Raw genomic sequence first — 121,896 nt, 5'->3', positions numbered from 1 at the left:
AACTTATTAATAATCATGTAACAACAAAAAGAGAATACTACAAATAATATTTTGATCTAATTCTGAATACAGACAGAAAGATTTGATAGCCTTTGGGAAAGGAATATGATACTTTTTACTACGCTCAACTAAATCAAGTATATGAAGTGGTTTAAAAAAAAATGTAAATTACAAATCTGTCATGGACTATGATGTAAATAATTTTTCTAGAAGAGTCCCCACATATCCCATGTCAATGGAAAACCTCAAGCCAATTAGGCGAGCTCTGACTGAAGCAAGAGAACCTATGCATATGAAGCTCAAAAAATAACACCTATGAAGATTTAACTTTAAAATGCTCTGTGACCCGTCTATTAGGTATCATAATATTAAACATTTTTTAAAGTAAGTGTTAAAAATTGTTCAGCCTCTTACAATTTTTTGTAGTCTCTACCTGACACTCCTGTGTTATGTCTTGACTTAGGCTGGCCAGTAAACAGCTGTGTGTTTACTTCACACAAGATAATAAACAAGAACACTCAACACTGTTCCAAATCCTTCAGGACCAAGTACATACACTCTATCCATGAGTGCTGGTATGGCAGAGAGGAGAAGCCATCCCATGTAACTTCACAGGCCCTGAAGTGAGGTGTGAGACAAACAAGTTCCCATTGCAGTCAGTGGAATCACAATCAATCCCACCTCCAGAGCAAGACTGACAAGACTTTTTCCAAATGCCTTTTCTTGAACTTGATCACTGTCTACAGGTGCCCATTCTCCACTAATACAGATGAATCCTATTCCAAAAGCAACATTTTCCCATTTGTGATGTTCAAACTAAGTATACTGACAAATATTACTAGCTTTGCATCATGTCGCAAACAACAGGTGTGCTACAACCAAAATGCAAAGATTTTACACTGTTATTTTCAATCTTGCTAAATAAGACACCCAAGTTTGTACTAAAATTTACTAATTTTCTGTAGTAGTTAGTACAGCAAATCCATAGCACAAATAGACAAAAAAACCTGCAAATTGTTCTACCCCAGAAGATCATGTGAAACTATTTTTGAAACCACTACAAAATGAAAGTGTTCTACTAGCCCCTGTTCTACTAGCATCTTAGTTTTGTAAATACAGATTATAACACTGAACTACTTTTCACATAAATCCCACAAGCTAGAGCTATGAATTATTAAATAGCTCCCCATTCTGCAAGCTTGAACCTCTTCATGTTTTATCAACAGCTAACATGCAAGTAAATGGGTTTTATAGTTAGATAGTGAACCAAATTTCATCTGAAACCAACTCAGGTAGACAACCATCACGGACTACTCTGGGGCATCTACGTAATGACAGATTTAAAAGTAAAGGGGCAAAGAACAAAAAAACCCATCCCAAATTTAAAAAAGGCATAGAACATACACACAAGAAGTGGCCACGGTGCCTGACCCCTCCCCAGCAATACAACACACACTGACAAAGCAATTAGTGCACAAATTAAACCGAAGGCTAGTCTGTCCTTCACCCAAAAGAGAAAAAATACATCTATATTTAAAAACACACACATACATTAAAGCTAAAAGAGCACTCTGATTTTAGGAAAACTTGCCTACTCATCTGTTAAAAAAAACACCAACACACACACAAACAGATAAAAATTAAAGCATTTATTAATACTTGTTTGCTTGCTGCTGAGGAGGAGGAAATTCAAATAATAAATATATTACACAAAAGTAACTGTTTTGCCTACTTCTTGTGTAAAATCCCAAGAGTCTAGGATCTACTCAAAGTTAAGGCAACTGCCACAAGCTACACCCTCTCACTCAAAACTCTCCTAACAAGCAGAATCATTTAAAGAGTAACAAATAGTGGTCTTCTGCACAAGACTCATTTGATCTGTTGGCTAACAATCTTCTGACTATTCTTGTTACAGAATTACCTTGTTCCAATTTATCTTAATCCACTTAATTGGAGAGGGACACACTTGCACTTCAAGAGCTAGAAGGAATGGATACTCAATTCTGAAACAGCAATCCAAGAACCAGTCACCTGGCTTTAGGTTACAGCTTGCTTCACTGTTTGAGTGGACAATTCTTTAGATATTTGAAGATGCCTAGTCTTCCTGGTCTGAAGAATTCCTAGTCTGAGGAAACAAATCTCTTGCATTCACAAAGAGCCAAAAACCTGCCAATCCTCTGCCTAAACTCTCCAAGGTCAATCTGACATGCAGAATACATCGAATACAGAACTTAGGGTTCTTTATAAAACCCAAGCAGTTCACTGAGCACTGTTCACAGTAAAGCAACAGGACAGAAAACAGCACTGCATCCTGTGTGGGCCTGACAGCACACTTACCCAGCAAACAGGAGGCTTCAGATTCCACAGCCTCCTGCTGGAACAGAAAGAAATAAAAGACAGAAAGAGAAAGCAAAACACAGGTTGCCTTTTTTGCTGACTGTCACTGGGCTTAAAGGGGGAGACAGTCCAGACTTCACACGAACTTCAGATGATTTCTAAAATTTGACTGGATAGCAAGAACTGTAGACAGTACTTCAGTACAAGTACACTTAGAGCAGACAGAAATTAGGAGAAACTCCACCTTGTCTTTCTATCATTCCCCCTCAAGTTCCAGTCTTCCCAAATCAGGACTTCACATCTGTACCTTCTCTTTATTCCCTACTCCTAAAATTAGGGCCAACCCCCAGCCCACTTCACCTCCATTTCTGTAAGGTGATTAGCAGAAACTGCATGTGGGGACCTACCTGAACTGCAGGGTAAGCACCTCCAAAGAGAGACAGTAATGGGGGTGTGAATGGCTGCTGATATAAGCGACTTCAGCCAGTAGTTCCTATAATCACTTCCACACAGAAAATTAATTCAACATACCACCCACAAGCAGTTTCTTTGGTAACTGCCAAACTCTATCATACAGAACAAACTTCTGTTTACTTGCAAGGAGTCAACAGTTAAATGTTTTGAAAAAACTGTTGATCACTGCAGTTTTAAGTGCTGGGTACACATCCAAGAAGCATTGCTATAAAAGCAGGGAATCATCTCTTCCAGTTATGTTCTGTTACTTGGAAAGCAGGTAGAAGTGCCTTTACATAAATTCAGGACTTTAGACCAATGCTCTAGATGCATTTCACTAAATCTCTGAATCAAGCACAGGCAGGTGTTTCAAAAACTGTCTCCTCACACAGGAAGTAGAGTACAGGACACCCAACACAGCACTTTAGATAGGAACCCAACTTTTGTCATTAGCGCTCCTAGACTGTGAGTACTCAAGTAAAGCATCAAGTTGAACTCAAAATCATATAAATTCAAGATAAAAATTAAGTTGGGAATAAGTATGATACTTCAAACTTATGACCTATCTTATTTCAGGTAAACTTTCTGTTGCAGGCTTGCCCTACAGAGCTGCTGCCATCTGCAAATTATCATTTCTCTTCAGCAATACCGTGTACCAATTTAGTTTGCATGTCTTCTAAACAAATCAAAGTTGTTAAACAAGAGCTATTATGTCAAGATTTATACTATCTGAAAAAGCAGTGAAAACGGTTTACTACTTCAATAAAAGGATTCATTTGGGTCAATACAGAATAGAATGGTAAGCACTACTTTTGAGTAGCAACTCTGCAGGTGCACAATGACTGCCACACTTGGAGGTTATTCCAAAAATAGGCAATCCCTAGAGGTATATTATTTCTCTCCACTTTTAAATGTGAATTGAAATGGAAATTTTAGATTGGGGTCACTGAATGGAATTCTAGCAACACTTCAAGTTGTTATTTGAATGTTGAGAGGTTCCAGTGTGTGTAAATACTACCCAACAGTTCCATTTTCCCCTTAGTTTTGTAAAACAAAAAATTCAAGCATCTCCAGTATTTTAGTTTTGACACTAGAATAGCTAGTTAGACATAATTATGGCTGAGAAGTAGACTTTTTAAAAGTCTTATAAGGCTTCTCTTAAAACTTCTTTAGTTTTGTCAGCCTCAGCAGAACAAGAGGCATTATTTATGATTATTCGAAGGCAAATAAACCTGTAATTATTGTGTGAGAGCAATGCTAGAAATTAACTGTACTGGTCTCTATAAATGACCTTTCTATGATGCAAATTCTTTCACACAATTTCGAGTTCCATTGCAGATAATAAGAAGCAGCATATTTTTGCAACTCCGAGTTCTTGCTCTTTAGTTAATACTTTTCCTGAGTATTCCTATTTTGACATAAATCAGTTACTATGACCAGTCTAAGGGAAGACAGAATATCATAAAACATGCAGTTAAATAAATCACTTTTTTGCTACTAAAAATAGCAATATTTTTGTGTTTCACTTCAACATAAGATGGTGCTGAGTGCTGCAGCACAACAGCAGTACCCCTGAGATGATGCAGTTTTATCACCTCAGCATTACCCACCGGGAATTCCCCAGAATGAAGCCACTAGAAGTGCCATACAAGTAAACTCCGATTAGCTCAGTCACACTAATCCCTAATGCAGCATGGCAACCAGAAGAACATAAAATTTGCTTCCTATTATTGTTGAAGAGCTATTATTGAAACTATTCACATCTCCCTACTTGCACCTGAGAGACAACCCATTATCAAGTAAGGAGATTACAACTGCGCTTCTTTCAATTTAGTTAACTGGTATTGAATGAAGATTTGACAAAAAGACACAGCTGAAAAAATTACTGCTGTAACACACAAATGAGTGGGACAAGATGCATGTGTACGTACAAACACACACACACTAACAGAGAGGTTCAGTAGAAATAAAAACCAGCATTAAATTGGAATTTATGCCATGCTGTTATGTCATCCCTGATCTCTAAACTGAGTTCTATTTTAACATGCTCTGTAAGAATGTCTGATAGATTCAAACCACTTTTTATTTTCTTTCATCTGTATTTATTTCTCACCATTCCAAGATGGTCACTATTCTCTACAATCTAATTACAATTATTTAGTAGAACAGTATAGAACTAAAAAGCACTAAGAAGGCTTCCAGAAATTGTGGCTTTTAGCCAGGATTATCTTTTTTGGTCTTGTATTTACCTCTGTATTTTTAACTGGACCCCAGTGTTTTTTTCAGGACTTCTACTCACTACTGACAGTTTTTTGTTACCCCCAAGTGAATTATTGGTCCAAGCATGCATGGTGTAGCTGCCTGTGCACTTTCACCAAACCTGTCTTTCACTGCAGCACACCTCCTTTCTAAACAAGGCTTTGGAGAATAGCTTCAGAAGATGCATGAACCACACACAGTCTTACATTTTAAGCCTCCATGCCCTGCATTAGTCTTGATTTCTCACCTTATCCCTTTATTATTCAAATAGGGGATGATGGTAAACAGGGGCTGTTTTTGTGCATGCATCAGACAGAACTCCAAGCTCCTAGAGGAAGCTAAATATCTCATTTCTACTTGGTCCCAACTGCAAGGCCTAAGCATTTGTAAAGTGAAAAGAAGTAGTATCTGATAGACTTGCATCCACTAGTTTTCAAATAGTAATTTACCAGTAGCCATCTGAAGCCAACCAATAAAAAAGTATGGATTTTTTTTTTAAGTCTTGAAGCATCATGATGTCAAAACTGATAGTCTCATATCTGCCTCAACTACCTATTTGCAAAGTTTTGTAGTGTTCAATTAAGTAGATTTTTTTAAGCAAAACAGCAACTTTATTTCATCTATTTTCTAGTGAATTTAAAAATAATAAAACATACAGAAAGATTAGAAGAAAATCCCTCTCTGCTTGTACTGTTGCTGTAGGGTTCTGTGACTGACCACATTTCTCACCTAGTGGAATTTTAGCACTGGAGAGTCCAAACATTTGACTGTTTCACGTTACATTGGTTTTCAGATCCGGTGAATGCTTTAAGCTTCCCACTTCCTTCTTCAGGACATTTAGTAAAGTTCTAGAGCTATCCAAAATCTTCATGTAAGCAGCTTCAGTTTCAGCAAGAATTTTATCAAGATCATTCCGTGAAGCCACCTTTTGGGCCAGGTTTTCACATACACACTCCAGCTGTTCACTAAGGACTTGGATTTCATGCTGGAGTCTATTCTTTTCCTCTTCTGCTTGTTGGATTTGTTTGTTCAGCTCTTCTTTCTGCATACATAAATCTTCAATGCATTTCACTAGTTCATTATTGTAACCCTGAAGAACAGCTCCCTGCTGAGTCATCCTGCACTCCTGCCCTGAAGTCCCCTCTCAGCAACGGCTTTCTGCACTCCAATTAAAGAAAAAGAAACAAAACAAAAAGAAGACAAAAATCTGTAAGAGTGTTACCATTAGTAATGATTCACTAGCACTGATGGAGCCACGGGGCAAGGTTCTCCGTTTAAGGTTAACAAGCCCACTCCCAGACGTGCCACATCTCTTCCCTTTTCAGGAAGGGGACAGGACAAAATTTGGCATCTCTGCCCTTAAACCTTCACTGGAAACTGCTGGCTCCTATGATACCGTCATGGCAATGGTATCAAAGTATTTACAACATGTTTTACAATACCTTTACGCAATCCTGAATAGAGAATGCTTTGTACCTCACACTTCGAGGGCCTGGTCAAAAATGAGCAAGAATCACAGAATGGTTAGGGCTGGAAGGGAGCTCTGGAGATCATCCAGCCCAAGCCCTGGCAAGGCAGGGTCACCTTGAGCAGGTGACACAGAACGCATCCAAGTGGGTTTTGAATGCCTCCACAGGGGGAGATTCCACACCCATCCCGGGCAGCCTATTCTAGTGCTCTTCCACCCTCAACGCGAAGAAGTTCTTCCTCATGCTGAGGTGAAACTTCTTACGTTTTAGTTCAGGGCCATCGCTCCTCGTCCTGTCACCGGGCACCACCCCGAGGGGCTCAGCAGGCACTGCCAACAGCAGGGACTATTGCCGACACGCCAAGCGCCCGCAGCTCCCCGAACACCAGCGAGTGCCGGGGCCAGGACGAGCCCCTCGCCCGCCGCTCACACTCCTCGGGGGCCCAGCAGGGCCAAGGCCCGGCCGGCGCGGCCGCCGCCGCAGGGACATTTTAACACCCTCCTCGCCGCCAGCGCGGCCCCGCGGAACACGCGCCACGCACAAAATGGCTCCTGCCTGTATCTCGAGTGCCCGGGCGGAAGGGGAGGAGGGGGTAGGTAAGAGGAGACAGTCCCGTTCCTATCTCCCCCCCGCAATTCCCGCTGTTGCCCCCACCTGCCTGGCAGGATCGCGATTCCTCCCCACCGAGGGAGCGGCTCTGCCACCGAGGCCGCGCTGCCCTCGGCCAACCGGCCCCGTGCGCCCGGCAACGGCCGCGCCGGCCCGTGAGGGGTCACGGAAACACCCGAGCGCTTCCGAACGCGGCGCCGCCCTAACTGCCGCGCGGAAACGTCTCTCCGGAAAAACGCGATGTTTTCCGAAGACAGATAGCGCTCGAGAGAGTGGGCCGAGGCGGGAGGGGCAGGGAGGGCCGAGCGTTACGGAAGGAGCCGATGTTTGCCGAAGGGAGGGACTGAAGGGCGTCGTGCTCGGCGGAGGCGGCCGATGTTTGCCGAAGGGAGGGACTGAGGGGCGTCGGGCTCGGCGGAGGCAGCCGATGTTTACCGAAGGCAGAGTCGCCCGAGAGCAAAGGGGACAGAGGGGACGGAGCGCGTCGGAAAGAGCCGGAAAGAGCCGACGTTGACCGAGCGCGGCGTCGCCCGAGTTCCCCGGATGTAGTTGGAGCGGCGGCGGCGGCGGGCGCGGCGGGGGGAGGCGGTAGCCGAGTCGGTGCTCCCGGTGTGTCTCAGCGCGCGCGGGGCCGAGCTGCCGGCGTCTCCCCTCTCGAGGCGATGGGCCCGTGAGCGCCGCTCCAGCCGAGCTGCCCGAGCCGCCCCCTTCCCCCGCCCCTGCCCCCGGAGCGCTGCCGTCCCCGCCTCCCCCCTCGGCGCCTCTGGCCCGGCCGCGGCCGTGCCCTCCTGGTCCCCTCACCCTCACACACACAGGCCGGGCATTGATGGTAATGTATGCGAGGAAACAGCAGAGACTCAGTGATGGGTAAATCCACCCCCCGGCCCCGTGGGGCTCCCCCCCCCCTCCGCCATGTTCGGCCCGGCCGCGGGGCCGGTAACGGGCGCTCGCTAACGCCTCTCTCTCTTTCTCTCGCTTTCTCCTCAGCTGTCACGACCGCAGGGGGGACTCGCAGCCCTACCAGGTACCGTCGGGCCGGGAGGAGGAGCAGGGGAGGCGGGAGGGAGCTACTCCAGCGGAGGCTCCGGCGGCCGCCGCAGGCCGCGGTGCCGCGGCCGCCCCGGTCCGGCCCCTGGCGGCCCTGTGGGCCCCAGGCCGCGGGGCTGGGAGGCCAGGGAGGACCTGGCGCAGGAAACGGGGCCCCGGTGCTCGGCCGAGGCCTACGGAGCTTGGGCGAGCAGGAGCGGCCTAGTGCGACCCGTGCGGGGCTCGGGCCTGGGAGCCGGGGAGGGTGCGAGGGGCGGGAGAGGGAGCCGGGGTCACCTGCAGTGGAGTGGAGACCCGGGGGGAGGTAAATGTTTTTCTTCGAAAAACAAAAGGAGTCTTGTTCTTCCACCCCCCACCCCCTCCCCAAAGTCCTTTCTTCTCCCCAAAACTGCTGCTGTGGGCTGTAACCTGAGCAGGGCATGGGTTTAGACCCTGAACAACTTGGGGTTGCGAGTGAGGCTTAATTTCTGCAGTTGCCAGCTGCTAGGCATGTTCAGAAACCATCGGATCCCTGAGCTACCGACAATAGCCTCCGTTTCTGTAAGGTGGATGCTGCACGTCTTTGCTCTGTGTACTGGAGAAACTCAGTTGTCGAGGTTTGAGTCTGTGGAAAGCGAAATATTGTGCTACTGCTCTCTGTAGGCCCTGAATTGATCTGTTTTACTGCATTTCTGTGTGTTTGAATCACTGAAGTGCAGTACGGCAGTCCAAGGCAGCTGTCAGTGACAGTTCATGTAAATGTAAACACTTGCCATTCAGGAGTTCACGCTGCAAAACCAAGCAGGTCACAGTGAGGCAGAGCATGTTTTTGATAAAAACTTCAAAATGAATTGTCACATTACATAGAATTTATATTTTTTTAATTACATTTGTTACAGGGATGTTAAAAGACATGAAAAAAAATCATGTAAGTTCAAGGTAATGGTGAAACCGAATGGTCTTGGCTAGAGTATTGAGGACATATTCAAAGTTTACAGTGACTGAGTGTGACTTTCAGTTTGTATTCCTAGTACCAAGTGGAGACTTGTTCTTCTCCCAAAAGTGTGGGAGAACTGTGGCTCATTTTCTGAAAGTGTGTAGTCCATCAGTGAAAAGGTAGAGAAACTAGGTTTTTCTTAACAGTGAGTGTTACTTTGGATGTAACAGTGGGAGAAGGTGGTTTGAGTTCTAATTACAGAACTTGTTGCTTTAATGTAGGTAATTAAAACTAGAAAGACTAATGCTGATTTTTTTTTTACTAGGAAATGAAAATTAATTAACTTTTTTAAGTACTTTTCAAAGAGAAGAAGAAATCTCAGAATTTCATATCTAATGTGAATGCCTGTTTTCTTGTGATCTGTTCTAGGCTCTTAAGTACTCATCCAAGAGTCACCCCAGTGGTGGTGATCACCGTCATGACAAGATGCGAGACACCACAGATCCTTCACCACCAAATAAAATGCTGCGACGCTCTGACAGCCCTGAAAACAAATACGGTGACAGCACAGGGCACAGTAAAGCAAAAAGTGTGCATACTCACAGAGTTAGAGAGAGGGATGGTGGTGAGTTATCTTTAACAAACTTTTATTTAAGCAATCACTTATTTTTTCTCATTAAAATTAACCATTATCACTAAGGTGATGTCTTACACCAGATGTGCTTTGTACTCTGTAAGGGAGACTACAGTGAACCCAAAATGTGAGTTTTAGTTGAAAGCAATCATTTAGGCATTGTAACACCTATTAATTTTTTGATTTTTACAGGTCTGGTAGTTTTCCTTACAGCCCCAAAGACTAAATAAACATTTAATTTTATTTTTTTAAGTAGTATGTCTTACTTTAGATACACTGCAACATTTGATAACATGAAATAGTTTTTTTGATTTTTCATTAGCAATAATTATTGGCTGTTTTGGATTCTGTTAATAACTTAGTGTATTCTGGTGCTGTACTGTGTAGGTACATGCTCCATAGACTAAAGCCCATCAGAAATGAAAAAAGCTTCTTTGTATTTAGCTGTTGTGTAGAACTCTTATTAATCAGGAAATGATAATGAAAGGTAACACTAGAGCCTTTCTTGACAGGAGCTTGAAGAAGTGTGTTCACAATCAAGCCAGCCTCCTGTGTTTTACAGGTTTATAGACAGTAGTAATATCCCCAGTATTTTTTAACTGATCTTATTTTGTATCCCTGCTTCCTAGAAAAGAGTAGGATTTTCCAGGTAATAAGCAGTACTAAGGTTAAAAACAGCCAAAGTTTAGAAAATGGCAGTTACTGTCTGAATTTGGAAAAGTGTTTTTTGTTTTGTTATTTGGTCTTTGTGTCAAGTCACAAAGTGAAGTATTCAAGTAGAGAATTTGGAGCTTTATGTCAGTGCTTCTTTGTTCTGTATAAAGCTAACAAATTCTGATGTACATACACATTTATTGCGCACTAGTTTTACGTCATATAATAGTTACAGTAAAATAAAGGAAGTATCTTTCAAGTACTTTTTTAGGAAATACTAGTTTCACACCACAGATACGTTCATGGCACCCAACTATTATAAATCCTGTTTGTTTTTCCTTCTTTGACTTAATGCAGGGGCTCTGACTGTTAATGTCATAGATGTGTGTAGCTGGATTATAAAAACATGCCTCTTTTGTTAGTACACTGATTTTTGTTGTATGTGATCATAATTAAAACTAGTAATCTCAGAATTAAATGCACATGCAATGCCCATATGCTGCTATTCTGTGCTACTTTGGTGATGCAGAACTGTCCTCTTCTATTTCATGTTCACCTGTCCAAAGATATTAGTCCTACATACTCTTGCAATTCTACTTAGTTTTGCTACAGTCAGTAATTTTTTCTGCTTCAGCAGAGCTGCATTTAGTGGAATTATGCGTACATGAAAACATCTGGAGGATGAGGCTCTATATGGGGAATGCATTTGCTTATTTGTGTGTTGGAAGTGTTGTAAGATAGGGAGGACATTGTGAAGTTCTTACAGAGTCCAGCTGGATTTAATAGTTGGTGAATGGTCTGAAGCATGTGTGCATACAGTAAGGATGAAGGAAAATGAATTATCTGTAGTTTTGTAAGTGGAAGGAACACCATCCCACTGTACCTTCTCCTGGTTGTTAAGACAGTGGAAAGTTTCATTTATTTTGATCTGAAAGCAGGCATTTGCACATCATGTGTTAACAGACTGGAAGAAGGAAGTAGTCTTCAATTGTCTGATGGAAATTACTAATTTTAAAAGTTTAACATTTCTACTGTTAATTGTAAATAAGTGATTTTTTTGTGTGTGTCATTAGTAAGGTTAGCTTGGCCGCAGTTTCACCTTTGTAAAATGTATTCAGAACAAACAAAGTTAAGTTAAATCCTGTGTACTGTACATAGTAAACCAAAGCTGAGCAGATGTGGGCTGAAGGATATCAATTTGATGCACTGAATATTTCTGTCAGTATGAAGGTAGGTGTTACAATATAGATGAAATGCTGTAATATCAATGGATATTTCCATATTGCTAATATGCAAAAGACATAATAAAATTTATCATGTTCTCTGTCTGTTGAATTACACTGAAGGGCTGCTATTGCTATAGTATTCCCTTAGTTTTGCAATTACAGCCATGCAGTGGAAAAAAGAAGAACTTTACAAAAGTGCAGACATTTTTTATCGAAGCCTTAGTATGACTGAAGAGTATTAATTTGCTTTGTAATTGTCTGTCTTGTTTTTTTTTTTCTTTTTACATTCTTCAGAGAGGAGGAAAGAAGTTAGGTGTTTTTTATTTTTTGTAGTTGCTGTGTATTATTTTAAAATTGGCGCTGCTTGATTTGAAACTACTACAGGTGTTACTGCCTTCCTGTGATCTAGCTGAACTTAACAAATCTCACTGAAACATCTTTAGTATTTATTTTCCAAAACTGAATTAAAGTCCCAAACAAACAATCTCCTCTCATACCTCAGAAAACAAAATGGGACATAAATCCGGAGTATTACTAGGGAACATAAAGCCGATTTAACCTTATCTCTCCCTCTCAACTCAGTGTTTAGAAAGAACTCCTGTACATGTCGTGGTGATTTTAGCTGTGAAGTGAAACAGGAAGATTCAGTGGTGTAGCATGCTGATTCAGTCATGACTGGTTCATGTTTTTGTGGTAAATGCAAAATGTCATTTAAATGTCATTTCAAGATATAAGTGTATACATTTAAAATGTAAGAGTGGTAATTGATTGAAAATTAATAGCTCAAAAATGGTAGGATCACCTGTTAATATCTTTAGTATGTGTATAAAGGTATTTTTTGTAATAGCTTATTCTTGTAATATTCATGGCAGAATCTTTTGTAGAACTATAATCCATGGCAAGAAATTCAATTAAGGTTTTAAAACATGTGTTACGGGTAAGCCCTCCATACTGATACAGTGCAAACAAAGCATTTTTCAAAGTTGCTAACTGCATGGTTTCTGTGGAAAGAGACTGTGTACAGAGACAGTTGTTCTCTGGAGAGAGACTTCCAAGTTTACCTTGGACTAAACACGGTGGAGTAATTGCATGTTTTTGTCACATCCCTGGTTTCCTAAGAGTACTTGTACATCCAGCATATCAAAAAACTGCCTTAACTTTGTTCTCGCTTTCAGGTCCCTGTGCATGGGGGCATTGTCTGTGTATGCAAGTGTTTAAAACATAATGAACAGCTCCCCCCCTTCAGTGCATCTCTTATTTATAGGTCAGCTGCTATAGGCAAGTGTGGGGTTTGAAGAGATTAGGGGGTCTTATGAGACCAACTCGAGTGTGAAGTTTCTTAACAGTAACAAATAGAGACTTAAAGCCAGCATTGTTTATGGGGAATAGAACTATGAAGGGCCTTGTAGATCTGGAAAAATGTTTCCATTAAAGAAAAAGGGAAATACAAAGATTTGAGGGCTCTCATGCTTGAGGATGGAAGGCTGTTGTAGGTCTTTTTAAATGCATGAATGGCATGATACTGTTGTACAGGAAAGAAAATAAAGGGGCCAGATAAATAGGGTAGCTTGGGGTATAATGAAAGGGAAATATATATATATATATATAATTTAAGATTAAAAATGCGAGCTGCAACCTTTGGTAAAAAAAGGGCAAAGGGTGTTTGTGCTTTACTGTATGGAGCAGAATGACCCACTCCGACATACAGTAGAACTTCATGCAAGAAAGGTTAGTTCAGCTAAGCCACTTGTATGTGACTGTACCTTATTGTGAAGAAAATACTGCCTGTTTCACTACATTTATGTTTAAGAGACTGAAACTTTGCTTGCTTCATGCCATGATCTTTCTGAATTGCTTAAAGTAGCAACTGGAGAGTGTAAATGTACATGGCATGAAATCTTTACTGAATTGTGTGCTACCGTGCAATGCAGGCCGTTTTATGAAATTTGATTATAACTTGTGATATTTAAATTCCAAAGTATAATTGAAGCTTTGTGACTGTTCCTTTTGCACATGGGTTTTTTTTTTTTTAATTAACAATTAAGAACACTTGTCAGTGACCACTGTTACTGACTAATACAGTTCTAAGATTAAAAATCCTACTGCTATTAGAGGCTGAATGAAATACTTTAAACAATCAGTTCCTATTTTTATCAAAATGGTGGTGGGAGCTTCTGTTATTCTGTATTAGTTTGCTGTGTTTCCACTGGTTCCTGAAGGAGTCTAGAGTCCTCATAGCAAAGGAGCAGCTAGCAGCCCTAAACGGAGAACTGTGTTAGGTTCTTATGTTAGCAGCCCTGGCAGCAGAGGGGAACTGCTGATTAAATTAGTGTGATCATTGACCAGTGAAATAAACAATGAACAAGGTCTTAGCGCAGCTACAAGAGAATGGAAGATGCTTGAGCAATTGGCCTTGTAAAGAGGAAATCGCAGGGTTGGTGGAAAGAGGCAAGTCTGAGACTAATGGAACTTAGTGAAGGGTTCAGAAAGAATCTACTCCAGCTTCTATCTATGTGGTTAGTATTAACTGCTGTTAAAATAATTATTAGTTACTGTGAAAACCATTTCCTCGCTGTAACTGTATGGTCAAAGCTGGGATGAGAGAAGCCTGATCATAAAGGAGAGTGAAACATGCTTTGAATACCCCCCAACAGCCAAGTGTAGATTTAGTGATTCACGTTGCTCTTTCTTAAATGTTGGCTGTTTGGATGGCTTTAAAGGAGGTGGGGGTCAGTGGTTGGTTTGTTTTTTAAGATAAATAGAATTGCTTCCAGGACCATTCACCTTTTAAAATCTTTTCTCTGGATTTAAAAAAAAAAAAGGGAAAAGTAAGTTTTGGTTTTCTGATACTTATAAAAGCTTTCTTTTAAGTGTTACTAGTACTACTTCCTTCAGATAGGGTTTTAATTTTAAGTTTGCTTTCAAGTTTAGAACTTTTAGATAGAAAGTAGGTTTCCATTTGCTCAGTGGATTTGGCAGTATTTCTGAGGTGAGTTTTTGCTGGATCAGCTGTATAATCATTTTTTTGTGTTACTCTGTTGTGAGGATCTCTAGTAGAAAAGTTGAAAAGTGTGTGCTCGTAGAATCACAGTAAAAGATACAACTTGTGTTTTCTACTTTTTAAATCTAGAGGTTTAGAATGTTAATATTGAAAATTGCTTCTGAAAAGTACCTGCGAAGCTGGCTTTTAACTAGCACAGAATGGAAGATATAAACCCCTAATTTTATATTCTTGATACTACATAAGAATTGTGATATTAATATGATGGTATTAAATGCAAAGTCTTTATTTGTGTAGGTGGATGGAGTCCTCTGTTAACGAAGTTCAAATATCAGGTGTAGGTTGCTAGAATGAAGATGTATTAGTGGGAGACTTGGTCTGAAATGGTGGCTGCATGAAATGTTAATAAGCAGTGGTGTTTGTTTGTAACCTGTTGATCCAGCTGCCTCCCAAACTCTATTGCTATTAGAACTTTGACACTGGGAATTATCACTTTACTGTGCTAACATTATTTTATTTGTGCGAGTATAAAAATCAGATCTGTAAATAGATCTTCCGAAGATTTCCATTTATAGTTGTTCTCTGTAAGCAAATACATCCTAGTTTTAAGAATTTACTGGATTGTAAATGTAATATGTTCAAGTCAGTCTACCTGCTGGACCTGGTAAGCTTTTGTACATAAGCATATTTTATGTTTTGGAAAAGAGCAAATGCTGACTATATGCAAGATTTGGTGATTTTGCTTGTCTTTGGTACATAAGCTAATCATAAGGGAATGATTTTTACTTAGCATCATTCTTTCGTTTGCTCCTTGCCTCTGACTTTGCAGAAGTGGAATATACAGTTTACTAAACTTGTACTTTTGGGTTGCTTTTCTGAAGATGAAAAGAAGTAATGAAAACTATTCGTTTCTGGTGAGCTGCCTGCTACTAGGCCATAGTCAAGATAGCAATTCATAAATTATGTAGTTGTTTTTTAGTGGGAGTGCTCTGCATTCCCCAGTGGCCCTCCATTAGAATTAATTCTTTAACCATGTTTTGGGACATGGCTGCCTTCTAAGAGAAAAACGGTTTTTTGACAGTTCACATTTGTTTTCCTGGTTGTTTCTACCTATTCAGTGTAAAATATCCAGTAAGTCAAGTAACACTGAAGCAGTGCAGAACTTGGAAGAGAATGCGCCGCCTCTGTTTTGGCTGAGAGGTGATTTGATGCTGTAATAACTTTACTGGGAATAATAGGAATTTATTGGCACCCAACTTGCAGCGGTAACTGCATTTATTTACGAAGTCAGGCTTTTAGGCAATTTCATAGGCATTTTCAGGGAAAAACCTCTCACTGTACAGAGAGATCATTCCTTACGTAGCTCTTCAGTAATGAAAAAAAATGTACCAGCAATGAATGCTTACATTTTGTTATTCAAGTCCACTACCTGTTCCTTTATCCCAGTGATATTTGCTAGTACTATAAGAATGCTTTTTATATCTGTATTTTTCTTGTTCTACTCATGCAGGTTTGCTTTCCTACTAAACTAGTGTGGTTTTCCATTTGATAGCACAAGCCTTATCATACAGAGGATTCATGTCTGGATGTCATCATGCACCTGTATCCCTTCAGTAGTTCAGTCTGTTAAAAAAATACTACCAGGGAACTTGTGGGTTATCAAATTTTTCCTGAATATTTTATTGCTTTTCTGAAATCAGAGCTTTCTGCCTGCATTTGTATGTACAGGGAGTAATCTTAGAATTATACCGTAGTTTAAAATTTTTATTTATTGACATTTTTGTCAGAAGTGTTGTTTTGTGAAACAGGATTTTGAAATTCATTAATCTGTAGTAAGTGGAAAGTCTATGGCAACGACTAGGGAGCACCATTGCATCAATAACTGAAGTGTGAGCTTCTAAAATGCATTGCTCATCCTGTAAACTTAAACACTTTCTAAATTATTCAAAGACATCTCTTGAATGTGATATTCACCTATTTTCCTACTGTGGAAATTTTAAACAAAGGGTGAAATAGCCTGGAATTCTCTTACGTACACTTTTGCACCTCTTGTTTTCCTCTTGGGCAGTGTTTCCTTTTTTCTCCCTACTTTCAAGCATGTGAAGAAAGATGTGAGTTCCAAGGCATATTGTACTTGTCTGCTGACTGGAAGCAGACTCGTGGAGCACTTTCCAAGAATAATCACTGAATGGGTCAGGTTGAAAGGGCCACAGTGGGTGTGGTCCAAGCTCCCTGCTCAAGCAGGGTAATCCTAGAGCAAATGGCGCAGGACTGTGTCCACATGGACATTCTTGAGTATCTCTAGTGAGGAAGACTCCACAACTTCCCTGGGCGACCTGTTCCAGTGCTCAGTCACTCATGCAGTTAAGAAGTTCTTCCTCATATTCAGGTGGAGCTTCCTGTCTCTCAGTTTGTGCCCATTGCTTCTTGTCCTGTTGTTTGGCACTACTGAGAGGAGCCTGCATCCATCTTCTGACACCTTCCCTTCAGATACTGATAGAAAGTGATGAAGGTCCCCCTTTGGTATGTCCAGTTGGAAAGTCTGTCCTCTAGGTCACTGGAAAGAGAGATAAATTTTTGAGCAGATGGCTTACAAGAGACTTGACTCTTTTTACCAGCTGGGTCAGGAGATGTCTGTTGACCTTTTGAGGTCTTGACTTATATTTCCGTTTGTGCGGCAATGTTGCATTGTGTTTGAAATTAATGGAAAATGAGGCCTAGAGGCCTATGATTAGGCCTTGTAGGACTTTGGAATAATCATCTGTTCTTTCTTCTGACTGTTGTTACAGAGGAGAGTTGCAAAGGAGCAGTCTGTCAAAGTTAAATGTAATTTTTTTCTGTTGGAATGTTAAAACATAACTTGTTCTGTTTCTGCAGCAGGTATAAAGAGATAAAAAATGCCAATACCTTCCTTCTGTCATCACTCAAAAAAAAGAGATGTAAAACAGTGTTCAAGTGCTCCATGACAAGGAAAGGGCAGCCAGAAATATGAACATTTAATTTCCAGAGCTAAATTCCCTGTGTCTGAGGTGCATCAGAAATCTTCAAAAGGTGGTGGGGTTTTTTTTTGCTTTTTTTTTTTTTTTGGTCTGAACTTTTATCATTACTTTTCTGATACGTGTCAACTGATTTCTCTGACACTCTGTATGTATTTAGCCATGTCAGGCTTTCTGAAAGTACTTTTATGAAGCAGGTTTACAGTTCCATCCCAGTTACACAGATTAGTTTCCCTGCCTTGGTTTCCAAGATTTCTTAAATACTGCGCTTTCTTATGTCCTCCAGAGCAACAGTCTTCCTCGGTGTTTTTCTAGGTAGATTTGTTACTGAGTTTGTTACTGCAGCAGAGTTGCCAGTTTTCTAGTAGCAAAAACAGGGAAAGGAAATTATTCTCTCTCCTGCTCATCTTAGTTTTATGTTTCAAACATACCTCTTCACTCTCAAATGTAGAAAAACCACAGAGAATTTTTTTTTAAATTAAGGTATATAATAAATAATGCACAGTTGTGCATAAACTCTGCAATACAAGTTAGGTTATGTGCTCTACCTATTTTTTTTGCCTTCTGTATTTATTTCATGTAATTATGTTCTGGATGCTGGTGTGTTCATGTCAGCTGTGCCCCTTCAATAACATAGGGAGGAGTTCAGATGTCATCTAGTTAAGTCGTTTGAGTAGATTCTTCATTCAGACACCTGCTGCTGATAGATTAACACAGACTTAATTTTAAAAACTGCTCATTTGAAAGAATGCTTTTTCTGCTTGCTTTAATGCAAGAACTGATATCCTCTTCAAATTCAGGTAGTGTAAAGTTCATTTCTTACTGGCTAAATTCTGTCTATTGTAATGATTGCAATTTTTGTATTGTCCTTTTGAGAACTGGGGAAATAAAATGAGACACTTAGGCAATCAAACAATTGTAAAATAGAATTTGAATTTGTAAACATAGCTACAGCTTTTGTGAAGAGGCTTATCTTCCTATAGTAAGGTAGTTGCAGGAAAGACCAGTTGAATTTTATGTATATATTTGAGAATTACTTAACAGGAAGAGGGATGAATTGTCTTGTCACTTAGTGTGCTTTAGATGCTTGAAAGCCCTGTTGCACAATACCTTTGTTAAGCTGAGCTAAGCTTTGTTAAGATGAGCTGGGCCAGCCTGAAATAAAGCTGTGAATCCCTTTTTTTAAAACCACAACACTATATATATTAATTTTTAGGTCAATCCTTGCTTGCCATCTTCACTTCCACCCTGAGCTTTGGGCCAGCATTCCTTTATTTTAGTGAAGAACGTCCGTGTGACAGAAATTAATTTGACTTGCCCTTGTGGGGTTTTTTTTTGAGTGTTACTATCATCTCTTCTTTTCAAAAACAATTTCCTGTTGAAAGTTAACTAAGCAGGAAATTAAAATCAGACTGGTTGCATATTTATACTGTAATAAATACACATGTGGCATGGTATGTCCAGAACTGAAAATGTATTTTGTCTAACTAATAATTTCTCAAGTTACGTAAAAGTTTACTGACCAATTGCTGCTTTTGATGCTAAATATTTTCAAGTTAGCATGCTCCTTTGTGGTGAAAAAATAACATGTCCAGGAAAAGAAGAGTAATCTTTCTTAAAACAGAAATATTCCAGAATTCTGTATAGGCAGATCAGTCAGTATTGAAACTTCAGGTGAAATAATGCTTTTTCTGTTTTATTGAGACATGGACGTTGCTGTAGCCTTAGAAGAAAAGAAAGTTCTATTTAAATGACAAATGTTAACATCACTTTAAGAATGATCTGGTATTGAAGTGAAAGTTGGTTCTTCTATTACGTTTGATGTATCTTGGGGTACGAATTTGAGATAATCTGATTTACAGTTATTATTTTTAAGACACATTTAAGTGGGGAGATTCACAGTGCCTTTTTTTCTTGCGTTATTTTAATGTGGTTAGACGTTGATTCTGCCACAGCCTTCTTATTAAGGGTATAAGTGTGTTACTTACGTGTGTGACTAAGATTTTTGCAGGATTGAAGTACTGTTTTATAACAGACTGCCTTCTTTTACTACTTCCACAGCACCATGTGCTTGTTGAATTGCTGATTCTGAGTGGTGCATGCTCAGTTGAGATGAAGGAAGCTGAGATGGGATGAAGATCTCAAGCATTTGTCACTGGGTGGCTCTACCTATGTTCATAAAAGCCTGTAGCTTCACCTTCCTTATTCTAAGCCTAGTAATAGAAACATTCAGTGCAAGTTCATTTGTGTTACTGCATTCACAGGGTCTTCTGTTTAAACTGCTTTGTCCTCAAGAAGCTATCCTCAAAACATCAAAAGAAAATTGAGAGTTGCTAAACAACTTGGCCTTGCTCTTAATTAACCTTATTTTTGCTCAGTGGATTTTGTCAGGGAGATTAAGCTGTCATATCATACTTAACTGGAGCTTCTGAGTGGGAGTATTAATTTGGTGCTGTGGATAAGTAGAAAAAGGAGAAGTAGTCTCAGAGCTGTGTTTGGGCAACTGCTTTTTTTTCTCCTTTGTAAGCAGAAATTATTTTGCATGACCCCTGATTTTAATCAAACTACAGTTTGTGATGACTGGGTTATGGTGTGTCAGTCTTTCACAGTTTTACTTTGCTGTTTGTAATCTTAAAATATTGAAATAGGCAGTTTTTATAAAGTGTCTGCATTTGAGTAGCTCCCATCTGAGGTGTGTGTTGATAAACATCAGTGGTTCTTCCAGTGTTTTATGTTCTTTGGGAAGCTCCTTGAATGAAAAATAAAGTTTATGATGCTTGCCCCCTCCCCGTCCTGCAATGTTAAAGGAATTGTTTATCATTTTAGTATCCCTTGAGCGTAATTTTCGTGGAGCATTTGAGTATGTGTCTGTTGCCCCAGATGACTAATACATTTTTAGAAATGTCTTGAGTTCTCTAGTTCTTCTTGGTTTTGAGAGGAAAATACTTCTAAATTTGGAAATATCTACTGACAATTAATGTGAATTACACAGTGATTACAGAAAGAGATTTAGTCTTCTGCTTACACTTAGTTAATCAGTTTTGTGGAAGTGTTTTTGCTGGAGGTAGGAAAGTGTTGTGCTGTTAGACTTCCATCACTGAGCTTGACTCTCTTAGTGGTGTATTACAGTGTGTTCATGGGAAGGTCATTTGAGTTTCATGGTGTGCTGGTGAGGAGGGCTTGGAAGGGGGAAGTTCAGTCTTATTGCCCATTTGCTGTGCTGATCCATGTGGAGTTCACATAACATGGTTACTGGTTTGTGGTAAGGTTTCTAGCTGTCAGTTTAACACAACTCTTTTTGCATGTCATAATAATTAAAAAGTCTTTATATGAAGTTGTTACTTGAGGTCAAGAAGAACCTCTTTTGAGCGGTCTCTGACACCAACTTGGAGATATAAATGTTTTATGAGTGGTAGTCCAGAACAAAGGCAGTTTGGCTTTATTCTCAACCTACCTCTTTTCTTTTTCAAGCAATGTCCCACTCCTTAGTACAAATGTGGTAATGTTAATTAGTGTTGCAAGTTTAAAAATACTTTAACCTGTCATTAGAAATGTTGATCAAGGAGTTTGTTTTTTTTATTATATACACTGAAATCTTCTGGTGTTATGAGCCAGAGGGTTAGGAATATGACTGTATTGCTGAAATTCATGCTACTTACTCATATTTTCCATGGGTAAAACTGCTTAAGCTGCTTTTTTCAAGTCAATTGATCTCAAATGAAGTGTGTGTCTTAGTAGATGTTCAGCAGTATTGAGGATGTTGCTAGCATTTCTTTATTTTATTAGGTGACCTGAACGTAAGGTTTCCTAAAGGGAGGAAATTGCAAATGTTAATCTAACGAACTTGTCTACTCATAATTTTTAATTTCACGTAAATTCATTTTGTAGATTATAACTTGTTTAATCTGCTCAAGTAACTGCTCTTTGAATCTAACCAGAAATGTTTAGAAGCTGGTTGGAATTTGCCTTAATTTATGAGAAACAGGCAAATTCTTTCCAATGATACTGTTTACCCCACTTCAGAAATAAACATCTTTATGGGTGATGGTAAAACTATTTTGTGGTCTTTTTTTGTTATTTCAATAGTTGAGGTATCAAGGAAACTGACAATATACTGGTTTTCTTTGAAGAAGAAAGTTAGTAGGAATTCTGTCTATAGTGTGCTGAAAATCCATTTTTCATCCCTTAGGCTTTTTTCAGCTCTATGACTTGTGACATTTGAGTACTGGATCATAGAGAAACTCACTGCATTCAGTGGACCTTGTTAGTGAACCTGATAATTTTCAAAGTCATGTCTTAAGAAGAAAAGTGATTTCTCATTGCCGCTAGGAGGTGGATGGAGGGGAGAAAGAAAACAACCCCAAAATTATTTGATTAGTAAGCTGTAGCTGTAACAAAGAAAGGGGCAAATGAGGATGGTTGGACAAAAATTAAGTTCATCTGCTCTATCAGTGAGGACAGCCCAAGCTGTATTACTCATTTAGGCTGAAGTACAACCCTAGGAAAATAGTCTGCCTGCTAGCTGCTGGAGTAGTAAATCCCTGAATTGTTATTTGAGAACTCAAAGTTTGAATTTAGTTTGAGGCATTTTATTACCTTTTGCTTTCCTTTTTGATGGGCAGGAATAATTTGGTGTCTTTCTAGAGCAGTTTGGTCTGTTTGCCCTAAAATTAAACTTTAGTTTCTGAAACAAATCGAGTAGCACTAATTAGGAATAAAAATGTAAGCAGAAAAGAGCAAAATCAAAAAAAATTACATTATGCAATGTGTAAGATTTAACTTTATCTTTTTCATTTTAATAATCAGTAAGGCCTTGGCATTTGCTGAGCATTGCATTAGTAAAACAATACGAGTCCTTGACTTGCATTAGTTTACTGCTCCTGACTTTTTATTTTCAAGGTGTAATTTTCTTACTGCCATTTTAGAAGAAGAATTCTATTATTAATAAAACTACATGTTTACACTATCGTTTTTATCCTTTGTAGGTCATTTGTGCCACTCCATGTATGTATGAGTCCTGGTGTGTTTACAGTAATGCTTTTGGCTGATGCCTGTGAAATTCTGTGTGAGTGGTAACTTGGAGAAAAAGAGAACTTCTTTCCATGGGGATGATTATCCTGTGAATTGGATATTGCAGAATAGTACAGACTTTGCTGCCCTGGATTGTCAGTATGGCAGGAGAGAAGGGTAGGGAATGAAGTAAGGCTTTGTAAGTTTTTTTTGCTCAATAGAGCTACTTGTTGGCTGGTATAAAACATTTATTTGGGGGTATAATGGGTATGTAGTTGGGCAGTACAGTGATCAGGCTAGATTTTCTTTTCTTGGCAGAGCATTGTGCATTCAACTTAGTAGGTTATGAAATTCTGGAATATGTTACTGCACAGTTGGTGTATTCTCTGAGGCCACTGCTCTGCTAGGAAAATTGCAAGTTTTTATGCTTTTGGTTGCATATGGAAGGCAGCCATGTTTACTTCAATACAGCAGGCCACATAAAAATGCTGTGAAGAAAAATTGTGTTGTCTTATTACTTTTACATTTGGCAAATCAAAATGGCCATAATAGGCGTTCTGTTACTGCTGGCATGTTGGGTATTGTGTTCCTATTGTGTTGCTTTATTTCCTCCCATATGCAGTGCTGTAGAAAGTGTTCTGCACAAAGATTTGCACTGAAGTAACAAAGCCAGTTGAAATACACTTTAGGCATTTCAATTTAGGCTTATCCTAGATAATTTTCCATAATTTTCACTGTTTGAAGAAGTTTTCTTAATTAGTTATCCCTGTAAAATACCACCACCATAAACTATCTAGCTGTTAAGTTTTCTCTATTAACAACTAATTAGTGTCTGTCAATTGGGCAGTATTTGTTCTTTTGAGGAAGTTCAAATTCTGATATTGTCTCTAGTTTAATGAATTTGATTGCATGTTAGCTGAGAGGTGGAACATGGAGTCACAGAACAGTATGTGCAGAGTTGTCACAAATGCAATGACCTTCCTTGCTTTTCTGCTGCTCAGTGTTTCTTTCCACATGCCCAGTATGTGGGCACAGAAATGGTGACTCTTCTAGAGGCCTTCCTGAATCCCAGTTCCCTCTCAGGGACTGAAGGAGCAGATTGTCTTTTGAGTTCCAGCATTTGTAAACTTCCTTTATGTTATATCTACACTGACACTTTTTATTATGGACAAAATGAGTTAGGATATTAACAAGGTATTTTTCTGGCTGAAAAGAAAACGTAAATTCTCCATCAGTGGTGAGCTGTGTAAAATTAACTGTCACATGGTGCAGCAGTATATATACTGCAACTGTAATGTCTCTCTGTTCCAAGTTGTGCATTTCAGTTGGAGGTTTTATGATACTGTACAATGTTATGAACCAAAAAGAGTAAATTAGGCTAAGATACTTGGATGCCAGAGGATGGTGGGGAATACACAGTCGTGTGTTTGATTATTCTAATGAAGTGGCAAGAAAATTTATTTTATGTGGTTGCAGGTGGATGCTGTAGTTGCCAGTATAGGTTTTGGAAAGGAAAGAATTTTGGCTTGGTCTTGAAAAATGGTAGGGGAGAAGGGAGGGAAAACAGGTGCTTATTAGAGCAATCTGATCCTTAGTTAACTCAGAATTTGAACTTCTTGTAATTTCGGAAGTGAAGTGATGTTAATGGAGATGCTAATTAAATGTGATAATTGCTAGAGAAAGTTGACTGTAGTGCAAAATGGAGCATTCTTATTTCATCGTATGTTAAATCTGTTTTTCAAGTCCAGCTTAGTGTTGAGCCCTTGCTGCAGTTCAGAGTTTCATGGATTCAGTGGTCTGGACATGAAAACAACTTACGAAAACATTAAAATGAGTCTTTGTGTGACAGAATCTCAAATCTGTAGTAAGCCATTTTGAATTTGTTCCCAGACCCTTGCTCTTTGTGCTTTGTGGTGATTTTCATGCATTAGTAAGGAAGATGTGATTTTTGTTGGAAAGATTAGGAGATAGCTGTGATACTTTAACCTTGACTCTGACTTGCCCTGTGACTTGTTCATCTCTAGGGGAGACTTGCTCAAACTCTTGCACTACTACACTTTTATATAACTGTAGTGCTGATGCCCTTGTTGGCTGTCTTCCCGTTAGGAGTAGCTCTTTCCAGCTTCAGCTGCTTTCAAAATAATGATGAAGCTGAGGAAACTCACTGTGATTGTGCAGTAAACATTTCCACGGCGAGTTCTGAAACTGACCTGGAATATTTATAACACAATATGAAATTCCCTGTGATGTGTTGAAGGTATATATTAGCAATTCCTAAATCTGCAGATACGCTAATAAGAAGTGAAAAAACAAGTCTTTGTTCCTCTTTCCTGAAGAAAGTGGAACTAGTAAGGAACATCTAACTGTAAGAGGAAAAAGTGAGAAGTGCCGTGGGGAACTGTCTCAAGGGACAGTGGAATGCTATCTACCTTATCAGGCCTGTTTTTGGGGTATGGACTAGTGTTAGTGATCCTGTTCTCATGATCTGCTTTGCCAGGCATGCAGCTGGGAGATGCAGAGATAATTGCAAGTCGCAGCTGCCTTGAAATGGCTTGGGGTTAGGCTTTGCTAATGGTGAAGCCTAGCATTCAAGTGAGGGGAACCCCCCCTTGTTTTTAGAGGTAGACCTCTGCTTTTTCTGGCCTTTTAAACATCAACAACTTTCCCAGACAACCTGAGCTGGCACTTGGCTGGGTTGTCAGATTCCTAGATGACTGCTGTGCATGGGTTTAACCACATACTAAAACCTTGCTGCCTCAGTATAAAAGCATAATTTGGTAATATGGTTGTCATGTTTACATACAGTCTTTAAGCCCTTAACCTGTATGAAGTGCCTTGAAACTCTTGTTCTCCAGAGTATCATCTGCTTTTGTTTTGGAAGCTTTCCACCAGCAAACATCCGTTCAGCAGTCCTTTTGTATGCCCATTCCTGAAGTTTGGGTACAGATCCAAACATAAAGTGGTATTATGTGTAAAATGAAATGAATGTATGGGTGGTGAACCTGCACCTGTAATTACCCTGTGTAACTGTCCCAGGCACTGTTGGTATGTATGTATGGCTGGCCCTGGAAATGCCCACATTGCTTGTCCTGGTGACCCGAGGCAGTCGGCATTGCTGGAGCAGCCACGATCAGTTTTTGTGCAGCTGAGGCCAGCTCAAGTAGGACAGGATTCCTGATAGATGGAGCCTGTGGGTGGGCAAACTAGGAGGACTGCAGCTCAGCGCTGAGAGGCCAGGGGCCCCTTGTGAAGAAACTGCTGCATAGTAGGTGTTTCTGCTATCGGGGCCAGCTGTGGGTGGGTGTGACTTGCTGCAGCTGCTCTGATACTCCTCCGGAGTGCTTGGTGACTCAGTACTGGGGCTGGGCTCAGTGTGAAATGGCGGCATGCTGCTGAGCTGATAGACCACGTGCGGTTTGAAAGTCTGCACGGTGAATTTGAGGCGTTTGTTTATGGGTTGGATAGAATTGGCTTTACAATATTTTATTCATGTATTAGGTATGTTCCTTGCTCTTTCTCATGTTTGGAAGGTGCTTGTTAGATTAGATTCACTGTGGCAGTGTATTTAGGCCACTACAGTATTTAAAAATCACCATGTACATGTTGAGTATGCTGAACAAAATGTAGTGTCACTGCATCCACGGTAGAAGATTAAAGTAAATTAAATGCATTGGTGCTTTCTGATTTTTTGAAGGGACTGTTCAAACAAAGCCATCTGATAAATATTCATCTCGTTTTCTCCTTGAAAAAGGGAGATGATTTTACCTCAGTAGCAGAAATTAATTAAAATACGTCTGTTGAACAACCTACAAAAATACATTCAGAAATTTTAATGATTTTTATTTCAATAGAAGGATATAGTAATGGCTAATACAAAAATATTAAACAGCTATTTCACTCCATAATCAGTGTCTTAAAAAAAATTGAGACTGTTGGTGTAACTGTGGAGTACAGCCTTGTAATTAAGATATACTACTTATATCTAGGGGAATCAAAGGCATCTATAAATGTTTTTTTGTTGTTGTTAGGCATTTGCATCATAAGTGTGTGATGGTTAAGTATTGCTTGAACAAGCTTAACTTGCCTCCACACTAAGTCATTCTGCCTGGCTCTGAGCATGCAAGATACTTTTGGTGTAGGACTGTGGTCTAGATTTTGAAAGACTGTAGTTAAGTAGGAGACTTACTCTGTTTTCCTTTTTTATTTCCCCTTATATCTTTACAGAGAATAACATACAGTTTTAGCCAAAAATAGTCTCAGGAAAGGTTTTGAGATAGTGTTGTTTCAGGTTGCAGTAACTCATGTGTGTGCTAATTGACCTTTAACCTTTGTAGGGTACTAAACAGTTTGGTGATGGTGTGCCACTTTGCTTTTGTGATGGACTGTTTTTCCAACTGCAGGGTTAAAGGTGGGGAGAAAGAAGTTTGAAATAGTAATTTTGTCAGTGCTTGTGTATTTAGAAGGCTCAGAAGACAGAATTTGCATTATAATCTCTTTTATTCTGCACCATACTATGTCATTTAGTCATGTTCTGTGTGTAGCTCTCAGAAGACTAAAACAAATTTTTTTTTTTTAATGACTCCATTCACTCCCACCATCAGTCCTTTACTGTTCTTTACTGTAATTGCCCATAAGATAAAGTCTTTGCGACTTTCAAATCACTTTGACTTCATATTTAGATTGCTATACAGCTTGTGAAGCTAGTGGTACTTGATGTAACACCCCTGGGTATTTAGAAATTTCTCAGTACGGAAAGGGAAATAAAGGCTGGGATAGTGTTATATTTGGGATATCTAGGTTTTTCCTTAAAATGTGAAAGAAAATGATTTTTCCTAGTTCGGTGGGATTTATGTGAACATTTAAGACTTAGAAAAAAATCACATAAAGAGCAATGGAAGAGTTTTTACTTGCTTAGAAATTTTAGAGAAATGAGAGGCCTTAAGAGCAGGAAATTTAGAAGAAGATTGTAGAGTTGAATGGATGTCCTTGCTTAATTGTAAATGGAATTGTTCAGGTGACTTGAGCTTAGGCACAAATGCAGATCTGAAAGGTGCTGAGAATTATCTCTGTTCTGGTTTCAGCTATTCAAGTGTTTTCACATTGAGGAAAACCAAGTTGCCTTGAGGAGTACTTGGCAGGGAGGCCAGAAGTAGGTGGTGGTTTGGGTAATGCTGCCTTGGTATTCAAGATGTCAGTACCTTTATTGCAGAGACTGAGGTGCAGGAAAATATGGTCTGATCTGTATGCATAAACAGAAATAGTTACCTAGAACTAATTACAAGTAGTCTCAAAAGAAAACAGTGGTTTTAAGAAAATAGCATTGCTTCATTGAACTTAAAACCTGATTTTATGCATCTAACCATGTAGGCTGTTGATAAGCCTGTTTAAATTTTCTGATCTACTGTTGAGGAGAAAATGCCTGTTAATTTCTGAATTGGCATGTTAGAACTCTTCAAAGCATCAGAATAGAAATGGTCATGTAATCTCTTGAAATACTTCTGCATCTGAACTATGCTGTGGTCCGGGCTATGCCTTCACTCCTTCCCTCTTCTTTCCTCTTCTACCTCCTTAGAATGCAAATGGTTGATTTCTTTGAAAGCATACATGGTAAACAGTCTTTCTCTTTTCTTTCAGGGACCAGTTACTCTCCACAAGAAAATTCACACAACCACAGTGCTCTTCATAGTTCAAATTCACATTCTTCTAATCCCAGCAATAATCCAAGCAAAACTTCTGATGCAGTGAGTATTTGTGATTGGTTTTCATCCATCTGTTGCCCCATTCATAGATGCCATATTTTCATAGTTTTGTCTAAGACTGGCATCATTTACATTATGTGCTTGAATCTTCCAACATCAGTCTTTATTAGAAACACTCTGTAAACACAAGCTGCAGTTGCTGTATGTTGTAAAACTATCCTAATTGGTAATTAATAGAACTTTGAGTTACCTGTCATTAATTTTAAAATATTAGCTTATTTAAATGACAGATAATGTCATATGTAATTTAAATAATAGATACAGAAATATTTTCCATTAACTTTGTGGTAAATCTAGAGCAGACAGTATGATTTCACTTATTTGAAATACATTACATATTGTGAATTTTAGTCACTTTAGTATCAAAGTTGTAGTTGTTAGAGTGGTGTTTGTTAAAAATTGCCCTAAAACAAAATAGGTAGATTTCTGAGGTGTAGAAAAATTTTAGAAAGTTAATAATTTTGAGGGTGTTGTAAGGTGAAGGAAACTAGTAGTAGCAGTATTGACATTACAGTATCCCACCAAACACACTGTTAGATTTTGTTCAAGGGGTTGATGAGAATAACCAGAGGAATCTATTGCACAATACAACAGGAGCGTAGTGGTCACATCTTCGAGCTGTCAGTGAAATGGGGATTTAGAGATGGTGGAAAGCAATGATATGGATACATGTAAGGGTGCCATGTAGTTTAGAAAATGGTGGAAGCTGTTAAATTTGTATATTAAAGCTCTCAAGTAATCTTTTGTCCAACATTGTTTGTGTTTTAAAGGCTTATGATTCTGCAGATGATTGGTCTGAACACATCAGCTCTTCAGGCAAAAAATACTACTACAACTGCCGAACAGAAGTTTCACAATGGGAAAAACCAAAAGAGTGGCTGGAAAGGTATGTGTTTCTGCTTGTTTTAATTGTATAAAGAACAAATATTCTTAAGCACACTTGAGGGCAGTTGAGCTTATCTAATAGATTACTGCTATAAAAGATTGTATTCTGAGTCTGCTGTGTTCCTACCCTTACCATGACCTCTGGCACGTGTTTTATGCCTTGACAGTCCAGACCCTGAGAGTGAAGTATGGTTGGTTTGTTTGGGGTTGGTTTTGGTTTCTTTTTTGCGTGTGTGTGTAGGGGAGTTTTTGTGAATGTTGCTTTTCATGTTTTGCTTTGGGGTGGGTTTTTGTTTGTTTGGGTTTTTTGGGTTTTTTGTTGGTTTTTTTTTTGACAAGACTAGTGAGCTGAACTAGTAAATTGTGGACTCTTAACAAGCACAGATGTAAGGAAGCAGTGGCTGGAGTTTGCTAACCCCACCTGTAGCAGCAAGCTTTTAACAGTTTAATTCATCTCATGTAACTTACAGAAACTGTCATATTATATAGATAATGTAAGTTCTTACCTAATTTTTTTTCTTTTCTTCAGAGAACAGAGACAAAAAGAAGCAAGCAAAATGTCAGTTAACAGTTTTCCAAAAGATAGGGATTACAGAAGAGAGGTGATGCAGGCGACAGCTGCCAGTGGGTTTGCCAGTGGAAGTATGTGGTTTTTTTTCCAGCAATGTATTCTTGCCTTGTTTGCATTACTGTTTTCCAAACTTAAAAAATTGAAAAAATCCCTTTCTGTAGCTGTTTTTCTCACCTTTTTATATATAAAAGCCAAAGTGGATAGCACAGTTAACTCTCCCAAATGTTGTTTCTTTAAATAACTTTACTAGTGCAACACTTGCTTAACGCTTTTCATGGTGCTCCTCCTTTTTGTGGCTTTTACTGCCTGATTTAATTATCTTCATGGGTAGTTATTTAAACAACTTGCATAATCAGTAGTTTAGTTGGACTATCGTGATCATTGAGACCTGCTAATGTCATATTTTGAGCTTGAAAATAAAGATTTCACATCTAAAAATAACATAATTAAATACATTTTGATATCAGGGTTTTCAGAGGCTTCTGTATGTTATTGAGAGCATATTTTTACCACACCAATACTCTTAATCTTCCCCGGACTATAAATTCCTGTAATTTAGAGATTTTTGTCTGGGTACATAGCTTTAATCTTTGTTAGTTTTCTTCTGGGAAATAGTTGTACTGAGAGATTCTGTGTGTATGCTGATGTAGTGTGAGTAAATTTGTAGCATAGTTCTTAGGATAGTTGAAAACCAGAAGCGAGAATATTAATCTTCACCCACACTCTTGGGACTTGACAAGGTAGAAATGTATAAATGTAAAAAAAAAAATATATTTTTCTGTGTTTTTCTCTTTACTGAAACTTACTGCATATGCTAAAATATACTGGATGCTACAAAAATATAGCAGGTATGCATAATGCAGAGAGTATTTGTTTTGTGACAGGTGAAAATGTAAGAATCTATATAAAAGAATTACTCTGTATTTGCTTGGTCTGTTCACTGAGTATTTTAAAGTCTATGATTGTGTGACCAATGCAGATTAGTCACTCATTTAATAAATATAAATATCTTGAATTAGCTGTAAGTAAATTTGTTGTAGTAGCACTCAAGTGACATGAAGAGGAATTCTTTGAAGGCTAGAATGTGAAACTATTAAATCATATTTGATGTTCAGGGTTTTTGATGAACAAAAGAAAAATGGCACAAATTATCTCTTCACACTAAATACAAGATGGAAATAATAGATTTTGATTTAGATTTTTTTAGGAGACTTCAAAAGTTAACTTGACTGTAGCTCTCATTATAAAGCAGCCTTTCATCCAAAAACAGTGCTTAACCAGAACTCTAAATCAAGCAAAGGTCAGAGAAAATGCGTTTTGTCAGTGAGTAGAATTAAATTTTGCCTTCTTTGATGCTGATCTACTTGAGGCTTTTTTAAATCATAAGAGGTTCGATCAGCTCTAGTTGTTGTGCAGCTGTGTTAATCAAAGTCACTGCAGTCTTAGACTTGTTTCTGATTTAATCTTTTTTTTCTTATTGCAACGTTACTTGGGGAATCCTGAAAAAAGTGGAAGACAAGCATTCCAGTGACACCAGCAGTATGCTCCCACAGAATATTTTATCTCAAACAAGCAGGCACAATGACAGAGACTACAGACTGCCAAGAGCAGAGACTCACAGTAGCTCTACTCCAGTACAGCATCCCATCAAACCAGTGGTTCATCCAACTGCTACCCCAAGCACTGTTCCTCCTAGTCCATTTTCTCTACAATCTGATCACCAGCCAAAGAAATCCTTTGATGCTAATGGGGCATCTACTTTATCAAAACTGTCTACATCCACATCTTCCATCCCTGCACAGAAAACAGAGAGAAAAGGTATGTCTAATGAAATTCCCTCTAGTATTCAAGATAATGCATTGCATTACATTCCTTGTTCAAATTATGTGAGTACTAGAATTTAAAGATATTTTCCCTGTTTGATTGTATGTGCTTAGAACCTGATTACTGTTTTCATGTGTTTATTTTCCCCTAAAGTACGTTTTCTATATCTTATACAACTTCAAATTGACACTGTGATATTTGCTATTTACTGGCTTATTCTGCAAATTACCATTTCAAATGATAATTTGAAAGATGTGTTTTAGTACAATATATTTTAATTTTTGTCTTCTCTCTTGTTGTTTTGGATCTTTGCCGTTTATTTGAGTTGTTATGTAGTTACACAATTTGAAAGTCATTTTGGACCATTATGTCTTATGAACTGCTGTTACTGTTTGGAATGCCAGTGTCAAACCTTTCAATCAACACAAGCACAATTCTTACAGAAAGCAAGGGTTTTCTACATGTTAGTAAGAGCTAATCTGTTTTGATCTGTGTCTTGAGAAATACTGGCTCTTCGGTTCTAAATCGGCTGATAGTTTGTGTTTCTGTTATCTGGTAATACCTGTTAGATACAGTTTGAGTCAAGCAAAGAACGGGATTTTACTGTGCATTGTTTGTGACCTTTCAAAAGTCTGAATTTTAGTTAGATTTACTTCATTATTAGGGAAGAAGAGCTCAAGAAATGGTGAGAATGAGACGTGTGTCATTAGTGAGTGGTAGTGTGTTACTTTGGTGTAGTCAAGTTCTAGAGAGTGATACTGTGTAAGAAAATTCTATTTTGAGGGCTTTGGGGAGGAAGTAATTTTTGATAATCATGTTGGGTTTTAATTTAAAATATTGTATAATCAGTATGTAGTTGAACCCTTTTTTGGAAGATGGCTTGTTGCCCTGTTCAAACGTGCAAGCTGGTCTAGTTAAATAGTGTATAGTTTTAAAAGGAAGATGAGAAGAGACTCTGGTCTGACACTGGTCTTGTATTCTGTCTTTGTTTTCGAGTCTTCCACTTTTGTTTATTAAAGAGTTCCAGCTTTTATGAAGACTTAAGTACACCTGGCCACCCAAAATATTGAAACGGTGGCATACATGGACAAATACTGCAATATAAGACAACTGTGCATGTAAAGAAGTTTTTAAATGTTTTTTCTTGACACTTCATGCAATTTTTACATAACCTGGGTCATGAATGCTGACTAAACTACAGAGGAACAGGTTACTTTCAGCAAGCATTTTCCTATTCAATGCAGTAAACCACAAAGTAAGGAGTAATAGCTCCTGAATGGTTTTTTGTACTGAATGCAAGTTACCTGCTTCAGTTGTCTCTATTTTTTGATTGCAGTTTGATGCACTTTTGAACATTACAGTGCAAAACATCCATGTCAGGTGTTCTTTTCTTTAGTTTATCTAGTTTCTTTAGTGTATCTACTTTATTTCCATTTCTGTATTTAAAATACACTTTAAAATCCTCTTATTATTGTTCAGTTCTGGCATGTTCTTGATTCCTGTTTGGTGTGTGATCAGATCTCATGCTGGATATTCTTTCACTGCTTTACTGCACATCTTTATTAATTGAGCAACTGACTCTTACAGCAATTGAAGGAACTTCCTCTTGGGACAACTGCTACAAGTATTGGCAGAGAGTTCTAATATTTCTTACATATAACATTAATTTGAGAACATACAGCTGGGTATCATAATGAAAATGATCACACAGAGCTGTGTTGGCGCTGTAAATCTTACTTTAGAATCCGTGTTACCGTGGATGGTTCCATATTAAATAATTCACTGAATTTCTTTATTCTTAGATAGGTGTTTTTTAAATTTTATATGGATTAAGTGGATAGATTCTCTGTAATAATCATGCCTCATTGATGTGTTTCATGGTGCTTCGTTGTGAGCAAATACTGTACTTACTGAGCTTCAGAAAAGGATGGATTACAGAAAGGTAGTATATAATTGAAGAATTAGAATAGGTGAATGTTGGGCTTGAAATTCTTACTCTAGAAAACGTGAATTTTTACGTGTTGCTTTACTTCTTGTACAGAAACAGAAGAATTCAGTGCAGGTTCTGTCATGATAAAAGATCATCAGAGAGTAAATTCAGTTGACTTTCCTTTTTCTTTTTTGGGAGAATGTTGGACTGTCTTTTTAAGGAAATTAAACCAATAAATGTTCTGTAGCATTTTGCATATTTAAATTTAAAAGAAGAGAAGCAGCAGTGTTTTGGATGATTTATTTCTGTCACTTATTCTCTCAGAGGTGACTGTGAACCTTCAGTACTAGAGTTATGCAGTTTATAAAGGGAGGGTTTTTGTAGCTGTTACACAAATTGAAAATATAATAATTGACCTGAGACACTTGGTTCAGACAATCTTCTAAAAGTGTCTTTGCAGAACTGAAAAATAGTTTGAGATGTTTATGTTTACACTAGTAAAGCAAATAGCCTTTGATCTTATTTTTCTATTTGCTTACTGTGCCATCCCTCTCTCTTTTGAAAAAGAGGTAAAGCTGTATTTTTTTGCCTATAAAAATAGGCTGGTCCAAATGACAGAATAATATGTGCAGTAGTCCTTCCTTAAATGAATTCTTGCTTCTTGTGAATGTGTTGCTGGTTGCCTTATGCCAGCATATATGTACCACTGTTTTACTAGTTCTGATTTCAGTGTGTATTTTTTAATGCAGTAATAGTTTTGAACAGCAGAACAACAAAAAAAACCACAAAACCCAACAACAATGCTTTTTTCAGCTCAATCTCTTTTGCTGCAGGGGTATGTTGTAGTCCCACAAGGAGATTGAATAAAATCCCTGGCTGAACTATAGCTCAGCTGTTAGCAGTAGTCCTCTGCCCTCAATGGCTGGCAGTAGTGGAGAGTTCCTGGGGAACTATTTGACCTCTACCCTTTGGTTTGAATGTTCCAGTCAGAATCTGCTGCTTCTGTTTGTGCTCACTGTGAGTGCTTTATGCAGGTAAAGTGTGGGGTTGCTTTTCCTACTTTTTGGCTGCTTTATCTGTAGGGCACATCACATTTTCCTATTTCTAATTCAGAATGAAATGTTGTATTGTCCGTATCTTAACAGTGTGTCTGTGTGTAGGATACTGCTTCTCACACCTTTCTTCCAAGTCCCATCAGGCAGCACTTCTGTTTCCACTGCAGCAGTACTCTAAAATTTTTATGAGAGCACAGCAAGCTGGCCAGTGCAATGCTGGGTGGGTTGTGACTCTGGTGCTTCTTTTCCTTTCCTCACCCCTGTGGTTTTCTTACTTGTAATACTCACTAGTCTTTAGCAGTCAGTTATTAACCATGCTTCTGGTACTGTTGCATCTTCTTTGGCTGAGTTTTGCAGTTCTAAGTTTATTACTCAATTCAAATGTTGGTTAGAAAAAGTTGCACATGTGAGACTGTTAGAAGTTTCTTCCGGTACTTTATACTTGTTTGCTGAACATTGCTGTTACATTTATTTTGACAGCAGAGGTAAAATACAAAAAAAAAAAAAAATCAGTTTTATGACTGGAGTAATGCAAATGAGAAGAATAGGGAATTTTTTTGTATTTTAGATAATTCAAATATTTTTGAGAACCTAGTTGCTGTTGTTACCATAGTTTCATTTGGTCAAATGTGGTTGCAGAATGCATTGCTTTAAAATATTTACATATTTTTGTTGTGGCTTAAGGTCCTTAATAGATATGAACTGAACTGTGTAAAATTGATAAAAGTGACTGCCAGTGCTCAAAGAACTTAGGTGGTGGACTGTACACTCCAGGTGCTTCAGCACAGACAATGTGTTATGATTCAAACAATCAGCAGAAAATAAAGAAATTCTGTTAGCTGTTCTAGGTAGCAGTTTTTTTAATCAGTGAGGCAGAGATCAGGTTTATAGGGCAATAAGATATGAATTCCTGAACATTTTGTAATGCAGTTTTCTTCCCAGAGAGAGCACACTGTGAGAGCACATGTGCATAATAGTTGCTAGCAGTGCAAAGATAACAGCTCAAGCTCACAATAGAGTGGTTGGGTAATATTGTAATGTTGAATCCAAAGGACTTTAAATGCATTTGTTTTGTTTTAGATGGAATAAAAACTACATCAGTAGTAAAAGCTACTGGAGCACTCAGAGTCATTTTAATGATTTAGGAATTATCTTGTTAACAGTAGTGGCTAATTTCCATGTCATTAAAAAAATGTTCATTGAAATAAATCAGAATAAGGGCAGGCTGATACAATGCATTAATTTAAAGCTAGTCATGCGGGGAGTACTAGTATGTTAGCTGTCAGAAAGAGGACTGTGAAGGGGAGCCCTTCCTCCACAAAAAATGATTTCCCAGTTTTGCATCTTTTTTCCCCATCCACTTCTGTCACACTGACATGCCTGATGAGCTCAGCTGGTCAAGAGCAGAGTAAGCAAGTTAGAGGTGCTCACAGGACTGCAGTGGACAGAGCAGGGTGGCAGAGGCACAGCAGAGCTGTGGAACTGTCAGCATCAAACCTCTTCATTGAAACAGAGTGGCTGAGCAGTCAGAAGATTGGATTTCCACCCCTTGCATTCAAGCTTGTAGGTTCAGGGTTGCCTTTCCGAATGTCAGTCCTGGTGGATCGATTACCTGTTTGCTTAGGAGCAAGGATTCTTGTCAGAAGGGGCAGAGATTGGTCATGGCAAGATTCAGTAGCATGTTTATGTGCTGACTCAAATGGAGAAGCTAAGGGTGCTTTGAAAAAATTGAAGACTATTGTAGCACAACTGCTGGAAATGATCTGTTATTTTTTCTGAAAGGATTGCTTGGCCATGTTATTAAAAAATTCCCACTGCATGGAAGCATCACACCAAGATGTTTCCATTCTGACTGGACCTGATGTTTCTAATTCAGCAGAAACTTCAGCAAACCTCTTTGCAAAACTTAAAACAAATATGCACCTTGTGTCATACAGGTTCTTGTCATATTAAATCCTGACCAATAACTTGGATTTCTTTCCATTTTGTCTAAAAGATGTGATTGTGGGTCACACTCCCAGCAGATAAGGTTATGAATTGAAAGCTCTTCCCTAATCATTGTGGTCTTCAAAAATGATTTTCATTATAAAGAGGTTTTTTTCTGCTCCATTTTAATGTTAAACCAATTAATAGTTCTTCACATTAAGTTAATCTCCACATCTGATGCTGTTTCATGTTGCTATCTGATTATTTTTCCTCCTTTTTTTTGTTTTGGATGGCTTTATTTCTTAGTCATCTTTTTTCCACATGATTAAAGTTGATGGTCCAGGAAGTTTAGTTCCATAATATAGTTCTGTATGTAGGCTGCATCTAATAAACTTGTTTGTGTAATTGTCAGAAAGCATACTGTATTTCCACATTGTTGCAACAAAATGAATGGATTTTTTTAGAAGTTTTTTTAAATCTCCAGATATTGAAACTTTATTGTGCATAGCTTATAATGGAAAAGTTGCTGCAAAGTCATATTTGTAAAATCACAACAAATAATTTTTAAAATAATCTAATTTTTTTATAGTTGTTCAGAGGAAGAGATAAATATTATTTAATGAAGTTCTTGAAACTTCAAGAGATTGCAGCATGTTATGTTGTGGTTTTGGTTTTTTATTTCATTTTTTTAGAAAATGCTTCCCTTGGGACTTTCATGGTAAAAACTGAAGTTTTAGGCAAGGTTGAAGAGTCATTTGCATAGCATTCCTTTTGAAATTTATGTTGACAATGAAGAGGCTGCTGCAGACTTGCCCTGTTCTACTTCTTGAGCCATAGTCTGTGGTGCAAGGCCTGCAAAAGTTTTGAATTGCTATGAAAATTTTTTTTGTAACACATGGACTAAATTTGCATTTTCTGTTGGTAAAATTTCAGATGTTGTTTCAAAATTAGTCTGATGTTTAATGATTCGGATTAGGTTTATGAATAACTGCCATGTAATCCAAGTCCTTATTTTGCGATAATAGTGTAGATTGCTTGTTAAGGAAAATGAATTGATGTTGACACAGGTGTAGGGATCAGTGCATCAGAGTTGTAAAACTACCAGATTTAAATTTGTGAAGATACTTAACTTTTCTCAGCATGCTGTGTTCATCTCGACTGTGTTTCACGATGTTTGAGGGCTTCAAGTGCACTTAAGAATTACAGGATTGTATTATTAATAAGCATTTTTAAAAACTCTAATAGACTAGGAAATAGTGTTTAGATATTGGAAAGTAAACTTAATTCTGTGGCAAAATATACAGTGAAACAGTCTCTTGAAGCAGAGCAGGAAAAGGGAATTAGGGAGGAAAAGAAGGGAGTGAAGAGTTTCTGCTTTGATTTGTTGAAAAAGCAGGGGAAATGTACATATCAGTGACTGATATCTGAGGATTTTTGTCAGACAAATATTTCATTTAGAGGAGTTCTGACTAGTTATATTAACTTCAAAAGGCAAAACTTGCAGTCTCTGTATAACATAAATTAAACCAGGTTTTAACCTCTGTAGTTACATTATACAAAACTGGATGTGAAAATATTTCAAGGCGCTTTTTTTGGCAGTATTTCTAGAATTCAGTATCCTGTCTGTGAGCCATGAAGTAAGATAGATGGGTTTAAATTAAGGTAAAGAAAATTGTGATTATATACAACTAATTTGTAGTCTGTATTTTTAGCATGTGTGTTTCTATCACAAAGGAGTTTCCCTTTGTGGAGAAGAAGAGGTATAGATTATGTGTTGAGATAAGAACAGTTTACTGGAAACAGCAATGAAATAAGAAATGAACAGTAACAGCAACAATATTAATAAAAGGGTGTTCAAGAGAGGTGAACAATTCTCATGTGAACAAAAGCTCACGACATGGGAACTTGAAACACGAGAACTGCTACCACCTTCCCTGACTGGAAAAGGACTCCCCCAACCCTGGCAATGAAGTGAGGTGGTACAGAATAACTACCCCTCCTGGCTGCTGCAGAAATTAACACTGCCCTGGCCAGAGCCAGGATGTTATCCACCCTTTATTCTATACCATCTGCATCATGCCCAGATCCTACACCTTCCAACTGGTCTGCTCCCAGCTAGTTGCAAGCTGTGTCAGGAGCTTATGATTGGTGTATCTGAAGCAGTCCATACTCATTGTCCATGGTAGTTACAGCACAGAGTGACAGTGTCAATTGAGGAACCAGTATTTAAAAATTTGACACTACAGACTGTTCTCATATAAAAATCAAATCCCCTTGAGGTACACATAGTGTTTCCCCATCCCTCTGCATTACCCACCAAGTGCAACTAGGTTCTCGAACAAAACCATGGATGGGTTTGCCTACCCTACAGATGGGTTTTTGCCTCTGCTTGAGGAAGGACTAATCCAAGCTGTGTCCCCTAACACGTTCTTCGTATGCACCATGGGGACTTAATCTCCTTCTATGATATGTGGAGGTTTTGTTTGGACAGGGCTGGCTCACTTGGAAGAGTCTCTGGTGTTAACTAACGACATGGCTTTCAGCAAATGCAGCTCTCAATGTTTGAAGGTCCTACCACCCATTGCTTTCAAGGTGTGTGTTAACAGTCTGTTGTACAGTTCACTTTTCCCAGAGGGTGATGCATGATGGGGGAATACAGAATACTGAGGCCCAGGTGTCTATGAGGCTGTTTTTGAAATGAGATCCATTGTCTGATTCAATTCTTCCAGGGTGCCATGTTGCCATAGCACTTGTTTTTCAAGACCCAAGGTGGTGTTCTGGGCAATGTCATGAGACACAGGGTATGTCTCAGCCATCCAGTGGTTGTTCCCATGATTGTAAGCATGTAGAGCTTACTGTGGTGGGTTTGTGGAAGTGTGATATAGTCAATCTGCCAGGCTTCCCCATACTTAATTTCAGCCGTTGTCCTCTATACAACAGGGGCTTTACCCTCCTGCTATGCTTGATTGCAGCACGTGTTTCATGGTTGTGGATAACCTGTGACATACTGTCCATGGTAAAATCCACCCTGCTGTTGAGAGCCCATTAGTATGTTGCATCTCTTTCCTAATGATGTGAGGCATCATGAGCCCACCGAGCTAGAAATAATTCACCCTTACATTGCCGGTCCAGATGTGCCTGAGACACTTCAATCTTGGCAGCTTGGTCCACCTGTCTGTTGTTGCAGCGTTCAGTAGCCCAACTCTCAGGTACAGAGGGCATCTGCATGACAGATTTTCACAGCCAACTTCTCTTCCCAGGCAGTGATGTCTTGCCACAATACAGCAGCCCAGATGGTTTTCCCTGTGCTGCCAATTGTCTTTTTCCATCAGTTTAAGTGTACCGCACGCTCCTCAAATGAAAGCAAACTGTGGCCTGCGCTCTGGGAATGGAGAAAAACACGTTGGCAATATCAGTGGTGGCACCACTTCACTGCCTTGGACTCCAGCTCGTACTGAAGTTCAAGTATGTCTGACCCAGCAGCACTCACTGGTGGCGTGACTTCATTCAGGCCATGGCAGTCCACTGTCAGTCTCCATTCTCCATTGGACTTACACACTAGCCATATGGGGCTATTAAAGCATGAGTGAGTCTTGATGACCACTCCCTGGCTCTCCAGTTCCCAAATCACCTCCTAGGTAGGGTTCAGAGTCCCAGTTGGTGTGGTATTGTTGACAGTGACCATTGTGATACCAGTTGGTATCTGTTGTTCTTCAGCTCTCAGAAGGGTCTCTCAGGACTTGCAGAACAGAAGGGTCCTCTGACAGACCAGGCAAGGTATTTAGCTGTCTAATTTCCTCTGTCTATAGAGCATCTGTCCCAAATACCTAACAATGCCCTTTTGAGTCCTTGAAATACCCTCTCCTGAAGTAGTCTGTGTCACCACAGAAATACAGATGGATTCTGCCCTTGCATGTCTTGATGACATCAGGGTACATTGCTGGTGTCAGCTAACGCCTTACACTTTCGTGGGTCTTTTGTGCCAGGCCATTGGATCCACAGAGTCCAATAGATCCTATTGTCCCTTCTCCCCTATCTGTCTGGAGGCAGGGCCCCTTTAGACCTGCTCATAGTTCTCATTGCTCACTCCTTGTAAATATGAACTGGAGGTCCCTTCAAGAGGATTGGAAGTAGCATCAGCTCTTCTGAGGACTTCCCCACTGAAAACTGGAGGTGGCATTTGTCCTTGAAGAATTTCCTGTGGTGGTTGTTCTTCTGTTCAACTCACATACCTGTACTGCTAGGGTAGAGGTGGATTTTCCACTGCACTTCCTCATGTCCTCGTTTTTGCTCACAGAAAAAACACGTTACTTTGTGGTGTGTATCTTCTCTCTTGAGCAGGGGGGTGCTTGCTTCCAGTAGCAGAGACTCTGGGCTGTACTGACAGGGCATGGGACGTTCCTCCCTGACTTTTTCAAGTCTGTCCACAGTCTTGAACAGTCTCAACAGTCGAGGTGCAGGTCAAGATGATCTTCATACTGCTGGAGTTGGGTAGTCATATGAAGCACTGTTCTCCTCCTTTCATTGACTTTAATGCCAGTGAGTTGGTGTATGATGGTGGCAGGCTCTGTGCAAACTTCCACCACGTGGATTGCGTGTGCTGGACCTGATCTGAACCTACAGGAGACTGCTCGTTATTTGAATCCCTATATATTATTTCCAGCACATATGATTCAGGTACTGAATACCCTTTTTCCATGGCATTTTACCTGCTGGGGTGCACTACTAGCTTATCCTTTAGAGAATACCTTCCCTCCTGCATGACAGGAGTCACCTCCAGAGGCTGAGATTTTGTTTTCTTCCCAATCCCCTTGTCAATACGTGTGTCCCAGGACAGGGATCCCAGTTGCTTGGCTTCACTACCATCTAGTTTAATACCATGGCCCATGATAGCCTAATATTGGAGCAGCCAGGTCACCAGAGGCTCGTTTGACTGGGAGCTGAAATCTTTCTGTGTATCTTGCTGCTTGCTCAGGGATAGTGATTGGCTGATTATCTTTGGCCCTTCCTCTTCATCCCTCACTAAGTGAACTGATTTCATCTTGGATTTCTTCTTTCTGTGTAGGGGCAACTGCTACCAGCAGGGGTTGTTCCTCTGGTTCAGCTGCTGTTAGAGTGGTCACAGTGCCTGTTGGTCTCTTTTCCTCCTCCCGGAGGGACTGTCTACTATTGAACTATGTCTGGTAAAGCGTAGCCAGGGCCCAACACACTGCAATTATTTCTCCTCTCTCGAGTGAGTTGCCACAACGTTCTCTTTGAAAATACTCTGTTGCTTTATCAGGATCTTTTAATTACTCAGGTGTGAACTGCCAAACCATTGAAGCAGAGAATTTCCCCCTAAATGGCCCATTTTCTCCCACATTCCATGCCACTCATGGCAATCCACCCATGGGGCAGACCTTCCTAGAAATCTCTCTCCTGACTAAAAATGCATTGTGGGTCACACTGACTCTAAACATGGTATAGACTGTACTCAAGAGACATAGCAACAAGACTGTGCTTTTCTTACCAACCAAAGAAAATCCAGAATTCTGAAAAGCTGTTTTAACAGGCCTGAAAGATAAAAAGGGCATAAAAAGCTGGGGGAAATCATCCGCCCCTGTTCTCCCACAGGCTAGGTATGATCTAATGGACTCCCACGGGTAGACCCCAAGGAAAGGGTAAAAGCATTACTGAGCACACATCCCAAATAACCCTCATTGCCCTTCATGTTATCATGTCATAAACTGGTCTCTCACAGTACAGCAACAAAGCAGTCATGAGCCGTCTCTCTCCCCCTGCTCTGAAAAAGAACACCATGGTGGGCACACAGGGCATATACAGGAATATAATACAGGGTTAGGTGCCACAACCGTGTGAACAAGCAATATTGTGACTACTGCATAAATCAAATTTGTTTCAAACGGGTCTGGTCAGATCTGATTATCTCAACCCTGTGTACCCCATTGGATGCCAAATAAGGCTATTGAGGTTTATGAACTGTGTTCCCCAATTTAGTGTTCCCACTAAAAAACTCCAAACCATGCATTGTTGGTTCACTGCTCCCTCCCTCTCCCCTGTGACAGGCTGGAGAGGAGAATTGGAGGTACAAAAAGAAAAGATTACAGGTTGAGATAAGAACAATTTACTGGAAACAGCAACGAAATAAGAAATGAACAGTAGAATAGTAACAGCAACAATATTAATAAAAGGGTGTGCAAAAAAGACAATTCACACACAAAACCAAGCTCACCATGTGGGAATTCTCGATATGTGAACCACTACTGTGCTGGAAAAGCACCCCCAGCTGGAAAACAACTCACTTCCCCCTGCCCCAGGCAGGTATAGAATAACCAACCCTCCTGGGTACTCCAAAAATTAACCCTGTCCTGGCCAGAACCAGCACAGCTACTTAATACAAACAAGAAGCACTTGAATTTCTACCAGTATTTTTACAGGAGATTTTTTTTTTTCAGAAACAGGTTTATAGCTTGTTTATCACTAAGAATAACTTAAATTAGTTAATTTGTGTAATGCAGTGATGCTCTGAACATTTTATTCTGCATCCTCTATGATGTTAAGTATGAGTTATAATGTGATGTGCATTTAGATGTACATGTAGATAGTCATGGTCATAGAGGTGTATTCTTTTATAGCAGATTTTTGGGTTTGAGTTGTTAAGCCTCTCAGAAGATTAGAATGGTAGCATTAGGCAATATCCTTGCTTTGCATCCTTTCTCTAGGTTTAATTGAGTGGTTGTACAAAAATGCCTTTTACAGATATATTTTAACATATAAAATACCTGCAATAGTACAGCTATGAAATAGTGTCTCCATATTGTCTGAAACAAATAACTGGAGTGCATTGTGCTGATGTAATTCAGTGTGCATTTTTGTAGCATAAAAACCCAAACTAAAGTAGTTTTACAGACCTTCTGGAATTCAGTGGTTTTGAGTGACATGTTTTGAGTTCTGTTTTTCAAGAAATAAGTGAATACCCACGACTGGGTATAAAGTTTATTTTAACTGCATTGTTAACTTGAGTTTGCTTTTGATTCAGTGTATTTTCTGTCCAGAACTGCAGCATGGGTGAAAAGCACTTCCAGCTGTTGGTATGGTGGTGCGGTTTGAGGGTCAGGCATTTGCTTACATGAATTAAATAATATAGTAGTGAGTTGCTTCTTTACTTAACTTAATATTTAACTGTAAAGGCAAGCCTAACTATATTAAATACGTTTTGAAATTAGTGTTGCCAGTTGCTATGGGGTTTTTTGTGGGGTTTTTTTTGGGGGCGGGGAGGGGGGATAGTTTTGTTTTTTGTTTTGTTTTGTTTTTTTGAAATGGGGGTGTTTTGTTGTTTGGGGGTTTTTTAATAGTTGCTTTTCTGGTAACAAAACTGTAGGGTGGCAGGCTTGTATATGTAAGTACTAACGTGCCCCATTGTGCTTATTTCCCTTGCTTTTGTCTGCCCATGTATCTTGCTCTTATTTGGACTAAGGCAGATCCAAGTTTAATTTACACTTCACATGTTTTTGTTTGGTATGGTAAGATTCTTGTTTGTTAGGTGTGTCTTGACCTGTAGTTGTCTTAACATTTACTTTGAACACTGTAACATAAGATTTTATATGCAATAGTTTATAACAAAAACTTTTACTAATGATTGACTGTTTTAATGGGAGCTAATACCTAATCAGCTGTCCTAATTCACGTTACTAGAAACCATGCAGAAATTTTGTAACTGGTTTTTCTTTTTTCCCCCAATCTTCGATCTTTGTAACCCTTTTTGTCCCTTTGTGAGCTGTTCTTACGAAAACTCCTGGCCAAATGACCAGGTCCCTTCACAGACAGATTGCAACCAACCCTGAGGAGACTGTAACTAGATAAGGCCTGCATCTTTTTCAGAAGTTCGCCTGAATCTCCAAAATATGTCTTTGTGTCCTGGCTGTTGCATCCTTGTCGGCTTTCAAAGTTGGAGTCTTAAGCAGTTCTTTTCTGGTTCAGATTTCTGAGCTGCTTGTCTGGAAAAAGTTTTCTGTAGTCTTTGTGACCTATATAAGCTATTTATACTGTAACAGCATGGAAGCAGAAATCCTCTTCCTAGTGAGATTAGAAATCTCAGTGAAAATATTTACACATCGTTACTCATTTCCATAATTTTTATGGGGTTTTTTTAGGCTTCTTCAAATTATCATGGAAGTTGCAATTAAGGTTATTGGGATACAAAAGCTGTTAGAAATTTTGTAACATTTTATCCTTAAGTAGTAAAACAAACCAAGACCTTTTCACTTCTTAACTAAGGAAGTCATCATCTTGTTACTTTGACCATTTCTCCAAAGAAAAAGAACCAAGCACGCCCTTAAAGTAAAATACCTTTGCAGCCCATTTTCCCAATTCATTTAGATTTTTGTCTGAAATGTAGAATATCCACATTGACCTTTCTTGCCCAGTTCGAGGTAGGTTTAAAATCCAGGTCTTCATTACTATGGGCAGACAACCTGCATGAGATCTTGGATCCATAGCTTTACGCTCTGCATCCAGCTTCTTTGGTGCTATAGAAGCATTAGTCTTGACTGGATTTAGGGGCAAAGGTCTCTGAGGGTTTAATGAGGATGAGAGAAGAGGGAGCTAAAATTGAAATATAGTGGTCCAGGTTTCTTAAAGGAAGAATATTTGAAGTGACTGATGGTGCACCTATAGTAAGTTGAAATACTTTCACTGCAGAGATTTCTCACAGTATTGGAATAGAGGAACAACTTTCTGTTAAGTGGAAGTCAAATTTAAAATTAATTAAATAACTCATGTTAATCAGAAGAAATTGCCATAGAGTATAATTGAATTTAAGTACTGTGTATTTCTGTGGATAATAAGTGGTAATATTGCCTAAAATTATATTAATAAAATAAAGGATATAGGTCTTGATGCTTCAGGAGAAGCTGATAAGTTAAAAATTAATTATGGGCAGATACATTTTTAGGTATTTTTCCGCTCTGCTGTGGTGATGTTAACAGCACTGTTTTTACATTTCTAGTACAGCTCATTATCCTTTCTAAATTCTCAGCAATGTAGCTGGATTTGCTATGATAGACTTATATTTTTTGGCTTCTTGTATTGGCCTCTTCATAAATGAAGCATGGCTTATACCCTCCCCTCAAATTTGACACAGTAGCCTATATGTGAAGTCCATGGGCTATAGTATCTTTTTCAAAGAAAGATTGAGATCATAAGTAAAAAATGTAGAATATGAGTATATGCACACTAAAAGAAAAAAATCACTAAGGAATTTTTGGCCCATGTTTGTCATAAAAACCAAGGGAAAAAAAAGTCCCAATTTTAATCCTGGCTGCTTTTCATCCAGTATCTTGAAGTGGCAAAGTTGTGCGTGTGTGTTCCTAATAAACATTAGGTTCCGTAGTGTAATTTGCGTTAGAAATCAGCTATCTCCAATTTTTGTTCTATTAATGTTGTGGGGATTCTTCTTACTGTGACAGTTAGGCATTTGATCTTCTGAGTTTAATATGAATATTGTACTAGTGAGTTGTCAGGTTATATTGGGGAAAATGAAAAATACTGTCTGTCTCCTGTTCAGAGTCTGCATCTGTGGACAAGTCTGTATCCCATTCTTGCACAACTCCTTCTACGTCTTCTGCTTCTGGACTGAATCCAACTTCTGCGCCTGCTTCATCTGCTCCTACAGTTCCTGTTTCACCTGTCCCACAATCACCAATTCCTCCATTACTTCAGGACCCAAATCTCCTTCGACAGCTGCTGCCTGCTCTGCAAGCCACCTTGCAGCTTAATAATTCTAGCGTAGATATATCCAAAATCAATGAAGGTAAGGATTCTTTGAAGTTGATGTAATCTCTCATTTACATATGTTAGTATATTATTAGATACCAGGCTGTAGTAAATGAAAGCCTTATTTTAAATGAAAAGTGAATAAATGAATCCCTAGGTAAAGTGGAGATTGTTGTGGGGTTTTTTTTTGTTAAACCTTCTAAACAATTAAGGTTTTCAGATCAATAAATATTGACGTACATGAGCAGTCTAATTGACACTGGCGACTTAATCGCTGTGTCAGCATTTGTCTGTTGCACAAAACTTCGTTAGAGCTCTTTGTTCTTTTGTTTCGTGCACTGTTCTTTGTTTTCTGTAGTTTGTGCTGCTGTTCTATTAACGTGTGTTTGCAAACACTGAAACTTCTAGGGATTCTTAAATCTTGTTGCTTAACACCGTTTTTCTTTAGCATAACAAGTTAGCCTCTCTGAATAAAGGTAGCATATCAGTAACTTTGCTGGGCAGTTAAATTTTGTACGTATAATCAGTGTGTCACTTAGATTTTTGTCCTGTTGGTGTAGTCTGTTAGAAGGCAGTTTATTGCTTACCTATAGTGCCTTTTGCTGCAAGAACAGGTAGAGTTGATGCATTTTGAATGCATTTTTATCTAATGTGTCTGCATGTGGCAGGTTACTGATCAAGTGGTGTTGGATTTTTTGTTTGCTTCCATGAGCTTCTTGTGCCCACATCACTGATTTTAATAGGAAGCAAAACATTTACGTGTAGTGCTGAGAGTTAATTAACTTTCTGAAAGTGCAAATCAAGTAAGTGAAAATATGTACAAAATATTCTTTACCTTGCAATTATTTATTAGAAAAAGCTGTCAGTTGCTTCCATTTAGTCAGCAAATACTCTGTCTTTATTCAGTACTAGTAGGTGAGTAGGCCACTGATTTCTTTTTCCTCTGCAAGGAGGAGCCTTTAGAAGTATAGTGCACTAGGTTGGACCAAAAAAAGCAGAAGTATTGTAGTTGTTGGTGTTGAAAAAATGAAAGGTCCAGTGTACTCCAACTGTATTTTATTAAAAAGCTGCCCAGTGAAATTTGTAGTAATTTTGTCTTGCCATATCTGAGTAGCAGCTGTGTATGTCTTGGAACAAGAGTGTTCAGAATTGTTCTGATGGCATGAGGGCCTGGCTGCATCCATGTGGGCAGATGAGTTCACCTTGCACAACAGGGCTGCCCTTACTGTGCACATGATTCAGAGTTACTCTGTGGTTGTGCTGGTGAGTCAGTTTTTTCAGGAGTGTGCATGGGTGGAATGTATGTTCAGGAGGTATCCCACAGAGCCTGTAGATCTTTTTCAGAAGCTCATAGTTCAGGATCTTATTGTCTCGTACTACAAGATGCTCTTTCCATATGGTGCAGTTTTAAAATGGTTTAAAGTGATTGATTTTTTGACTCGGGGGCATGACATGGAACAGCTAAAGCCAGAACAGATAATGAGTTTTTTTATTAGTAAGAAGAAACACAGATTTTTAACTTGAAAGATTTTTTTTCCATTGAACGTGAAATCTGCCCCCATCTCTTCTAGTGAGCTAAAGCAATTCTGCTTCTTGCTTTTTTAAGAAATTATTGTAGTGTAAAAAAACTTTGCACACACTCTTACTACAGTAGCAAATTGAACAAATTTTCTCTTGATGTTTACAAGAATTATTACTGATCCATAAGGTCAAGCTGAAGAGTTGAAGTTATTTTTTAAATAATTTTTTTAAGTGCAGTGTCTCAAAGATAAAACTACTAAATAAAGGACTTGCTAGACATTCCAAATCAAGTTGAATTCAAGTAATTGAAAAACAATCCAGGTGGATATTTGGTCACTGTAGATACGGGAAATAAATCTGAAAGGAAATGTAGCTTAAATGTAATTAGCCAGTTTGAACAGTTAAAAGTGGTGTTCTAGAATTGTCAGTAAAACAGAGAATGTTTGTTTTCAGTTCTAACAGCAGCTGTGACACAAGCCTCTCTGCAGTCTATACTCCATAAAATTCTTACTGCTGGACCATCTGCTTTCAATATCACCTCCCTAATTTCTCAAGCTGCACAACTGTCTACGCAAGGTATTCAGAGTCTTTTTTTCACTTACATAAATTTGTTATGCAGCGTTTTAAAAAGGCTGATACAGTTGAAAGTTGTAGAATCTGTCTCTTGTATCTTTGGCTACACACTGTGGAGAATGTTGAATGATTTCTTTTTCCAAAGATAGGATAAAAAATTGTTATTGAGGAGCAGGAAGCTGACATGCAACTAAGTAAATATGCTTCTCTCTCTCACCTGTGGGGATTTTCTTTGTACATTAATTCTGTGTGAGTAATGTGGAATTTCTGTGAGACCCTCTCAATTTATTCTGGACCTAAATTAGGTGTTACTTAATGTGCAGTATAAAACTCAACTCTTCCTTGCTTCAACACCCATCTTGTAGTACTGTGCAACTGTGACTCCCGGGGGAGGCTTTAAATTCTTAAAAGAAAGTTTACTCTGTCTGATGGGGTTTTTTTCATCTTCCAGGCAAGATATTCTTTCAGGTATTTTCAGTATGTTCTGGGCTTGTAACTTAATAAAAAAACCTACAAACTTAAGTTTAGAAACTTAAACCAAAACAATAAATGCAGTCATATTACTGAGTAGGTAAGCAATACTAATGCTAATTTTAACTATGGGTGGGGAGCTGTTAGTATATGCCTAGAATGGGTGAATAGGTTTCTAAATAGACTGTTTGTGCATTCTTTTGGTTAAATCAAGTTGAGCGCTCTAAAACAGGAGTTGCAAATGATTTAGTCTCTTCATGTGTAAAAAGCATTACCTAATAGCTTCTTCTCTTTCACCCTTCCTTGAAGTTTTAGAAGTGGAGAGTTTAAGGAAAATATAATTCCTTAGCTGGGATTGCTGTTAAGCATTTGATGGTTCGGTTTGTTCACAGTGCACATGTTTGTATATCATACATAATACAGCATACTTCAAAGAAACGAAAAAAAAAATCTAATTCCGGTTTAAGATAGGATATGATTTTATTAAAAGTAATTTTTTTTCCTTTACAGCTCAGCCATCTAACCAGTCTCCAATGTCTTTAACATCTGATGCCTCATCACCAAGATCATATGTGTCTCCAAGGATAAGCACGCCGCAGACTAACACTGTTCCGCTTAAACCTTTGATGACTACGCCACCAGTATCATCCCAGCAGAAGGTAAACTCCTTCTGATTTATGCCATATTGTAGTAAGAAACTATTATATGTAGTATTAAGTATTGCTCCTATATATCCATGTGCTTGCAGTTGTATATAGGATGATAAAATATGTATGTTATCTTTCCCAATAGAAACAAACAACTGGAAGCAGCTACTTGACTGTATTTTGGCAGTGCAGCTCTAGCATGAAATTCTAGGTTACTTTGCTTGATGAAATTCTTAAACTGGCTTCAGATGCTGTCTGGAGATAATATCAAGGCATCAGTATTTTAGCATATGTAAATGGAAACGAAAGCATACTTTAAAGGCAACAGCTGTTAAAATTCTCTAGACTTACCCAGTACAAGATGTTTAGAATGGGAGAGAACTTCTTGGGGAAATTAACTTCATGTAGTCTCAGGTTGGTTTAGGAATGCTCTAGATGTTTACACATCAGTAACATAATGTTCCTTTCCTTCCCTGTCCCCTCACCCCTGTTCATTCAGAATTCCTTCATTGGATCAGTTACTAGGAAACTTAAATTGAAGCTAATGTATAAGCTCCTAGGGTTCTTCCTAAGAAGCATGACTGTAGACTTTGGAATGAGACACCCCCACCTCCCTAAAATCCATGTTCTCTATCACCATGCCTGCTTAGCTAAGGTGTCTCGTTCTCAACGTGCTGCTCACAAGCGAACCTCTAATGTCTTGAAGGCCTTTGAGGAATACTTTCATCTTCAGGAGAACAGATTGTGTTCCTCATTGTAGTCAAAATGCCTCATTTTCTTTCATCTGATTTTTTTTTTTCATGGGTACAAAGAAAACCAAGTGATTCTCCCAGTTTCTTGTCATTGGTAATGATAAAGTGAATTGTGCAAGCTTCATGTGTGTACCAGTACTGGTTGTTACCTTGGTTTCAACCCCTGGATTACCTCCTGAACCTATGTGTTCACATCCCATAGCTAGTTGACAAGTAATGAAATTATCAAATAGCAGTCTTGAGATACTTGGCACTTGCAAATCCTGAGATATGAAAAAGAATCTTCTTAAGTTGTTTACTGTCAGTAACTGGAAGTACATCTGTTCTGGTCTCTACAACCCAGAAATTGTTTGTTAGTCCCGTAAGTAACAAATTTTGGTTCAGCAGCAGATAATTTGCCAGTTCAGTAGGGAAAGAGCTGTCTTGATAGTTCTTGTATTTATGTAACTCAGTTCCATGAGATGGGAACTTTGGTGGTGATAGCTCCAGCATGAGTATATCTGTTTTAGTTGTCTGTCAGGTATGTCAGTCAGGCTAGCTTGTCCAGTTGTAGAGTTTGAGATAAATTATGCCTAATCAAGATGTGGTGCTATGCCAGGACACACTTGGTTTTAGAGCACAGGCCTGTGGGCTTAGGGCAGACAAAGCTGAACTGGCCCTGTGCAAGCAGATCCCAGTGCCAGATGCACAGATATTTGGGCTGGTTGTGGAACTCGTGTAGTGCCACTGGCACACTACTGTTGTTAGGACTGCTTGAACATGTCAGTACTGTTTTCAGACTGAAGCTGGTGTGTCTGCTTGCAGGTGTGTTGTGTGCTTGTGGCAGCTTGGGGGTCAGGCTGCAGGAGCCTGGGTGTCAGATTTTGCCTTTTAGCTGTGCCTATATTGTGTGATCAGAAGCTGTTCTGAATTTCTGCTAAATAGCTCTGTAAAGCACTTTACACAGACTTGTCAATCTCAATGAGAATGTTCCTTTTGGTTGGTGTGTTTGTTTTCTGAATTTATTTAGGCCTTGCTATTTTCCTGTTTCTGGTATTTGTACTTACAGTCTTTAAAATCATTGGAAAACATGAAATAGTTGAGAGATTTTGTGGCTCATATGTCTCACAATTCCCAGATTTTCTTCAGTCCTTTTTTTTTTAATTTTTTTTACCAGCCAAGGAGCTGGTTACTGTTCCAGTTTGGATCTGCAACATGATTCCATTATTGCTGATGGACTTTCCTTTTGAAATTATTCCTTCTGTTAGAACAGCCTGGATGGTTAATGTCTGCTCACAGACTGAGCAAAATGCAGGAGTTAATAGCAAAGTTCTTCATGTCGTCCATTTCATAAAGGTCCTTGGGTAGTCTGTTCTCCAAAATCAGTTTACAAACTGCTACTGTTTCACCCCCCACAACTATATAGCTCTGTCTGTTTCAACAGCAGAGTGATCTTACAATGATCTTGCTTTATCCTTTTAGTACCATGGCCTTTTCGTGTGCTACTCAGACATTTTTTAGTGTATGCCTATTAATCTAAAAATCAGAAAGCACACATTCTCATTTTGATGATAATTTTATAAGGTGACTTTTCCTCTTAGGTGTGCAAGAATTTGAATTTGCATTACGATTACCTTTGTATTTAAATGGATCAGGTTATGTCTTGAGTTCACTTAAGCAGATCGTGTCTAACTTGCCATCTGTGGTCTGTTTCTGAAATAGAGAATTTCTGGAGGTTCAGGTGACCACTAGTTAGTAACCTACACCAATTTGAAGTCAGCAGTTGCCAGAAATGCCAAATGATTTGTGGTTTTTTGTCTTTATGGATTCTTAGAAGCCATTTTTTCCTTAGTCCCTCCCTTTCCTCTTGAAATTGTTAGCCTGATTTGGCAGAGTGGGGCGTAAATTTTGAAACGGAACCTCCCTTGTACGGACTTTAAATTGACTGAGTTATGTGAAGCATTGGGCAAAACCAAGTGTCTTGAGCTTCATTTGCTGTAACTTAGTCATTACTATGTTCCCAAACTTCTCGTCCTGTCATAGTTCACAAATTCACAGAAAAGACTATAACTCACTGCTGGTGTCTTAATACCTTGTATTGAATGTATACTACAAAGGAAAAGCAAGAAGCTACTGGTGACTATTTTTTTAGTAACTTGTGAGTTTAGAACTGACAGAAAAGGGAGCAGCAAACTGATAAATATACTTTAGATTTTCTTTTGCATTTCTGATAGAGATGTTATAATATGCTTGTGATGTAATTATGCTCCTGACACTGTGTAAAGTATTTTCACGTAGGGGACTCCTAAATTTGTACGTGAAAATTTTATTTGGGTAATGAACAACTCTTCTGAGGTTGGAAAGGAGTTTGATGCTCAGATGGAAGATATAGTCAAAAATAATACTGAGTAGAACTATTTCGCCTAATAAGCTTGCAATATTTTGACAAGTCACATGGGTCTAAATTTGCTTCTGTTGTATGTATTCACTGCTCTATTTTAGTTAAAAAAAGCTTTCTGTCACAGCTGTGGAACTAGAGATTTTTTTTTTTTTAAAAACACCTTGTGAAGAGAATAAAAACTGTCAGCAAAAGACCTTGTATCAAAAAACACCACAGATGTTGTAACTTGTAATTTCCTTGGCTTTCTCTCGTTCTTACACTTGCTTTTTACTGTGGAGGAGTTCTAATGAAATTTTGAACTTTCCAGGTTGCTCCTCCAGGTGTTAAACAAGGACCAGCTTCCCAGGCAGCACCTCAGCAGCCAGTAATAGCTGACAAGCAGACAGGTCATGAACCTGCCTCTCCACGAAGTCTTCAGCGTTCAAGGTATATTGAAATGCTTGTCTGTTCTGTCCTTAGTTTATCTGAATTCAATGTATGTTGTATGTGTTGCAGTTAGTGGACTCTTCTTTGGCCTGTTTATTGAATATATTATTTAACTGCTGCTATTGAGAGAACGCAGCTAAATATCTTAATTACAGAGGTAAGGTGGTAGTTTCTCCATTTTTGGGGTAACAATGAGAGTTCCATTCACAGAAGTAAAATGGAACTCATATTTGTCACTCTGGAGTCAATTAGACAAGTGATCCCTTGTATTGTGTTTTCAGAGTTTGGAGTTTTTGTCTCTGTGCAGTTACTGAATCTGTGATTTGCTTAGTGTTAGATGTTTGTAGTGTCTTGCTGTAGTGTAATTTGATTTTTAAATTAGTATGATTTTATTGTCTGTCAGGTGATTTTGCTGCTCTAATGAAAAGCATTAGAAGTTAAGTAAGTTTCACAAATACCTTTCCTTGGCCAGACTTTCTTGTTAACATTGCAGCTTACTCAGATGTTGCATGATACGAACATTTAACCATTGATTTACAAGGTGGGTTTAGAATCTGTATCTTATTTGAAGTTGTTCTTTTGGGAAGATGGACTCTTCATGTGTTTTGTCATATTGGTTCCAGGGGCTGTAACCAAAGAGGTGTCATAAGATCCTTTTGTGATGGAGTCATGGTCTAGAACTGTGGCAGGAAGAGGTTGCAGGTTGACTTTTTTAGAAGTTCTGTAAATCTGCAGTTCTTAAAAGCTGGATTTTTAGAGTGGTTGAATAAGGTGTGTGGTATAGTATTAAAAAGGGAAACAAACAAAACCCTGTACTCTTTCATTGTCAGCATACCTGGAGCTATGTGGTGGTGCTTTCCACATCATAAAATAGTGAGGTCCTTTTATCTGTCCTTCTGGGACTAATAACAAAGGGGACCTTTGGGTTTTTTTGTTGGTTTTGGCTGTTTTTGTGGGGAGAAAGTAGTTTGTGTTTTGAGGTTTTGGCAGGCGCTGGGTTATCTGTTGTGTGCTTGGCAGTCCTGTCTCAGAAGCTGGCTTTACTTGAGACCCTGCAGTACTGACCAGTTTGAGGGTACAAACACAAGCATATCAGAAGTTTGAGTTTTTAATGTAGGCTATTTTACAGACTCCTAATTCTCATCTTTGTCAGATTACAAGCCTATTACTCATTTATCTCTTCGAGGACAATAAAGGCAAAGTATATCAGCTCCAGTCCCTAGTAATTATCCATGGTGCTGTTTAAGTCTGTCTGAATTACAATACCAAAGATAAAATGACATTTTGCAGCAAGTCCTGTGGCTGAGGGGAAGACAGTGCTAGAGGCAGTGTGCAGGCCAGGGTGAAGGATAGTGTGGCAATGTTAATATTGTTTGGTATCCTGTACCTCTCAAATTAATACAGGTTTGTGACTGTGGTATACTGTGCATCATGGGTTCATGCAATTCAGTTTGCTTTTCAAGTGTCTCATTCACAAAAAGTGGAAGATTAAGGAATAGGTGACTTAGAAAACCTGTGTGACTGGTATTCTCTTCTGTTGAGTGCAGTGGAGTTGAATGAAAGTGGACCAGCTCAGATGTTGATTTACATATCTGCAAAGTACTTGCTGTGTCCAGGCAGTATGTCTGAATTGATATGGAGCAGGTTATTCCTGTGTAGGTGAAAGCAGTCAGTTGGATTGGGAACTGCTTTTGGGAGCTAATATCCTTTACTTTTATAGAAGTGAACAGCATCTTAGCAGCCTGAATTGTGGACAGATGGTCCAAAATCTCAGTGAATTAAGGTTGCATTTTTCTGCAGTTTAAATACAGATTAATTGAGTAGAAGTTAATCACAACTACATTTCCTTTGTTCTTACTACTACTAAAAGTTTCAGGTGAATGGAGATAAAATTATTTTTGACTTGTTGGGGAGGAAACACTGTAAGAAAACCTGAGTAGCTATTGCTAACTTTAAAGAGTGAACATTTCAGCCATTTAAGTTGGGAAATTAACACAATGCAGGCATACAGTTAGTCTGTCTGTTAGAGATTATTCCAAAGACACACCATGAATTGTGGCTGTTTTAAAAATGAAACTAAATGAGTACTTCCATAATTAATAATTTCATCAGGTTGATAGTTCCTTGTTTTCAGAAAAGACTGGGAAAATTTTGCTTTACCTTGGAAAAGTGCCGGGAAGGGGCATTTCATTACATTTTTGTAGGTTGTAAGATTTTGTTGTTTGTAGCAGTGTATTTCAGAACCATCCTGTTCGCACACTCTTGTTATATTTTTGCCTCTCTCGAGGCATTCTGTTACTTGTGGCATAGTCAGTCTTGAACCTCAGCTAAGGCAGGTACTTGCCTTCAGTGAAGCATTCAAAATACTGTGGTAGTTTGGAACGGTCATTGCTGCATTTGTAGCTCCCCCTGCTGCTAACATAGCAGCGCCTAGGATATTTTGTGACAGTATGTTTTAGTCATAATTGAGATAGAGCTTTATTTTTGAGAAGCCCACAGGTTTTATTTATTTATTTTCCTGTAACATTTCTGATGTGTTAGAGTGATTTTTACTGATGAAGTAGAAGTAGCCAGGCTGATATATGCAGAGGAGGCAAGTCATAGGGGGAACTTTAGTTCTGGTAGAACTAACAGGTAAATAAGGTTATGCCTGAATTTTACTTAGTTAATAAATGTAGCCTTTCTCTGTGCTATCAGTATGCCAATGCTGAATGAATACATTGAAATTTAGAATAATGTAGTCTGAAGGAATTCTAGTTATGATTGACTTAATTTAGATCTTACTTAACTCTAGGTCCAACTTAGAGTAGGACTGGCAAGTTTGAATTTCTAAGGGCATTATTTAGGTGATTTTTTTTTAATATCTCAGAGCATCTATCTTCTAATGTTTGACTAGCCTTATGGTGGTCTTTTTTCTCATGTCTAGTTAGAACTTCACTTGTTGCAACTTGTCTCTGCCTCTTGTGCTATCACTGTGCTTTTCTGAAAAGGGCCTGTCCTCCCCATAATTAGTAAAAATCTGTAAAAAGATCCCTCAATCCCCTTTGCCTCAGCCTTCCCTTTTCCATACTGAATAAACTTTTAGCTTCTCCTGATGGAGCATTGTGCTTCAGCCCCTTAGTCATCTGTATGGTTGTCTGCCTCGTTCCTTTGCTGTAGCAATTTAATTCTTGTCATATTTTGAGCTTCCCACTACACAGTGCTCCAGATACTGTGAATCTCATAAGCTCTAAGGAGAGGGAAGGAATTGCTTTTTTTATAGGGGAAGTGCTTCAGGCCTGTTATCAACTTGGTGGCTCTCCTCTGGCTTTGTTCCAGCAGGTCCATGTCAGACATCCAGTTTTTTGGCTGTAATTCTTTGCATGTGTGAGTTGATGAGGATAAATGTCTGGGCATTGGAGTAGAAAGATCGTTGCATTTTGTAAGGATGTTTTGAGTCTTCAAGAGGACTGACAGGTTAGGTTAGGTGATGAATCAAGAGTGCTTTAGAATTAGGTTCTCCATAGTACTTTCTTCTGGCCTGCAAGTGATATAAAGGTTTAAGAAATAGGCTGTAATTATGGCCTGTGTTGAAAAGCTTCTGTCAGTGGGAGAGTTGTTAGATACTTACACAATTAGTGCTTCTATTTCTCAGTATATGTAGTGCCACAGAACATCATAACTGTTACAGTATGTTCCAGTAAAACAGTCAAGTTTGGTGGCCACATACTTCTGTTCTCCTGAGTGCATTAAATGAAGATGCACAATGTCACAAAAGCATCTAGGTTGTGTTTTGACATGAGTAGTAAACTCCTCAAATTCCATATGCCTGTATTTTCAGATTAGGATATCAGGCATTGTTCTTAATGATTATTGTGACAAACCTCTTTTGGTTTGCCTGTTTGACTCCCATCTGATACATAATTGCTGAAAATCTTACCTTTACAGATGTTTGAAGGGAGAACAAACATGTATATATTCTCTATACCAGAAATGTTTACTTGTGGTTTGAACACTTTATGTATTTTTGTACCTGGAAGCGGTGAATTTCCAGTGTTCATTTCTCTGTAGGCTCACATATGTTTTTAAATGCTCACTTGATTTTTTAAATTTTTTCTTCTAGTAGTCAAAGAAGTCCATCACCAGGTCCAAATCATACCTCTAGCAGTAGTGCATCAAACTCAACACCTGCACCACAAAATCCATCTGTACGACCCACATGTTCATTAACACCTACGCTAGCAGCACACTTCAATGAAAACCTTATAAAGCATGTTCAAGGCTGGCCTGCAGATCATGCAGAAAAGCAGGTGAGTACTCCTTTGCCTTGTTCCCTGTGAGAGTGCATAATGTATAGCTTAAAATTTGAGTTTCTTGCTCAGGGTGCTTTTGGTAGGAATTAAAAGTATTTAAAAAAAAACCCAAATCCTAATGCTTGTCCTTAGCCAGAAGAGAGGAAAGAGATTAGGCCAGACCTGCAGGTTTTACATGTGATTGCCTTTCACTAGTTGGGTATTTTCAGTCCCACTTGAAGTCCCAGTGCTTTTGAAATTCCCTCAGATGAGTAGCTGTCCTCCTAACTATTTTCTTATGTTAAAGTTCTGTTGAAATTTGCAAAGAGCATAGATTTCAACATGTTTTTTAATAATGATATTTTTGTTATGTGGAAAATGTTATAAATAAGGTACAGAGTTAAACTATTTGAGACTGCTCCACAGTTTTAGTTATTGACTTGTTAGTTCTACACAATGAAAAAGGAACTCTGCCTTGTTTGTAAATTGATGTAGAGTACTCAGATTGAATTTGGGCTATTTTTACATAGTAGGAAATCCAGTAGAATTGCCATCTATGTATTATATGTAACTGCATGAAACCTATCCTGTTGTAGTAACATAAGGAAACTGGATGCATGTCAACTGCTTGGAATGTATTACCCAAAGGAACCATATTGGTTATTGAATCTAGTTCAAGTGCTTTCACAGGCAGCTCTATCTGATGCAGTCTGTTTAGGACAATAATCTTACCTAGCCCAGTTTGCTTTGGTGTTTTGAACAGTGGTTGCATGCTGGCACAAACCTACACTGGAGACTTTCGGGCAGCAGCTTACAAGATGATCCTTACAAGCACTGTCTAGACTGAGACCCTGTTAGGATTCCTTTCATTATTTTTTTTTAAATCAGTTTGAAGACATTACCAGCCTGTACTGTGTCAAACACTGATCCATTGCTGAGAGTGTCTTTAAGGGAGAGGTGCAGCACAGGTTCTTATCCTTGGCCTTGGTCTGTAGTTTTGGAAGTATTGTTTTCACTGTGTACTGAATTCCCAAGTACCTTATATAGAAAACAGATTTATGCAGTGCATAGGTTTTGGGCTTTTTTCCGCTTGTTGATAATAAAGAGATCAAAAAGTCATCTAATTCTGGGCAGTCATGTACTCGGTTGAGTACTTCTCCCTTTGTGCCAAGTGCTGCTTGCTGTGTTGCCCTGTCTGCTATTTTAGATGATTTCACATGGTAGTGTTGTTTGTTGACCAGTTTTGAATAGTAACATTTGAAGCACTTAAGTGATCTATGTGATATAAAGGAAAAAGTGAATAGGTGCAGTACGTAGTGAAGAAGGTAAGATAGATCAGAGTGGAGAGACTAAAAATGCAGTGCCTTGGTTTCTTCAGATAGCTGCCAGATGTGTAGTGTAGCTTGAAATTAGGACAAAAGAGCACATGCAAGAGTAAACTGAAAAATAAGAAAATAAACTAGAAGTGCCAGGACAGGTATGTGCTAAAGCAGTCAGACTTGAAGAAATGTGCTGTGCAGTAGTTAATAGCTAAAACATTCTGGAACTACAGCAGTTACCTCACAGAACTCATAAAAAGCAATTAACATGAAAACTGAAAAACAATTCAGTAATTGGAATTGTGCAGGGAAGACATGGGAAATCATGTCCTACTGGAACCTGGGTACTCCTGGATGTTAACAAACTCCAGAAAAGAAAACTTATAATGTAGGGGATTAGAACACAAACTGCTGCTTTGAACTGGAGAAATGCCATAAGTTGATGAAGACCTGTGCTAAATAACTTTATTTTTGGGAAGGAAAAATTAAGCATACAGCTACCCAAGTAGAGGTGGATGTGTCCCAGTAGGCAACTAAGCACCACACACCCACTTGCTCACTCTGCCTCAGTAGAGTAGGAGAAACAGTTAGGCAAAAGTGAGAGAACTTGTGGGTTGGGGTAAAGGCAGCTCAAAGAGTAAAAGAGGGTAGAGGAAAGTGATGCAAAAGCAGTCACTACCAGCCAGTCCCTGAGCCATGGCATCCCCTGGAAAAATGCCCCCCAGTTTTACTGCTGAGTATGACACATTGTATGGTATGGAACATCCCTGAGGTCAGCTTGGATCAGCTGTCCCAGTTTTGCTCCCTCCCTGCTTCTTGTCCACCCACAACATATATGCTGGGCATAGAGGGGGTCAGAGAGAGAAAGGGAGAAACCCTTGATGCTGTGTAGGCTCTGGTTAGAAATAGCTAGAACTTTCTTGTGTTGTCAGCACTGGCTTGGTCACAGATTCAAAACATGGTGATGGTTTGGACTGCTGTGAAGAAAATTAACTCCATCCCAGCCAGAGCCAGTGCAGTGGACAATAACACTGTAAACAGTAATGCTGCAGGGAAGGCTGTATTTGAAACTTCTTTTTTTCCATGTAACATTTGCAAGAAGTCCTCTTCCTTATTGCAGTGTAATATACAGGGCCTCAGAGTAATTACACTGGTCTCCTTGGTGCTGTCGAGGAGTTCTCTGGAGTGATAGCCAGTTCAGTGATGGGACTTTGAGAAACACACAAATTGGGAATTGGATAGCTCATGCCCTTTAAATTTACAATTCTCCTAGTCTCCAGCTGACTAAGTGGGGATATTAAAATAATGGAGTTTGTCTGGGAGAGAACACCTGAAGAGGTTTGCAAAGTTTTTTTGTCATGTAGAAGGTAGCTGGAAAGAAGATGGCATTCAGTTATTTTTGTCCCTAAGGAAAATGGGAAATTTAAATGTGCCATGAAAATGATGGAGACTTTGAACTACCTGAACAAATTACTTTGTAAAACTCAGAGCCCTGTCATGTACTGTTCTTCAAGATGGTTGGGTAAACATTTGTTAGGATCAAGAAAATCTAAACTATCCCTACCTTAGCACAGGCCTGGGTTAGACATTTTCTGGGCAGCAGTGTTGTTTATTTCTGATTCAAAATGGGCTTTTGTAGAGAACTTAATGTGCTTCTTACTTAATACTCCCTTTTGAAATTAGAGTGCTTTGCTGTTTCAAGACACACTCATTCAGCAATTCTCTGGCAACTGCCAGTTGTTTCCAATGCATGATTCAAAATCCTAATCTTTATGTGTAACCACTGCAGGCATCAAGATTACGTGAGGAAGCCCACAACATGGGAAGTGTGCATATGTCAGAAATTTGTACTGAATTAAAGAATTTAAGGTCTTTAGTTCGAGTATGTGAAATCCAAGCAACTTTGCGTGAGCAAAGGTAAGTGTGTGCTCTGTGCTTATCTTCACTTTTCAGGGTGGTATTAGAACTTCCATTCTGGCATTGTTTTGCCTGAGTTCTGTCTACTGATGACTTTTCAAGTACACCAGTACTTGCCATGTTTGCAAGCTGCCTTCCCTTTGTACATTCCACCTGTTTCCCGCCAGGAAATAGTACCAAATACACAATTTCAGTATCTATTTTTACTTGGATAGAAAAGAAATATCTTTGCAGATACCTTAGTGCATTACAAAAAACTCATTAACTCACAGTATTTCAGTATAGTTCTAGAATATCTGCATAATGCATAGATCACATCTCCACAGTTTATGCTGGTTTGAAACACTACAGTTTACTTGAGAAATTAATTAGGTCTAAAGCCAGAGCAAGTTTAAACAGGTGTAATTTACACCACAAGCTAAGGCAAAATTAATGTTTGCTTATAGCAAAGTAGACTTTGTGTCTTAAGTCAGTGATAGCAGGTATCTTGTGTGTCACTGAAGCGATACACAGCCAAGCTGTTGAAAACTGTTGTGCAGGATTAATAATCGTAATCATAATATACATGCTTTAAATTTTCACCAGTAGTCCTCATTGTGAATCTACTTTCATACTCAGTTTCTATTTCCAATGATGCTATCCCAGCTATTAAGTCACACTACAGTTTGAATACAGTGATTCTGATTTATTGTTTGAAGCCACATTAATTGGGTTGCATGCTGTTTAAATAGCTGCCTCTATTCTAGAATCTCTTGCATTTTGGCAGTTAGTGAAGCAATTCTTTAGAAGCAGGCTATTATATATTTATAAACCTTTCCTGATAAAGAATTGGAAATATTCATTCTTTCTAAAGCTTTATTTCATAACTTCACAACATGAATTACAATTTCTGTAGTATATTTAATGAACTGTTTGGTTTCTTACAGTTTTCATTTCCTAAGGTATCATTTCTGTCTCTGAGTGCACATTTGATCTGAAATAACGCGTCAAATGTCATTGTTCAGCTCATTAAATAGTACCTTGTTTCTTGTACACTTTATATCCTTAAACTGTCAATGGATAATTATTATTATGACTTTGAACCTATAGTAACATGTATCTTTTATTTTTGCTGCAATCCCAAAGATGTGGAATACAAGGCATAAGTAACAAGTTGATTGGGGGAGGCTTTTGCAAAGGATGGGATTATCAAAATCAATACATTTAAATTATGATACTATTTCTGTACTTTTGCACAGAAGAGTACTACTTAAATTTCTTCTAAGCTGAAACTTCATCTCTAGACAAAGCAAATACATTGTTTGAATCATAACTGACAGCATCTGAAAAGGCACTTTTCTTAGAGTGATATATGCCCATGCCTTGAAGTTAAATGTTATCTTTTCAGTGTGTCTATCTTAATAATTTTTCACCTACTTTTCAGTAGAAAATTCATTTTTAGTATACTGGGCACATACTTGTAAAGTGTTCCACAAAAGTCTGCTAAATTAATGCTTTTTCTGCATTGATTAAAGTTGCTTCAGACTTCATAGAATATTCATATCAAACTCACCCTGAGTATTTTCTTATTTCACTGACATGTTTGCATTATATTTCAGCATTATGATAAGTGGTTTCAAAATTTTCATTAAAATTTCTGGGAAACAGTCCTGTAAACCAAATGTTTGTTAGTCGCAGTAATTGCTTATGACAGTTAAGAAGAAGAAGAAGAAAATGTATAAAAAGTTGCAAGCAATATAATTTATTTCTAAGCAAGGTGTAGTTACAGCTTTTTTTCTTACATGCACCTTTCAGTGATCCCTCAAGTATTTCTGAGGTTGGAGCTTACCGTAACTAAAGACTACCACATGCCTCAGAGACAAATGCTAAAAAAATAAAAGAGTTGCGCCTAGAGGAAAACTCACTTGTTTAAGAAAAATTGAGCACTTGAGGTTGTTTTGCAGTCTGGAGAACTGCATGACGCAGGCATTATGCTGTTCTCCACGTTATTCAGTTACTTGGCTTACTTGCCACTGTCCTGCTTTTTGTGAGAGCTACATTCAAGTGAAGAGCAGGCTTGAGCACAACTGTATATCAGTCACAATAGAAATAGAGCAACTTAGTTTTTTGAACTGAAGTGTCAAATGCACCAAGCCTTTGTGCATCAGCATACGGTTGTAGGTTATTGAACAGATTGGAAATTAACTTAATAACTTAATTTTTTAAAGGAGCTAAGGAGCTTGGTATCTTTCATAGAAATTGTAGAAGTAGTTGTGTAGATGGTTATTTAATACATCTGTATAATGGAAATGTTTATACAAATTTTTTTTTTCTCTTGCAGGATACTATTTTTGAGGCAACAAATTAAAGAACTTGAAAAGCTAAAGAATCAGAATTCCTTCATGGTGTGAAAAGTTGTAAACAATTGCACATGGTTTTGAGTACAGGAACTATTAAACTGATGCCCAGTCTTAACACTTTTGAGCTGCATTTGAGTAGACTTTGGACCGTTGAGCTGGGCAGAAAAAAAGTTGACATGGGGAAGGGGACAGGAGGGAGTCAAATTCAGGGGAAAGATACAAGAATGATTTGTAAAACCCTTGAAATGTAGATTTCTTGTAGATGTATTCTTCACGTTGTAAATATATTTTGTAGAGTGAAGCCATGGGAAGCCATGTGTATCAGAGCTTAGACATCCAAAACTAATCAATGCTGAGGTGGCTAATTACCTAGCCTCTTACATGTAAACCTGTCTGCAAAATTAGCTTTCTTTTTTTTTTCTTTTTTTCTTTTTTTCTTTTTTTTTCTTTTTGTTTTTCTTTTTCTTTTTCTTTTTTTTTCTTTTTTCTTTTTTTTTCTTTTTAGTTAATTTATCATTCAGAAATTTTTCGTTTCCTAAAATTCAATGCAAGCGCCAGGCGATCTGTGTCTAAGGCTGCAACAGTTTGGGCAATGTACAAAATACCACGAAACAACTGTTTCCACACTTGCACCGAGTCGAGAGCAGTGCTTCTCCATTTCTGTTTTACAGAGAAATGTTTTTCATCTTCTGTGTTCCATTTCCCCATGAAATCCTAAATCTGATTTTATCAGCTTTTTAATGCTTCTAATTTTCTCTTTTCTTAAGGCACTGTTGCTATGGCACTTTTTCTATAATCTTTTCATTCCTGTGTACAGTAGCTTAAAATTGCAGTGATTGAGCATAACCCACTTGTTTGTATAAATTATTGAAACGTATTTCCATTTGCACCCTGTAAGAATGGACTTATAGTACTGCTGGGCATGTGTGCTGAAAGTACATTACTTGCTCAAATATAAGGAAATAGCCCAATGAACATGTTAACATGGTTGTGGGAGGGGAAAGAGGAAAAAAAAGCTAGTCAGATGTGAATTGTATCTGTTGTAATAAACATGTTAAAGCAAAGAAACACTGGTTTTCATTTCCTTTGGTCAACACATTAAAATTTGTTCTATTTGGGGATTCTTTATTAGAACTGTTCTTGTTGAACATTTTTGTACTTAATTCCTCGAGGGAGGTTTTGTTTAAAACTTGTAAACAGGAAAATATGTTTAAAATGTTTAAGGAAATATGAAATTCAACAAGCATTAGTTAAGACACCTCCCCAACAGTTGTCATATGTTAACTCCTGGTTTACCTGTCTTGATATTATGACATTTCATTTCGAAGGATGTTTGTGTTGTAGCTAACTGTTTAAGTCTGGTGCTGACTGCTGTTCTTAACCATCACAAAACGCTGAATTTGTGTAATTGGAGCAACTCACCGTTTGAAAATGGTGGAAGAGCTCAGCTTTGTATATTGTTTCCTAAAGTATATTAAAAATAAAAAAGAAACTATTGCTACTACAAAATAAATGTGACTTTTTCTTTGCTTAAAAATGACAAATCATGATGGCAATACTAGTTTAATATTTGTAGAGGTGTATATGTCGCAGCAGTCTGTTAAGTAGGAAAGATTGTAGGGGATGGATGGAAAAAAGAAACTTAATGATAATGGTGTTGACATGTGATGCTTTGTGTTATGTTCTTAAAAAGTATTTTCAGCACCGGAAACATTACTTGATTTTTATGTTGAGTGAGCTTGGACTGGTTTTTAAAATCAGGTTTTCATCGGTGGAAGCTGAATGCTCTGACCTAACAAAACATTGCAAATGGAGCAAATTGAAATACCTAACTAACAATAACAATGAGAAATTGTGATAGGTGAACTTGTAATTGTTCCTCACTTTTTAACCCACTATGTTCTGTTTTATTTCATATCATGCAAATGTTAGATTTTTCTCAGAAAATGGGAGTAATTTTAAATGAATTAATTTGAACGTCCATTGTTTCTGCATTTTTAGAGACCCAAGGCTGAGTGACAAAATTCTTCCTGAGACTTTCCTACCTGCCTTGCATCCTATGTTTGGAAGTTGCTCAGGTGTAGGGAAGTAACATGTGAAATGCATGGAAGTACAAGGGATCTCTGACCAGGGATTGTCCTTAGTTCAGGCATTTGCTGTTTAGTTACTTGCTGAGACAAAGGTAATTTCTATCTTAATAGAACGCTGGGTCTATTTTCCATGAGCTCATTTTGTTTCCTTTTGATTGTTTCATTGCCCTCTATAACATTCTGTATTAATGAGCTTCACAAGTTAATTTTATTTGTAGAAAATTTCCTTGAATTTTTTTTTTTAACATTTTGAATTAATTTTCTTAACATTTAACTACTGCCTGTTGATCTTGCATTTTTACAGAAGAAATCCCTTCCAGCCTAAAGAGTACCATTCTGTTTATCACTTGAGATCTTTCAAAAAGAACAAATGGTCACAGATTATTTGGGAGTCACAAGAGTTAATGTGCCACTTTAACCCCTTAAAACAGCATGCATAAATATCCATCACAGACATGCACTCTTCAGGTGATGCCCACACCTTGTTGGGTTCTGTATTTGCTCACCATGCAATAGCTTTCTTCCCCCATTCTCCACACCCTTCCAAGGTCTGGAGCTGTTGTTAGCTGAGGAGGGTCAGCCTGCCTGACTTGGACTAGTATTAGACATGTTAGGGAAGAGGATTGCAGGCACTGCTTTAAAGTCGGTGCTAACCAAACAGTAGGGTCTGGGTTAAGGTCCTTGAAAATGGCTTCACTAATATGCAGATTTAATTCTGGCCTTAATCTCTGATCTGGAGACCTTCTTCGGTTTTTGTACTGGTGTGCCAAAGCCAGGACTCTGTAAACTCCTTAGGGAAAAAATACTGATTTTTTCCCCTCCCTATCAAATCTTGCATTTCACAAAGAAATGAGCAGGTGTGCTGAGACCTATTACTAGATCAGCAGCTTTTCATTAATTATCCATCCTGAAACTGGTGCTATCCTTCACACTGGTTAATTAAAGGAGCTTTATTGAATTGCTCTACCCACATGTAAGTCAAATCAAGTGAAATTCCCCTGGATCAAACCTTGAATTCTTCCTAGGCTGGTGTTCAGAAGGTGTTGATTGGAGCTGTGGGATGTGTTTTCTATATTAATTACTTAATGTAGGTGGTCAAAGAAAAGTGATGAGAAACTGGGGAAAGAACTATTGCATATGTTGCTCTTGATTTTCTGCATTTGCTAAGCAACCAATTAGTGTAATAGAGAAACAGCCTTCAGAATTACTGAGGAGATTGTCTGAGCCTGTACAGTCATACTGCAAGGACTGCCATTGGGGTAGTCTTTTATCAGGTGTCGTGGCATGCTCAAGGACTACACCAGGGAGAGCTTAATAGGGTTATAAAACGATGTGACTGATCCAAGCAACTCCCATTTTTATTCTTTTCACTGACCTTGATATGAAGTTGCTGTGGTCAACTGCTCTATTGCCATCAAATTTCCCTGCTTACACTGATCTGCAGAATTGCAGTTTTCTTTTCAGACACATTTTATTAATAGTATCTCCTTTGGTAGGAGCATCTTACCTCTCGGTGGATACTGGTGCTATCTTCAGTGTTGCAATTAAAAACATATTCAGAGTGTATAATTGAGGCCAGGAAGAATTTAAAAATACCCATTCCTTTTTGGGGCTGCCTCATTGCAGGAGTATCCCCAAAGATACATGAGAAAATACTGGGTAGTTTTGCCATGTCTCCTGGGTCAGTGGGTCAAAGAAGACCATGTCTTACTGTCACCCTATCATTCCTGTATCACCTTGCCTGTGATGACAAGCTGTGAGGACTTAGCAAAGGAGAGTCCTTTGTTGCTGTGAGTTTGGCTGCTGTGGCCAATTCTGTATATACTGCTGCAGGGAAGCAGTGATGTGCCCTTGTGAGTCTGCAAATGTGTAAGGGGCTGTCACTTACTCCAACTCTAAATCAACATACAACTGTTGTATATATAGTTAAACATCAAGTCCATTCTTGGAATTAGCTGGATGTTTCTCTGAATATGTCATACTTACTGCTGATCCTGGAATAATAATACCCTGTCCTCACCAAATCAATCTCATTTACAGATAAAATATGATAATGAGGCAAATCTGGTTGTTTTAAAAATAGTGCATTGACTTTCAAAAGTCTCCAGCAGAGGAATGTTCTGAGCTAAAGTGCCATCATATTGACATCAGCGCTACTCTTCTGCCCATCATTACTGATTAATGGTGTGGGGAGGTTTCTTTTGTTCTGGTTTTCTTATTTATTTTACATTATTTCTTAGGAATCAGAGATTTTCATGTGAGAGGAATCTGTTTCATTGCCTAGCAAAAGAAAAAAACACTTTGTTTTTGACAGTTGTTTTCCTGTAGTCAAGCAAAAGCTTTCATTTGCAACTGAGATCCATATAGATGTTGACTTCTAAAAAAAAATCTTTCTCAGCAGTGATAAAGTTTTAGATTCCAGTTACACATCGCTCTCTTTAGATACATGTTAATATCCTTCTAACCTTCGTGGATGCCTGTGTTGGTGGCACTGTGCTAACCCATCTGGAATTGTTCCTAGATGCTCCTTGACAGAGATTTCTGTGTTTCCCAACTGTTGCTTTTTGTTTGGGGAGCCTATCTTAGGGAAGGGACTGATACAGACTCTCTACCACTCAGGGCTTCAGCTAGCTGAGAATCTGGAAGTCACAAAGCGCTTTTCTCCTCCCTAATAAAGGCACTAACCCACCTGATCTAGGACTTTTCTAGAGAATGAGCTGTCAGCTTTTGTCTCCCATGGGAAGTAGGAACCTTCTGGCAAGGCTTGTTGCATCCTGAACAGGTCCTACCTGGAGCTGATGAGCCTTATGCAGCTATACAACACTGCTCCATATATCAGCCTTAGCACAGCAAGTTTGCAAACAGGGCTTGAACAACCTGATCTTTCCAGCAGTTACTCAATATGTGTGACAGTATTTTGTCACCTTCTGTTAGTCACATGTGCCAGAGAGCATTTGCAAAGGGATGCCATCTAATCCTGCATGCAGCGCCATGCTTGAAGACTAATCCCTGTGCTCCAGTTTGAAATCTCAGAATTTGGGCTGTGTAGAAGTGTGTTAATATAGTGATGCTCAAAGTGATCAATTAGGCTCCTCTTCCTTTTCACTGTGTATTACAAGAAAATTACTCATGGAAAATACCGTCACAGTCATCTGTAATCAGCAGCTAGAATAGTGAAAGTCACTTAAATTGATCCTCATTCTCCCAATTTTTTTTAAATTGGCACATGGAGGTCAGTTAGTGTGTTACCTCAGAGTTCTGAACAGCCTCCACAGCTTCCTTCTTCTGCCTGGCCAGGCAGATTTGCTGACAAGGTCTTACATACTTCTCTGGGCAAAAATCTGTGATAGGATCTTTTTTCAGTGTAAGGGGGATGCTGTCAGAATTTGACTGGGGTTCCTCTTCTGCTGGATGCATCCTCATTAGCAGCACAAAACTTGTCCTGGAAAGAGTTATTTGGTAAAATGACCAAAGCCCATGGCAGATGGTGCTACAGAAGGTGAATGTGTTGTCAGCAAGTCTGGACTATGTGATGGTGCCAAGGGGCTCTGATGTCCATCACTCCCACCCAGGTTTCTTTAGCTGCTGCTCTGCATCCTCGGAGCAAAGGCTTTTCCTTTTGCCACATTTTGAAAGGTTTATTGAACTTTTTCTGCTTGTTGGAGTTTCAATTTCACACTAAGTCTTCTATGTTTTTTTAATGGAAAAGCTATTAAACCACTGAGAGCATGTCTCTGTCTTCACTTGCTAAATAAAACTGCCTTTCTGCTTGCAGTAACATTGCCAGAAGCATGGATAACTGAACCTCTTGATACTGTTCTGGTTTTAGGGTAAAAATTCCCAGAGTTCCCTTTGACCTAGGGTGGTGCCTGAATTTCACTTAATTTAAAAAAAGATCATTAATTTGTTGTGTATTTTGTTCTTACATTCCCTGGCACCTCTTCACCTGAGCAATTAGAAATGGGAGTGTGGGGTGAGTAGAGTGGAATATATGTATCACATTGACAGGACAAGATCTTCCAAGACTCTTGTTTGCCTCACAGGTTGTTTCAGTGGAAGAATTGCTCGGTAAGGGTGAGGCTCCACACAGCTTATCTGACACCCAGCTCCCTGCAGAAAGAGCAGACCCTTCCTTACTGCTTCCCTGCTCCTGGTGATATGCTCCTGCTGAGCTCTTTTTGCCAGCCCCAAAGCGACCCAGGCAGTAATGCCCCAGCAGAAACCTGCCTGGTAAATGTGTCACTGACTTCAGAGGCTGACAGAGCTCACACCACGGAGCCAAGCAAGGGCAGAGCTGGCACCTTCTGGCATTGAAGGGCAGAGTAACACTTGGGTCAGCTGTAAGCTCAAATGGCAAATGCTCTTAACATTCTGAGTTACATGTGCAGAGAGCAGGGACTTAGGACATGGAGACTGCACCAAGTTAGGCATAGGTTTGGATGCATGCATGTTTTCACCTGAAAATTTAATCTCTGTGAATTTGTACCTGCTGTGCCTCTGAACAAAATTCTAACAATCAAACTGCCCTGTGAACAACAACGTGAGCTTTCAGGTAAGCATAAATCAAGATCTAGCTATCAAGCACATTGTTAATACATTTTAAAGAAAGCACCCATCCCAAAGTAAACACTGCATTTTTAGTAGGTTTGGTAAATAAAGGGAGGAGTGTCTCCAAGGAAATGCTATTCCTCTTCAACTACTACTCCCTGTTAGACTAGCACTGAACTGCTATTCTTGCCCTGGAATGTCTCATTAGACACCAAATCTCTCTCAAGAGTGACAAAAAATCTGCTTGGCTGTCCTCATCTGCCATCTGATGAGTTTGGAGCATTTCCTGAACTCCCTAGTTGTTGTGTGAGGATTTTGCAGGCTCCCCTGCCTGTGAGTGAGCACATGTCCTGACTGTGGGTGCTGAGCAGCCGGCCAGGCTGGGGATCTGCCACAGCTCCTTGGCCAGCTCGGGTGCTTGGCACACCTCTGCCCTTTTCTGGTACATGGAGAGACACAGGCTCTGGCTCTGCATGTGTTTTCTCCCACTCTCCAGACAATCTGCCTCACTTCTGTGGCAGCTGAAACTGTTTGGTGCTTGGTTGTGGTGCGAGGGGGTGTGCAGAATGTGTATCTGAGCTGGTCCAGTGCTGCCTCTTCCTCAGCAGAGACAGACTAGTGCATAGCCTGATAAAAAGCCTCTGCTTCAGCTGGCACTTCTTTACCTAATTGCAGTTTTTAGTGCTGTAGTAGCTGAGGAAATTCTGAAGCACAGGAATCCCTCTGGCACATGCAGGGCATGCAGCTCTGGAGGGTCAGAGCAAGAGAACCACCAAACTGAGGGTTCAGAAAACCACATTGGGGTATCAGTGCTCACCTGAACTGCATTGAGCACTGCTACCATGGCTAAATCAGATCTAATTTTGGTAATGCTAGGCCAGACCCCTGTTCCTCTGGAAACTGGCTTCCTTTTGTTTAAAAATCAATGTCACCAATTTTGGGGCTCTGGTAACCCACCTAGAATAATCATTGCTATAAGCCCATAAATCTCTGTGGTTTTTCCTAGATAACATCTGTGACTTTCTCTCCTAATTGTTAATATATTTGAATTTGTTTAATTCTATACTACCCAGAGTCAGTACTGATTGTCCGTGATCAATATAAGATTAAGTAGAGTTTATATGGCAGGTGTAGTTTTGTGACTGACTTCTTTTAATCTGAAATGTCAGCAAGTGTTTCAAGTTACCTGAGATTAGAGGTACATTTTAGAATAGTTTGTTGATCAGAAGCCAACATTTTGGTAGCTGGTTCACAGAAGCTTGTTCCATGCTTTTGCAGTTTCACATGTCTCATCATCATGGCATTGATAAAGTGTAATGGTGGTCTGAGTTTCACAAGAATCTGCCTTTTGCAGTCAGGAGTGGGATTGATACACATAATCCCTGGATAGTACCTAGTAAGACTACTTCAGGCATGCTATAGATTGATTATTCAGCACTTAGTAGTCTGAAAACAAGTTTTCATTATCATGCATTGACCCAAATAGCTGCTGCTATTTTTAGGTAAGCTACTCATATCACAAGATTAACTTCTGCTCATATCCAGTGTGCCCACCCACAGGCACTAGATTTTGCAAGATCTTGTGTGAAAACATTGAGATGTGGAGAGGCTTAAGTCTCAGGCTTTTGTGGTGATACGTATGTTTAAATGGGGACCACCTAAAAGAAATCTGCCATTAAGTTCTTACATAGTTGTTCAGAAGAAAACCCCTTGTATTTCTAATGATGTTCTATTCTTTTTCCTGCCTTGTTCAACAACAGTGGGATTTGGATTATTACAAGGATTTCCACAAGGGAAATTTTGTTAATCACCTTTTTTCAGCAATGGCATCCCAGGCTGGCAGATAGAAATATTAAAATAACCTCATATTATGTACCTCTTCATAGTAGAATTTGTGAGTTTTCCTCTTTTACACTGGAGTGATTAATTCACTTCTACAGAGTTATTCAAGAGAGGGAATTTCTACCTGGGACTCCAGTGTAGTTGTGATGCTTTTTATGTGCTTTTTTGTGCCTTAATTTTTTTTCCAGGAAAGTGTACTGAGAGTGTGAGAAGTGTCTTCATATACAGTGTACCCTAAAACCCCTAAATTCAAAAAAGACTGTAAGAATCTAGTACTGTGCTGAGAAGAGGAAAAAGTTAAATCAGATTTCCCTGCTCCTTTTGTTACATGCTGGAGTTCTGCACAGACTTGAAATTTTTAGTGAAGTTGTATTAAATATAATAAAATGTCTTCTTTACTATGTGCTTTTACATTTTGTGGAATTTCCTGGAATGAGTGACAGGACATTTGTGAACTATGGGTAATATTTTTAACTGAATATGCTTTTCAATATTAATCTAAAACTCAGAGATTATTAAAGCATTTTAATCAATGCAAAAGTAGGCTATAGTGGCTTTAGTGACTTCTCTGAAACGAGAAATCAACCCGATTACTTTTTTTTTTTTTTAGCCATCTGGGACATTTTATTTGAAATGTACTTCTTTCTTTTTAGTATTTGAGGCTTGTTTTTCCTCTCAGCACATTTTTATGTCTCTTAAGTTGCTTACTACATCCTGTCATAGTGATCTTAGTCTTTGGTGAGGCGAGTCCCCTCTTCATTCCTGCAGCAAAAGTGTCATGCTGTGATGTTTCAGTCATGTAATTTCTCTTTTTCCAGGTAGGATTTTATCATCCATTGCATTTTTATGATCTGGATGCTGAAATTTTGACTATCATGGCCTCATCTTCCTCTGCCTTATTTTGTCTTCCTGCTGCTCTTCACCTCATTTTGTCAGCCTCCTTCTGCTGTCAAAGGGCAATTACCTTATCCTTCCCACAGAGTTTTCAGTGGACAGCACATGAAGAAATACAGAATCATAAGGGAAAAGACCTCCAGGATTACTGAGTCCAACTGTTAACCCAGCACTGCCATGTTCACCACTGAACCATGTCCCTGCGTGCCCAATCTACATGTTTTTAAACACTTTCAGGATGCTGATTTCACTGGGCAGCCTATTCCAGTGCTTGACCACCCTTTCCATGAAGAAATTTTCCATAATATCCGGTCTAAACCTCTCCTGGTGCAACTTGAGATGATTTCCTCTCAGTCCTGTCGCTTACTATGTGTGAGAAGAGACTGACCCCCACCTTGCCACAGCCTCCTGTCAGGCAGTTGTAGACAATGGTAAGGTCTCCCCTGAGCCTCCTTTGCTCCAGGCTAAACAGCCCAGCTCCTTCAGCCATTTCTCATCAAACCTAAGCTCTGGACCCTTCCCCAGCTTCGTTGTCCTTCCCTGGGCATGCTCCACCAATGCCCTTCATCTGCTGAGGAGCCCAAAACTGAGTCCACCTGAGGTGCAGCCTCACCAGTGCTGAGTACAGGGGGAAAAACACTGCCCTGGTCCTGCTGGCCACACTGCTGCTGATACAAGCCAGGCTGCCATTGGCCTTCTTGGCCTTCTTGGCCAAATAACAGGTCACTGGCCATCTGCTCTTGGATTGCGAGAGCTTCGTTCTGCTCCCCATCCTCGTCTCCCAGGTAAGGGGCTGACTGCCCAGAGAACAGCAGGTCTGTGAAAACCTGCAGCAGCGGGGCCTCAAGTACCTCAGCCTTTTCCTCATCCCGTGCCACTGTGCTTCCCTCCGCATCCAGCAGAGGACGAGGACCCTCCTTTTGTCGCTGATGTCGCTCAGTCTCCCAGGAGCGCTCCCGTTCCCGCCGGGATCGCCCCGCTCGGCGGGAGCCGCGGGCCGCCGCTTGGTGGCGCTGCAGGCACGGGCTCTGTGCGCCCGCCCGGGACAGCGGCTGGGCATCGCCTGCACCGCCTGCATGGTCTGCATGGTCTGCATAATCGCCTGCACCGCCTGCATGGTCTGCATCGCCTGCACCGCCTGCATGGTCTGCATGGGCTGCATCATCGCCTGCATGGTCTGCATCGCCTGCACCGCCTGCATCATCGCCTCCATCGCCTCCATCGCTCCCCTCCGCCTCCATCGCCCCTGCCCCAGCCGCCTCCCTCGCCCCCCGCTGCCCCAGCGCGGCCACACCGGGGCGCGGCGATCCCGCCGGGCTCGGGACAGAATTCACCTCATCCGGCAGCTTCCCCAAGCGGCGGCAGCGCGGCGCGGGTGGGAGGCACTCGCTGGCGGATGAAGGTGACGGGATGCCAGCCTTTCTTGGCACATCCCAGGGTCTGTTCTATGCACTCATGTGCTATTTCCCCAGCTCTTGCCCACCCACACCTTAACGCATCTCCATGGTGTTTCCCAGAAGAGAGTGCAGAACAGAGCTCGTTTCGAGGCCAATTGTTTGAACTCTTGTAGCTCTTCACCGGCCACAAACCCACCAGCTCCCTCTGGGAAAGCTCTGTCTTCTTCCAGCACTACAGCTGGTTTCCTGCAATCAAACCCCAAGGGGTATGGGTTTTTCCCTGACTAAAGCTGGACTGAAGACACCAGACTGGTTGAAAAGCTAAATGGGTTTCATCATTATTTTGGTGCATCTTACTGTTACCTAAGCTGCCGTTGTAACCTTCTGCCAAAGGTTTTGGTGAATGGCATTTCTAAAGGGTGCTTCTTAAAAAAAAAAAAGTAAAATAAAATTTTAAAAGGTTGACGCTTGGTCTGTGTGAGTGTTGTATGAATGTCCATACATTAGGATCTCCTCTGTGCACACGGGCTTGCAGCACCTGGAGGGGAGGGCAATGCTCAGCTTGCTGATGGTGTTCAGCCTCACCTTTCCTCCTCCCTCGCAGTGCTCATCCAAATCTGCCCTCGAAGACCCTGGCTCAGCTACTATAAAGTAATGGCAAGCAAAAGCCTGTTAGGAAGAGCAGGGTTTTGAGTACTCCTGTGTCATCCTGGAAAAAATGCTTGATCTTAAAGCCTGTGTTTGAACTGGTTTTGCAGGTTAGTGCACTTCTTTGTTTTTCCCCTTTGAGTCCCTCCTTTCTCAGCTGAAATAATCAGTTTTAATGTAAAATATAAGTATAATAACATTGCATTTGTTAAAACAACAGGATCGAGCCATGAAGGCTTTGCTCTTGCAACTGGTAATTAACTGGAGTGGATTGTGCCATTTTGCAATGACTGCAGCTTTAACTGGGGCTGCTCTGGTGGTGTGGCTCAGCCCTCTGTCTGGCCTGTCTGCATGTTCTTTCTTTCAAGAATTTAATATACTTGGGGACACAACTGGGAAATTACTGGAGAAAACATTGTTTTCATGTTGGTTGTTTTTACTCTAAGTGTTGGCACATTCTGTCCCTCCAAATCTCTGTGATTAAATGAGAAGGCTTTTGACCCTGGAGATGACAAGTAAATTCACTTGATTTGCCAAACCAGAGATGAAGTGTCTTGTGATGAGGGAGTGGTGATGATTTTTTCTGCCTCCCTTACCCTTGTTCTTCCTCTCTGCACTCACCCTACTTCCCCACTTTCACATGTGGCAGAGCCACTTCGGTCCCTTGATTGGTGACCCTAAATTTCAACTTGCATGACTGCAGGAGCACTGTGCTTGAGTTTGCCTACCTAGCCCCAAACCTCAGCCAGCCTGGAGGTCACTAGGTGATTTTAAGGCTTGCTCCTTCCTGGAGGGAGAGGGTTTGAAATTGCTTCTCTTTTCACTCCATGGTCCTAAAAGTCTACAGAGTCAAGCCCAGAGAAGGGGAAACATCATCTTGTTTCCCCCACACGACCAAACTGAGATGTTCACTCAGTGTCACTGCTGATGAAAGGCAGAGCTGAGCTGCTCTGGAATGGCAAAGTCCTTTGGTACCTGCTGCCCTTTGGCCATGCACCCTTCTGCTCTGTTTGCTCCCCTGCAGTGGGAATAGGGCAGAAGACCCACAGCAGGCACAGTGCTTGCCCTTCAGGAACCCCAAAGGAGAAGGCAAAAGGACAGCCACTGGTCACCCAGGATTGGCCTGCCCTCCTTCCCAAGAAATGCAGCTTGACTTCCAGCTGACCTTCAGGCTTTTACAAGCTCAAAGAGAGAGAGTTACAGAATTGTTAACAGCTATTTTATTGCACTTACAGATTGTGTGAGTTGCGTTTTATTGGAACGCAGCACTTGGCAGGTTCTGAGTTTGGCTGCAAGGGGAAGTTGAAGGGCTGTGGTTACTCCAACATGTTAACCCCCTGCTTCCAGCATCTCCTGCTGTGCTGAGCTAAGCCAAATGCTTGGGTACAGCTGCAACCTGTTTCTCTACAGAGGTGCCTTGCCAAAAACCAGTGATGTGAAGCTAATAGTTTCTGACCATAGAGAATATACCGTGGGGTTGAAGGTATCTAGAGGGAGGAGCAGTTTTTGATCAAAGTGCCATTTACTAAGGCTATGGCTTATTGCTCAGCTTTGAGGAGAGGTGATGCTAGTTTATACCTTCCAGGGTCAGGCTCCAATGCTGTTCTTCCATTTGAAAAAAATGGTTTTTCAATAAGAGCTCTACTCATAGCAACACCACCTAAGAAGGAAAATCTCTCCTTCCTTTGGTGTAATTTTGCTATCTGGTTTATTTAATTTTTTTAATCAATGCTTACAGTGATGATTCACACAATAATGCCTTTAACAGTGGCAAAAGGCCAGTGCCAAAGACATTCTGTGCATTGCAAACTTGAATTCTTAGGTGCTTAGAACCCAAACTTGGAGGCAGAGTGTGGCAGTGCTCAGCCTCTGCTGGGGACACCCGGGCTCCTGCTGGCACTTGCTGGAGGTGCATTCCCAGAGAAAAGCTGGTGAGAGAGGGAACTTCAGGCTGTGACTCCCAGAGACACATTTTCACAAGGTGCTTCATCTCATGGAGAAGAGCATTTATGTGGGGATTCCTTGTTTCTTGAAGGACGTTTAATATGTGCTTTTGAAAGTGTTTTTTATTAATATCCATACTGGATATAAAGCAAGATAGTTGCCTTGGATCTTACCAGCCAGCTTTGTTTTCCTGGATGCGTCTTCTCATTTAGCACAGCTTGTTGCTCCATGACACCAGCTCTTTTCTGCATTTCTGCCTAAGTGTCCCTTGCTTCTTTTAGGGTTGCATAAGTCCATTTTATTTCAGGCCTTTGCAATTTGGGAGGCAGACAATTTGGACAAGAGGATGGGAAAGCTGGGACTGCCCGTACTCTTTGCTCTGCTCTCTGCCCTGTTTTGCCATCTGTCTTCACAAAGGAAGAGGCCATGGCAGCTCCCACAAGATGTGGGATTTTTTAGTCTCTTGTGCTAGTCCTGGGGTATATTGGAGAGAAAACAAATCCTGTTGACCAGCCCAGCTTGGCAGCATAAACAGAATGTTGCAACGAGATGATTAAGAACCTAATTGATTCTAATGTGAGAACTGAGACTTGGCTCCCATATCTTTGACTTCCCAAATATGCTTGGACATAAGATGGTTTCTCTGCCTAAATACCTCCCCTGTACCACAAACCCATATCTCACATTAAGAATATATTTCCCTGGGTGTGACCTGGGTGGAGATCCTTTCCCTTACTTGCTCATTCATGGGTCAAATGTAGCCCTGAAAGAGTCACAATGTCTTCTGTGGGTTGTGCCAACAGTTGATCGGGCTGAGTGAAAACTTGCCTAGATTTGGGAGAAATTATGGGAATGGCCCTCCTAATTTTAGCTGAGAATAGGAACTAGTTGTTTCTGAGTCCCAACAAGGATTTGGAGCATTTCAGAAACTAGGAAATAACCCTCACACCACACAGCCAGTATATTATAAAACAAGATGCACTGGCAGCCACTAAAAGTACTGAGAAAAGAAAGAGGAAACCAGGTATCTTAGCTTGATTATTAATCACTTTGAACCTCTATCTGCAACAACTTAGAGTATTAGGTGAATTAGCTTGTCTAAAATTCCCTCTATCATTTGCATGCATCTAAGTATGAATTTTGGGATAGATTTTCTAACCTAGGCATGCTGATCCCCCCATGCCTACACTGCTTTATCTAAGTTACCCACCAGTGACACCTCCACAAGCTTGCTTCACTTTCCTATCACACTCCCACTTCCCAGAAATCCCTGCCTCTGAGAGCTCAGCTCTTCCCAGGTCCTGCAGCTGAGGTACCAAAAAACAGTGTTGGGTACCATGAAGCAGGTGCCCATTGTAAAATACTACACGTTTTAAAAAAAAATCCAAACCCAAAAATGTTTCTGGAGATGTCCAAAATATGTAGAGGTGCAGAAATCTCTTGACTTAAATACACGGAAATGCTTCTTTCAATGTTGAGAGGAGACACAAACTGGAGTTATTTATTCTTGATTCTTTGGAAATGCATTTAGGGCATCATCTGATAAACACTTTGGAAATGTCCCTGTTTTGATAGTCACCTGTCCACATTTGGGCTAGGGATGTATAACCTTGATCTTAACCCAGTCTTTCTGAGTTTGGACAAACTTGGTGGCCTGTAGTAGGTTAAAACATAAGCTGTCTGGAGAATAGACTGTAAAAAAACAGGGGGACATAGTTACCACATCTTTCATAATGTTCAACACAGAAAGAACAAGCCTTGTTATGTTTTCAGAGATATTGAAGAGAAATGGTAAGAAAAATAGCTAAAATAACACAGCTGAAAACTTTTACCTGACTCCTTTTGAATATTAGGGGTTTTGATGCTTAACACACAACAGCTAACAAAGCCCACAGTATGTATGCACATTGAGGAAAAAGCAGATCTCTCAAATGATGGGCTTCTCTTACATATATCCAGGTACCTACTTAAAGGAAACACCAACTCACCTAGGGGAATCTTGGCTCTCCTTCTGACAAGGCAATCTCGCAGTGAAAAGAGCTGATGTCTAGAATTGGTGCAGCCAGCCCCATTTCTGTTGCCAGTGTGATGCACTGGCAGCCAGAAGCAAATGAAGGGGATGTGTTGTGGCTCTAATGCTCCTCCTCCTTCTCACCTGCTTAAAGAGTCTTACTTAGCCTTTCCAGATTGTGAGAAAACTGGTCTGACTGAGATGAATTTATAGGGAATCCCAGCACAGCCACATAATCCCTCCAGCCAGAGCCATCTGCTGCTGCTTCCCCAGCTACATCAATTTAATGAGAAGTAGCATCTCTGCCCTCTTTTTGCAACCTAATAAGAGAGCAGGAGGCAGCTGGGCTGGGAGAGAGTCTGTGAACTCCCAGCCCCAGCCTCTGTGAGTGAACAGGGGGTAACAAGGGAGAGTTTCACATGGCTAACAGCTGGCCTGGGACACAGCCTGAGAGGCAGGAATGACAGCACACATTCTGCTCTGCTGGAACCCAGACCTACCCTGACCTGACTCTGTGAAGGTCAGGCTCACATGGTCACACAAACACTCCATGTTTCAGCCTGGATCCTGGGCTGGGTTACCAAGGACTGAACTCCACATTTTTCTGCTGGTGAGGATGAGGAGAACAACACCCTCCAGTGTGGAGAGTAGTTCTGGGGGCACTTCTGTGGAAGCAGATTGCAAGAGCTGGGTGAAGAAAGGTCAGATGGAGAAAGGATCATTCCACAGTGGATGAAGAGGCCTGAGAATGCACAAGCTGGGAAGCTGAAGGTTTGCAGCAATATTGCTAATGAGAGAGGGAATGCTGTTGTGCACAGGGAAGTCTATCACCTCAATCACCTGTTCCTTAGCAGGAAAGATTGACTAGATCCTTGCCCAAACACAAAGTGGGCTGAACACCATCAGTGCAGAAGGAAGCACCACCTGCCCAGCTGCTGTGAGATCTGCGGCTGTTGCACCAAAGAAGAGGCAAAGGTTTCACAGGAGTCACTGGCTCTGTCAGTGAGGATGGCAGGGAAAGAAGGAGCACTATGGCTGCACATGTTCCTGCAGGCTGGCACAGTAGGAAAATCAGGAGGAGCAGGCTGCCTTTCAGCATCCAGCAATGTCACCCAAAGCACAGAGCGTGACGGGTGGTCACGGAGGGCTATAATCATCTGCACATCTGCTGGGAAAGCATGAGTGGGATGCAGACTGGCAAGAAATTCCAGCACTTGTTGCCATAATGAGTTTCATATATATATATGTGTATATTCCTACCTATTGAATGAGATGGGAAATTTTTTTTCACCATCTTTATATAGAAAAAGTAATTAAGAAAGGTAAACGCTAGGTTTGAGTCTAACCAGTAAAACAAAACAGGTTGACTGTGAAGATAAAAGGTTATGTATTTACTGTTCAGGAATGCAAAGTGAAAGAAGAGCAAGCTATAGACAAAAGTCTTGAGTAAAATCGGAATTAATAGGTAATTTCGGGGAGGAAGCCTGAAGGAAAAGGGAGTTAAGCAGAACTGGTAATTCCTTTAAACAATAATTAAAATACAAATCCCAAGAATGCCAAAAGAAGTTGTTCCAGCACAGACCAAGGAAAGAAAAAGCAGAAAGTGGCAATACTGGCTGCAATGTGATCTCCTCTTTCACAAGGTAGGAGTGTACAGAAGGTGAGAAGTATTTTTTCTGAAAAGACATGGGATGAAACTCCTCAGTGAAAAGAACAAATGCACACACAGGAGAACCCACTGCAAGAGCTCAGCTGGGGAGCAGCTGCTGGGGAGTAGCCCTTTGGAAGGTGTCTGAGTCCCTCTGTGTACCACAAGCTGAATGTGGCACTGGTGATGTATCTGTCAGACACACCTTGCCTAGTGATTCCCAAAATCCCTTTTTAGCCAGCAGAGTTACCTCCTACATTGAAATCTGGATGGCCTTCGCTAGACGACTCTTTAGGAATATCCTCTGGAATAGTCTCAAATTTTGCAACAGGGAGATTAACTTCTTCCTTTTGCAGATCAGTTCAGGATATGTCTCAGTGTGTTGCTGTTGCAGAAAAGAAGCAAATTCAGAGGTATAAACTAAATTCCAGTCTGTAAAATCAGGCAAGGAAGGTCTGAGGTGTAGTGTGGAGTCTGTATTTGTAGACTCCACTTTGGAAAGAATCTAGACAGGAAAAAGGACAATGATCTCCAAAACATGATGTGACAGAGAGAGCTGAAGAAATGGGTAGCTTAGCCTGGGGCAGCCTGAGGGTGAAAGAGGGGAACATGCAATATGCAAATCTTCAAATATATAGAGGGCTGTTGCGAGAAACAAACGCTTTTCTGTGTCCTTGGCAGGTAAAACAAAGAATAAACAGTTCTGACTGCACTATGTTTCTTGGGGTTTTTTTTTTTTAGTCAGCTGTTACTTTTATTTTTCTTCGGTTCTGAAGTGATTATGTATGCCATGTTACTTTATAGCTGCCTGCAGCTCTTTCCTTGTCATTTTTGGATGATTATAGATGAACTTTCAACATCTGTAGAGCTTGATGACTTCAATTTTGGATGCTGAACAAGTCTCACACATTATTTTATGTACTGGAGCAAGAGTCTAGCGTGGGGTAGGGCAGCACTTTGCATAATTGAATTATTTCTGAAGATTGATTGAGAAACATGGTTCATTTCTATTCCTTTCATCTATTCTTAAAGGGTCAAACAAGATTATCTCTGATGAATTCTACAGGGATATGCCTAGTGTTTCCTAAAGATTTTCTGTTAGGGCACAGTTCAAGGGAACGCCAGGCAAAGAGAAAATCTTTAGTATGGAAGTCAACTGGACCCCTGCAGTGTAGCATTGTCCTCTGCTGAGGGAAGACCACCTGTGGAAGTAAGTGAGATTTTTCCAGTGAGGTACTTGAAAGAGTGTTACCTGCTGGGTGTGCAAATTCAGCCACTCGTTCTGGCTGTAGGTGCTGCATGGCTTTTACTGACAACTGGCTCTGCTTCCCATGTCTAAAGGCTCAGATCTGGTTTGTAACCATCACCCTGTGGTAATATATGAGTGTTTCTGTGGCAAATGGGAGCTTAGCACCATTCAATTTCCCCGAAGGATCCCAGTCTTAATCATTAAGGCTGGAAGAATTGAGAAGCTAGTGAACGAGTTGTTGTGCTTTCTGAATCAGCTGTAAGATTGTTTTTGGTAATGGTCCAGTAAAGTTTAATATTGTGATGAGAGCCATGGGGGCTGGTGACAGAATTATGTGTTTCCCAATTTACAGAGAATCGGTTAACATTTATTTCTCTTGCTTCAGAATCGGCATGTGCATTTCTATTTGGGACCATCAACCATACCACAGTTGAGAAAATGCAGGTCTTTTAATCAAATGTCTCAAGAACTAATCATTTTTGCTGACTTTTTAATACTGGGCTTTCGGGATCTTCTAGAAGAAACATGCTTTATAAGCTGAAGGTATCTCCTGGCACACTATCTGCCAATTCCTGCTGGTTGATGGTGGTAAATCATTGCACACCACCACATTTTTAAGCAATCTGTGTGAGGGAGTCGGAGGCAGCTGTGTAGTTTTAAGGATTAAGGTAGGACCCTGGCTCAATTTCCATTTTCAGATTTCTGACAACCCCTTCTTTCAACACAAATGAAGTAGATCTCTGACACAAATGTAGTGAGAAGGACTGCTCCAGATGTGCCAGCAAAGAGGGAAGGAGCATGCCTTCTCAAAAAGCCATGTCATTTGTGCTTTCCTAATTACGTCATTGAAACCAGAAAGGAAAAACTCAGTCAGCCACGGTGAGATATTCCTCACCTAAATGTTCCCGCAGGACAGTCAGGGAAGGAGCAGGCCATGGGGAGACTTGTTTTCTGGGCACAGTGAAAAATTCTGAGCTTGGCATGCTGGAAATAATGATCTGTTTCTGGAGCTAGGTACTTGATTTTAGGAATGAAAGTATGAGCGCTGTTGCAGACTTGCCAGGAAGGATTTAGAGAGGTCCTCTCAGCTGAGAGAGGGATCCTGACAGCATTGTCCTACAGAGTCCCTGAAGGCTTCTCTCCTCCTGCCAAACATCTGCTCCCCAAATTTCAGGTGCACCTCATCTTTGTGCTCCCCTTGTACCTACTCCTTGTCCCCAGTTCTTCCAAGCACCTCCTCAGTGCCAGCTGGCCTCCTAGGCTTGTCAAGTTTCAAACCAGTAGAGGGGACAGTGAGGACAATTTTTCACACGTGGGTGTTTGGCAGTGCCAGTGCCTGTCAGTCAGCATGTCCTTAGCCTTCATTACCACATCTCTTTTTCCTGGCACATCACCCCTTGTTCCCTCAGCACGGTGCCAGGACCAACTTCTCTCACTGCAGGGTTTGTGCTCAGATCTGCTCACTGCTTTTCACTCGGGTGGCTCATTTCTCATCCTTCTACCCTGCTAGCTTTTTGGACTCCTCTCCATTTTGGCCAGTTTTCACTCCACTTCACTTTGTTCAACAGTTCAGTACTTCTTGCTACTTTCTAACTTCATGTGTAAATACAGTGAAAAAAGCCTGAGTGAGAGGGGTAAAGGTAGTTCAGGTTTTTGGGGAGAGGCTTGAAGAGGATGTCAGTAGGGATGATCTTGAACAACTTTGGTGCAGACAGTATGAGAAGAGCAGAGATGTACATGTGTGCCCAGCAGCCCAGCAAAGCAGGTGGGTAGTTATTTTCAGCTCCTCACCATTTGCCACTGCTCAATATTTTCATCACTTTCCCCAGCCCCCGTGCTGAGGTGGTGACACAAGGCTGACACTGAGCTCAGAGCAGCCCTTGAGCTGTGCTGCCTGTGCTGGCTGGATGTCTCACAGTCCCCGTGTGGCAGGGAAGCAGCCACAAACAGTATCACATCCAGCTGCACATGGCAGAGCTTCACTCCTCCTGCAGGAGCCCCAGTATGCATTTTCAATGTGTTTCCCCAGAGGCAGAGAATGAAGGGGTAGGGTGAAGGTGCAAGGGTAGCAGCTTCTTGTCGAGAAGGCTTAGGGAGAGGGAGTAGTTGGATAGCAAATAATTTAATGTAAGAAATGAAACATCAGGTGGTCTTTTAACTTCCCAAGAGTGATGGGAGGAGGAGGGGACATGCAGTACTCCGGAGCAAGGCTCACCTGGCAGGATACCCAGTCTCCTGTCTTCAGCCCCCTGAACATCCCCAGCTCCTGTTGGCATTGTTCTCATCTTCATCAGTGACCTTCCCTTGTGCTTCTCTGCTATTTCTGTCTCTGCTTTACCTTTCTACTGAGCTCCCCTTTTGTTCTAATGGTACAAAAAAGTCATCCAGTGCACACAAGGTGACTTTGGGCATCTAAATGCCATCTCTGCCACAGCAAGGGGACAGGCAGAGCTGCCAGTGGACAAGCAGAGAAATCCTGTGCCAGGCTCCTCAGAGCTGGATCAAGTGTTACCTCCTGCTACTGGAAATAGAAGTGTTTCAGTTGGCATTTGTGCCATGAATTAGCCAATGTTGTTTTAACCTGAGGCTTTCAGGAAAGGCAAAGAGAGTGGGTTAAATGGAATGGTCCTGGCTGGACGTAGCACAGGGGCAGAGTTGCTGCCAGTGTTCCCCTCTGCCAGCCCTGCTCTGCAAACAGCTTCTCACAGAGTCCTTCTTTTGGCACTGAGCTGGAGTTCAGCTTTATTCATGGGGCTGCAATTCAGATGAATATTACCTGTATTTAGTTAGAAATGCATGTATCTAGGGTTAACAACAGGGATACTAATTAATACAGATTGTTGTGTCTGATTGCTATCATGCTAATAGCCATTCAGTTGCCAAGTGTTCAGCAGCAGCTTCTCTTAATTGGGCTCCTAATACCAGTCCTTATGTTTCTTCCATGGTTAGAACAATATGAGTTTAAAATCTGCCCTTGGGAGGGAAAAGGACATTCTATGCTTTATCAATCTTCCTGCCAGGCTTTCCACACAGACCTAAAGAGACACACTTAATATCAGTCTGAATGTGTCTTTAGAGAGATTGATAGTTTTGTTTCATTAGGACTTGATAGTGAAGATAAAAGTGAAAACTCGGTCATGATTGAATTGATTAAAAAAGGAGGTGGTCACAGATGTGCTGCTGGGAGCACAAGGTCCTGCCTGCTGGGAGAGGGTTGTGTGGCAGACAGGGCTGCAGCAGCCACAGGCAGCACAGCACTGCCATGAGCATCAAAGGCAACAAAGAGAAGACAAAGCAGTTGGCCAGCCTGTTCACAGTCTATGGCAGATTGGTGTATTTGCTGAAGGCCATAATTTAGTCTCTTCATTGCTTTTGGTACATTGGAGCTCCATCTTTGAAGCTCCCTTTGGCTCTCAGACGGCAATATTCACCACCTCCTTTTTAACTTCTTTCTGTCCAAGTGAAGGAAAAACGTTCCTCCCTAAATACGTAACAGTACTGAACACAAAAAAGTGGAAGAGCAGCGTGTTGGAGGTTTGGTAGAGGAAGAGGATGGCAGCCTGGGGGAGGCAGCACCACTTCTGTTCTGCAGAAATGTGAATCTGGGGGCTGGGGGCAAGGCTTGGGGGTGTCTGCCCAGTAACTCTGGCTCTGGGGCTCTGGGCAGCACTCTTCTGCTCCCCACCTCCAGTGTGTTTAACTCCCGTGTTTCACTACTGCCTTGCAACCTGTGGGGAAGACCTTGGTTTAGTGTCCCACTCTGCTATATAATACTCTTCATTACAAAACATGCTTTGAGAATAATCAGGACTGCTTTCTCACTCTCAGGCTTCTCAATTTTGTTTTCGTCCTGTGTAACTCTAATGTCTTGCACTTGTGGTTATGAAAATATAGGGGCCACTCTTCTCCCCCCTTCCAGGACTATCAGCTCTCTGAACTCAGCCCCCCTGCCCCCTCGCTGCCTCAGAGGCCTGGACTGTGAGGAATCTGAATTTCTTTTGCACTTGGTATCACTTTCTGCCAACACTGCTCTCTCCACTCATCCTTTCCTCTGCCTGATCTGCCTTTGATCTCTCAGTGCTCCTACAGATGAACCCTTGTGGCTTCTTGAGGTGTTACTGGCAGCAAGCTGTGTATCCTCCTCCTCTGACTGAGATTATCCTCTCAGTCAGAGAGTGCTCAAACCTGTTCCTTGGGTGCTTCAGTGCCAGGCTGCAGACGATGGGCATAGGTGATCCCACCTGCAGTCCCTGTCACAAGGGTGGGAGTTCCTCAAGGAGGGCTGGCAGAAAGCTGAGGGTACCACTACCTTCACCCTCCCTGGTTAAACCTGCCAGAGGTGGTGGGCTTGGCTCTTCAGATGCTGCCCTGACTGGCATCCCAGATATTGAATGCCTCCAGCTTCTTACATATTTGCCAAAGCTCACTGCAGCTCCCCTTGTCCTGTTATTTGTCCTTTTAACAATTATTCTGACTCACAGTTATCAGAATTAAAAGCTGTCTCTGATGTAGTTACTGATCCTGTCCTAGAGCAAGGTCAGGGAAGTCTCCACACTTTCCCTTTGGAGCACACCACCACATGCTGCTGGAATTTATGCAAGTTGACAGCCTTTATTGACTTAGCTCTTCACATCCCATCTCACAAATACTTTTGTCCCTTCTCCTTTTCATGGTAAAACAATAATAAAAGTTTTATTCTTATTGCACATGTGTGCTTCGATGTCCTGCTGCCTTCCATTTCAAACAGCAGCTTTCAGGGGCTGAACTATTAAAATCTTATTAAGATACATATCCATCTTCTTGAAGCTGCTGGTCCTTGCTCTGAGATCTAGCTCTGCCTAAGGTTTTTTCTCCTGCATTTGCAAATGCCTGTCAGAACTGGAGCTTGGTGTAATGTGGCAGAGCGCTGCCTAGTTAAGTAGCTGAGACTCCAGTCTGTTCCAATGTGTATAGGCTTTCCTGACTTGCATTGACTGCCTCGTCTCTGGCATGTGTCTCTGAAATACGCGACTCAGAAAATAGAGCTTGAGCAATAAATATTGACTAATATGAAGTAATGTACCTCTGGAGAGTTTCTTTATCTGCATCAAAAGCTTTTAGAGCTGCTGTTGTGAAGGGGCTGCTGACAATAGATTTGCAAGAGTGGAGAAGAGGCTCACATAGCCCTGTGGAGCACCCTGGGTTTGGCTGCTGGGTCTAAATCCTCCACGGGTTAGGATAAGTCCTCCAAGGATCTGTTGTTTGTGTTCAGACTAGTGGACAGTCTGCCTTGCATGTGCAAATATGAGCCTGAGATTCTTGCTTTGGCAATAGGCTCTTATTTAAAAGAGGTCTGGTTTCACTGGCTGTGAAAACAAGCCATGACTGTTTTGCTACAGTCTTATATCCAAACTACAGCTTTCTGTAAAAAATGTTACTTGAACTGTATGTTCTGTCCTGCTACAGTGATGCTCAGTTTCCAGGGTTTTTTGGCCATGTCCAAAAGCGTCAGCTCTCCTCCCCCATGTGCCCATTATGCTGTGACAGGATGTAACTAATGGTCTCTCATGCTTGGGATCTAAAGCAAATTCCTAATATTTGCCATACCTTATCTCTAGACACCCGATAACTCAGATCTGATACGTGGTGCTTGACTTTTTAGGTACCGTTTATGAATTCTGACATGTAACACCTTTGCATGGATGTTTCAGAAGGTGAAGGCTGAATTCTGGATGTTAACTCCTGTGTGCAGGATGTGGCTGGGGGTAATAGCTGATGTGAGCCCCGGCGTACCCGCACTGTTCTTACCCTTCTGGCGATGGGCTTACTAACATCGCTGCGCCCGCAGGCAGCCGGATCCTCCCGTCCCTCCACCTTTCGCCCCGAGCGCCCCGGCTGTCCCTGCTAGGGCTGGTTCTGCCGGCAGAGGGCAAGAGGTGTCCTGGCTGAGCTCTGCCGGCCCGGGGAGCGCCGCCCGCCCGCAGCCGTGCCCGCCGCGCTCCGGCCGTCTCTGCGGCTCTCCCCCGTGCCTGCCCGGCTGCCTTCATCCCGAGGAGGGTTCCACAAGCAACCCCGGTGTCGGCGGCTCCCTGACCCCCGAGGGGGCTCTGTGCCTAAGGAATCCAAGGCGAAGGGGCAGCTGAGTGTGTCCCGTGCAGACCCCTCGCCTCAAGCCGGTGGGAGCTCTGCTCCGGGATCAGAAACCTGCCGGCCGGGCACAGGGGTGGAGATACCGAACCAGCTGCCCCGTGACCCGGCGGGCCGCAGGGAGAGCCGCAGGGCAGGCGGAGCTCCTCGCCGGCATCCCCTCTCTCTTCCCGGGGAGTCGCTCCCGCACACTGCGCGGAAGGGGCTGCGGTGGCAGAGAGGGTGTCTGCGGGGAAGGTTAAGGGGTTGGGGCTGAGCTTGTCCTGCCAAGGGACAGGACGAAGTTTGGCCCTGGCCGGGGGGTTTGGTGCTCGGCGAGTGACTTTCAGTGCACGATAAACACAGCGAGAATTGTACAGACACGGGAGTCTCCTAGGGAAAGGGAAAGCAGGAGTCGGGCACCCGGGAGCAGTCAGATCCAGAGTGACTCTCCCAGACGCACCAGCACCAGAGACAGGGCTGTCCCGGGAGCGCCCGTGCTGCCGGCGGCGGGGAGCCGGGCGGGCTGTGTGCGGGGCTGCGTGCGGGGCTGTGTGCGGGGCTGTGTGCGGGGCTGTGTGCGGGGCTGCGTGCGGGGCTGTGTGCGGGGCTGTGTGCGGGGCTGCAGGAGAGGGCTGTGTGCGGAGCTGTGTGCGGGGCTGTGTGCGGGGCTGCGGGAGCGGGCTGTGTGCGGGGCTGTGTGCGGGGCTGTGTGCGGGGCTGTGTGCGGGGCTGCAGGAGCGGGCTGTGTGCGGGGCTGTGTGCGGGGCTGTGTGCGGGGCTGCGGGAGCGGGCTGTGTGCGGGGCTGTGTGCGGGGCTGCGGGAGCGGGCTGTGTGCGGGGCTGTGTGCGGGGCTGCAGGAGCGGGCTGTGTGCGGGGCTGTGTGCGGGGCTGTGTGCGGGGCTGTGTGCGGGGCTGTGTGCGGGGCTGCAGGAGCAGGCTGTGTGCGGGGCTGTGTGCGGGGCTGTGTGCGGGGCTGTGTGCGGGGCTGCGGGAGCGGGCTGTGTGCGGGGCTGTGTGCGGGGCTGCGGGAGCGGGCTGTGTGCGGGGCTGTGTGCGGGGCTGTGTGCGGGGCTGCGGGAGCGGGCTGTGTGCGGGGCTGTGTGCGGGGCTGTGTGCGGGGCTGCGTGCGGGGCTGCGGGAGCGGGCTGTGTGCGGGGCTGTGTGCGGGGCTGTGTGCGGGGCTGTGTGCGGGGCTGTGTGCGGGGCTGCGGGAGCGGGCTGTGCCGCCGCTGGGCCGGCCGGGCTCGGGCAGCCTCTTCATCTGCGTCTCGCTTTGTATTGAATGATGTTAAGCAGAGCTGGAGCTGGCGCCTCGGCCTCATTACCTTCAATTACAATAATTGTTGCCTCTCTCCAGTGTTTTGCATTTCTCCCTGGGGGAAATCTCTCTGCTGCTTCTTTTCCAGTCTTGCTCCAGCTTTCCCCTATCGATTGGATCGCTCTGGCCCCGGTTCTAGGAGCGATGCCTCCAGGAGGATAAATGCAAATCGTCCTATTGATTGGGAGGAGTAGGAGTGCATTTCGTTTGGGGGAGGGAGGATTAGTTTTAAATGAAAAAAAGAGTAAAGTGATGAGCATGGCAGGAAATGCTTCACTTTCTGGGCCTCTTAAGTAGTGTCTCTTTATCATGTCCTGTGTCTGAGGGGGATGCAGATTGGTGCCATCTGGATAATATATCACGTGCATGGAGAGGTGGGTCCTGCGACACAGACACTAGTCTGGTTTCCTACTTGTTTTACGTGACCGTGTATCACTGATCATCTCTGGAACGCAGCTCCCCTCCTCCAGTTTGCAGGTAACTGAGTTTCACTGAGGACATGCTAATTGCTGCTGAAAATGAGCAGGGAATAATGTGCAGGCCTCTATCCACCTCTTTGAACTGCCCCAGTTACAGGGTAAAGCTCCTTGGGAGTTATTAACCTTGAGGGAACCTGCTCAGCAGCCTGTCACAGGGGAGCGGCTGGAGGAACCAGCCTTTTGGGCTCTGCATAGCCTTAGATCCTGAAATGGCTACTTGCTTCAGTAAATCCATGGCCAGACCCAGAAAGTGGGAAGCCAAAAGGATTGCAGAGTCACATTATATTCCCTGCCCCGTGGGGTTTATGCCAAGCTGTGCTAGCTTAAGCCTTAATTCTCTTTTTTTTAAAGGCAATAATCAGCATAAATAAATGGAATTCAGTAGAATAAGCTCCTGCGTATCATACCCCAAATGCTAGCAACGTAACTCAAAAAACGGTGGTAGTTTGTTAGCTAGTGTTTAGCAGTTAACAAAAAAACCCCAAACTACTCTGATTATTGTTGCTCCAAAGATGCTTTAAACAGTCCCAATGCTTTTAACTTCACATCATTTCCAAATGAGAAATTCCCAGCTGAATCATAATTGCAAGGTGCAAACAGGAATGGATATGGTGTGCGAATGTTGCTTTTGACACCAATTTGAAATTACTCCAAGGTGGCAGTACTAATCTTTCCTTGCTGGTGAAATGAGCATCTGATGTGGCAGTACTGACAAATGCCAGTGTGTGCATACAAATCCAGCAGTATGCAAATCCTCATCTCCCTGAGGAATGTGGGTCTGCCCAGGACAGGGCTGCATGACGCCTTCACTGTAGAGAGAAAGGATTTCCACATTGCAGAACTGAGAGAATTACTTTTGGTTCCAAACAGTTTTTCTGGGACAAAATACTGTTGCTTAGATCAGAACACCTGCAGGCTGAAGTTGTAACTTAGTTTTGCAGACAGGCTGCTGTGGTGGCACATAAAGAGTAGGCAGTAGCAGCAGGGACAAGCCTTAATGCCAATTCATGTGAAAAAGAGAAAGGGAATATATGAAAGAACGAAACAATAGGAGGAAGTTGAATTTTCTAAAACTTAGTTCCCAGAGCCAGAGAAGAGCTTTTCTCTTGTTCAAAGTTCTGTACTCAGAAAATTCTGCCAGGTTGACCTCTGTCTTGGCTTGTTTTATTTTCCTCCTTGACAGGAAAGGCCTAAACCCGCCATGGCAGCCATCCTCTCATGCCTGTGCTGGGATTCTCAGGCACATGAAGATTCTGGAGAAGGTGATGGATGTGATTTGGCACTTCACTGGAGGGATTTCACCCTGACATTGGGAAGGAGACTCTTGCATGGCTGCACTGCTCGCATTCTCCTGTTGGAAAATAGTGAGCCTTTTCTGGAATGTGATTGCAGGAAACAGCAGGTGCTGTCCCTTGCAGTTGCTCGCCTGATAGGAGAAATCCTCGTCTGGAATAGTTCAGGACACTGGGTGCTCAGCTGAATTGGTCTTTTAGAAGGACTGTCTAGAAACTTGGCACTGCAACTGCTGGCTTGTGAAACGAAGTAAAAGAATCAAACCAGCATTTGTGTGGCCTGCAAAGACTCATTGAATGGATCTCTTGTTTTAGTTGGCAATTTCTTCTTCTTAAAGACAAAATTTTGCATCTGTGACAGAGATTTGAGCTGATGCAGAGGAGAACGTGCTCCTCCGAGATGCTGCCCAAAGCAGTCCCTTTCCGTGAGGTGCCCAGAGACTGATTTTGCAACCAGGTCCTTCTGTTCATGCTGGCTTCAAAGGGCTTCGCCGTATCTGGTGGGAGGGAGCAGCCCTGTGCTCTGCAGGCTCTGACTACAGGCTGTGCAGTCCGTTCAAGAGGAGGCTTCAGGCTGCTCTCCCATGGCTGCTGGAGACACGTAATGCAGCCTCAGGCTCCTGACGCTTTCCTTGATGGTTCCTTGTAGTCATTATCCCACATTCCTGCTGGTTGCAGAACATGTTGTTATTATTGCTTTGTGCTGGGTCTGTCTCCTGTCCCTTTTTTACAGGCCAATCTGGCCCTGTTAGCTCTTGTCTCTAAAACAAAAGCAAATTAGCACTGCAGAAGCTGAATTATCTTGTTTATGTTATAGTCTGTCAGAGGACCCCACACAATCCTTGCATGTTTGTCTGAGCAGTGTATCAGAGACTGAAGAGATAGTTAAGTCAGTCAAACCCTCCTGACACTGACTCGATCCACAGTTTTCCAAAAGGATCTTTAGCTTCATTGTAGGGAACTAAGGCTGGGCAATGAGCCCTGCTGTCACTCCCTCATTTTGGTACTTCAAGCATGCTTGTAGCATACAGATTTAGCAAATTTTTTACAGTAAATTTTACCTCACAATTCAAACTTGACAGCTGTCAATGAAATTTTGCTGTTCAAAACTGATCTCGAGCACATTGCCCTCTGGTTAGTCTGTTTGTGCTCCCTTGGCCAGGATGTTTATAATACTCAGGGAGTCTCTCATGTTACTTAGAGGAGTAATGTGGCTCCATGAATAAAAGCGATTTCCAATCTGTCGGTACTGCATGTAACAAATGAGATCTGTTAAATGTGCTTGTCACCGGTGATAGGAACAGGAGAAGCAGAATTGCACATGTTGCTGTAATGATTCTAAGTTATAATGAATGATATTTTTGTATGTTTGCAAATGAGTGTCTGATAGCTGGTGCCAGACTGGGAGATATGGCTTGGCTGTTCTTGCTGTTTTTGTAATTTCTAAACAGAAACAAGAATTAGAAAATTACTTTGTGGTGGGGTGCAAATATGTATAATGTAAGTGTAAAGACTGCGGCGCAGCAGTCATGTATCTATCTTATACATATGCAAATTGCAAGACTCACAGTAAAACCATTATAACATGTGATGGCATCAGCACTAATTAGACGGAGATCCAGTCTGTTCCTCTCTGCCAAAGTAAACTAGAGTTATCTCAATCTCAGATTTCATATTTCCTCCTTTCTCTTTCAGGGAGGAATGTCTCTGACATGAGGTATTATGTCCCCTATTGAAAATGTCTTTAAAGACTCACCAAAAAAAAATCAAATAAAAATTCTCAAGTAATTTTTATTAGCTTATTATCTATCCATCATCCAACAGTTTTAATACTAGCAATGGACCCAAATATTTAAAGCATGTTGCCCATAAATGGGAAACAGTCTGTGCTGTAGAAATCAAGGCTTATAAAACATAATGAGAAAAGAAAGAAAAAAACCAGTTAGCAAAGAAATTTTAATTAAGGGGCACATTTTTTAAGAACCAACACGTGAAGAAAAACTGTCCAAGCTAAACATGAGCCACAGGAGCTGTGTCGGAGCTCCGTGGTGGAACATCACCTCGGAAATAATGGAAGTTGAACATTTACTGCCGGATATATTCACGAATAGCTCTGTCCCACCGGCCTGCCCTTGCTGCGTGGATGTGAGAGCAGCGGGTGAGACCCTGCGGGGCTGAGAGCGAGGCGCAGGAGCCCCGAGCCGCAGGACGGACCCGGGCCGGGATGGACACCCAGCCGCACCGCGCTTCCAGCCCACGGCTGGCGGCTCCGCGCCGCGCCAGCCCAAGCGGGGGATACCCACGACCTTGGGGAAAAGCCCCGGCTGCAGTGACACTGCCGCTGTTCCCGCTCGGGCAGCATTTCTGCAGCCTCTGCAGCGCTGCGGGTCGGGAGCAGCCGGGCAGGGGCCGCGCTGGGACAGCGGGCGGGAGGGCTCGGACACCGCCTCGCTCCGCTCCGGCGCTGCCCGTCACCGCCACCAGGGCTGAGGGCTGCTCGTCCGTCCCTCCATCCATCCACCCATCCATCCATCCACTGATAGCCGCTCCGCCGAACTCGCAGTCAGGGCATGATGTGTTTCAGTCGAACCCCGCGCTGCTGCCTCCGCGGGGAATATCTCGGGGATATCTCTGCCCTCGGAGATTCCCGCAGCTCGAGGTCGCTCGGCGCCGGCAGCACTGTCTGGGCAGCACTCCGGGGCAGGCGGGCCCGGCACGGGGCACTCAGCACTCGGCGCCCATCGCCCCTGGCCGAGCCCAGCACGCTGCCGGCCCGCCCGGCGCCGCCGCCACCGCCCGGGGGCGCCGCGGGTGGAGCTCAGGTGGCGCGGCGGGCCGGAGGGGGCTGGCCCCGCCCACCCGCGGCGGGCGCAGCCAATGGCGAGGCGGGGGCGGGGCGGGGCCGGGCGGAGCGGCCCAGCCCGCGCCCGGCGCCGGCAGTATTTACGGGGCGGGCGGCGCCGCCGCCGTGTCAGTGAGGCAGGGCCAGCCGGGCACCGGACTGTGCTGCCGCCGCTCCTGGCGCTGCTCCTGCGGCTCGGCGGGGCGGCGAGGGAAAGGCAGAGAGCTGCGGCCGTCCCCCCGGCTCGCCGCAGCGGTGGCCGCACCACGGCTCTGCCCGTAGGCGAGCGGCTCTCCGGCGGGACAGGGGCGGGCAGGCGGGCGACGGCGGCTCGGCCGTGCCTGCGCTGCGGGCTGTGGCGAGCGGCGCCGGGTAAATGGATCGCCATTCCAGCTACATCTTCATCTGGCTGCAACTGGAGCTGTGCGCCATGGCCGTCCTGCTCACCAGAGGTGAGGGGCCGCGGCGGGGCACCGGGGCGCCTGCGGAGCTGGCGGTGTGCGGGGGCCGCGGCGAAGGGAGCGGGGTGTCCGGGGCTGCCGGCCCGGCGCGGCTCGGGGCTGCTCGCCGAGCGCTGTTGGCGGCGGGGCTGCCGCTCTGTGCCTGCCGCCCCCCGTCCCTCTCCTCCCACCTGGCCCCGGTGGCGGGCGGTCACGGTCCCGCGGTGTCCCGGTGTGGCGGCCTTGCCCGGCGCTGTGCTCGCCCGCGGGGGCAGCGGGCAGGGGGCTCAGGGGGCTCGGGGGGCTGCGGGCTGTGCTGTGGCCGCCCGGGGCGCGCCCTCCCGGGGCACAGGCGACCCGCTGGCTGCCGCTAATCGTCGTGCTCCGGGGAGGAGGGGGAGAGGATAAGTTAGCGTGGTGGTGATGTGCGACGGTATTTATTTATTTTGGAAGGAAGGCTGCAATTAACCCTAAATAACAGCCTTGCAGCGTGCAGGGGGGAGCCTGCTGGCCCCATCAAAGCGGGCAGAACAGGGAGTGACTGAGTGATGTGAAGTCGCAGATACTGAAACTATGTGCCTGATAATGATATAATTAGGGGATCACAGACTTCTGGCTGCTGTTGACTTCAAAAGCTTTAAGAGAAGCCTGCAGTCTCTCCTGTAGCCATCTTGACTAAAAGCAGACATTTTTCTTTAATAGCTACATACAGTAACAAGAAAGAGGAGGGAACAGAAGGGCATTGTTCGCTGTTTCAAAATACTAAATACCCTTTCTGGCCTTTTGCATAGCACAGGAAGAAACTTTATGAATTGACAGAAATACAGTTTTAATACAGTAATACAAAGTCCATTTTGTTTCACTGAAAACATGGCTTTAATTAAAAAGCAGTTGAATTAACCTGATGACTAGCCTGTCAGATTTTGTTTATAAGATTGTCTTAGGGCAATAAAATGTAGATTTTAAAATGTGCTTGTATAAGCAGTTAAAATGAAAGTATGTGTATTGTTTCACTTCATTCCCGTACTGTACTGAGACCCATGAAAGAACTGTCAGCTCTGGTACTGTGCCATGTTTGCATCTTACTTTTAACTCCCATGCAGTCAGAAGATTATGAAAAGTATTTTTTTCAGAGAGGGTGGGGGGCAGACCTCTTATAGAATGCTCAGAAAATGAGTGAGGTTTTTTATCTGTAACATGCTGGATGACAGTGAGTGTGAATTCATGAAAAACTAGGTTAGTTGGTCTAAAAGCCCAAGGGAATTGGACTGGAGACAGTGAGACACTCCATCATTTGGCTTCTATTAAGCAGAGTTATTAAAGAGCAGCGGGAACTTCAAGGACTGGAGCCTGCAGTAGCATTTTAGGGAAAGTATTAAGGTAGCCCGACGAGGGGAAGCTTAACTTGTTTGGGATTGTTTTTAACATCTTGCAAAATAGTTTTTTTCTAGTTATAGGTGATAGGTAACACCGTAAGAAAGGATGGCAGCAGGGAAGTCTGTAGATTGAGTTGTGAAGTGCAGACTGTAGAAGAAAGACATCTGACAACCTGGTGACTTTGAAAGCCTTGGTGCTGCTATAGTGGCAAGTACAGTAGGCACACCAGAAGTAGTTTTAAGTCCATTCTTCCAAGGATGTCTCCAAAATCTGGCTTCCTTCTAAACCTTGGCTTGATGGCAGATTGAATTATGTTTGAGTTGCAACTTGCCTAGAAAGAGTAAGTTTTAGCTACAGCACAGGACATGTTTAATTCATACCAGAGCAGTTTGGAAAGCACAAAATGAAGAATTTTATGAAGAGAACTTTATCGCTTCCTTCAGAAATTTTTGAGGTTTCCTGAGATTTTTCATAGAGCCGGTAGAGGATTTTCAGTCTAAGTGTTTCCTCTTTTCGACTGCATGTTGGATTACATGTGAAACTGAGGAGAGGCAAGGGGGAGCCTTTAGCTTTGCAGTTTAACTCCATTTAAAAACTTTACATTTGAGTTGAGAGTCATTGTCTTGGTGAACAGAATAATTATAAACTGGAACTTTTATGTTTTATAATACTGATAAAAAAGTCTTTTCGCATGAATAACTATTTTAAGAATTTCTCTTTCTGGAGAAATTACAAATAGTTGCTCAGTTTCACACAGTAAAACCTTCCTGACTGAGAGACTTAGATGGTAATGGTTCTAGCTAATAGCTTTATAAGGTGTTAGTTAAACCTTTTAAATTTTGGCGCAGTATTGAGAGGTAATAAACAATTCAGCAGTTCCGATTTTTTTTCATTTATCACATAAATATTTAAACCTGGTATTTTTGTTGTGTGCTTATGCCCAGTAAAAAGAAATCTTACTTTTATAAAAATAAAATGCTGTTACTGGAGTAATGGTTAAAACATAGCTGTGACTTTCTTCTAGGACTGAAAGTGTGTTGCTTTTAGAACTGGTATTTCATTTTAAATGTGGTTAAATGCAACTGCTGACAGCAAGTGGAAGGAGCTATAAAATGGTCTTGTTAGTTATTTACCTTGGAAAAAAAAGCCACTGTGACCTTCCGCCTGCCTCAAGCCCTCCCCCAGTCCCTGTTTTAGTGAAATGCTCTTGCTTTAATTCAAAGGACTATAGTACTAGTCATTAAAGCAAGTGCCCCAAGGCATTTATAGGGATTAGGGTTACAACGAGGTAGGCACTGTACAGTGATGGGAAGGAAACAGCTCCAGCTCTTGTGGATCTACAGTCTAGAGAAGTACCCCAAAACTGGCACCGAGTTTGTGTGATGCTTCTGGCTAGTAAGGATATATAGTAAGGTGTCCTTAGAGGACCAAATTCTTACCTTTCTTGCACCATTTTTTTAGGTGAAATCAGATGCTACTGTGATGCTGCACACTGTGTTGCAACTGGCTATATGTGCAAATCTGAGCTTAGCGCCTGCTTCTCCAGACTGCTGGATCCTCAGAATACACATTCCCCACTTACTCATGGCTGCTTGGACTCTATTGCAAGCACAGTGGAGATCTGCCAAGCCAAACAAGCACAAAACCACTCTGGCACCACCACCATGTCCACGTTGGAATGCTGTCATGAAGATATGTGCAATTACAGAGGACTACATGATGTTTTGTCTCCTTCCAGGGGTGATGCTTCAGGTAGGGCAATAAAGCTTCAGTCAAATTCCTGTTCTGGCCATCAGGCCTTGTGCATCTACTGTTGTTGATTTAGTTGTTAATGTAAGCAGAGACACCAGAGGGGGAAGAGGGTGGCTGGATGCAGGGGAACATCTCAGCCAATTAACTTTTTTGTCTGCATTAATATTTGAAGTCTCTCTTGCCATCTTGACATTGCTTCTGAGAATCAGTGGCAGTGGTATTCCTGCAGTTAAACTGGCTGTTGGGTTAAGAAATTCCATGTTATAAGTGGACTTAGAAACTCATCTTTTTCTTTACAGGGGTATTTTCTGTAGATGCTGCAGAGTGTAGCAGTTGCTCCTTAAACATGTCAGTGTGGGATTTAAGGGAGTTGCTTCTGTGTAAATCAGTGTATTTATAAATCCTGAAATTGAAATAAGCCTCACATCTTTCCCTTTTGCAGGACAAGGGAGCAGATACCAACATGACAGCAGCAGGAATCTCATCACCAAGGTGCAGGAACTGACTTCTTCGAAGGAGTTATGGTTCAGGGCAGCTGTAATTGCTGTTCCTATAGCTGGTGGGCTAATCTTGGTGCTCCTTATCATGCTGGCCTTGAGGATGCTCAGGAGTGAAAACAAGAGACTGCAAGATCAACGACAGCAAATGCTCTCTCGTTTGCACTATAGTTTTCATGGACATCACTCAAAAAAAGGGCAGGTGGCAAAATTGGACTTGGAATGCATGGTGCCTGTGACTGGTCACGAGAACTGCTGCATGACCTGTGATAAAATGAGACATTCAGACCTCAGCAATGATAAAATTCTTTCACTAGTCCACTGGGGAATGTACAGCGGACATGGGAAGCTGGAATTTGTATGACCAATTATTTTTTAATCTGAGCTAAACTTACTTTCTGAACTCTTGAAGGCCTTTGGGTTCTGCTGGACAGGAGCACTTTATCTTAAAACAAAAACTCTCATAAATCATCTTTGAGAAACAAAGGACCTCTGCAAACAGAATCTTGGATATTTCTTCTGAAGGATTCCAAAAGTTGTCTTATTTGCACAGAGTAAAATACACTCAAATGTGTTGTTTGCTTCAGAGTTGTGAAAGCAAAAATTAGAAGTTGTAAACACTGTCACCAGGGTTATCTGAACTGTAGGGAGCTGAGAACTGAGTTATTATAATAAACTGTATGCAAGCTCCAATGTTTCCTGACTTATTGTAAAGAATTTTTTAAAATATATATATTTTGTCTGAAACTTGCTTGTGACTTTTGTTTTAGAAAATGGGTTTTCTTGCGGGTGATTGTGGGGGGAAAAAAAAATCAAGGTGTGCATGGTAATGCCGTGCATAACAATTAGGTTCTGAAAACAGACTCTTTTTCCTACTCTGTGAAGGAAATTAGGTGGTTATTCCAGAATGAAGGTGGCAGCTTCATTGTTTTATACTTCAAGTAGCAGTGAATTCACATCCTCAGTTCTTGGCTGTTGCATTTTGTTAATAACCTCAGTGAATTCTTCCAAAGCTTTGTGTGATAACTATTTCTTCCTCTCTGTTAATGAAGAAAGACTTCCTCTGTGCAAAATGTGTCAGAAAGTGACTCCTAATTATTTATAGCTGGTTTTCCTTGCTTGTCTCACAATTCTTGTTTCAATGTTCTGTTTTCCTTTTGTACCTTTTACACCCAAACTTTTTTGGGGGAGGAGAGGGAAACCCCAAAACCACACTGCCTATTCAGCTGTGGTTTGGTTGTGTTTTTTTCTGTTTATAACCCCTCTGGGCACAGTGGAAAGCATCTGCCTTGCTCTTCTATCATGTAACTAAGTATATGCTCCTAGTTTTGTGTGGGACTGAAGAAGCAACAGCGTACTTTAATCTCTGGCTCTTCCTTTAAGCTATTCTTGCATAGGTGGCTTTTCTTCTTGGCCAATTTCTGTGCACTTAGTTGTTTCTTGCTTCTTCTGCTACTTGGCTTCACTTGATCACTTCATTTATTCAATGCTTAGTTGCCAAAAACAAACAACCTTTGGATTATTCAAGGAATTTATTGTATTTATTTTTCTTGCTTTAGTAACTTTGCAGCAATTAAAGTATACTTGCTTAAAAGGCTGATGCCGTATCATGGAAGGAAGCATCCAAAATGCTGCTTCAGAAGATAAAACTTGGCAAGAGTCTAGTATTCATCTGTTTTAAGAAGCTTTAGAAATGCTTCTGCCTCCTTTTCTGGCTGGGTAGTTGAGGTCCTACTGTTGCCAGCAGTGAGAAGGGGATGGCACACACAGGGTTACAACAACCTTGCAGCAGTGCTCTGATCCTGTGGTGTTTGCTGTAGTCGATTGTTTTGGGATGTGCAGGCTGAAATACAAAGGGTTGTAACCAAGGAAAACCTGCCCCTCTAAGTCACAGGCTGGTGTTCCTGAAAGTACTCTTAAAATATGCGGTAGGGTTGTTGTTGGAGATAAGTTGGTCACTTGGCTGTGCAAACAGAGGTATTGATGTTGCAAACTTACCCCTACAGTTAAACACTCGTATGGGCCAAGTGCAGTGAGAGCCTTGGGAATGCCAAGGTCCCACTGTGCCTGTGTTTGCAATATTAAAGTGCAGTTTAGAAGGATTAGTTTCATCTGTGTACCTCAAACTGCTGACCCTTCTCACTTCTTCAAAGTGCCTGGAGAGTTGCTTTTAATGCAGAGAATTATATCCTCTGATTTCTACCTCTTTCTGCTGCTGCACTTTAAGAAATTACGTGGCCACAACTTCTCTTGGAATCTGGCCTGTGGTCTTCTGGCTGACCTTTCAAAGTGCTGCTTTACTATAAGAGCTCTGCCCTTCCTTTGCACTGATCTGAAAATCTAGGGCAGTTGTCTGCACTGCCAAGCCTATTATTTTTGGGAATGGCTGCCCGGGGACTTGATGCTGAGAGACAAACCTGAAATACCGTCTGTAGCCGCACCAGTAGTTACTATGACTAGACAAGTCAGAAGATCTGATCGCTAAACCTTTTAAGTGCCTTCTCCAAGCAATCAGAGGGAGCATGTTGTATAGTCATTTAAGCATCCTGTGACCTTCACCACTCATTTGCCGCTGATTTGAATACATAAGGGCCTATTTATGCTTGCCATTAAAAGGCTAGTAAGACGAGGATGCTCTAATTGGCCCCTTGCTGTGGAGATGTTTTAAAGAAGAAAAGAGCTGGTTTGCCGTCCCCTGCAGTCATGGCAGCAGGGCCACAGAGCACTGGGGCTGGGGTTAGCAGCTGCCATCTCCTGGGCTTGTTCTGTGACCTGGTGTGGTACCTATAGTTTAGGTGTGGTAGCTGATATGGCCTAGGAGTTTCTGGGCTGTGAGTCTTCTAAGCTTTCTTCTGACAAGAAAATTAACTCTATCCCAGCCCAAACCGGGACAGTATGAGATCTGGATTTCCAATTTATTTTAAAGCATTTATATTCAGGAAATTGTGTTACGAGCTCTGGTGTCTGTCTGGCAGCAGCTATCGTGAGTTATGGAATGAGCCCCAAATTTTTCACTGAAACTACTGACTGCAGAGTCCAAAGGGTGTTGGAGTAAGCAGTAGCCAGTTTCATTGCTAGTAAGTATTTCTGTAGTGGCTGCTCATATAGCCTGCAGGCCTCAGCACTATTTAGAAAACTTGCATTCCTGTGACAAGGAGGGTCATTAGTGATGTTCCCGAGCTTCCCGGCTGCTGGGTGCTGTACCAGCATGAAACAAGGCAGTCCTAGACAACCACTTCACCCAGCCTAGTGAGGCAGGCAACAAATATTAATAGCTGAAGAGCCTGGCCAGAGGCTAGAGGCTGAAGAGGTGAGACAGTAATCGAAGGCTATCCTTTTAAATGCGTTTGAGTTAAGAGCCTGGATTTGCCATTGTGCTAAGCACTCTCAGGTTTCCCCTGCAGACAATAACAAGCACTCCTTTCTTTGAAACCCCTGCGAGCCTGGGAGCGTAAGGAGGACAGCCCTCTCTATTTCCCACTGAGAAAGTCTCTCAGATTGGAATAAATGAAATCAAATGTCCAAGATTTAATTTAACATACCCCGTGCCTCTCTCTTTCTCTGATTCTTTCCTCAAAACAATAATGGTTGTGGCCTTTCTTATGTCTCTGCCTCTCCTGGCTTTGCGAGCCGCTGGGTTGGTATGTCTCCTCTTAACTCCTGCTGAACTGATTCTATTAAAAACCCCTTACTCCACAGGGGGCTTGACCTTTTTCTGAAATACCAAATGCGCCTGCTTTGGAAATCACAAACTTCTCCTCTAAAGAGCTTGTAAATCTGGTTTCAATATTGAGTGATTACAGGCTGTGCGGAGAGCTTGAAAGTAAGCAGCCACTCCTGGTAGCAGAGCGCTGGAGCTGGGCTGCCAGAGCTGAGCACGACTCTCATTTTTCACCCCAGTGTGTGTTTAGCATAAAGTCCCTGACGTCAGCTGATTCAACCAGATTAGCGCTGGGGTGACTGGCCAGGCTCCGGTCGCAGGACGCTTGTCTTCTCTTATCAGGACCCCAGAATCCAGTTTTTGTTGTGCAACCACTTGCTCTGTTGTAAATCCAGGCATCTCATTACAAATGGATGACGCCCTAGAGGCCAAACACCCAAAAAAGCCTGGGAAAAGAGCAAGGTTTTTTCTTAGGTGTAATGGATGCATCTGCACCTTCCCTTGCTGCTGTTGTGATTATTAAAACAAGGCATGAAGAAGGGAAAATATATCACCAGGCTGCCTGTGTGGGATGCAATGTGCCTGTCAGCTACCAGTCAGTGGGGTTCCACAAGGAATAAATGAAAGCAAAATTTGGCCTTCTCATTGAAAAGGGAGGGCATAAGGAGATTATCTGCCAAGGAAAAAACATCTATGGTCAAAAAACCCACTCTATAAAAAGCACAGGTTGAGTGAACAAAAAAAGGGAGTCTTTGAAGGAGGCAAAATTGCCTTTATTTCTTTTTTCAGATGCTTTCCCACGTGGAGATACTGGAAGCATATTTGTATTGTTCCAGTGTCTGGTCACTCTTCCTTTATTTTGGTTTTAGGGGTTATTTGGAGAAGTAGTATTTTGGATCTGTCACCGTGTTTTATTTCTGGGGGAAAAAAAGTGTTAGGTGCTGTTAAATTATGGTTATCTCCTGGGAGGAGCCCAGTGTCTCCAACGTTATGAATTCTGGCTCCCTCTAAATAAACATCCAACTTCGTTTTCTTTGTTTCACCTCTAACCCTCATCTGCAGCCTTTACAATCCCAGGGGGTGAATCCTGAAGTAAAACAAACTGCAAAGGAAGGAAGCCAGGAGGGAGCCACAGTGCCTGCAGATTAACAGAGCCTTCTGCTCTCCAGCCAACCTTGACAAAAGGATTCAATCCTGAACTGACCTTCAGGGGGAAAAACAAAACAAAAACCACCTTGACTTGAACTTTCAAGACCGCAGGAGTTTAATGCTTGGTTTGATGTCTCCTAAAGGGAGCAGGGAGTTAGAAATGCCAAACACCTGTCTTGCAACCCCAGATCCTAAAAATTTGTCAGGAAATCTGAGACACAAATCACATGGATTTGAAAAATTTAGGATTTGCTCATCACTGTTTCTAAGTCATTCAGTGTTTCTAAAAGAGCATAAAAATGCACTTTATATTCCCCATTACGATTCTCTAGGCAAATCTATGACATTTGGTTAAGCAAATAGTAAGTTCTGTTGAAACGTCAATATTTAAATGCAACTTTTCACTGAATAAATCTTTCTGCCTGGAAGTAGGTCCTGCCTCCCAGCTGAGCCCTGCTCTCTTCCCTGTAGGCAGAAAGGAAGAGAACAAGTCAGCCCTGACTTCATAAAAAACCACACTGGCATGAGTATAGGGTGACTCAATTTTTAAAGAAGTTTTTTATTAAAACTGAAATGTTAGAGAAATTTTCTCTTTCTAGTGATCACATTATTTAAATTTATTAATGGCCATGCAGTTGGGAAAAGTGAGTGAAATGTATGGTTTCACTCCCCTTGGCTATCAGCTGCCTTTAAAAAATAGTGACTTGTGACAGCATGTTAAGAGTGGAGCCTCTCCTGTAACTGCTTTTTCACCCATTAAATTAAATTTTCAGAATAGTGTCTGCGAAGCAGCAAGACGATGAGCACTTGCCTTTCTCTTTACATTAATTTTTACATTTCTGCTTTCCAACCAAAAAAAAGGTAGAAGTGGAGTGGCACAATGATGAACTTCAAGCATCTGTCTGGGAGAGACTTTGGGGAGCAGGGGACTGTCACCCCAGCAGTGCCAGTGGTGTAGCCAGTGTGGCTGCTGAGTGCCAGGCTAGTCTCTGCTTTTGAGATCATTTCACTCCAAAGGCCTGCGGGTTGCAGATGTAAATCCCCTTCCTGTCACTCGGAAGGAAAATATTGGTGCACTAAATCTCCTCCTGGCACTTGGCTGTGACAATGGAGAGGGAGGAACATTGCGAGCTCAGGGTCCTGCCCAGGCTGGGGATGCTTGTATTGGTGTGCAAATCAGGGCTTGTGTCAAGCAGGTTGCTTTGAAATGCTCAATTTGTTGAGTTCTGGCTGTGAAGTAGCTATTTCAACAGTGGAAGAAGATTTATTAACCAATTTTTTATGGCTATCGACAATGGCTTAGCTCCAGCAGGGTCCCCAGCATTTTTATGAAGTGCAGTGGGTTCCAGAGGTAGAGGTGTTTTATATTGTTCTGGTATTTTAACCCAGTGAACTAAGGCCTCTATCCTGCAAATACTTAGGGCTGTGCATAATTCATTCTGGTCCCAGGGGCTGTTGTCCCTGCTGCTGGCAGGGCTGTGCTGAGCTCTGTGCTGGGTACCTGCTCTCTCACAGGGCTGTTGGGGAGCTGCAGCAGGCTCTGGGGGAGTCCCTCCTGCCATGGCATTTGCTTTGCTAAAGCCTGGAGGGGAATTGGGAGCTACTGCCAGCGTTCAGTCAGTCACACTGCTGATGACCATCGAGGTGGTGTTTTCCCTTGAGCAGTGACCCCGCTGCCCTGGCTGTGGCTGGCGATAAGGGAGCAAAAGCCCATGCTGGATACAATTCAGGGGCCAAATTAATGTGGATGTGTTTTTGTCAGGGCAGCATCTCACCTTGCCCAGGAGCCTTGTCCTTGGCTGCAGCCAGCCCTTTCTGCAGGCAGCATAGGGAGGAACACCCTGACAGTGCAACGGGAATTAGGATGGCTCCTCTTCCACAGGGTGCTGGGCTGGCTGTGCTGCACGGTGAGACTGTGCTCAGGAGGGACCATGGGTTATAGGTCCTGAAGTGATGCCTGGTTTCACTTGGCAAAGCAATGCCTCGGGGCAAATCCACACCAGCCCTGTGCTTATGGGCACCTCACTGGCACATGAGCCCCAGGCAAAGCCACAGCTTTACTTGACTGTTTTCCAGAGCCATGAGATGGTGCATTTCCATCCTCCTGCCCCTCTGTGCAGGAACCCTGGCCTTGCTCCTGGGCTTGCTCTGGAGTGTGTTCATGGTACCAGCAAGAACAGCACAAAGCAGCAAGTGCTGAAGCACAGATGATTGTCTGGCTGCTGGCAGGATTGCTCTTTTCCACATCTCTCTTCAAGAGGTTTCCATCACCGAAAACCTATTATGCTTTTGCACACAAGAAATCACATGATTGCTAAGCCTGCAGAAAACCAGTTCTCTAAGTCTACACAGTGCCCAGAGCAGCATGTTCAGCCATGATTCCCCTCTGTCACACACAGTGCGTGATGCTCAAAGTTTTAATTACATGAACACATGCAGTGGTTTTTTCACAAAACCTCCTTCTTGAATCTCCCCCTCCAAACATCTGGGTCCCAGCCTGGCTGGCTGCAATCTCTCTTCAGCTCTTCATCTCAATGTCCTTGTTCCAGCTCTCCCCCCCGGACGCTTTTCCCACAGGGCTGGATGTGCAGGGCACCCTGCCTGCACTGGAGCAAACTCTCCCTGGCAACAGGTATCGTTCCCAGCCTCCCTAGCCATTATCAGTCCACACTAACCTTTCCCTTATTTGATTTATTTTTTTTCCCTAGGGGACTGTAGGGGACAGCCATGGTTATGTTTCTTCCAACCCAATTCCAGCTGACTGTTTGGTAGTGAGAGAGCAGATAGGAAAGTGGTTCCCTCATGATGGACTCGCAGGTGGGTGAGCAGACCCAGCCTCTACCAGCCTCCACTGACCAGCAGTCTCCTCTCAGGGTGGGACAGGTCCACACAAAAAAATATAAAACACACTCTCTTGGAAGTGATTTTTTTGGTGAAGCTTTTATATCAGAAGCTGAGTAATATTTTTTTTCTGCATCAACAGATGACAGAAATAAATTCTTCTTTTTGTTGTTTGTAAAAAATGCACCAAATCTGGGACCTGCTCAGACAGGTATTTATCATAATGCAAATGAAACGTGCCAAATGTTTTTGTTTTAAAAAACATCCTGTACCAAAGCATCACGTTTCTAATTGTGTTTATAGGCTGGGTTAAAATTACTTTACAGCAGCTTTTTGCTATGGGATGGATTGGTTGCGGCGTTTTGTAATCTCTGCCTTCATTACTCTCTCTGTTATCTGTCCCGATTGCTGCTGTGCTTTACTGACTGCACGATAATTTTGTCTGTAGAAAGGTTGTCACCCTTTACCTCTTTGAACTGAACTTTGTCTCTTTTTATCTGCTGGTGGCAATCAGTGTTCCTGTCTTTCTCCTGCAAGGGAGAGAGAGAGACTCCCACGGCCACAGGGACTTGTGCATCCTTCTGGGTTTGTGACCCATTCCTCAGTGCCCCCCTTGCTGCCCCCACTGTGTGAAGCAAAACTCTGGCAGTTCTGCTGGCATCTTGCAGCTTCCGGGAGAGCTGCAGGCTCCAGGAGGAATTTTATGGCAAACACCTTATCACAGGTTATGGCTGAACATACACAAGCACTCCCAGTGACCAGTGTAATCCACTCTTTACTGGTATAATTTGACTTTATTTTTTATTTACACAGGGAGGTTTGGGTGGAGTGTTATGTACATGGTATCAGCAAAACAGTCTGCTCCACCTCGGGGCTGCACACGTGCTGAGCCAGCGCACCCATCACCCTGAGGGCTCCAGCAGCCCTTTGGACAGAGCAGCTCCACATGCGGGAAGCATTCGACTTTCTCCTATGAGTGTCTGAGCAAGCAGGTTATAGTGCCCCATAATCTTCTATACATGGCCAAACATCTAGTGACATTCCCTGTTTTACAATGGCAATCGATGAGCCTGCAGGAGTCCCGAGTACAGCACTGCCTCCTGAACATGGCAAATCTCTTATCAAAGCCATGGATCCCTCCTGGGACTGCACCCTATCTAAGTATTAATATTTGATCGTTCATGAGCAATTTGCAAGTTTGTAATGAGTAATGAAATACCCTGGGAACTGTTTGCTCACAAATAGTTTCCAGAGTATTTCTTTACTTATGACAAATTTGTAAGTGTGTAGCTGCCAGTTGGGATTGCTGAGCTGTCTGCTCTTGAGGAAAGTGCTGCTGCAGGATGGATGGCCTGGTGTCTTCTTCATCACAGCTGGGGATGCTGTCAGTGGTTTTTGTCACAGTGGATAGAAACATCCAACAGCAAGATTACAAGGATCTGTTGTGTATATGATTGCATGAAAATGAATCAGAAATACAATATACAGGGATAGTTTCCAGTCTTCACTCGAGTCTCTTATCTCTGGTTTCTTGCACAACCAGACATTTTCCTCAGTTGCCCACCTGGACTTAGAGATGCTAAATCTGTTTTTCTTTGATTTCGCTAGTGTTTCACCAACTGCTCTCTAAAAGTCTGGTACAGCTGAGCAGCAGTAGCAGCAGTGAAACAAGGGGTTTCAGAACAGGACAGTGGAGTACAGCCAGAGAAAGTCACTTGGAGGTTTTGCCTGGACCAAGGTGAAAGAATTTGGCACAAAGGGAAGATCAGAACATGCAAAAACCCCATTTTCTCATCTGAAAGTTTCCATGTATGCTATACAAAATCAACAGAAATAGCAACATATGAACTTATCCCAGCACTGTAGTACAACCTGGACAAGGTGGCTTTTAGCCTTCAGTGTTCCCATGGCATATGAAGGCTTTTGTTTCAGCCTCTGGATGACTGCACTGGGTGAGGATCTGATGGGGTGGCTGCAGTCAGCATGTGGAAGTTTCTGTGGTTGAACTCAGTTACACAGAGCTCTTTGGTGATGCTGTATTACACAGCACGTGGATCAGGTGAGTTTGGGCCTTGTGGTGCTGTGTTTCATGGGCTCTGCAGCAGGCATCACCCCCAAAGCTCACAACTCCCAGAGGGGGACAAAGCCTTCACCAGAGCTGCTGGGTGCACAGCTCAGGCAGGTGTCTAGCAGCAAGATTTCAACAGGCCAACTTGCAGAGAGAGCACAGAGATAAGCCCAAACCTTGAATTAAACACCTAAATGCAGGTTGCAAAGGCTGGCAGACTGTGCTTAGGGCCAGCATGGGTCAGACTGCCTTGCAGGGGCACTGGCACTGTCACTAAACAGTCCTCTGGGTATTGCATAAGTGAAAGCTGGACTAAAGGCCTCCTATCTCTCAGGAAAGCATCTGACTTGGTGAGCTTTGGGTTATACGTATTCTAAAATACATAAAAGGATGTGCTTATAAAATTAATAAATAAAACCTTTTTAGTGTTCTGGCTGAGGATGAGGATTATGTAATTAATTTTTATATTGGTAATAAATAAATGCTTTGAAATTGTTTAATATTTTTGTATAATTAACAACATCCAATAGAACCCGATTTTAGTGCCCTGTCCAGTTGACCACACACTCATTCTTTGCTGTTCTCCTTGCTTCCTCTAGCCAATCTATATGTTCTCCAGCTAGGAAGAAGACTTCAGCTCTCCAGGACTTTTCAAGGCCATTCCAGATATGAGCTACAAATTCCCACCAAGTACATAATGTGCAGTGATACCTGTATATGCACAAGTGTGTGTGAGGAATTATAGGTCTGTAGGTATTTACTTCCCAGGCAAGGATGTGTGACAGCAGCCAGTTCTCCAGATCAGCCTTTGGGATGATCAGTGTTCCTCCCAGGATACCTGTTTCCAAGGGCACCACATTTCTGGGCCATGTCCTTAGAGAAGTCAGTCTTACAACTGGTTTTTCCAGGGATGATGAGGACTTCTCCAGGGTGCTGGTAAGCAATCTGTTCTGTGTTGTGGCAAAGCTCCCTGCCCAGAGCAGACCAGCCCTCTTCTGCAGACAGGTTAGAGAAACTGTTTCCCCAGAGCCTGCACCAAATCAGAAATTATTCTTTGAAATTTCCTTCCTTCTTTTCCCACCAGTCAAGAAACGATCACACTATTTCTTAAAAATAAGAAAAAGTACTTTAAATGCTGCTCTAAAATTATGAGTGTGTGGGAAAACCCCTACTGAGCCGGAGGAGGAAAGAGTAGAGACATAGCAACAATTACTGCTGAGTCTGTTTATGTTTGCTCTCCCCAAAACATGAAGAATGGGACTAAATACAATTAGTCACCAGCCACTGGTGAGGGAGAGGAGGCTGCTGAGTCACAGCCACACTCAGCTCTGTCCCCTGAAAGGTCAGTGCCAGTGCAGGGTGCAGGGGCCAGCCTGCAATGCCTCCTGTACCCCTCTCCTTAGGGCCAGTGGCCTCAGGACTGGAGTGCTGCAGGGGCCAGGTGCTCATCCTAGCACCTACTGTCTGTGCCATGGGATGATCAGCCCAACAAAGGGACAAAGGACTCCTCTGTGGGATCTCTCTGCTCCCTCTGCATGCAGCCACACTGATGTTTCAGTTCCAGCTTCAGCAGAGCACAGGATTGATCCACTTCCTCACTGCTGTCTGAAAAATGGCAGCTGCAGATGGCACAGGCCTAGAGAGGCAATCAGGCACTCTGGAGGAAGGGACATGAAGGAATCTTTCTAGTCTGTTGAGCATTAAGTGAATTTTTAAGAACCTGTTCCAGTTGATGGCTGGGATGACTCCCAAGCAAATATGTCTTACCTGAGACTTTCCTACCTAGTGAGCGTGCAATGTTATCACACAAGCACCTCTTGAAACCCCTCTCTGATTTCTCTGCTTTGCCCCCTCAAGGCAAACAGATGGAAGCTTAATCCTCTCCTCTTAGTGTTTCTGGACTGCAAAGCCTTTGTCAAAAGGGAGCTTGAGATCTTAAAACATAATGCTTTTCCCTAGATATCGAGATAATTGCTATGGGCTGGATGCAAGGAGAATAAAGAAGCCAGGCTAGGCAAATGGGAAATGGCAGGAAGTGAGAACTAGATAATGGAAAAAGTAATTCAAAATTATTTTCTTCATGTCTCCATATACCGATTTCTTGCTAGAACAAATTGAAATGAGCTTAATGGACTCTTCTCTGCTCTGAAGGTTTGAGAATAGGTGCATTGAATTAATGCCAAATTAGTGAAGAGTCTGGGCATTTTCTATCTGGCAAGATGAGAGAAAAGCAAAACAAAAGGAATAAGAAGTCTTTCCCTTTCCAGATTTCTAATGGATTAGAAAGCAATGTGGGTGGATGCAACAAAAACTGGGGTGACTCTCTTCCAGCTTGCTTCTTACTGGAAAGTAGCCCAGGTGTAAGGCACATACAGCCAGGTACAGGGGGGAAGCAAATCTTAGTTGCTTTGGGTTGGATTTTCCTTGATTAGGTGGTGCTGTGACTGGCTTGGCTGGACTCTAATGATGGCCCTTTCTGCAGAGGGATGTTGAAGGAGCTGGTGCCTCTTCCAGTCACACTTCCAGGCTGCTGAGGCTCCGTAATGGCTCTCATGCCAGGGATGGCTTTTCTCCTCAGAGACTCTTTGGAAAGCAGAGGCTCTTCACAGCATGCCTCTCGTTGTGTGCTCACACTTATGTGGGTATATGGAAGTCAGAAAAAAAATACAAGCTGTGCAGAAGATTTTACTTTCCAGGCCAGTTTGCTGCACAAATTTTGTTATTGTAAATGTATTATTTGTGTAGCTCTTGCTGTCTGAATAAAATAAATGACCGTAGATGGCTGTAAACTGATGCTTTCTCCTGAACAGGAAGAACAGCAGCCCTGGAGATGCTTGGTCAGATATCTGTTGCTGCAAACAAGCTTTGTGGCATTGACTTCAGCAAGACAGCACTGACCTCTGCATCTCAGGCTCCATGAGAGAACATGTCCTTATACGTCATGGCTGTGGCTGTATTTAATCCTCACTGTATGCAGTCAGTAACAGCAAAACTCTTGAAATTTTCAATTGCCAGACAGGGATCACATTCTTGCAGAATCTGTCCTGTCTGAAATGACCCCTTGAGAGCAGTGCTTGTGCAGAGAGAGAGTGAGGGGAAGGTCCTTTTACCTCTGAGTCCCAGCAGTATTTTTATGCCACCTACCCTACAGTTTGGTGACAGAAACTTGCTCCAACAAGAACCTCATGGTTTGGCTGTCTATCTCCATCAATAAACCATGAGCGAAGTGGAAGCAGCTAATTCAAGTGTTTGGTGATATTGTTATGAGGGAGGGTACTTCTGTTGCATGGAAAATATATGGTTGTCCATTTTAAATTGGAGATACAGTGTAAAATATTGTGGAGTGTCACAAGAACAGCTTATGCACAGCTCCCAGGTGGATCAGACCAGTGCAAAGGCAGAGATCAAACTTAACTTTTCTTGTATTGACATAATGCACATTGCAGTTTCAGTCCACCATAGCAGAAAAAAAAGATTAGAAGGCAAACTACAAAAATGATCAATGATGTTAATTACAGTTCTCAATGAGGGAGATAATAGCAATGCAAGGGAAAGTAAATACTTATTAGCTCTAAGGAGCATCCTGTTATCTGTATGAAAAATAAACACATTTATCTAGGCATCACCTTAATGGCTCTGGCCACGAAGAGGCGGTGTGCTTACTTCAGCCAGATGCTGGCATCATTACCATGTCTGGTGGAAAACAGAAGAAGCTTCACTGATACTACTGGGTGTAAAACTGGTCTGAATGGCTGCCTGGACCTTAACATTCACCTCAGCTGGTGCCAGAGCACCAGCCTGTCACCTGACAGCTAGGACAGCTGTAAAGTGTCACTTAGCAATGTGCTATACATTATGTGTATAATATGGTACATTATACAGCCCCCTCTCCCTCCTGGCCTTAGGAAATCGTTTTGAAGATCTCATTAGCCCTATCACAAAGTCAATGGGCACTTTGTTTGTAGGTAGGTGGGATGTGCTGAAGGCCTCTGGAGCAAAGATGGCAAAGGATTTTAGTCTTTTCTTTGAGATCCAGATGACAGTTTTGCTGAAAGCTGTTGTGGTTTCATGTTTGGAGGTGCTAAAAATCCCAGTGGTTACAGGGTGGGTGGCAAGTGCTCAACATTTCTGGATGTCAGGCCAGGCACGTCCTCACTGGCCACCTCTCTTCAACCACCTCCAAATGATTCCCCAATTTATTGCCACTAAAGCTTCAGCCCTGACTCAGAGGTTCTCCATTAGTGGTATAATGAACCGATACAATGCTAAGTCAAAGGATTCAGAGCTAGTGTGCAGTAAACATAAACATATGTTTAGCATTGGGTTATAAACTACTGTAGCCAAAGTGGGCAAGTGTTACAAACTTCAAACATGAAACAGATGCAAGTTAATTAGAGGCATGAAAGTGATGACAATAGAAGTGAGCTGTAGCAAGGAAATGAAATGTTAGTTTAGGCAGAAGTTGCTGCAGCTCTGCCTTGCACTGGAAATGCCTGCAGTCTCTGCTGAAGATGGGAAGGCATAGACATGTTTTATTAGGACCAAGCATGTTGCCCATATGTCAGAGATGTAAGTCACTGCTATGAGTGAATGTGTGGAGGAAATACAATCTGACAGGCTCTTGAAAGCTGGGAATTGGCTTGCCATGAGGTCACAGAATCACAGAATCCCAGAATATGCTGAGTTGTAAGGGACTCACAATGATCATCGAATGCAGCTCCTGGCCCTGCACAGGACAGCCCCAAGAGTCACCCCGTGTGCCTGAGAGCATTGTCCAAAAGCTTCTTGAGCTCTGTCAGACTGGTGCTGTGACCACTGCCCTGGGCAGTCTGTTCCAGTGCCCAACCACCCTCTGGGTGAAGAACCTTTTTCTGATATCCAACTTAAACCTCTCCTGACACAGCTTCTGCCATTCCCTCCTGTCCTGTCTCTGGTCACCACAGAGAAGAGATGCCTGCCCCTCTTCTTCCCCTTGTGAGGAAGCTGTGACTGTGATGATGTCTCCCCTCAGTCTCCTCTTCTCCAGACTGAAAAGCAGATGACCCACAGCATGGGCATCCTCTTGGAGAGGGTTACTGGGCTTCCCAGGCAGTGCTGTGGCATGGCAGCCATCCAGCACTCAAGGGCTCAGCTCTGCCCTTCCCCTCAAACTTCCCCACCCTTGTTCCCTGCCATGAGAGACTTCCAGGTCCTGGCCAGGGGCTGGTAGGTGCCCAGCTGGTGACATGAGTCCCACTAAGGAAACAGAGGTGCTTCAACAAGGCTAGGCAGCCCCTTTGACTACAGGGCTGCCTGCAGTTCCAGGCTCTGTCCCTGTATTCTTCTTGGCATTTCTCTTCCCTATCACTATAGATAAAATATTTAGTAACTCTTCTTGCCAATACATCTCCCTAACTGCTTATACTGTGTTCCTCTGCCTATTGTCCGAATAGTCCTAAAAGCAGTGGTTTGAAGCAGCTGTTGTTTCATTAGGTCCTTGTGAGCTGATGTCCTCCTGGGCCATGTGTGTTTCCATGGTTTCTGTGGAGATTGTGGAAGGAGAGGGGTGTTTGGTGTTCGAAGGAGAAGAAAACCCCCAAATAAATGCCTTAATAACAGTAGCTCTGAGGTAACTACAGAGGCCTTGGGTATGTTTGTTCCCTTAGTCCCAGATGAGTGTGTGTGCCTCTCAGTCCTGTGCAAGCCTGTGTTCCAGCAGACAGACTGTCTTTGTCCTCCTGTAGTGCTGCTCTGATGTTCTGCCCTCCAACATGTTCCACACCTCTGCCTCAGACAGACTTGGGAGCCAAAAGGGCTACCCACAAAGAAGATGGTTTAAAATAGCTCCCCTGACAAAAAGAGCATTGCTGTTGAGCCTCTCCTCCTTTCCTCCCGTGGGCACCAGTGCTGCTGGACGCAGAGCTGCTGTGCACATATCAACACTCCTGGGGCCAGCAGCCTGCTCAGACCTCTGCTGCTGGGGCACTGCAGCTCCTGCCCTGCCTGCTCAGCCCACCAGCATCACTGTGTCCCTCCAGTCCCTCCTGCCATCACACAGGACAGAGCAGAGAGGCTCACCCTGCCCAGTCCAGCCCCTTGCCCCAGCACCCCCATACAGTTTAGGGCCTCGGAGAGGTACTTCAGGGATTAGCAGCAGTGAAAGTCCTCGTCTAAATGAGAATTTCAGGTTGGGGCCTGAAACCGTAGCAGTTTGGAAAGCACCCAGTGGGCTGTGCTGTCAGGGAGTGTTCACAGGCAGTAAAATAAAACCGTTGCCTAATTATAGTTTCACCAAGGGGCACTGTAATGCCAGAGTATTAACTCCTCGCACATAAACAGCGATGGGCAGGGGCTTGCCAGCACTGCTTCTCCCTCCAGGAGATAAACAGGTAACGGTATCACTGTGCCGCCATCCAGACGGGAGACAGCTGCTCGCTGAAATTACAGGCACAGTTACTCATTCAGTGCGAAATTACGTGTGACGGGGGCAGGAATTACACCTAAGTGTTATCCAACCCTCCCTTCACTGGGGGGAAAAATCCAGGACTGGGAATGTACAGCCCACAGCAGAGTAAGGCAGGAACAGAAAAGGGACTTCCCACCATTTGTGGAAGTTGAAATTGAAACAAACAGAAGAAATCATCAGCCCGGGGAAGGCTGTAATTACTCTATAATCAGCTACTCATGTAACGAAATCACACACTGGCATAGCGCTAATAGGAGGGTCTCAGCTGTCAGAGAAGTACAGATTAAAGCAGGGAAGCTCGGATGTTGATATTTTTATTTGGGGAATGCTTTCCCCCTTTAATTATTTTAGACAAGATGATTTTAAAAGAAAAAAAAAAGAAAACCAAATTGCTGGAGATTACTGTATCAGGAGGGAGGCTGAGGTTGGGGTCTAGTGGGGGTTTCTATCCACACTGAGATGTTCCTCAGGGTCAGGTACTTTGGTGCCAGTGCTGCCCTGGCAGGGGATAGCAGGAGCAGCCTGCAGTGCTGGGGTGAGCTCTGCATAGGCATGGGGGGCTGGGGTGACACCCTTCTCCTGGTGCATGCTGGCTCTGGAAGGACATTATTGCAGGAGTGGCTGCAAAGCACACATGGGAGCAGGGAGAGGGTGCAGAGCCTTGTCTGAAAACTCAGACTAACATGAAATTTCTGATGCCATGAGCAAATGCTGTAAGCTGGTTACATCCTTCAAATCTTAGGGGAAAAAAGAAGTTCTGTTGGAGCTTCCAGGTGGTGTGTGCCAGGTAAAAGAGTGCAGCAATGTCACCTGTAGTGAAGCACTGCCATGCAGGTAACCATGCAATGGAACTCCTTACAAGGAGGTATTACTCACATGAGCAAGGGAAAGAACTGGAAATGCTCTGCCACAATGGTGCAAGGTCATATTTCATTTCCATAGTGTTTTCTCTCCCCAGGAGGCAGCCAGCAACCAAAGCAAAGCTCTAGTCTCTGAAGAATTCCCTTATTAAAGTCTGCCCAGCTCTTTTGCTGCCCCAAGACGTCTCTTAGGAACTGCTCAATTCATACAGAAGGTATTTTATTTTGTGTATATGAATTTTTTTAATCATTATCTTTTAATTGAAAAATATCTTTCCCTTCCCACCATCCCTTCAGGTCAGGATAGGTGTTGTTTGACATAGAAAGGGTTTTTTTTGCATGTTGAATTAAATCTTCCTGACTTTGGCAAAGAGCAACTGCAGGGCCAAGATAATTAACTGGGGCTGATTTAGTGACTTATCTCCCTAGTTCAGTCTCAGCAGCACTGCTTGCTACAGAGCTTTGATAACTGCAGCTGGACACCTCACAAAGCAAGAGTTTAATCATCTTTCAGGAAGTTTTCCTATCAACCACTTCTCTGCAGTTTGATAAGTTCTGTTGCTTTGGAAAAGTCATCAGACTTCCTGACAGGTCTGAATTTGGTCTGTAAGAAGCATGGGGGCTCTGAGACCCCTCAATTTTCCCACAAGTGGTGCTAATGCCCCAGTTACTTGCTCACCCCATCCTTGGCTCCCTGATGAGTCCACCAGTGGGAAAAACACACAGGTCTATACAAAAGTCTGCTCAAATTCAGAGAGGGCATCTGCAGAGTATGCTGTGGCACTGAGCTGGAGAAAGTGTATTGGGAAAGACAATGCACTTGGAAATTGGGAAAGACCTCCCCATTACATAGTAAAATTACCTGGCCTTAATATTAGTGAATTTTCCCTAGTAGTGACTAAATGGTTTGTTTTGAAAAATACAGATTTTTGTTTTTTTCACTTGGACAAATATGTAAAGAGCAATTTAAAATTGCTTTTATTTCTTTGCATGGCCATCTGAAAACATCAATGGCCAAACTCATCCTGACAGGACTTAAAAGCAGCCTGAGTAGTGAGAAACTGTTTCATCTCCAGCTCTTTCTTGATGTGGGGTCTGTGGTAGTGAAACCTTCTGCTGTGCAGCGTCCCTCTCCTTGGGCATCCCTGGAGCCCCCACTGTCTCCTGCTGAAGGCTGCCCACAGTGCTTAAGGGTCTTTACCAGCCTAGTCAAGTTTATACATGCAAGGATCCAACAATGGGATTAGGTGACACTGTTTAACTTTCAGTGACGTGTTCAAAGTAAAAAAAGGCCTTAGTATGTGTCACTGCAGAAGGAAGTCCCACACTAGTTGCCTTTCACAACCTGCATCTCCTCAGCAGGTTGGCCAGGTGAATGTTTCTGAGGAGTGTTTGCCTCCAAGAGCTCTGCTGCTGCAGAGGAAGCACAGCACAGGTTTGGGTGGCATCACCTCTTGCCGGTCGGGGAGGTTTCAGTGCTTACCTGAACGGAGTTGGCTCTGCAGCACTCGGATTATCTCAGGTTTGAGCTCCTCACCCATCTCTTCTCCCCTCTGAGGGACAAGAAGGGTATTACCTGTATCATGGCTTTAGCCACTTGGCTGCTTGCTCTTTAGGCATCTAAACACTTTTCCATAGCTACCTGGGGGATATCATCAAATGGGTCACAGTCAGTTCTGTGACAGACTGGATTTATGGAGGTGAAGCAAAGAAGCTCCACAGCTCAGTGCCATTTCTACCCAGGAGTAGACCTGCACCAATTTTAGCTGAACATGAAGGCCAAGAGCTGCTGGCCAAGGCTTTGATGTAATGTTTGCTCTGCAAAAAAGCTCCTCTGATACAAACTGAGTGAAAGTATCCTGTCTGGCTGAGTATAACTGGACACATTCTCTGCACAAGCTGTGTTAAGCTTTGACTTGGAGTCTAACAGCTTTTAATGTCTCTCCTAAGCTTTCCTGTTGAATGTTTGCACCATTTCAGGAGAAATAGGGATTATTTAACTGAAATAACTTTGATAGATTTGAAGGCTCCAAAGATCAGCTGACTTACAAAGGGAAAAGAGAGTATTTAAAACCAAAGCAACATTTATTCTGAAGGTTTAGTCTTTATTTGAAGACAGCTTAGGAATGATTTAGCAGGGTTAACTTCAGAGAGAAATATCCTGAAGTCCTCTAGGAGACATATTCTTGCAAGATTGCCAGCTAGTTTATAACTGAGATTCCTCATTCTCCGTGGGGGTAATTACTGCAGCTGGGTTGGAAAGGCTTCGGTATTAAAACAGCAGTCAACGAGCTACTGAACACAGGCTCAAATCCACAAGGAGCTTCTCAAAGCCTGAGCTGATTAGAGCAGAATAAATCTTGGACTGGGTTGCCTGTCCCTGCCTTAATGTCTCGCACTGAGGGGGTTATGGTATGAAATGGGCTAGGCTGGTGTGAGCGTGTCATGCATTTTATCTGAGAAATGAGCTTTCCTTTTTCTGGGAGGTTGCTTGAAAGAGCCACTTAAAGTGACAGCCCAAGGTAAGGAATTCAGGACCAAGACATGTAATGCCCAATAGTAACATATTTCAAAAAACCAAAAAAACCTCCAACCCCCTCAACTTTTCTTTCTCCATCAGCTATGAATATCCTGGGTTGAAAAGGACCCACAAGGATCACCAAGTCCAACTCCTGGCCTGGCACAGGACAACCTCAAGAATCATACCATGTGCCTGAGAGCATTGTCCAAAGACTTCTTGAATGCTTCTTGGTGCTGTGACCACTTCGCTGGGGAGCTTGTTCCAGCATTTGACCACCCTCTGGGTGAAAAACCTGGGTGAGGAGCCAAGTGACATGTTTTGAGCAATGCTTTCTGGGCAGTTGCTTGTCTTCAGCAAATCCAGAACAAAATCCACATACTTTGAGGCCTGTCAGTGCTTCTGCAGTCTGAATTGGGTGCATGAGAAGCTCTCACTCCTCTGCAGGGGTTTGCTCAGTTTTATCTTTCCTGCCCTGTCGATGAGGGTCCACAGGATGCTCCCAAGTTCCTGGGCTGTTGGGTCAGCTATGGGTCTCTAGAGGAGTTTCACAAGGAGCTGCTGCATCACTCTGCTCCTGCTCTCAGTCAAATCCTCTTCTTGTGACTTTCCCAGCCCTTCACCTCTCTTGCTGACAGCTGGACCAGGCATCTCTGTCCCGGGCATAGAGGTATTTTCTCCTTCCTTTGGATTCAGTGGAGCTGCAGGGTGGGTGAAAAGGAAAGGGAGAAGCTATGGCAGGAGCAAACACTGATGTTCCTGATGTGCTCAAGGGCCACCTCTGATTCACAGGATGGCTCCAACATAGACTTAATTTGGGTCACCTTCACACTGCCTTTGCCACTGACCTTTGCCATTGCCATGAGTGGTGAAGACCCTGCACCTTGTGTGCCCCAGGCTCTGGCTGTCACCATGGGCAGCCTGGCAGGAAGTGGATAAATAAAACAGTGTTTGATCAAACCTGACCTCCTGGGTGGATCTGTGTTTCTCAAGGTATTTTGTCTTGCACATTAAGAATGATCTCTTCCAGTTGTATCTTGCTGCACCACTGTGACAGCTGAGGACTTTGTCAGGATCTTGAACTTCTTTTCCCTTGCTGTCCTGTTGTAAGGACAGAAGGGCTATTATCACTGCTCTGAGAGGGGGAGTTTGGGACAGTGAAGCCAGGAGATGAGCTGCAGATCCTGGAGATCCTGGGTGAGTGCAATGACACTTCTTTACTAAATGTCTTTCCACAACAGTGCAGGCAGCTGTGAGTTATTGCATTGCATGTTGGTGTTTGAACTCAGAACAGTCCAAACATAGAAATGTAAGCCACACCACATTTTTTTTCAAACCCTGCAATGCTGGGTGCTGAATATGTGCAGTTTAATAGCACTTGCTGAGGGAACTCAGAGAGCACACACCTTGGCCTCTACTTCCCATTTCAGTCTGCTTGTGTGCATTGATTAACCTGAGCATGTTTGGTTTATCTGCATAGAAACCACAAAAAGGGTATTTTTACACATAACTGGCAAATATATTTTAACAATCAAATTCTGAAAGAAACAGTTAAATGTATCAGTTTCACTTTTTTAAGTTTAGAGAGACAACTGGAAAATGAATGTTAGGGATAAAAGATTAAATACCATCAAACAGTTTGACTGGATGTGGGCACAGCCTTTTTGAAGCCCATTTGGAGATTTTTTCTTGGGAACATTGGTGACTTCTGCCATTTCCAGCTCTTCCTGGCCCTAACTGTCCTGTGACTGCAGGGCATGTGCTCTGCCAAGGAGCCCTTTTATTAGGGACCATTTGAATATTAAGAACATTGTTCCTTAAACAACAAGAAACAAAAGTCAAATGTGAAGCAGTAAATGTTTCTGACAGAAGCAGCAAGGTGACCAGTAGGAAGTTCAGAGGGTGCCTGTCTGTGCTCATCCCACTGCAGGCCTGGGGAAGCAGGAAGGATTTACAGCCTGATGTGTTCTAAGAGCCTGTTTCAAAATCCTCACTTGAATTTCCCATCCATGGCCCAAAGAAAAGGCACTTTCTGGGTTGTTGGCTATATTTTCAGCAAAGCCCTCTGCAGACCTTGGCCACTTGGAGCCAGACCAGCAGCTGGTACCAACAGCAGGGCTCCAGCAGTGTTAAGAGGCTTCCTTGAGCTTTTGGCTGGTGGAAAGCTCATTCCCTTGCTCTTACTGTGGGATCAGGAAGCAAGTCATAACAAATACCTGTGTTTGAACAACCCTTTGTTTTCAAAAGCTGGAGCAATGTGATGAATTGAACTTGTTGGCTAGTGAATCCCAGAGCAATCACTGTAGAAAGGAAAGGGTTTTTTTCTCTCTCAGGATTCTGGAAAAGATGCCAGTGCAGTGACTATCAAGATAGCTGTCATTTTTATTCTTCTGTTATAAGGCTTGTTGAGATCTCGCAGGGTTAGGTCAGGTTTAAGCCCTTATAGCTGGAGTGAGGCTCTGGTCCTTCCCTTGCACTGCAGTTGGAGCTGTCAGGGAGCTTTGGACAGAAGAGCCTTTTTATTCCTTGAATCAGAGGCTCTTGGATGGCAGCATGCCAAAAGTCATTCTGCAGAAATGCTGCTGATGGGGTGGGTCTGATGGCTTCCTGGTGGGACAGAGCTGCAGCCCTGGTCCTTCTTGCCAGGGCTGCTGGAGTGCCTTTCCATGGCTCTGCTGTCGAGGCGGTTCTTCCCTTGGTAAGCAGTGAAAGTCTCCCAGAAAAAGGAAACATGCTCATATCATGTTTCAGAGCTTATCATGACTCTGGAGAAATATCTCTGTCCCTATAGCCCTCATTGCACTGGGCTAACTTCTATGAGCACTTTTGTTACAGGCATGTGTAGAGGTTTGGTTTCTGGTTTTTTTTTTTTTTTTTTTTTTGGTTTGGTTTTTTTCCCCTTTAAAAAAAAAAAATTCCCAAGGTCTCAGCTATGCTCTGATGCTGCATGAGAACATTTTTGAACTCTTAAAATTGTTTACTGAACAGGAAAACCATTTCTTACCCAGTTCCAACTCTGCCTGGAGCTCTGTGGAGGCATTGCCTGTGCCTCCTGGAACAGCTTCACCTTCTGGAAACAGCGCCTGCGAAACTCTCTTTTTTTCCCTTTTTTTTTTTTTAATCTTCAGTCTTGTCATCCGGCTTTGTGAACTGCAAGCATGGTGTTTCCTATCATTTTAAAAGAGGTTGTTCATTGAAAGATATAAAAGCATAAACAAAAAGTTCATGTTGGTTGGCACAGTTTTTAAATGCAGACATCTGGGTTAGAGATGTGAGAAAATTGTAAAGAATTTGAAAGGTTCAAAGGCTCATGTTATTAAAGTTTTAATAATCTCCTTTTCTGCCTAGCCCCAGCCCCCTGCTAGTCTTTGAATCTTGAAGGAAAATGCCGTCTGAACAAGATTATAGTTAATTAGGGTAGGATCTTCTCTTTGAAAGCCTGTAGGAAGCTGTCCTGCCTTTTTATTTTTCAGACTAGAATGAGCTGTGTGTAGGAGGAGATACATGGCAAAAAGCGCTTGAGTGCAATGTTTTAATTTAAAGACTCCAGGGGCTCTGTTAAGTTTCTATAACACAGATGATGGTATTTTCACAATCACTTTGTTATGTAATCCCCGGAGAAACAATTCACCTGAGGTGAAATTCACACCTTGTAGAGGGGGCCAGGGAGGGCTGGCAATAAACACATGTGCCTAAACACACACCTATAGACACAGGAGCGTACACAAACTAACCTATAGACACAGGAGCCTATACAGACACACCTATAGACACAGGAGCATACACAAACACACCTATAGACACAGGAGCCTATACAGACACACCTATAGACACATGCACCTACAGACACACAACCCCACAGACACTCGTGCACAAAGCCCAGAGTGCAACAACTCTGGGAAGGCTGGGGTGAGTGGATAAGGCTGGATGAGTTCCAATTCCTGCTGCCCTCCTGGAGCTGGGTGATGAGGAAGGATAGGGAGTGGATGAAGCCTTTGCTTGGTTGGCCATGCATGCCTTGCCCCAGGGATGGCTCCCTTGCTGCGACAGACTGGAGACTCTGGACTGCCCTTCCCTGCAGGTGTGTAAAGCCAGGCTGGATGGGGCTCTGAGCAGCCTCATGTAGTGGAAGGTTCTCTGCCCACGGTAGTGGGTTTGGAACAAAATGATCTTTAGGGTCCCTTCCAAAGCAAAGCATTCTAGGATTCCAGGATTCTATGGCTGCAGCTCCAGGGGTGCAGTGGGCAAAGGGATTTGGTGGCTCTGGCCCTTTGGATCTGCTGGCCTGGCAGAACCGTGGTGCTGTGTGTGCTCCCTGTGGCACGAGCCAATCTGTTACCTCGTTGTGCTCCTGAACTTTTACATGTGTCCTGTCTGGTGTCTCCCCAGCAGTGCCAGTGGAGAGCCCACAGCACCTGTTTGCAGCTGATGGGCTTTCACATGACTGCAGGCAGCTTGCAAACACAGCCGATCTTCACCCTTCTCACTCATCCCCTGCACCACAGGCTTTTGTGGCCTCTTCTCCAGAGAGAAGAACCCTCTGCTCCTGCAAAGGGATGTGCAGATGCTGCTGTGGCCCGGGGTGGCATGCAGAGGCTTAGCTGCTTGATCTGAGATGTCACTAAGTCTTAGAAGTACAAAAATAACAGGCTGGACCCTGCATGGTGTGACTCAGCCTGCCAGAACTGCAGCACACACGGCACGGTGCTGGTGCTGTGTCTGTAAGGACTCCTCTGGTCAGCGTTCCCAGCTAACCCACACCGAGCCTGGATGCTGCCTGTGGTTCTTCACAGCCTCAGCCATCACCAAACGGTGGGAGGGTTGGGGCTGACAATTTGTTTTATAAAAGGAAATGTATCCTTTTTTTTCCCTGAGTTTGCTATAAAAAAATAAAGCCAGTTATATTTCTGGTTTATTTTGTTTTTAGTGCTTGCAAGATGTCCTGAGGGAGCTATTTTTTTAGAAAAATAGGGCGTTAAGTACCGTAATTTCCCTAACATAACAATTCCATATTTATTTCACTTTC

General features: G+C 42.3%; 3 protein-coding genes across 8 annotated transcripts; 2 read left to right on the top strand and 1 right to left on the bottom strand.

The window, feature by feature from the left end:
- Nucleotides 1-1,636: 1,636 nt before the first annotated feature.
- LOC146440848 (microtubule nucleation factor SSNA1-like) lies at nt 1,637-7,325 on the bottom strand. Of its 2 annotated transcripts, none has more exons than XM_085050446.1 (3): nt 7,173-7,325; nt 4,082-6,203; nt 1,637-3,909 (listed from the first exon to the last, which is right to left on the bottom strand). In XM_085050446.1, the coding sequence occupies exon 2, from the start codon at nt 6,164-6,166 to the stop codon at nt 5,822-5,824; it is 345 nt and encodes a 114-aa protein (XP_084906572.1). In that variant the 5' UTR covers nt 6,167-6,203; nt 7,173-7,325; the 3' UTR covers nt 1,637-3,909; nt 4,082-5,821. The 2 variants fall into 2 exon arrangements, with proteins under 2 accessions (XP_084906572.1, XP_084906571.1); XM_085050445.1 differs by having other exon boundaries at nt 4,082-6,207; nt 7,173-7,322.
- A 262-nt stretch (nt 7,326-7,587) lies between these two features.
- Nucleotides 7,588-63,066, top strand: WAC (WW domain containing adaptor with coiled-coil). 5 transcript variants are annotated; one of them, XM_085050441.1, is made up of 14 exons: nt 7,588-7,956; nt 8,115-8,151; nt 9,520-9,715; nt 28,246-28,352; nt 29,141-29,256; nt 29,785-29,897; nt 31,336-31,644; nt 46,127-46,372; nt 48,310-48,432; nt 49,411-49,559; nt 52,987-53,105; nt 57,208-57,394; nt 60,485-60,612; nt 62,933-63,066. In XM_085050441.1, exons 3-14 carry the CDS (start codon nt 9,577-9,579, stop codon nt 63,000-63,002), a joined length of 1,806 nt encoding a protein of 601 aa, XP_084906567.1. In that variant the 5' UTR covers nt 7,588-7,956; nt 8,115-8,151; nt 9,520-9,576; the 3' UTR covers nt 63,003-63,066. The 5 variants fall into 5 exon arrangements, with proteins under 5 accessions (XP_084906567.1, XP_084906566.1, XP_084906565.1 ...); XM_085050440.1 differs by having other exon boundaries at nt 7,588-7,994; nt 57,211-57,394; XM_085050439.1 differs by having other exon boundaries at nt 7,588-7,994.
- A 30,318-nt stretch (nt 63,067-93,384) lies between these two features.
- Nucleotides 93,385-98,075, top strand: BAMBI (BMP and activin membrane bound inhibitor). Its single transcript, XM_085050438.1, has 3 exons — nt 93,385-93,714; nt 96,541-96,831; nt 97,274-98,075. Exons 1-3 carry the CDS (start codon nt 93,639-93,641, stop codon nt 97,690-97,692), a joined length of 786 nt encoding a protein of 261 aa, XP_084906564.1. The 5' UTR covers nt 93,385-93,638; the 3' UTR covers nt 97,693-98,075.
- Nucleotides 98,076-121,896: the final 23,821 nt, after the last annotated feature.

This window comes from Lichenostomus cassidix, chromosome 2 (genome assembly GCF_008360975.1).
Source record: "Lichenostomus cassidix isolate B80296 chromosome 2, HeHo_3.0, whole genome shotgun sequence".
NCBI lineage: Eukaryota > Metazoa > Chordata > Aves > Passeriformes > Meliphagidae > Lichenostomus > Lichenostomus cassidix.
This window is presented reverse-complemented; position numbering and strand designations above follow the sequence as displayed.

Excerpts from the sequence above, each read along its gene's own strand:
- WAC (XM_085050439.1), top strand. The coding sequence starts at position 7,954 with ATGGTAATGTATGCGAGGAAACAGCAGAGACTCAGTGATGG. Across the intron at positions 29,257-29,784 it reads CCAAAAGAGTGGCTGGAAAG|AGAACAGAGACAAAAAGAAG; the intron begins GTATGTGTTTCT and ends TCTTTTCTTCAG. Across the intron at positions 57,395-60,484 it reads CAGATCATGCAGAAAAGCAG|GCATCAAGATTACGTGAGGA; the intron begins GTGAGTACTCCT and ends TAACCACTGCAG.
- LOC146440848 (XM_085050446.1), bottom strand. The coding sequence starts at position 6,166 with ATGACTCAGCAGGGAGCTGTTCTTCAGGGTTACAATAATGAACTAGTG.
- BAMBI (XM_085050438.1), top strand. The coding sequence starts at position 93,639 with ATGGATCGCCATTCCAGCTACATCTTCATCTGGCTGCAACTGGAGCTG. Across the intron at positions 93,715-96,540 it reads GGCCGTCCTGCTCACCAGAG|GTGAAATCAGATGCTACTGT; the intron begins GTGAGGGGCCGC and ends CCATTTTTTTAG. Across the intron at positions 96,832-97,273 it reads TTCCAGGGGTGATGCTTCAG|GACAAGGGAGCAGATACCAA; the intron begins GTAGGGCAATAA and ends TCCCTTTTGCAG.